Below are 144,179 nucleotides of genomic sequence, written 5' to 3' on the forward strand. Positions count from 1 at the left end.
TAGTGCCTCCCTGTCTGCACTCTAGCTGCGCTTGCCTTTACCCGCCTGCCTGCATACCAGTCGTGCCTGCCTATACCCTCCAGTCTGTGCGCCAGCCTAACCAGCCTGTTCCAGTAATCCCTGTGTGGGTCAACCCCCGTGTCCGGAGTTTGACCTGGAGTAGCACCTGGTCCCTCTGCCCGGTTTCTCCCTGGTGCACTGGCGTCGTATGCCGTCGTGCCATCTTGGTCGGATCGGCCAGATACTTAGTCACGCCCCTCCAGGCACTCTCCGGTTCATGGTCCAGTGGAACCACAACACCCGCACACGCCAGTCAGTCCGGGCGTGTGCATAACAGCATGCTCAGGCCATGGTTCCCGTTGAGCCCCACGGCCTTCGCTCTCTGAGAAGTTTTCCAGCGAATACATGCATTAAAAATAAATAAATAAAATTTATTTATTTTTTTCTCAGCTGAGTTCCAGGCGAATTACGCACCCGTCCAGATGGATCTATCTGCTCTCGTTCCTGCGGATCCGCCACGTTACTATGGGGATCCAAGACAAAGTCGTGCATTTGTGGAGCAATGCATGCTACACTTCAAGTTCTACCCTCTATGTTTTCCCACCGATCGGGTTAAGGTGGCATTCATTATGTCTTACCTGGCGGGTGATGCCTTGGAATGGATCAACCCCCTATATGAAACACAGGATCCGATCCTACTGGACCTAATGGCCTTCCTGGTGGCCTTTCTAATGGTCTTCGATGATCCTAACCCGGAGGCTCCTGCTGAAGCTTCACCTCCCAATATCCCGGAGCAGCCCCGATGGGTAATGTGTGTGGGTAGCGCAATAGTCCTCCAGCCCAATGAGACTACTGTCCACCCAGAATCTTCACAGGGTGACTACGCTTTCCGGAATACATCTCCCAACCTCAAGAGGCAGTCCAGACGTGCTAGACGTAGAGGCAAGCCGTCACGCCAGGGTCTGTCCTCCCTGAGACCTCCTGACCCCAACCTTGAAGTCCCTACTGAAGCTTCATCTCCCTGTATCCCGGAGAAGCCCCAACGGGTAATGTGCGTGGGTAGTGCTCCGGTTCTCCTGCCCGAAGAGACTTCTGCCCATCCAGACTCCACACAGGAGAACTTCCTGCACCCGGCATCAGATGCTTCACCCACTTTAACCGGTGTGCATGTCCAAGGATGCTCCAAAGCTGTGGTTACCTCTGAGTCTGTGCACCTCTACTACCTGGCGGAGGACCCCCTGTTGCCTCCTGAATCCTCCGGGATACCACTCGATGACAAATGGAGAGAGACTTCTCTACACTCGGTACTCGATACTTTGTCCGCTTCGTCCTGTGAGCCTGACAATCGGTACCCCAAAGTGGTAGTTACCCCCGAGTCTCTACACCCCTCCGACCAGGCGGAGGACCTCCAGTTGTCTCCAGAACCCTTCGGGGTGCTACCTGGTAGCGAAAGGACAGAGACTCTCCTTTACTCTGTACCTGATACCTCGCTCGCTTCGTCCAGTGAGTCCAACCTAGTGTACTCTGAAGGAGAGGTTACCCGTGAGTCTCTACACCCTTCTGACCAGGCGGAGGACCGCCAGTTGTCTCCAGAACCCTTCGGGGTGCCAACTGGTGGTGAATGGACAGAGACTTTCCTATACTCGGTACCCGATACCTCGCCTGCTTCGTCCAGTGAGTCCGACCTAGTGTACTCTGAAGCAGATGTTTTCTCTGAGCCTCTGCACTCTTCTGACCCGGCGGAGGACCTCCAGTTGTTTCCTGAATCCTCCGGGGTACCACCAGATAACAAAGAGACAGTGACTTTTCCTCATTATGTACCTGATAACCCGTCTATTTCTTCCTGTGAGCTTGACAAGATGTACCTCGAAGCAGAGATTACCCCCAAGTCTCTGTCCCCCTCCAACCCGGTGAAGGACTTCCAGTTGTCTCCTGTACCCTCTGGGGTGCCACCTGAAAATATGTGGAGAGAGACTTCCTTGTGTGCTGTTCCTGGTACTCCACCCGTTTCGTCTGTTGCTGAGGATGGCTGGATAGGAGGTAGCATCCTAACTAACCAGATGAGATCAGTTTTTCCTGTGGACAGTGGAAGTGATCTCCTTGAAGTGAACGACTGGTCCTCGAATTCCCTGCAGAAGATTCTGGCAGGCCTGAAGAAGAGGGGGCGTAAGGGGGGGGGTACTGTAACATACCTGGCGGCGTCCTTGCATGGTGGTCCATCTCCCACTGTGCAAGAGCGCGCACTTGATCTCCAGTCCAGAATGTCTCTCTGGCTTCCCTCCATGCTGTCTGTTTGTGTCTGTTTCTGCTGCTTAAGGGCGGCGCCCGATCACTTCCTGCTTTTTGTACCTGCTGTGGGTCACACCCCTTGTGCGTCCTCAGCCTATTGCTGTCTGTCACCTGGTATATAGCTCAGCTGCTCCCATCTATTCCTGCCTGAGCATAGTGTTTCATTCAGTGTGTGCTTGCACTCTGAAGGTGCCAGGTCCCGTTCTGTGTTCTCTTGTCTGCCTATCCTGGAGGCTGTATTTCCAGGCCTGTCTGAACACGCTCCTAGCCTGTTCCTCCTGCCTTCTAGGGGCCGATTACCTAGACCCGTTCCTGTATCTTGTCTGACCTGTCTGAACACGCTCTTAGCCTGTTCCTCCCGCCTTCTAGGGGCTGATTACCTAGACCCGCTCCTGTATCTTGTCTGTCCTGTCTGAACACGCTCCTTGCCTGTTCGTCCTGCCTCTCTGGGGGCCGTATTCCCAGACCCACTCCTGTATTCCGCTGCAGTGTCGGTCTCCTCCGTACACTCAGTTCCAGTCTGAACTCTCTCCTATCCTTTACCTGTTTTGCCTCTATGTCCGTTCCCTTCCTTTTTCTGCAGAGTCTGAACTCGTACCTAACTCCTGCTTGTTGTCTCTGTACTCCCGTTTGTGAGTTTGTGGTCCACTCGCTACTTCTCTGCTAGTACCCTGTGGGTGTCTGGCTCTGCCTTTCCCTTCCTGTCTGTTCCGTGTGAACAGAGCCCTGTCCCCCCTACTCAGCCTAGCCTGCTCTGACTCCTTTGCTCACCGCTCCGGCGGTTCTAGCCTGCTCTGACTCCTTTGCTCACCGCTTCGGCGGTTCTAGCCTGCTCTGACTCCTTTGCTCACCGCTTCGGCGGTTCTAGTCTGCTCTGACTCCTTTGCTTACCGCTCCGGCGGTTCTAGCCTGCTCTGACTCCTTGCTCACTGCTCCGCAGCCTTGCTCCGCTCTGACCCTTTTGCTCACTGCTCCGGCAGCCTTGCTCCGCTCTGACCCTTTTGCTCACTGCTCCGGCAGTCCTGTCCTGCCCTGCTTCTGCCCGCTGCTCCGGCAGTCCTGTCCTGCCCTGCTTCTGCCCGCTGCTCCGGCAGTCCTGTCCTGCCCTGCTTCTGCCCGCTGCTCCGGCAGTCCTGTCCTGCCCTGCTTGTGCTCGCTGCTCCTGCAGCCCCGTCCTGCTCTGTTCTTGCCCACCGCTTCGGGCGTTCCCTCTCTGCTGCGGTTGTCTACCGCATCTGCGGTTCTGTGACCGAGTCTGTACTGGGTCTTAACCTTTCTGTGCTCCAGCCCGTCCTTTCGGCCAGTACCTCCCTGCCTGCATACTCGCCTGTATCCACCCATCTGCATACCTGCCGTGTTTGCTTACATCCACCAGTCTGTGCCAGCCTAACCTGCCTGTTCCTGAGTCCCAGTGTGTACTGGGTCCTATCCCGCCTGTGTTCCTACCTGCTAGTGCCTCCCTGTCTGCACTCTAGCTGTGCTTGCCTGTACCCCTCTGCCTGTATTGTTCCTGAGTCCCAGTGTGTACTGGGTCCTATCCCGCCTGTGTTCCTACCTGCTAGTGCCTCCCTGTCTGCACTCTAGCTGCGCTTGCCTTTACCCGCCTGCCTGCATACCAGTCGTGCCTGCCTATACCCTCCAGTCTGTGCGCCAGCCTAACCAGCCTGTTCCAGTAATCCCTGTGTGGGTCAACCCCCGTGTCCGGAGTTTGACCTGGAGTAGCACCTGGTCCCTCTGCCCGGTTTCTCCCTGGTGCACTGGCGTCGTATGCCGTCGTGCCATCTTGGTCGGATCGGCCAGATACTTAGTCACGCCCCTCCAGGCACTCTCCGGTTCATGGTCCAGTGGAACCACAACACCCGCACACGCCAGTCAGTCTGGGCGTGTGCATAACAACGTGCAGTTGCAGTTTTCAATGCTTTACTCACAGTTCTTTATCAGGTCACTTATGCGCAGTTAGGACCGCCCGAGTCATGCTGCGTCCACCAGGCAAGGGACTCGACCAACTCCCAGGCAATTCCAGAGCGTGGCACAGGGCTCCCTTCCTTTCCTTTCTCTGGCCGTCCCCACCAGTGACCCACCTTTGTCCAGCTTCCTCGAGCCTTCTGTTGGCGAAACCTCTCTCCGGTTTCCCTGACCCTATACGGTATGCCTTTCTGGTGGATGTAGTGAGGGGTCGCACCAAGATGTGGTAACAACCTCCGGTCTTTGGCTGAGGAATCTGTTGCCTCCACCAATTTGGGTTCCGGTACCCTGTTCTGCCAACCCTTCACCCAGTATCTCCTCTGGGCATATGGGGTTCCTTCTGTCCTCGTGTCTCTGGGCCTTTCTCTGTGTTCCTTACTTCCTTTCTCCTCTGTTCCAGTTCCTTTCCTACTTTCCTTTCTGTTCCTTCTTCTCTCTCTCTCTCTCAGGCTCCAGCCTCCTGACAAGGCCTGCCTGCAGAGCAGAGCCCATACAGGGGCTCTGCTTCCTGTCTTCTCCTCAGACTGTCTCCACTGAACTGAACACTGATCTAAGATGGTGACCACCTTTTATACCTCCTTCTGACACCCGAGCCCAGGTGACTAGCAACCAATGGGCTCCTACCTATGCCCAAAGACCCACCCCTATCTGCTCCTACACCACTGGGTTTTCCTTTCCCCGCCCCACTCCAGCCAGGGACAGAAGCTGTCGTGCCTGCACTTCTGTGGGAGCACCGTTGAGCTGTCCCTCGGAAATGGGGTGTGTGTGGTGCATGCAGCCTACCGAGTCCTGGTCCACACTCCATCCTTACCCGGGAGTGGAATACCACACCTCTGGTCTGAGGTGCAATACCCCTGTAGCAGCCGAGCCCTCGGGGTGCTACATATGCAGTGAGTAGAATGGCTGCCAAAATTTAGGAAAAACCCCAATAACAATTTAAAGACACATAGAGGTGGGCGTCAGTAACGAGTATGACATGTTCCCATTAGAAAGGAGCGGGTATGCTATACAGTTATTGGGTATGCAGGGAGTACAATGGCTGCCAAAATTTGGAAAAAGAACAATAACAATTTAAAGACACATAAAGGTGGGCCTCAGTAACGAATATGACATGTTCCCATTAGAAAGGAGTGGTTCTGCTATACAGTAATAGGGTATGCAGTGAGTAGAATGGCTGCCAAAATTTAGGAAAAACCCCAATAACAATTTAAAGACACATAGAGGTGGGCCTCAGTAACCACATGTTCCCATTAGAAAGGAGCGAGTCTGATATACAGTTATAGGGTATGCAGTGAGTACAATGGCTGCCAAAATTTGGGAGAAACCCCAATAACAATTTAAAGACACATAGAGGTGGGCCTCAGTAATGAGTGTGACATGTTCCCATTAGAAAGGAGCGAGTATGCTATGCAGTTATTGGGTAGGCAGTGAGTACAACAGCTGCCAAAATTTGGGAAAAACCCCAATAACAATTTAAAGACACATAGAGGTTGGCCTCTGTAAAGAGTACGACATGTTCCCATTAGAAAGGTAAGGTTCTGCTATACAGTTAAAGGGTATACAGTGAGTACAACGGCTGCCAGAATTTAGGAAAAACCCCAATAACAATTTAAAGACACATAGAGGTGGGCCTCAGTAACGACATGTTCCCATTAGAAAGGAGTGGTTCTGCTATACAATTATAGGGTATGCAGTGAGTACAACGGCTGCCAAAAGTTGGGAAAAACCCCAATAACAATTTAAAGACACATAGAGGTGGGCCTCAGTAACGACATGTTCCCATTATAAAGGAGCGGGTCTGCTATAGAGTTATAGGGTATGCAGTGAGTACAACGGCTGCCAAAATATGGGAGAAACCCCAATAACAATTTAAAGACACATAGAGGTGGGCCTCAGTAATGACATGTTCCCATTAGAAAGGAGCGGGTCTCCCATACTGTTCTAGCGAATGCATTTGTGACGCTCGCAGCCCTGCCCTGGGAAGATGGGGGATACTCGGAGCCGGGTCAGATGTTGAGGGGGATGCAGCCATGGCCTGGACCCATTCCGTGCCCAGGGCCGTCACATTAAAAAGGATGTAAGGGCTTTCAGGGTTGAGTGGTATTTGTCGACTACGCCACCTGTGGTGTCTGGTGATGGGGCCACCAGCGCCGCTAGCAGTCCGCTGAGGCCCGGTGTCATGGCGGCTAGAGTTCTCACTGCTCCCCACAGGCGGAGCGTGGCCTCAGGGCAGGCAAGGCAGGATGAAGGGGGTAGCAGTAGCGCGGGAGAGTACGGGCACCGCGTCGCGTGGTATGGGCATAATGAACAGTCCGGAGGCCATAGGGGTGAACTTCCAAGGCTTTACTCACTCAGAGATGTTAGCGGGAAGGCGACTCCCTGCTCCTCGCGGAGTCCTGCGGCCACCAGGGATGGGGGTCCGACTACCTCCGAGGAAGTCCAGTGTTTGGTAGCGGCCCTGCACCAGAGTGTTCCTGCACTACAGACTTCACCCTTTCCCGTCTTTGCGTGTGTAGATAGGCCGGGTCTCCCTCTGAGCTCCTCTCAGGTGTAGGGGTCGGGTGGCAATTCCTCTCCATCCGACGCCCGGTGGGATCCTCAGGGCCTAACCGGGCTTTCCCGTCCTGGACGTAGAGTACGAGGTCGGGTGTCGGGGGCCGGTACCCCTCTTGCAGCCGGAATCCCTCTGAATAGATCAGGTAGGCGAGGACAGGTGGCGTACTCCGCTCCATCTGCATCCTCCCCGGGACCCATTTTCTAGGGAGCCACACTCTAAAGCTCCCGGGCCTTCTTGATCCTGGTCCTCGGCCGGGTTGAGACATTCCTTGTCTGCAACCTACCTCTCGTCCCAAAGATCGGGGTACGAGGGCTGTGTCCCATGCCGGTGCAGGTCCACACAGGATCTGCGCTCCCGGAGGGAAGTCCCATTACACACAGAATTTTGACAGCACAGTGACAGCAGACAGACTAGCAAAGGCTAGACCAAAAAGAACCAGCAGAAGACCAAGATCCAAGATGGCATTCTATTAAATATGAAATCTAAAGTGTCACTATCTAGTTGTTCCTCCACCCACACCCACTAACTGGTTCTTACCACTTTGTGTTCCCCAGTCTCCCTGTAACCAGGGGAGCAGCACCTAGTGCATAATAGCTCCCTCTGGTGGAAATGTGGCGTTGGATGCAAAAGGCTAGATCACTACCATCACACTGTGCTTACCTCAGAGGAGGAACACCACACTCCATTAAAGAAGCGCAGCATTCCTGTGGTGGTCGGACCCTCAGGGGCACCACACATTGACTGCAACGGCTGCCAAAAATTTGGAGGCACCCCAATGCCCCTTGCAAGAGACGTACAGGAGGGCCTCCTGAAAACAATGTTCCCATTATTAGGAAGTGGGTCTCCCATACTGTTTACCTATGCAGTGAATGCAACGGCTGCCAAAAATTTGGAGGCACTCCAATGCCTCTTGCAAGAGACGTAGACGAGGGCCTCCTGAAAATAATGTTCCCGTTATTAAGAAGTGGGTCTCCCATACTGTTTGCCTATGCAATATATACTGTATCAATACAGGAGAAAAAGTGTTTTTTCAGCTCACCATTAGATGAATTCCTGTGGCTTTGGGTGTGGACTCCAGGATGGTGTTCGGATAAGGTGGCTGTGGTAGTCAAAAAAAAATAAAAAATCCAGCAACAGACATCCAAATCAGAATCTGTGAGTTAAAACCTATTGTTTATTAGAATTCCTTTAAAATCAGGCTGTTAAAATTGTAAATCCAGAGGATTACGCGTTTCGAACAAAAATGTTCTTAATCATAACTGATTAAGAACATTTTTGTTCGAAACGCGTAATCCTCTGGATTTACAATTTTAACAGCATGATTTTAAAGGAATTCTAATAAACAATAGGTTTTAACACACAGATTCTGATTTGGATGTCTGTTGCTGGATTTTTTATTTTTTTTTGTTTGCCTATGCAGTGAATGCAACGGCCGCCAAAAATTTGGAGGCACTCCAATGCCCTTTGCACAAGACATAGATATTATGGTGGTGAATGATATGGTGATGGAGGATGAGGAGAAGGAGGAGGACAAATAGACAAAATCAGGAAGCGTATATGTAGCGCCCCGAGGGTTCGGCCACTACAGGGGTACTGCACCTCTGCCAGAGGTGTGATATTCCACTCCTGGGTAAGGATGGAGTGTGGACCAGGGCTCGGTAGGCTGCATGCATCACACACACCCCATTTCCAGGGGACAGCTCAACGGTGCTCCCATTAGTACAGTAATGCAGGCACGACAGAATCTGTCCCTGGCTGGAGTGGGGAGGGGGGAGGAAAACCCAGTGATGTAGGAGCAGAAGGGGACGGTTTCTGTAGCATAGGAAGGAGCTCATTGGTTGCTGGTCACCTGAGCTCACACACTAGGGGACGGTATATAAGGTGGGCACCATCTTAGTTCCGTGTACAGCAGAAAGAGGAGAAGTTCAGTCAGTGGAGTGAGAGAAGGAGTCCAGCCAGAGAGGGCTGACAGGGAGCTGTGGCTCAGTCTGGGCCCAGCTCCACGAGGCAGGCCTAGAGTGAAGGCCGGAGCCAGAAGAAAGGAACAGAAAGGAACAGAAACAGAAAGGAACAGCAAAGAAAAGAGAAGTACCCAAAGTGTAGAAGGGCTCAGAAACAAGACGGCAGAAGGGACCCTAAGAGCCCATGAGAATACCGGGTGAAGGGTCAGGCAGATTAAGGGTACCGGATCCCAAGTTGGTGGAGGAGAAACTACCCTCAGCCAAAAACCGGAGGTCGTGATCATTTATTGGTGCGACACCTCACCAAACCTGCTAGGAAGGCACCATATAGGACAGCGGGGAATGGGGCCCACATTTACCCGCGCAGATCCGCGGTAGCTGGACAAAAGTTGGTCACTGGTGGGGCAGGCCAGAGAAAGGATGGAAGGGGGTCCTGTGCCATATTCCTGAACTGCCTGGGGGTTGACCGAGCCCCTCACCTGGTGGACGCAGCACGGCTCGAGCGGTCATTGCTGACAGAAGTGACTGGGAATATACGAACTGTGAGTAAAAGACCTTGGACTGCAACACGTTGTCTTTGTGCTTTTTGCTTCGCCAGCACTAACGGTAATGGGACTCCCTGCACCATCACCCCCACCATCCACTACACTGCCCTCGGGCTGCACTCTTCCCGTGGGGAGTTACACTACCTCAGCTGCAAACACCATCAGCCTCAGCGGTCTGCCTTGCAGCGGCGGTTCATAATAGCTGCAATCCACGGGTGGCGTAGTCGGACATTACCTACAGCACATAGCAGACTACCACTGGTCTGACCACCCTGAGCCACGGAACCGGGTCGCCACCACTACCCCCCAGCGTCTCCCTATTGCCCGGCTCCGAGTGCCCCACGGCCCAGGGGGCGAGTCATATACCCATGTCTGGGTGTGAAGAGGTGAATGAGAATAGACCTCCCAAAAAAAATACACTGGATTTGAGTTTATGTTACGCTGCTATCATTTGGTGGTGTTGAGAAGTCTGGCCCAATCCAGCCCTTGTTCATTTTTATAAGAGTCAGCCTGTCAGCATTTTCAGTTGGCAGGCAGATGCGCCTATCAAATATAATTCCACCAGCGGCACTAAAAACCCGCTCTGATAAGACGTGAGAGTACCCTGCACATCAGGGCCTAATATAATTTAATAATTCCGCAACAAGGGCCTTCTGGTACTGCCCCATTTTATTAGGCCTGTCCGCCGCAGGAATAAGAGCTATAAAGTTATCCTTGTACCGTCGGTCTAGAAGTCTCACCAACCAGTAATGAACGTCACTCAAAATTTGAACAACACAAGGGTCACGGTAAAGGAAGCATAACATAAACTCAGCCATGTTTGCCAGACTGCTAACAGGCAAAACTTCCGTGTCCTCACCAAGAGGACCGGAAAAAACTGATGGCACTTCCAAAACAAGAAATAGGTGTGAACAGGTGTTTACTAGGAGCAGCTACCTCCATATACAAATAACAAACAAAGCAGCACACTGTAACGCTAAGTATGCAAACATGAAATATATGAAATTTGAATAGCATTACTGCTGTAGAAAATAGAAATAAATGACAAATCTTAGTGCATAAATTGGCCAATTCATGTGTACCTGGTAGCCATGGTAAAGCGTCTCTCAAAATACCAGGACCCTACCAATGTGAATACCTCTCTAAGTGACATCCGTCTGCTTATGTGTGGGAAACTAAGATCCTATTGCAATTAAAACCACCTTTCTTGTATTGGAAGTGCCGTCAGTTTTTTCTGTTTCTATGTTTAAGCTTTGACTGAGCACTCCACCTCTATGCCACAGGTGGTTTTAATTGCAATAGGATCTTACTTTCCCACACATAAGCAGACGGATGTCCCTTAGAGAGGTATTCACATTGGTAGAGTCCTGGTATTTTGAGAGACGCTTTAACGTGGCTACCAGGTACACATGAATTGGCCAATTTATGCGCTAATATTTCTCATTTATTTATATTTTCTACAGAAGTAATGCTATTCAAATTTCATATATTTCATGTTCACATACTTAACGTTACAGTGTACTGCTTTGTTTGTTATTACTCACCAAGAGGACGACTGACCATGCTCTCCTCCTCCTCCTCCCTGTCCTCAGGCCATCCACGCTGAACAGACAGTATGACAGTTGTGCAGGTAGTACCATCTATAGCACAGGAAACTAGCTCCTGTTCTTCCTCCTCCTCCTTTTCCTCATTGTCACCCAATCCACATTGGGATGAGATGAGGCTGGGCTGTGTGGAGTCACCCTGTATGGTTCCTTGCTCCATCTCATCATGCTCCACCAGCAATGCATCCTCTTTAATTGTGAGCAGAGAGCATTACAGAAGACAGAGAAGCGGGACGGTGATGTTAATTATGGCATCATCGCTGCTCACCATCTTGGTGGAGTCCTCAAAGTTTGGAGGATGGTACAGATGTCTGACATCCATGACCACTCCTGAGGTCTTATGAGTGGAGTCTGACCTGAATACTGATGGCCGTGTTGATACTGGTAGTCAACAACTGCCCTCTTCTGCTCACAAATCCTTCCCAACATCTGCAATGTAGAGTTCCAATGCGTGGGGACATCACACACAAGTCATTGAGCTGGGAACTGCAAACGCTGCTGAAGCACAGGAAGGGCGGTGGAAGCTGTAGCTGACTTTCTAAAATGGGCACACACGCGATGTACTTTGACAAGCAGATCCGGCAGATCTGGGTAGGTTTTGAGAAATTGCTGAACACGAGGTTAAGCACATTGGCCAGGCATGGTAAGTGTGTAATCTCGCTTCGCTTCAGAGCCGCCACCAGGTTCCGGCCATTGTCACACACGACAATGCCTGGCTGTAGGTTCAGCAGTGTCTGCCACAGATCTGCCTGCTCTTTCAGAGCTGTCCATAACTGTTCAGCATTGTGCGGTTTGTCACCTAAGCATATTAACTTCAGCAGAGCCTGTTGCTGCTTGTCCGAGGCAGTGCTGCAGTGCTTCCAGCTTGTGACTGATGTGGTCATTTCGGAGATGGAGGCTGAAGAGGAGGAGGAGGAGGTGCAGAAGCTGTAGAATGTGAGGGCAACCCTGATTGACCCAGGGCCCGCAATCCTCAGTGTCGGGAGGACATGTTCCGTCCCAAGGTCCGACTGGGTCCCGGCTTCCACTTTATTAACCCAGTGCGCCTTCAGCAAGATGTACCATCCCTGCCCACATGCACTTGTCCACGTATCCGTGGTTAGTTGGACTTTCCCAGTAACTGCGTTGTTGAGGGCACGGCTAATGTTGTGGGACACATGCTTGTGTAATGCGGGGACAGCACACCGGGAGAAGTAGAGGTGGCTTGGGACCGAGTACCGAGGGATGGCCACCGCCATCAGGTTGCAGAAAGCTTCTGTCTCCATGAGCCTATAAGTTAACATTTTGAGTGCAAGCATTCGCAAAATGTGTGAACTTAGTAGTGTGGCCTGTGGGGCGTCGGCTACATACTTGTGTTTGCGTTCCAAGGACTGGGGTAGGGATAACTGAACGCTGTGCTGGAAAAAGGATGTGGATGAACTTGCTGATGGTGCTAGTTGAGAGTGTGCAACGACAGATGCAGAGCGGGAGCCATCTTTGCATGCACCATGAACAGTGGATTGGCATGCACACACAACAGTGGAAGAAGCAGTGATGTAAACCGCAGACACTGTTTCTGGACCCTGGAGTTCGACTCACTTAGTCGGGTGCTTTGCTGCCATGTGACTGATCATGCTGGCAGTGGTCAGGCTGCTAGTTTTTCTACCCCTGCTGATACTGGCCTGGCAGGTGGTGCAAATGGCCTTTTTGGGGTTATCTGCAGAGTCTTTAAAAAACAACCAGACTCAGGAAGACCTAACAGTCGTACTGGTAGCTTCTGTCGTGTTGTTGTTACGGTGAACGCTTTCCCGCCTTGTGTCTGCAGCCGCCACACTGCTTCTTTCTGCCTGTTGTGGTGCTATGCCTCCCTCCCCCTGTGTGCTGCTGTCCTTGCTCTTCATGTCCCCCTGCCTGGTTGGGTCAGTTACTATATCATGCACCACCTCGTTTTCCACTTCCGCACCCTGGTCCTCCTGACTTTCTGGCAATTGTGTCTCATCATCATCCACCTCTTGCGACAGTAATTGCACTTTCCCACCGTTGCCTTCGTGTGGCCATGGCTGCTCAAATCTCCTCTTGACCCGCTTGAAGCTGGCCGGGCAAGAGGCCCGAATCTATAATTGGAAAAGTGAATAGCTCTTCTGAGTGTCCAAGTGTGGGATCAGTTGTCTCCGGGCACTGGGCATGGTGGGAAAAAGGAGGATCAGGGTGAGGAATATGTGGTCCAGACTCATGGCTATTGAAACATGACCGTGTGGAAGATTGGGTGGTGGTGGTGGCAAAGTGACTGGAAGCATTATCTGCTATCCAACCAACAATATTTTGACACTGCTCTGTGTTCAATAGTGGTGTTCTGTGGTCCCCTAGTAATTGGGACAGTAAAGTCGAGCAACAAGATGTGGGTGTTTGTTGTGGCACAATTTCAGCTTGCCCGCGGCCTTGGCCTCTCCATGCACCATCACGTCCACTTCCCCATCCCTTGCCACGCGCCTTGCCCATTTTAAATGGAGGACAATATTTTCCACGTTCACTACAAATTGCTGGATTTGAACCACAGTTATATGTGATAAGTCTGAGGGACAACCACGGTTTTAAATAGCGGGCCTGTAGGTTACTATTCTTCACAGCGATCTCGTGTGAATAGCTTCACTAACACACTGCAACAAAATGTAAATGGAGGCCAGAAATGGCTGAATTTGGACCGCAGTTAGATGTGATACGTCTGAGCGACAACCACGGTTTTAAATAGCGGGCCTGTAGGTTACTATTCTTCACAGCGACCTTGTGTGAATAACTTCACTGACACACTGCAACAAAATGTAAATGGAGGCCAGAAATGGCTGAATTTGGACCACAGTTATACGTGATACGTCTGAGGGACAACCACGGTTTTAAATAGCGGGCCTGTAGGTTACTATTCTTCACAGCGATCTCGTGTGAATAGCTTCACTAACACACTGCAACAAAATGTAAATGGAGGCCAGAAATGGCTGAATTTGGACCGCAGTTAGATGTGATACGTCTGAGCGACAACCACGGTTTTAAATAGCGGGCCTGTAGGTTACTATTCTTCACAGCGACCTTGTGTGAATAACTTCACTGACACACTGCAACAAAATGTAAATGGAGGCCAGAAATGGCTGAATTTGGACCACAGTTATACGTGATACGTCTGAGGGACAACCACGGTTTTAAATAGCGGGCCTGTAGGTTATTTTTCTTCACAGCGACCTCGTGTGAATAGCTTCACTGACACACTGCAACAAACTGTAAATGGAGGCCAATATTTTCCACGTTCACTACAAATTTCTGGATTTTTATCGCTGTAATATGGAAAAGATCTGTCTGTATTCTGCAGTGCTAACAAGCAAATGGAACAGAAAAATTGTGTACTCTTGTTGCTTTTTAAGCAAATAATCAGGATTAAGGTAAAAAAAATTAGCCCTGGCCCCTGATACCTGGGGCTATGTCTGCAAATATCTGTAACAGCAGGATCAGTCAGAACGTGCAATGGACCCTCTTGTGCTGTATGCACTGCAGTCTGACACAAACCCTGCCTGCCTTGCTTTTTAAGCAAATAACCAGTATTAAGATAAAAAAAAATTAGCTCGGGCCCTTGATATCTGGGGCTATGTCTACAAATATGTGTCACACCAGGATCAGTCAGAACGTGCAATGGACCCTCTTGTGCTTTATGCACTGCAGTCTGGCACATACCCTGCCTGCCTGCCTAACTCCTGCTATCACCACTGAATATTTGCAGCTGAATTAGTTCTCAGAAGGACTGATAGTTCAGATGGATATATAGATATGCTGTGGAAAACTTTTACTAACTATTAACAAGCAAATCTCTCCCTGACTCATCAGCAGCTCTCCCTGCTCTGCCTGTTTCCGGGGTAGACTGTGACGAGCATAGCGTCACCAGGTCTTAAATAGAACCGGTGACGCTATGCGGCCAGCCAATCACTGTAATGCCACAACCAACATGGCTACGGCATTACAGTGCGTGGTAAGCAATCCCTGCATGTTCATTGGCTCTCTAAAGAGCGCTAAACATGCCTCCCACCCGAGGAACCCAGAAATATTCGTCGAGCGCCGAGCTTGTCGAGCACAGTGATGCTCGGGTGAGTACAAAGTAGTGGCGAGCACGTTCGCTCATCAGTAATAACAACATTACCAGCGGTTCAATGTGCAAATAATGCTAATTACTATGATGAGTTAACCTAATACTACTTTAAAATGGAGGATATAACTTTTCCTCTAATTAGGTAGTAGGTAAAACAGTCACTTACATAAATGAGATAAATATACTTACATGCACTGACCACTGGTTTGTAAGATGTCTCCGTCGCCCCAACGCACGTTTCTCTCTTTCTTCATCAGGAGGCTTACACACAGCAGCGTTTCTGTTACATTATAAAGTAAACAGTTTATATGGTATTTAATAAAAGGTTTTTGATTGGGCTTAATATACACCTCTGGTGTATTTTTTCATTTGCAACAACCATTGATACTACGACTAATCTTATCTACAGTAGCTTGTGAAAGTATTCACCCCCTTGGCATTTTTCGTGTTTTGCTGCATCACAACCTGTAATTTCACAGTTTTTTTTTTTGCTGGTTTGCATCAGTTCATGTAAGGAACATGCCTACAACTGTGAACATTCGGTTTTCATTTGTTTGAGAACAAACAGCAAATAGGACAAAATAACTGAAAACTTCAGTGTGCATAACTATTCACCCCCCTAAATTCTGCAATTTGTAACGCCTACTTGTGTGTCAACTACAACTGCAAGTCGCTTTGGATAAGTCTCTATGAGCTTTTCACATCTGGCCACTGGGATTTTTGCCCATTCGTCAAGACAAAACTACTCCAGCTCCTTCAACTTAGATGGTTTCCTCTGGTGAACAGCAATCTTCAAGTCTGACCACAGATTCTCAATTGGATTAAAGTCTGGATTTTGACTAAGCCGCTCCAAAATAATTACACGTTTCCACTTAAACCACTTGAATGTTGCTTTAGCAGTATGGTTGGGGTCAATGTTTTGTTGGAAGGTGAACCTCTGTCCTAGTCTCAAATTACTGACAGACTGAAACAGGTATTGCTCAAGAATATCCCTGTATTTCACACCATCCATCTTCCCCTCGACTCAGACTATTTTTCCTGTAACTGCTGCCGAAAAACATCCCCACAGAATGATGCTGCCACCACTATGTTTCACTGTTGGTGTTCTTGGGGTGATGAGCTGTGTTGGTTTGGTGCCAGACATAGCGTTTACCTTAATGGCCAAAAAGTTAAATTTTGGTCTCATCTGACCACAGCACCTTCCTCCATACATTTAGGGAGTGTCCCACATGACTTTTGGCAAACTCAAAACGAGTCTTACAATTTTTGTATATAAGTAAAGGCTTTTTTCTGCCCACTCTTACATTAAGGCCACCTCTATGGAGTGTACGGCTTATTGTGGTCGTATGGACAGATTCTCCAGTCTCTGCTTGGGAACTCTGCACCTACTTCAGGGTTACCTTTGGTAATGCCCTCCTTGCCCGGGCTAAGAGTTTTGGTGGGCGGCCCTCTCTTGGCAGGTTTGTTGTGGTACCATGTTCTTTCCATTTGATGATAATGGATTTGATGGTGCTTCGGGGGATCATCAGAGATTGGGATATTTTTTTATAATCCAACCCTGACCCAATCCAATATTGTTCTCTATTTCGTATTTTCCTACTCAGAAAAACAGGAAAACACAGAGGAATATACTAAATAGAGAATCATTGGATCTATAAGCTGCAAACCAGAATACCGCTTGGTTTGAATATTAGACAAGATTTAATCCTTCAGTACTAACAGCTTGTTTCATATTGTGCTTGTATTGTATTTTCAGTCTTTTATTGAACCATAGAGATAAAAAAAAGTTGGCACACAGATGCTAATTAATTAACTGATGAACAAATATTTATTAGCTTAGCTTGACGCTTGCACACAGACCATGACTAAGGTACGCTAGCCGAAACGCGTTGTTTTTTTTCTGTAGTGCTGCACTGTGTCATACTGACATGTTGGACTTTTAATATGCTTAAATAAATGTAAAGTTTTATACTTCATTTTTTTTCTATCGCTGGAGAACTACTTTTTTTCAACTTAGTCTGCTGGCCTCTTCTGGCCCTGCAGTCAGCGACTTGGCAAAGGCAAACACTATAATGTCATTGGATCATGTCTGCCCATATTTGCATCTTGTTTTGATGCTGGCCAATTCAGGCCTGCAGCTTGCAAGAAAGACTGTAACCCGGTCAATTCAGGCCTACAGCCTACAAGGAGATCCAGCAGAGCAACCTACAGCAGGGGTCACAATATAAATAGTGGAGCAGGGGGCTAACAGATCACAGTCCACTGTCAGCTTATCATTTGTCAAAAACGCAGGTTCTTTCTTCCATACATGTGTAACATTAAAAAAAACTTTAGGGCCGATTTTTTTTTTCTGCCTCAGGAAAATATTTTAATAGTGCCCCCTTCTCTCCACCAAATAAAAAATCTACATTTAAAAACAAAATGTAAAAATAAATATATCCCAACAGTGACTGGCACTACCATGTTGCTACTATTGGATAATAGACACCGCCAAATTATTGCCAATCATACTAGACAGCCTTCCAAGAGATATATATATACGAGTGTAGTGCACCTAAACAGGCACCCTCTACACCCATTGACTGCTCCTTAAATATACGATTAAAATGCTCTTGCTAATGACAGATCACCCCAGCATCATGCATAGGAAATCTTCGGAAGTGCTGGTTGTTTGCTATAAAAAAAACTTTTATTAAAGGGAATCTGTCAGTCCATTTTACCTAATTAAACAACTGACATGCCACTATACTGTATGTTAACACAGTGCTTAACAAGCCCCTGGTTAAACAGAAAAAAAAGAATGATGCAGAAAGCAGACTTACAAAATCATCACATGCTGCTTCTTCCAGTCAGGCTATGGTCTACCTGCTGCAGTACTGCCCACTTGACAGGAAGGAGCAGCGTGCAACAAATTTTTGCACTAATTAAACCAGGGACATGATTAATTATGGATCACAAACAATATAGTGGCATACCCCAGGTTTAGTTAAATAGATCGAACTGACAAGTTCTCTATAAATAATGTCATTCATTTAGTATGTCCATTATCCAACAGTAGAACTCCTGTGGCACCAACAAAACAGTAGCACACACATAAGTTGCAGCCATTTAGCCATCTCTGCATTATAATGCATGCCACCCAACGGGAAGGACAGCAAAGGACTCTATGCAAGAAGTTTGTCTGAGTCCCATCCTGAAAACATGCTACACACACAGTAATCACACAATGAAAACATGATATACACACTTTAAACACATGCAGTACTTTTCACTCACACATTAGACCCATGATGCACACACGTCACTCACACATTAGACACATGATGCACACATGTCACTTCCACATCATATACAGTGCATGATGCACACATCACTCTAACATTACATACTGTACATGATGCACACATCAATAAAAGGCAACTTCAAATCACAAAAATATTGAAGGGTCTGTGAACAAAACTTAATGGTAGTCTTTCATACCTACCACACGTGACTAACTCTATCACAAGGATTTATGACTTACTATAAAATCTGATAAAGGTAAAATATATCTTTGTAGCATGTTAGCCAGTAGATGGAGAAGTAGTGGGGTTTGGGACTCTTGAGTGGTTGATACCTTTTGGTGGCTGACTGGGGGGATGGTAGCAGGTGGCGGGTTGTTGAGACTACTCAGGTCTACTCAGTCTGAGTGGTCTCGAGGGCTTGCTATTTGTTGCCATCTTTTCATTTGACCATTGAAGAATATCGGTAACAGGACTCTCAAATTGTACTATTTTTCTACAAAATCTGAGGAATCTACTCCATAGACAGTAAGCACATTAGATCTAGGACAATAAAACTTTCACACCACTTACAGTGCTGCTCACCATTATTGAGAACCCCTTCATTTTTTTTCATAGACTGTACAATATCTTCAGAAATATATGAAAATGTACCAAAGTTATATCCTCTGGATTTTTTAATTAGTGGTCCAAAGTAATACAACAATAAAACATTGTTTTTCAACTTCCATGTTGCAATTTCAAAGAAGAAACAGAATAAACAGCATGTGCAGCAATAAAGGCACCCCTAATTAATACTTGGTTGCACACCCTTTGGCATTAATGACAGCCTCCAAACCTTTCTTGTAGCCATCTATAAGCTTCTTGCACTTCTCAGCTAGAATTTTCTCCCACTCTTCCTTTGCAATTTGTTCAAGCTATTGAATTTTTCCCAATGGCAGATTTCTGCTCACCCCAAAGATTTACAATGGGATTGAGGTCAGGACTCATTGCTGGACATTTTAAAACAGTCCATTTTTTCTTTTTCAAGTATTCCTGTGTACTTTTGAATGTCTTGCTGGTGGACCCATGATCTTCGACTCAAACCAAGTTTTCTTACACTGGGTAGGACATTTCGCTCTAAAATCTCTTAGTACCTCCAGTACCAGACGCAGCAAAACAACCTCACAGCATTATGGATCCTCCACCATGCTTAACTGCTGGTAAGGTGTTATTTTCCTTATATATATATTGATTGCGCCATCTGTAAACAAACTGTTGCTTTCCATTGCCAAAAAGCTTTATTTTTGTTTCATCTGTCCACAGAACATTTTCCCAGAAGGATTGTGGTTTGTCAAGGTACTCTTTGACAAAGATCAATCGTTCCTTTTTATGTCTTTTCTTCAGCAATAGTTTCTTCCTTGGCCAATAAAGCTCTGCTTGGTTTAGTGTGCGGCGTATGGTATATAATGGTATATAATTGGTATATAATTTGCTGGGGTAACAGTGTGCGTGTTGCTGACGCCAACAAGCTCAACAAACTTATAAAGAAGGCTAGCGCGACGGTGGGCCTACAGCTTGGGACTTTTGAAGAGGTGGTAGAGGATAGGATTAAGAAGAAGTGCAGAGCTATAATGGGCAACAACACACACCCGCTTTATGAACTGTTTGCGAAACAGAAGAGCACATTCAGCAATCGCCTAATACAACTAAGGTGTAAAAAGGAAAAATACAGGAGATCGTTTGTTCCAACAGCTATGGGGGTGTTTAACAAATGTCTGAAAAGCAATGTCTAAAGCATTCCAAATGTTATGTTATCATATGTGTCATGTTCGAGATCTGTGTTCTGCTGCTGTGATACCGCAATTTCCTCCGGGATAAATAAAGTATATCTTATCTTATCTTATCTTATGGTACTTGTTGAAACCAGGGCCGGCTCCAGGTTTTTGTGGGCCCTGGGCGAAAGAGTCTCTGTGGGCCCCTTTAACACATACCACGCTTCATGATGCACAGATACAGCAGAGAAATATATATATAGTACAAGGCCAAGATTTCACTTCTTACATTACATGACCGATATCTATTGTAAATTTCACAACAGTTCAGAAACCGGCGAATAACTCCATACAGAATACTGGCCCCCATATAACACTCCATACAGGATACTGGCCCACATATAACGCTCCATACAGGATCCTGTCCCCCATATAATGCTCCATACAGAATACTGGCCCCCATAAAATGCTCCATACAGGATACTGGCCACCATATTACACTCTGTACAGGATACTGGCACCCTTATTATGCTCCGTACAGAATACTGGCCCCTATAAAATGCTCCATACAGGATACTGGCCACCATATTACACTCTGTACAGGATACTGGCCCCCTTATAATGCTCCATACAGAATACTGGCCCCCAAATAATGCTCCATGCAGGATACTGACCCCCCATATTACGCTCTGTACAGAACACTGGTCCCTTTATAATGCTCCATACAGAATACTGACCCCCAAATAATTCTCCATGCAGGATACTGGCCCCCATATTACGCTCTGTACAGGATACTGGCCCCCTTATAATGCTCCATACAGAATACTGGCCCCAAAATAATGCCCCATGCAGGATACTGGCCCCCATATTACGCTCTGTACAGGATACTGGCCCCCTTATAATGTTCCATACAGAATACTGGCCCCAAAATAATGCTCCATGCAGGATACTGACCCCCATATTACGCTCTGTACAAAATACTGGCCCCCTTATAATGCTCCATACAGAATACTGGCCCCCAAATAATTCTCCATACAGAAAACTGGCCCCGATATTATGCTCTGCACAGGATACTGGCCCCCTTATAATGCTCCATACAGAATACTGGCCCCAAAATAATGCCCCATGCAGGCTGTTCCCCCATATAATGCCCCATGCAGGCTGTTCCCGTCACATAATGCCCCATGCAGGCTGTTCCCCCCCATATAATGCCCCATGCAGGATGTCACCTCTCCCCTCCCTTATAATACCCCATGCAGGATGTCACCCCCTTATAATGCCCCATGCTGGATGTCACCCCCCTTATAATGCCCAATGCTGGATGTCACCCCCCCTCCCTTATAATGCCCCATGCAGGCTGTTCCCCCCACATAATTCCCCATGCAGGATGTCACCCCTTCTTATAATGCCCCATGCAGGATGTCACCCCCCCTTATAATGCCCCATGCAGGATGTCACCCCCTCTTATAATGCCCCATGCAGGATGTCACCTCTCCCCCTATATAATGTCCCATACAGGATGTCACCTCTCCCCCTATATAATGCCCCATGCAGGATGTCACCTCTCCCCCTATATAATACCCCATGCAGGATGTCACCTCTCCCCCCCCATATAATTCCCCATGCAGGATGTCAACTCCCCCCCCATATAATGCCCCATGCAGGATGTCACCCCCTCTTATAATGCCCCATGCAGGATGTCATCCCCCCCCCCTTATAATGCCCCACGACTCCATATATTAAAAAACAAAAAACAAATACTCACCTCACTTCTCACCTGCTGCCGCTCATCCGGACTCCTCACCCGCACCGGTGTCTTCCCGCTCTGCGCTGTGACTGCTCAAGAGAGATCGCGGTGTAAAGACGTCACCGCGCCCTCTGACCTGTGACGTCACAGTGCAGCGGCCACGGAAGAGACAGGAGCTGCTGCGGAGGCACGAGGAGAGGTAAGTATTGTGCCGCCGGCTGCTGGGGCCCTGAGCAAGCGGCACCGCACTGCTCACGGGTCTCATAGCGCGCAGGGGTCCCCGACAGTGAGTGGGCCCCCCTGCCTGCTCAGGCCCCGGCACTTGCCCTGGTGCGCCGGGTGCTGACGCCGGCCCTGGTTAAAACCATGACCCCAGACTGTTCCAGGTTGGCCTTCAGGTCTTTGGAAGTTTTACGTGGTGTTTTTTCCTCCATTCGCACAAACCTTTAAAGACATCTTTTGTCAATTTTCCTCTTTCCCCCACTTCCAGGGAGGTTCTTGAGGGTTCCATGCTTGGCAAGCTTCTTAATAAAATTGCACACTGTTGAAACTGGGACACTAAGGTCTTTGGAGATGGCCTTAAACGCTTTGGAAGTTTTGTGTTTGCTAATAAAAGCAGCTCTGATGTCCTCAGGCAGCTCTTTTGTCTTCACCGTTGTGACAAAGGAACATGGCCTACCATGTGGCTTTTTAAAACACTGAAGTCATCATTCATTGGCTAATTCATGTCACATGGGCACCGACAATTAATCACAGGTGAATCTCTTTTGTGATTTACCACAGGCGAGTCATAAGGGTGCCTATACCACTGACACAGCAAGCTTTAGGCTTTTCTATTTTTTCCTCCCATTGTTTTTTGTTTTAAATTATTGTTTATCATTTGCTCTTTCGTATTTAACATGAGTGCTCCTGGCAAATGCGGCTCTGGGTTACAGGTTACATCTTGGTAAACTAAATTAATAAGCAAAAAAAAGCATTTCACCCCATGAAATGAGGTGAATTTGTTTTGTCAGTCAATTGCATTTCTACAACTGGTATTAGATTAATTATGTAGAAAGAATATTGTCATGTAAACTTCACACAAACCTGAACTCAGAGACTATTTTAATGCATAATTATCAGACTCCAGCTTCTAAAATGAGAAATTTCACGCATATTGTAATTATGTTTGCATTTTGAATGAATTAATTACATACAGCTAATAATACAAAGGCCTTATATATATGATTCGTAGTCTGTTGAATACACTGCTGTGAGTAAAACACAGCTGTCTCTACAAATGAGATTAAATAGCTATTGACATATTTTTCGCTCAGCCCTCCTGTTTCTTCTTCTATTGCTTTTGGTCTAAAATAGAGATAAGTGAATCGTTTGAAATTTGAATTTGCTGACTTTGCCAAAATTTTATGTCTGATTAATTTTGACAAATGTTATGTTTTCTATGCTTCTGGCAAATAATTTTGTGCGCTTAGGTGTGACAAAGCCACCAGCCGTGCTAAACGCCCTCTCTGACATTACATAGGAGGCTGGACATAACAGTAGTCCCATAGCAAACTGGGCCAGTTCTTGCCATTGGTCCAATCTGTTGACCATGGTATAGGGGCTCAGGGTATCTGAAAGGACACACTCTAGGCATGACTGAACCTGGCTACTCAGCCAGTGCATTTCTGTTTGCTGAGGTGCATCCAGTAATTGCAATAGCAGATATAACATCTGGTCCATCATGTTTAATATACTGTAGCTATTTCTGCTGCTGCTTCAGTAACTTGTTGTAGCCCTAATACTGGCACAAGTGTGGAATCATTGTGTCTGCGGGGATTGCAGAGGGATCTGCTGGTCAATCATGCGAGTGGCAGGCCAATGAAAGTTTCAAAGAGCAGGTAACACAGTGTATACTGGCAATATGCCAATTTAGACTCCCCTTTCGAAAGTCCAAAAAATTCTGCCATGTTGCTTATACAGTGTCAGTGTGGCTATCCAAAAGTCAACTGTGAACGCATTTGTTACTATACCACACAACAGCCTTATACTGAAGCTCCAGAAGCAGGGACTAGAGGAAACTATATATAGATGGGTAAATAACTGGCTAATAGACATGAAGCAACCAGTTATTGTAAATGGCACATCCTCTAAATGGTATATAGTCAGCAGTGGGGTACTGCAAGGATCTGTGCTAGGACCATTTTTTTATTTCTTTATTAGTGTTGAGCGAGCATGCTCGACACTGCTCGGTACTCGCCCGAGCATCACGCTACTCGGGATGTTCGGCGAGCACCAAGCATTTCCGGGTTATAACTGTTGAAAATAGTCTGGTGTAGGCTAGAGAAACAGAAGTGTTGTTTTGCACTTCCAAGGTTCAAACCTCTGTATTATCCATTTTGGGCCATTTGTATCTAAAAAAAAAACAGTTTGAGTGTGTCGCTCACTCTTCAGCCGCAAATATCTCTATTTAAAAAAGTGTGGTATACCCCAGTAAACAATAACTGTGGTTTTGCCATCCCACGGTAAAAAATCTCTATTATTCAGCTTTTGGTAGTTTTTTCCGTAAAGAAAAACAGTAGTGTCTCCTGACTGTTGTGACACAAAAACATATCTGTTGAAAATAGTCTTGTGTAGGCCCGACATTCCAGTGTGGTTTCGCAGTTCCACGGGTCAAATCGCTGTACTATCCAGTTTTGGGCCTTTCGTATCTAAAAAAAAAGCAGTTTGAGTGTGTCGCTCACTGTTCAGCTGCAAATATCTCTATTTAAAAAAGTGTGGTATACCCCAGTAAACAATAACTGTGGTTTTGCCATCCCACGGTAAAAAATCTCTATTATTCAGCTTTTGGTAGTTTTTTCCGTAAAGAAAAACAGTACTGTCTCCTGACTGTTGTGACACAAAAATATATCTGTTGAAAATAGTCTTGTGTAGGCCCGACATCCCAGTGTGGTTTCGCAGTTCCACGGGTCAAATCGCTGTACTATCCAATTTTGGGCATTTGGTATCTAAAAAAAAAGCAGTTTGAGTGTGTCGCTCACTGTTCAGCCGCAAATATCTCTATCTAAAAAAGTGTGGTATACCCCAGTAAACAATAACTGTGGTTTTCCTCTTCCACGGTTCTAATCTACTCTTTTTCCATTGATAGTGCAAGTGTAAGCTAGTGGACGTTCTGGTGATGGTTCGTGCAGAGGACGGGGCCGTGGCCAAGGTGAAAATGTGCCACAACCAACAGCCACATCTTCTCGCTCCCACTTCTTGACCGAATTACTAGGGAAGCACAGAACAACACCAGTATTGAGAACTGATCAGTGTAAACAGGTTATTAATTGGATAGCAGATAATACTTCCAGTTACCTGGGCACCACCACCACCGGTCTGTCTTCCACACGGTCAACTCTTAGTAGCCATGAGTCTCGACCGCATACTCCTCCTCACCCTGATGCTCCTTCCTCCCACCATGCCGAGTGTCGTCAGACAGCAAGTGATCCCACACTTGGACACTCTGAAGAGCTGTTCACTGGTCCATTTCCATATTTGGGCCCCTCGCCTGATACGCTTGAAGTGGTGGAAGAGGAGATCCCATGTTGCGATGCCCAAATATTTGAACAGCCACGGCCACAGGAAGTCGACATTGGCAATCTGTCACAAGAGGAGGACGATAACGAGACACAATTGCCAGGAAGTGAGGAGGAGGATCGTGGTGCGCAAGTGGAAGAGGAGGAGGTGGTGGATGATCTAGTAACTGACCCAACGTGGAAGGAGGACATGCAGAGTGAGGCCAGCAGCACACAGGGGGAAGGAGACAGAGTACCCCAACAGGCAGGAAGAAGCAGTGTGGTGGCCGCAGACAGAAGGCAGGCAACCATTCCCCGTAACACCAACACGAGGGACGTTGCCAGTACAAGCGGTAGGTCTTCCAGAGTCTGGAATTTTTTTAAAGACTCTGCTGATAACCCCAAAAAGGCCATATGTTCCACCTGCCATGCCAGCATCAGCAGGGGTGACAAAACTACCAGCCTGACCACCACCAGCATGATCAGGCACATGGCAGCAAAGCACCCGACTTTGTGGGGCGAAACCCAGGGTCCACGACCAGTGTCAGCGGGTGTCACCACTGCTTCTTCCACTGTTGTGCGTGCAATAGAACCCCCTGTTGTGTGCAAGGCAATCCCCTGTCCATACTGCATGTAAATATGCCCCCTCCTCTCATCCTCTCAGTCTTCACTTGTTATGGCAGTTTCTCAAGAAACAGCATCAACGTCCACGTCCACGTCCCACCGCAGCGTTCAATTGTCCATATCCCAGACCTTTGAACGAAAGCGGAAATTCGCAGCTAACGCCCCACAGGCCACAGTCCTAAATTCGCACATTTCACGACTGCTTGCGTTGGAAATGCTGCCTTTTAGGCTGGTGGAGACGGAATCCTTCCGCAATCTTATGGCGGTGGCCGTCCCTCGGTACTCAGTCCCCAGCTGACACTATTTTGCCCGGTGTGCCATCCCTGCACTACACAAGCACGTGTCCCAAAGCATCTGCCGTGCCCTCAACAACGCAGTTACTGGGAGAGTCCACCTGACAACGGACACGTGGACAAGTGCTTGTGGCCAGGGATGGTACATCTCTCTGACGGCACACTGGGTAAACATAGTGGAAGCCGGGACCCAGTCGGACTTTGGGACGGAACATATCCTCCCCACACCAAGGATTGCGGGCCCTATGTCAGTCAGAGTTGCCCCCACAGTGTACAGCTCCTGCACATCCTCCTCCTCCTCATGTTCAGCCTCCATCTCAGATATCACTACATCAGTAACAAGCTGGAAGCATTGCAGTACTGCCTCCGTCAAGCGGCAACAGGCTGTGCTGAAACTCATAAGCTTAGGTGATAAACCTCACACTGCTTGTGAGTTGTGGACAGCTGTGAAAGAGCAGGCAGATCTGTGGCTGAGACCGCTGAACCTACATCCCGGCATGGTCGTGTGTGACAATGGCCGTAACCTGGTGGCAGCTCTGAGGCGAGGTGAGATCCCACACGTACCATGCCTGGCTCATGTGCTTAACCTCATGGTTCAGCGGTTTCTTAAATCGTACCCCGAGTTGCCAAATCTGCTCGTGAAATTACGCCGCCTGTCAGCTAATTTTCGCAAGTCGGCTACAGCTTCCGCCGCCCTTGCTCTGTTGCAGCAGCGTTTGCAGCTTCCGGCACACCGACTGGTGTGTGATGTCCCCACACGTTGGAACTCTACCTTCCACATGTTGCAAAGGATTTGTGAGCAGAAGAAAGCAGTTGTGGAGTACCAGCTGCAACAAGGCCGTCGATATTCAGGTCAGACTCCACACATAAGACCTCAGGAGTGGACCTGGATGTCTGACATATGTACCATCCTGACAAACTTTGAGGAGGCCACCAAGATGGTGAGTGGCGATGACGCCATCATTAGTGTCAGCATCCCACTTGTCTGTCTTTTGCAACGCTCTCTGCAGAGAATTAAAGAGGAGGCATTGCAGCCAGAGTATGATGAGATGGATCAAGAAGCCGTAGCGGGCGATTACACACAGCCCAGCCTCATCTCATCCCAATGTGCATTGGGGGACAATGAGGGAGAGGAGGAGGAGGAGGAAGAACAGGAGCTGCTATCATGCGTTGTAGATTGTAGTACCTGTACAAGTGTCATACCGTCGGTTCAGAGTGGGTGACCTGAGGACAGGGGGGAGGAGGAAGAGGAGGAGGAGAGCATGGTCAGTCGTCATCTTGGTGAGGACACGGAAATCTTGCCCGTTACCAGTCTGGCACGCATGGCTGACTTTATGTTACGCTGCCTTAACCGTGACCCTCGCGTTGTCAAAATGTTGGGTGACAGTCATTACTGGTTGGTGACACTTGTAGACCCCCGCTACAAGGAGAACTTTCACTCTCTTATTCCTGAGGTGGAGAGGTCTACAAAAATGGGGCAGTACCAGAAGGCCCTTGCTGCAGAACTCTTAAAAAAATTCCCATCTGAACAGGCTAGCGGCAGAGGTCACAGTTTGTTGCCCAACCAAGGCGTACAGGCGAGAGAGATGCAACTCCAATCCAGCAGAGGCAGGGGAACACTGTCAACATTCTGGGACAGTTTTCTGACACCCGCCCAGCTTACAGGCCCTGGGGCGCGGGGTACTCTCACAAGGAGTGGAAAGTTTCAAAAGATGGTGAGGGAGTACCTTGCCGACCGTACCTGCGTCCTCCGTGATTCCTCTGTGCCTTTTAATTATTGGGTATCCAAGCTGGACACTTGGAATGAACTCACTCTGTACGCCTTGGAGGTCCTGGCCTGCCCTGCCGCTAGGGTGTTATCGGAGCGTGTTTTTAGTGCCGCTGGGGGATTTATAACTGATAAGCGCACTCGCCTGTCAACTGACAATGCTGACAAGCTGACGCTTATCAAAATGAACAAGGGCTGGATTGGGCCAGACTTCTCATCACCACCAAATGACAGCAGAGTAACATAAAGTCAAATCCACTGTGTTATTTCGGGAGGTGTATTCACATGCACCGCTTCACACCCACACATGGGTATACGCTTCCTCGTTTCGGCTGTTTTATCTTCTTCTCCTTATCCTCAGCCTCCACCACCACTATAGCACCAGGGTGCCAGCATTGCAAGTTCCTCCGTCCTTATTTTTGGCAGCTTTTGCTTGCAAGGCATAAGTAAATACTATGGGAGACCCACTCCCCAATAATGGGACTTATGTTTGTAATATGCTGTACTGCATGGCTCTTGTAAGTGGCATTGCAAGTTGCTCCGTCCTAATTTTTGGCAGCTTTTGCTTGCAAGGCATAAGCAAATACTATGGGACACCCACTCCCCAATAATGGGACTTATATTTGTAATATGCTGTACTGCATGGCTCTTGTAAGGGGCATTGCAAGTTGCTCCATCCTAATTTTTGGCAGCTTTTGCTTGGAAAGCATATGCAAATAATATGGGACACCCACTCCCCAATAAAGGGACTTAGGATTGTAATATGCTGTACTGCATGGCTCTTGTAAGGGGCATTGCAAGTTGCTCCGTCCTAATTTTTGGCAGCTTTTGCTTGCAAGGCATAAGCAAATACTATGGGACACCCACTCCCCAATAATGGGACTTATGTTTGTAATATGCTGTACTGCATGGCTCTTGTAAGGGGCATTGCAAGTTGCTCCGTCTTAATTTTTAGCAGCTTTTGCTTGCACGGCATAAGCAAATACTATGGGACACCCACTCCCCAATAATGGGACTTATGTTTTTATATGCTGTACTGCATGGCTCTTGTAAGGGGCATTTCAAGTTGCTCCGTCCTAATTTTTGGCAGCTTTTGCTTGCAAGGCAAAAGCAAATACTATGGGAGACCCACTCCCCAATAATGGGACTTATGTTTGTAATATGCTGTACTGCATGGCTCTTGTAAGGGGCATTGCAAGTTGCTCCGTCCTAATTTTTGGCAGCTTTTGCTTGCAAGGCATAAGCAAATACTATGGGACACCCACTCCCCAATAATGGGACTTATGTTTGTAATATGCTGTACTGCATGGCTCTTGTAAGGGGCATTGCAAGTTGCTCCGTCCTAATTTTTGGCAGCTTTTGCTTGCAAGGCATAAGCAAATACCATGGGACACCCACTCCCCAATAATGGGACATATGTTTGTAATATGATGTACTGCATGGCTCTTGTAAGGGGCATTGCAAGTTGCTCCGTCCTAATTTTTGGCAGCTTTTGCTTGGAAAGCATAAGCAAATACTCTGGGATACCCGCTCCCCAATAATGGGACTTATGTTTGTAATATGCTGTACTGCATGTCTCTTGTAAGGTGCATTGCAAGTTGCTCCGTCCTAATTTTTGGCAGCTTTTGCTTGCAAGGCATAAGCAAATACTATGGGACACCCACTTCCCAATAATGGGACTTATGTTTGTAATATGCTGTACTGCATGGCTCTTGTAAGGGGCATTGCAAGTTGCTCCGTCCTAATTTTTGGCAGCTTTTGCTTGCAAGGCATAAGCAAATACTATGGGACACCCACTTCCCAATAATGGGACTTATGTTTGTAATATGCTGTACTGCATGGCTCTTGTAAGGGGCATTGCAAGTTGCTCCGTCCTAATTTTTAGCAGCTTTTGCTTGCAAGGCATAAGCAAATACTATGGGACACCCACTTCCCAATAATGGGACTTATGTTTGTAATATGCTGTACTGCATGGCTCTTGTAAGGGGCATTGCAAGTTGCTCCGTCCTAATTTTTAGCAGCTTTTGCTTGCAAGGCATAAGCAAATACTATGGGACACCCACTCCCCAATAATGGGACTTATGCTTGTAATATGCTGTACTGCATGGCTCTTGTAAGGGGCATTGCAAGTTGCTCCATCCTAATTTTTGGCAGCTTTTGCTTGCAAGGCATAAGCAAATACTATGGGACACCCACTCCCCAATAATGGGACTTATGTTTGTAATATGCTGTACTGCATGGCTCTTGTAAGGGGCATTGCAAGTTGCTCTGTCCTAATTTTTGGCAGCTTTTGCTTGCAAGGCATAAGCAAATACTATGGGACACCCACTCCCCAATAATGGGACTTATGTTTGTAATATGCTGTACTGCATGGCTCTTGTAAGGGGCATTGCAAGTTGCTCTGTCCTAATTTTTGGCAGCTTTTGCTTGCAAGGCATAAGCAAATACTATGGGACACCCACTCCCCAATAATGGGACTTATGTTTGTAATATGCTGTACTGCATGTGATGCGCCCCCTAGGCCGTGTGTACACGTGTGTGGGATACCCGGTGCCGGGTCTCTGCGGTCTGTAGTCTCCGTGGCGGTGACCCGGTCCCGTGGCTCAGGCTGCTCAAACAAGTGGCAGTCTTTCTTAGGTTTTGAGGTTAATTGTCCGACTGCGCCACCCGTATATTGCGGTCAGGGAGTACCACCGCTGCGAGGCAGACCGCTGAGGCTGGTGTCGTATGCGCAGCAGAGAATGGGATAACTCCCCACGGGAGGAGTATAGCCTCAGGGCAGTGAGTGTGGATGATGGGGGTGATGGTGCACGAGCGCAGCAGGAATGACTCAGAGTCTTTGCAGTGCAGTTCAGGGTCTTTACTGATGATTATAAGGTAGACCCTCCCGGGAGTACTGGCTAGCATAAGAGGCCTGGTCAGTCTGTGAGCAAGCAGGAGTTCCCCTGGCCAGGTGGAGTTGTAGGCCTCCCCGTCTGTCTGCACTCTTCCTGGCTACCTTGCTGTAAGCGGGTAGAAGTAGCCCATGTCCCTGAGTGTACCGTGTAGTGCTCACCCGTATGGCTGGTGACTTGGGGCCTTCTGTTATCCTCCGCTCCACGACGGCGGTGCTGGTCCCTTGTTTGTGACTGAGCCTCCGGGTTTCTATGGCCAGAGGACCTGAAATCCCCTGCTGGCTGGTTTCTGCTGCTGGATATATAAGTCCTCACAGCCTCGGACTCCTGTGTCCGGTTCCTATTGTTTTCTGCTAGGGCGAGCTCTGCTCAGCTTCCAGCCCCTGGTCTTTAGCTCCTAGCTCCTACAGAGCTCCTTGCTGTTACTTTCCCTTGCTCTCACTCTGACTCTGACTGTTCTCTGTTCTCTGACTCACTCAACCCCGCCCCATATACAGTTTATAAGGGCAGAATCCTCCCCTCCCAGGACTTGGGCAGGAGGATGTTGCATGTTTAAGGGATCCTGACCAGGAAACCTCCCACTTGCTCTCCGACGTAATATCTCTATTACTGTGGTGACCAGACCCCTGGGGTGCCACACATGGCTCTTGTAAGGGGCATTGCAGTTCCTCATAATTTTTGGAAAGCACAGTGCACAGGAGACCCAGTTGCTATAAATGGAAAAAAAGGTTTAGTTAACGCCCTCTGACCTCCATGTCATTTGCAAGGGGCATTGGAGTGCCTCGAAATTTTTGGTAGGCATTGCACTCACTGTATGCCCTATAACTGTGTAGCCAAACCGCTCCTTTTGTTACAGAAACATATCCTACAAGACATATCTGGTTGACTGGCCTGATATTGATGTGAATGGTCCCTGTTCCTCCTGCTCTTTCTCCTTTGCCACTACCTCGTCCATCATTTATCACCTGAAGCTTTGTTTTAACGGGAGTCATATAACTTGGATAGTAGCAGGAAAACATCCAGCAATCCTCGGAGGAGGTAGGATATGCGCCAAAATGCTGACCACCTCAGGCCTAGCCGCTACTACATACATGCGCTTGCATTACAACAAAACAAAGCAGATGCTAACTTCTATCATCCTCATCATGCTCCTCACCTTGGCACTCTCAACTCCCCTGATGGAGAAGTCAGGGCCCACCGGAGGAGTCTGATAGTCCGGTGGGCTCGGCCAATGCTGCCCTAAAGCAGGCCAGGCTAAGAAAAGTGTGGGAAAGGTTACCGGGACAAATAGGGGTGGCTGGGGACCGAGTATGGATCGGGTGTCCCCTGGAGGCTGGGGAGCAAGCGGGGACACCCGGCCACCAGGCGGCTGGGGACTGAGTATGGATACCAGGCCGCCGACACAGCCATGGCGTGGTGGCCAGATTCAGCCTCCACATGCCTAAAAGGCCAAATTTAAAGTGCAAGCAAGCAAGCAGTATGTTATTGCAGCCTGGGGGTGGGTGGGTGGCAGGCTGCATACTTGCGCTTGCATTGCAAGGAATGGGAGAGGTACAATTGAACACTGCCCTGGGACAAGGACTTGAATGGGGATAGTTGCAAGTCGGCAACGACTGGTGCAAGGTGGGAGGCATCTTCGCATGTACCATGAGCAGGGGTTTGGCATGCACACACTACAGCGGAATAGGCTCTCCTTCCCACTAAATGCACTGGGGAGGGCACAGGTAATGTTTTGGTATACGCGCTTAATCTTATGTATAAGGCACACCAGGACAAATAGGGGCGGCTGGGGACTGAATATGGATACCTCGCTGTCGAAGCAGCCATGAGGTAGTGGCCAGCTTCGGCCTCCTCCAAACTAAAAGGCCCCATTTCAAGTGCAAGCTAGCTGTATGGAATTGCAGTCTGGGGGTGGGTGGGTGGCAGGCTGCACACTTACACTTGCATTAAAAGAAAACATAGCAGATGCTAACTTCTGTCATCATCATCATGCTCCTCACCTTGGCACTCTCAACTCCACCGATGGAGAAGTCAGGGCCCACCGGAGGAGTCTGGTTCTCTGGTGGGCTCGTCCAATGCTGCCTAAAGCAGGCCGGGATAAGAAAAGTGTGTGGGGGGATGTTCCAAGGAGAAATAGGGGCGGCTGGGGACCGTTTATGAACACCCGGCTGCCCCCAGGCGGCTGGGGACCGTGTGTGGACACCCGGCCGCGGGGCGGCTGGGGACCGAGTATGGACACCCGGCCGCCGGACGGCTGGGGACTGAGTATGGATTCCAGGCCGCCAACACAGCCATGACGTGGTGGCCAGATTCCGCCTCCACATGCCTAAAAGGCCCAATTTCAAGTTCAAGCAAGCAAGCAGTATGGTATTGCAGCCTGGGGGTGGGTGGGTGGCAGGCTGCATACTTGCGCTTGTATTGCAAGGAATGGGGGAGGTACAATTGAACACTGCCCTGGGACTAGAACTTGCATGGGGATAGTTGCAAGTCTGCATCTACTAATGCGGCAAGGATCACTTATGATGGGCACAGTTTTAGACAGTGACCTGGGAGTCAGAGATGCTTCCAGGGTTCTTCCCCATGCTGTTCCCATGTCTTTTCAGCACTTTATGCATGTGTCACACAGCACATGGCCAGATAAGGTTGTAAAATGTTAAAATTACATTTCCCGGTGAATGCATTTGTCATAGTTGAAAGCAGTACAAAAGTGCAAAAACGCATAAAAAATGCTACTTGTGAACATAGCCGAAGGTGTGGAGGAGTATTTTTGTTTTTGGTCATTTATTTTAACTTATACACAAGTCTTTTCCCTGGAAAGGATGTTCCTTAACATATTTCACAGGAAAAAAGTTTCAGTTTCGTTTTTGAACGTTTTATTGTGAGCCCGTAAAAGTGGCTTAATACCTCTGACCACGTTGTTGACAGCAGTGACCTGGGGGTCAGAAATGCTTCCTGGGGCGATCCCCATGCTGTCCCCATGTCATTTGAGCACTGCCACTATCGTTTTGGGCACTTGTTAGGCTTTTAAAGACTGCCGGGGGTGCCACCGCAAAAATGCTCGAGTCTCCCATAGACTAACATTGGGCTCGTTGCTCGGGTCGAGCACCCGAGTATCACGGCGAGCTCGGCCCGAGCTTCGAGCACCCGAGCATTTTAGTACTCGCTCAACACTATTCTTCATTAATGACCTTATATATGGGATTTAGAGTAAAGTGTCAGTCTTGCTGATGACACCAAACTATGTTGGATAATAAAAACTGAGCTTAACAGTACAATATTACAAAATGATCTGAATAAGATGTCTGCATGGGCAAACACTTGTCAGATGATTTTTAATGTAGATAAAAGTAGAGTAATGAACCTAGGACAGAGTAATTCTATTGCTGCATATACATTAAATGGAAGCATACTTGGGACTACAGAACAGGAGAAGTACTTGGGTATTCTGGTTACAAGTAAGCTGAGCAGCAGTAGTCAATGTCCAGCAGCAGCTGCAAAAGCACACAAGATTTTAGGGTGTATAAAAAGTGCCGAGCAATTCCATGATCCCAATGTATCCCAATGTATTGTTACCCCTTTATAAATCACCTGCAAGATATGAGATCCAGTTTTGGGCCCAAGAATTTTAAAAGTATATTCGGAATTTAAAGTCAGTTCAAAGGTGGGCGACTGGATTATTACAAGGGATGGAAGGTCTCTTAGATGATGAGAGGTTGGACAAGTTGGGCTTGTTTAACTTAGAAAAAAGATGTCTCAGAGGAGATCTCATTTATATGTATAAATACAGCTGTGGCAATACAGAGAACTGTCATATGAATTATTCCTTCGAAAGATCTTACAATGTACAAGTGAGCATTCATTATGGGTGGAGGAAAGGTGAATCTGGCAGCTAAATAGGAAAGGGTTCTTTACATTTAGAGAAGTCAGACAGCTTTAAAAAAAAGGGGCTGGATGCTTTTCTCACAACAAATGGCATTGTGGTTATACACAATCAAGCCATAGAGAATGTATCACTGGTGGAGAAAGGATAAACTTGATGAACCGAAGTCTTTTTTCAACATATATAACTATGTAACTATGTAATAGTCATCCTTGTACTAGATGTTAACAATACTTGTGTCATCCCACAAAAATTCCAGCATACCGCTTGCCATGCTCATCAGCATGACCGAGAGCTACATTGGTTCATTTTCATCTCCCTGCTACAATGGATGGTTGTCATGATCAATGTAATCATAATTTTTACTTTGTTAACCTTGTCCCCCACCTATCCCTCTCCAGATTCTCCTACTGCAGCTCATCTTCCTTTTCCTCCTCCTCCAAAACCTGATGTTTTTCCTCCATTCCCTCTTGCATTTTGGTGTGTTTTTTCAAAGATAAATATGAGGAGATTGGCATAGTTGATTCTACATGTGTCCATACTGACAAATTTTGTTGCCTATTCAAAGAGCTTCAGTAGGTGACACGTGTCCTTCATCAGCTGCCAATATCAGATCTCAAAGTAACCACGCTCCAGTTTTCTTGCTGCATAATGTAGTCCATCACTTTAGGCTGTCTGTACAGACCCGGCAACATATAGCGCTTCAAATTCTATCATGTTGTGACTTCGCACACCAGGTGGCACTCTGGCAGACTGTTTTGTTTTTGCAAAGCCAGGACCATGTTCTTTGCCACATCATAACTATTGAAATGAGCTGACACTTTTCTGGCAATAGCCACCACTTTACTTAAGCGTGTATATTCGTGAAAGAAATGTTGCACAATTAAATTCAGGACAAGGGCCATGCATGGAGTGTGAGTTACTCTGCCCAACTGTAAGACACTCAGGTTGCATGCATTGTCACTCACTATAATTCTGAGTTGCAGTTCACAGAGATCCAGTCAATGCAGCTTGATGCACATAAGCAACTCATCCGATATATCGCTTTTCTTCTCTAGGCTATAAAACTGTTTTTCAGCATATTACCTTGCATGAGCAAAAATGATGAGAGTTATGTGTGGAATCAATTATGTGAGCTGTGCTTTTTGGGGATGGAGTCATGTCAATTGAGCAGGATCCAGAGGAGGGGACAAATATCAGAAGGAGAAAGAGAACCGTTACCTGGTGGCCCAGTCGTGGAGGATTCACCAGCTATCACAGTTGTGTTGGTGCATCGATGCCACTAAAAACTTTCCCTTAGTGAGCTGTAAAACTCATGTATTGTCCCTGTCTACAGTGGAGTGCACTTACGAGTTCAAAGACAAGTCGAGAGAGCATCCTATATTCTCCTACACGTGAGAACAGACAATGGGCACTCTTTTCTGTGAGAAATAATGACAGTTTGGTTTCTCCCGGTGAGGCTGAGTGCACACCATCATTCCTCGAAAGGCAGGAGACTCAACAAGAAGGTTCAGCAACAACTGCACCACCATTGTCTTGACCAGTTAACAGTTTAGTTGTCAAACTAAAAGACGACTGGGAGCATATGCTTGCTATTCAGTACTCAATCAGGGATGGATATTTACAATTGCAACAGGGGAGGAGGTGTTGTCATCAAATTACAACAAACAGTAGTGGTGGATGACAATGATGGTACTACTTCAGCATGTGGCCTGGCTGACAGAATGACAAGCATGGTTAAAAGGAGGAAAAGGATAACTTGTGATGTGCTATGATTATTGGCTTGATTTTGCCAAATGAGCAGGTGAAGTCACTTCATGATGTCGCTTCATGTCTCCTCCTGGACTGATAATTCATTTAAAAAAATTCTCGATTCACGAGATCTGTATACAGTGAAGACAGAATTAGCCATTGCTGAAATAAAATCTTATTAATAGCAACTATCATCACCAATGTAAAGTGGAGAGGGGAGGAGGAAGGATAAGCTCTGCTTCTAGCTCTTTCCTCCTCCCCTCTCCTTTCTACATAGAATATTATCAGTAGTAGGCCTTTTTCTATCCGCAAGTGGAAAGTTGTGCGCTCTGACCTGCTATTTTTAAACTACACAAGCTCTTTCGTCAGCCCCCATCTTTTACTGACTTCGATATCCCCCTTGATTGGCTGCGTTAGGCCATGTGATGTAATAGCTATAGGGCATTATGGGGAAGCCAACCTAACACCATTATCCTCTCTTCAGCAGTGCATGATATAGCACCGGTCTATTTTTTTTCTGGCCAAACCTCACAAATTGAACAGCAGAGTGTTAAAATTTGTGGTGACCTGCAAATTTTATGAAAGTTGACTCAAAGTCAATCCACCGCCTATCAATCCTTCATCTCTATTCACAACTAGTTTCAGTCAGGTACAAATGACCCTGATCAAAAGTTCACATACCCCAGTTATTAATACTGTGTATTGCCCCCTCTAACATCAATGACAGCTTGAAATCTTTTGTGGTAGTTGTGGATGAGGTTCTTTATTTTCTCAGATGGTAAAACTGCCCATTCTTCTTGGCAAAAAGCCTTCAGTTCCTGTAAATTCCTGGGCTGTCTAGCATGAACTGCGCGCTTGAGATCTCCATAGAGTGGTTCAATGATATTGAGGTCAGGAGACTGAGATGGCCACTCCAGAATCTTCACTTTGTTTTGCTGTAGCCAATGACAGTTCGACTTGGCCTTGTATTTGGATCGTTGTCACGTTGGAACGTCCAAATACGTCTCATGCACAGCTTCCTCGCTGATGAGTGCAAATTTGCCTCCAGTATTTGCTGATAACGTGCTGCATTCATCTTTCCTTCAACTTGTACCAAGTTTCCTGTGCCTTTGTAGCTCACAGATCCCCAAGACATCAGCGATCCACCTCCGTGCTTTACTGTAGGAATGGTGTTCCTTTCAACATAGGACTTTTTGACCTCTTTCCAAATGTAACATTTATGGTTGAGGCCAAAAAAGTTCAATTTTGGTCTCATCACTCCAAATTACCTTGTTCCAGAAGTTTTGAGACTTGTCTCTGTGCTGTCTGGCATATTGTAGGCAAGATACTTTGTGGCATTTGCGCAGTAATGGCTTTCTTCTGGTGACTCGACCATGCAGCCCATTTTTGTTCAAGTGCCTCCTTATTGTGCATCTTGAAACAGCCACACCGCTAGCTTTCAGATCATCCTGAATTTCAGCTGATGTTATTTGTGGGTTTTTCTTTGTGTAACATCCCTGGCAGCGTGCTGGCATGGCTCACCATCTCCCACCATGCAAGACCGCCAACTTACCTATCAGTCCAGGTTGTGCACTATACTCCTTTACTTGCTGTGTGCATGTCTCTTGTCTGCTGGTTTAGGGCGGCGGCGCTGGTACTTCCTGATTCTTAAAGTTACAGTGTGCACAGTCATAATGCGTCCCTATCCTATAGCTGTGAGTCACTGGATACTTAAACCTCCCCCACCCAGTGGGAGGTGCCTTAGCAACACTTTCTTTCAGTGTGTTCTGTGCAACTGAGTTGCCAGGTCCTGACCTGTATCTTGTCTATTTCTGCCATCCTGGGGGCTGTGTACCCAGGCCCGTTACCTGTATCGGTGACTTCTAGTCCTTTCCGCCACCCTGGGGGCTGTATGCCCAGGCTCGTTCCTGTATCTCGTTCCAGTGTCAGTTCCTGCCTGAACTGTGTCCTAGCCTGTTACCTGTTTGTCTCTATGTCCAATCCTTCCCTTTTCCTGCAGTGTCTGAATGAGTACCTAACTCCTACTCATTGTCTCTGTACTTCTGTTTGTGAGTCTTGTGTCCACTTGCTACTTCATTGCAAGCACCTTGTGTGTATCTGGTTCTACTTGACCCGTTTCCCTGCCTCCGCATCTACCTCATGTGTTTCTAGCTATCTTCCTGTGTTTCCCAGTCTGTTCCATGTGAACAGAGCCCTGTCCTGTCTGCTCTGCTCCGCTTGTCTTCCGCACCTGCTGTTCTGCTCTGCTCTGCTCCGCTTGTCCTCCGCACCTGCTGTTCTGCTCTGCTTGTCCTCCACACCTGTGGTTCTTCTCTGCTCCGCTTGTCCTCCACACCTGCGGTTCTGCTCTGCTCTGCTCCGCTTGTCCTCCGCACCTGCGGCTCTGCTCTGCTCCGCTTGTCCTCCACACCTGCAGTTCTGCTCTGCTCCGCTTGTCCTCTGCACCTGTAGTTCTGCTCTGCTCTGCTGAGCTTGTCCTCTGCACCTGCGGCTCTGCTCTGCTCAGCTTGTCCTCCGCACCTGCGGCTCTGCTCTGCTGTGCTTGTCCTCTGCACCTGCGGCTCTGTTCCTGGATCCCAGTCTGTACTGGTCCAGCCTGTTTTCCTACCTGCCAGTACCTGCCTCTTAGTATACCAGCCGTGCCTGCCAGTACCCAACAGTCTGCATACCAGCCGTGCCTGCCAGTACCCGCCTGTATGCGTACCAGCCAAACCTGCCCATTCCTGCATTCCCCGGTGTGGGTCAACAGCTGTGACCGGGGTCTAACCTGGAGTAGCACCTGGGCCACCTCCCACGTCCCTCCTCGGACCACGGAGTCGATTAAGCCACAGTGTGTTCGTGGTCGGATCTCGCGAGGCCCCTAGCCACGCCCCTCCAGGCACTCCTCGGTTCGTGGCCCAGTGGGACCACTAACCACGCTCACATCAGTCAGTCCAGGCGCGAGCGTAACACTTTGTATCCCGAACAATTTTCCTGGCAGTTGTGGCCGAAATTTTTGTTGGCCTACCTGACCATGGTTTGGTTTTTACAGAGCCCCTGATTTTCCATTTGTTAATCACAGTTTGAATGCTGATGACTGGCATTATCAATTGCTTGGATATTTTTTTTTATCCCTTTCCTGTGTTATACAGTTCAACTGCCTTTTCCCGTAGATCCATTAAAACTCACAATCCATAAATGTCAGTGGCTGAATGAAAGATGCAAAAGTCTGTCTGGATCCCAGAAACTCACTCAGCTGTTATGCACACACACCGATTACAAGCAAACAGGTCACAGGTGAGGATGTTACCTTTAGAAGCCATTCAAATCCATTTGTGTCAAATTCTGTGTATGTTATCAGGCCAAAATCTCTAGGGTATGTGAACTTTTTATCAAGGTCATTTGGATGGTTTTGGTTGTCATTAAGTTTTAAAAAGAGAAAACACAGTAGTTTGACAATAAATGACTTCACCCAACCAATAACCATGAGTGGAGAAAATTTTTTTTTGTTATCATTCATATTCTGTGAAACAAGGCCAAGAAAGGAAAAATTCTGCCGGGGCATGTAAACTTTTGAGCACAACTGTGGCGGATGCACGAAATCTACCATCAGATTAGTTGGAATTCAAGGGGCCAATATTCTGTACAGGGTGTCTATGTTGTTGGCATCCTTATAATTTAATTGTTCTGGATTGCAAATTCTACTCTTTGTTGAGCTGTCAATTTTGTTATTCTCTTCTTTAATGTTTTAACACCATTAATTAGTACAAATCAAACAAATAATAATCAGTAATTGCTGGATAAATGTGTTAATAGGCACCATGAAGTGTCATTATGGCTAGGTATAATAATGAAGGATGTCATTGCTCATTATTAAGTTATTTTACACATCTTTATACCATTTATCCATATTATACTGAGAAAAAATAATATCAATTTACTAAATATGATTGAATCAATCAATTGTGAATCAACTTCGGGTAAAATTTGCAGATCCCAGCGAGTTTGAACAATTTGTGATTTGACTAGCGGGAATCGCAAAAATAAAAATACCCGATGCCATTTCATACATTGTTGAAGATTACCCATAATACCTTGCGACTATCATATGATCAAGTGCAGCCCATCAGAGAGGTTTATCACAGCCACTAATAATGACGATGCAGGGAAAGCAGTGGACATTTTAGGGTTTTTACGGTTTAGGGATAAGAGGTCAAAGCACACAGCTCATCATTGCAGATAGGGATAGAAAGACCTAAATCAGAGTTTGGCGTACTACTATAATGCTGAAGATCTTAGTAAATACAAGGGATAGCCTCGGAAATCTGTGTGAATTGATCGATTTGTGATACTGCAGTACAGCACCTTAACCCCTTCACTCCCCAATCCTGTTTTCACTTTCATAACCAGGTCAAATTTTACAATTCTGAGCAGTATCATTTTATGTAGAAATAAGTCTTGAACCCTTCAATGGATTCCACTGATTCTGAGACTGTTTTTTCGTGACATGTTTTACTTTATGTTAGTGATAAAATTTGTTCGATATGACTTGCACTTATTTTTGCAAAAAAATGGAAATTTGGATAAAATTTTGAAAATTTCACAATTTTCAAACTTTTCATTTTTATGCCCTTACACAAAATAGTTAATAAATAACATTTCCCACATGTCTACTTTAAATCGGCACAATTTTTTAAACATAACTTTTTTTTGTTACAAAATTAGGAACGTTAAAAGTTGACCAGAGATTTCTCATTTAAAAAAAAAAAAAATTTGACAAACCATTTTTTAGGGGCCACATCAAATTTAAAGTGATTTTCAGTGACCTATATGACAGAAAATAGCCAAAAGTGAAACCGTTCTAAAAACTGCACCCCTCAAAGTCCTCAAAACCACATTCAATAAGTTTATTAACCCGTCATGTGCTTCACAGGAATTAATGAAATGTGGAAGGAAAAAAATTTATTTAACTTTTTTCACAAAAAAATTTACTTTAGCCCCAAATTTTTTATTTTCACAGGGGTAACAGGAGAAAATGGACACCAAAATTTGTTTTGCAATTTCTCATGAGTACGCCAATACCCTATATGTGGGGGAAAACTACTGTTTGGATGCATGGCAGGGCTTGGAAGGGAAGGAGCACCGTTTGACTTTTTGAAGGCAAAATTTGCTGGAATCTTTAGAAGATGCTACGTTGCATTTGGAGAGCCCCTGATGTGCCTAAAAAGTGGAAACCCCCCCACAAATGGCCCCATTCTGGAAACTAGACCCCTCAAGGAATTTATCTAGATGTGTGGTGAGAACTTTTAACCCCAGGTGCTCTACAGAAGTTTATATATTGAACTGTGAAAATGAAAAAGTAAATTTTTCCCTCAAAAAATGTTGATTTTGACCCAAATTTTTCATTTTCACAAGGGTAACAGGAGCAAAATGGACCATACAATTTGTTGTGCAATTTTTCCTGAGTACACCGATACCCAATATGTGGTCGAAAACTACTTTTGAGGCACAGTGCAAAGTTCAGAAGGGAAGAAGTGCCATATTGAATATATTGAAGTTCATATTTTGCTGGAATGATTTGAGGGTGCCATGTCACATTGGCAGAGGCCGTGAGGTGCCAGAACAGCAGAAAACCCCCATAAATGACCTCATTTTACAAACTACACCCCCAATGAATTCATCTAGGTGTGGAGTGAGCATGTTGACACCACATGTGGCTCACAGAGATTTATAACATTGGGCAGTGAAGAAAGAATGATTACATTTTTACCGCTAAAATTTTGTTTTAGCCCAAAATTTTTAATTTTTATAAGGGCTAATAGGAAAAAATGGACCCCTTAGTTTGTTGTGCAATTTCTTCTGAGTATGAAAATATCCTACATGTAATCTGGAACTACTTTTAAGGCACAGTGCAAAATTCAGAAGGTAATCATAATTTAGTGCAGATTTTACTGTTATGGTTTGTGGGTGCCATGACCCATTGAGAGAGCCTCTGCGGTGCCAGGACAGCAGAATCTCCCATAAGTGATTCCATTTTACAAACTAAACCTCTCAGGGTGCAGTGATCATATTAACACCACAGGAGGTTCACAGAATTTTATACCATTGGGAAGTGAAGAAAAAAATATTTTCATTTTTACCACCAAAATTGTTCTTTTTCCAGAGCCTTTGTACTAACAGTAACATGGAAGCCCCCTATATTTCCGTTAACAGATGACGGACCTGAGTGGGTACTTGCTTTTTTTGTGCATTGAGTTGAAGCTTTTATTGGGAACATTTTACATAATGTTTATCCTGCGCTGTACGCTGAGCACTTACATCGGGGTTTCCATCTAAATCTCCGAAATTACATGATTCAGATGAAACCCCCAAGGGATCTATTCACTATAATGAGGCAGCAGTGTTACTCTGGACTCCGTTTTGCCTCTGCTCAGCGATGTCCTTCTTTTCAGAGGTGCACAAAACTGTGGCCAACCGCACTTTTATACGTGCCTAAAAAGACAGACACCGCCGGATCATAGGCCAGACAGCATCCACAGTGCCTCCATCTGCCTCATTATAGGGAATCTTTCATCAGGAGTTCCGTCTAAATCACGTATTTCAGAGATTTACATGGAAACCCCAGTGTAAGTGCTAAGCGTAGAGCGCAGGATAAATGTGAGCTGAGAGCTTACTGCGATATTTGGGAGGCAGAATGAACAAATCAATAGTAGGTCAAGAATTGGTTTTATTTATTTTTTAAGCCTTTCCTCGTGCAGCATGAGTGATTAGACAACTTTATTCTTTGGGTCAGTGCTATTACAGCAATACCAGCAATACTAGATTTATAACGCTTTTTTATGAATTTTTTTTATTGCTATCATACAATAAAAGATGCTTTTTTTTCAAAAACTAAGTTTTGCGTTGCCATATTTTGAGAGCTATAATTTTTTCATATTTCTGCTGACAGAGTCATGTTAGGGCTTGGGTATTTTTTGCGGGACGAGTTGACATTTTTATTGGTACCATTTTCGGGCACATAATGTTTTTTGATCGCTATCTATTCTTATTTTTGGGAGGCAGAATGAACAAAATCTAAGAATTCAGGAATTGTTTTTTTTGAGGGGGTGTTATGCCGTTCAGAGTGTGTTAAAATTTCTAAGGCAACTTAATTCTTTGGGTCAGTACGATTACAGAAATACCATATTTATATTTTGTTTATGGGATAGTGGTGGAGAAATTGCTGTCCCACTAGGTTGAGGACGTGAGCCATAGAAGGCACGTGTGTGAGATTGTACCAGCGTAGGGCTGCCACCAGGTTTGAACCGTTATCACACACAGCCTTCCCTGGCTCCAGGTTCAGCAGAGACAGCCATTGCTCAAACTTGGCCTGGATAGCTGTCCACAACTCTTGAGCTGTATGACTGCAATCTCTAAGGCATATTAATTTTAACACTGCCTGATTGCGGACGTTGGGGGGATTCTCTCTGCACTGTTGGAATGCGCGTCTCATTAAGGCACAGGTTGAGGGCGCAGGTAGTGGCCCTAGAGGAGGCAGAATCAGTGGGGGAATTGTTACAGAGGTTTGGCCTGCAAGCCTTTGGGATTCCAAGACTTGTGCAGCAGCCCCTTCCCCGCCTGCCCCACAGCACCAGAGTCACCCAGAGCCCATTCAGCGAGATGTAATGCTCTTGGCTATGCTTGCTCGTCCAGGTGTCTGTGGTGAAATGCACCCTGGCAGACAGATTTTTTCAAGGAACAGGTGATGTTTTCTGCGATATGCTGGTGTAGCGCAGGCACAGCATTTTTAGAGAAGTAATGGCGATTGGGCAACTGGTACTGGGGGACTGCTATTGTTGTCAGCTTTCGGAAACCGTCTGTATCCACCAGGCAGAAAGGCAGCATTTCTGAGTCCAGCAGATTGGAGATGGTGGAGTTCAAGCTCTTAGCTTTAGCATGTGTAGGATGAAATAATCTTTTACGTCACCACAAGTGAGGGACTGAGGGCTGGCTGCTGTGCTGAGAGAGGGTGGAGTACGGTGAACATGACAAACTGCAGGACTGTGAGTGCGGTGCAGGCGGAGAAGTTAAGGTAGATTGAGAAAGATGTGTGCTCGGTGAAACAAAAGCACAGGCATGTCCACTTCCGTAATAGCTGACGGGCTCTCACTCTGCCTGACTTGAGTGGATAAACAAGTGGAGGTTCTGCGTACAAAATCTTATGTGAGAACACTTGGCATGGTGATGGGAAAGGAATAAGCAGCAGATGTGGTTGATGGGGCGGCTGGTGGTTGGTGAGGCATGTTAGTCCACATTTTAACGCAGTGAGATTCCCAGACTAATGCATGTTGATCTCACATGTGCCGGTTCATGCATGTAGTAGTCAAATTATTGCAATTTTTGCCTCTATTGAGTCTTTTTTTTTGCAAAGATGGCAGATAATGTGAGTTTGGTCATCCTTGGCAGTCTCAAAAAAGGCCCAGGCTAGGCAATCCTTGCCGAACCTGCGAAGTGCTGACCCACAATCGTTACTTGCCACAGCCACAGTTGTGGCTGAGAATGCAGTGCTTGTCATGGATGCATCACTCTGTGTCTGTGTGGAAGGCCGCAACATAACCTCCTCGTCTTCCTCCTCCTCTGCTGAGCTACTCAGCTGCATACCTCTGGGTTCACACCAAGTAGGATCTACAACCTCATCGTCATCCTCTATGTTCTCCCACTCCCCTCCCTGAGAGTCACCCTCCTCCTCTTCCTGCCCTGACAGAAAAGTACAGTTCAAGTGTGCCTCGTCAGGATCACCTCCCTCCCTCTGGTGATGAGGGTCAGGATTGTGCTTGGACCCTACTTCGCTCACCCCCAGATCCAGTAGAACAAAAAATTTTGAGCATCGGTGCAGAGGCTTTCCTCCTCTTGAGTCTGTGAATCTTTGGAGCAGACTTCTGATGCCCATGGCATAAAATGTGTGAACAGCTCTGCTGACTCGCCAATCTGTGGTTCCCTACAGTCAGTGGGCCGGTTATATAGTTGTGACGTGGGGTAAACAAGGGTAATTGGGTTGCAACCTCTGAGGACTGTACTGTGTTTGATGTTGAGGTGGAGGAAGAAGAGAGGCCACTTGATGCAGTGCTTGCCATCCACTGCAGTACATGCTCTTTTTGGCCCTCATCTACAAGGCGTACCACTGTGCGGCTGCCAAAGAAAGGGAGTGGAGTAGCCTATCCAGTAACAGAAGTTGTCAGTTGTCTTTGGATAGGACGTGACGGTGTTTGTTCAGTAGAAATTTTACTAACATTACTACCTACCCCATGTACACCTTGAACACCAAACCTATTCCCCCTTCCACCACGACCTCGCTTTTGCCCACTCATGTTGGATGTACCCTTCCCCTCTTTTAACCAGCTGTTTCAGAACTCTAGGCCTAGACCTGTCAGTCACCTGTTACTAAATTACCAATCAGTATATATTGGCTCAGATAGTGTGGCTGTAGCATGCTATTAGCAACAAAAGTTTTGATTTTTAATGTGAACTCCTGGATGGAGCAGAATCTCAGCACAAAACAATTACAAGTTCAGCTGTGGCCTGGATTCTGTAGCATGGCAGCAATAGAAAAAATGAAAATTTTTTAATGTGAACTCCTGGATGGAGCAGAAGAGCAAAACAAAACATTTACAAGTTCAGATGTGGCCTGGTTTCTGTAGTACAGTAGTACCAGAAAAAAATTTGATTTTCTACTGTGGAGCCCTGGATGGAGCAGAATCTCAGCACAAAACAATTATAAGCTGAGATGTTGCCTTGTTTATGTAGGAAACAATCCGTAGATAAATAGAACAGTCTGGGTAAGAATGATCAAGAGCTGGAGACTGCAACTAGGCTAATAGATAGACACAATACTCAAGCAATGAGTAAGAGATCTATGCGGCTTTAAGTAGGCCCTAACGGGAAACAAGATGGATGCCTTAGGTTCAGAATCCGCCATCTTGGTAAAGGGCAATTGCATAACACAACAGCAGCCTCCAGTGGTAAGGAGTGAAACTGCAGCACAATATTAAAGTGAACAATAGCGGCCACTAGTGGTAAAACTGTAGAAGGGCAACAGAAATCCTGACATTACTCCACCTTTCAACAGCAGCCTCTGGACGATGCTTGGCTTGGTTTATGTGGGTATTTTTGGTGAAACTCTTTAAGCAGTCCAGGAGCAGTGAGATTTTCTATAGGTTCCCAGAAGTTATTTTCAGGGCTATACCCTTGCCACTTTATTAAGTACTGCAACTTACAGATGCTTCTCACAAAATTATAATATCATCAAGAAGTTAATTTATTTAAGTTCTTCAATACAAAAAGTGAAACTCATATATTATATAGAGTCATTACAAACAGAGTGATCTATTTCAAGTGTTTACTTCTGTTAATGTTGATGATCTCAGTAAATTAGAATACTTTATAACAACAATTTTAATAATGTTTTTAAAATCCGAAAATGTTGGCCTACTGAAATGTATGTTCAGTAAATGCACTCAATACTTGGTCGGGGCTCCTTTTGCATCAATTACTGCACCAATGCAGTGTGGCATGGAGACGATCATTCTGTGGCACTGCTGAGGTGTTATGGAAGCCCAGATTGCTTTGATAGCAGCCTTCAGGTCGTCTGCATTGTTGGGTCTGGTGTCTTTCATCTTCCTCTTGTCAATACCCCATAAATTCTCTATGGGGTTAAGGTCAGGCGAGTTTGCTGGCCAATCAAGTACAATGATACTTTTGTTTTTAAACCAGATATTGGTACTTTTGGCAGTGTGGACAGGTACCAAGTCCTGCTGGAAAATGAAATTTCCATCTCCAAAAAGCTTGTCGGCAGAGGGAAACCTGAAGTGCTCTAAAATTTCCTGGTAGACGGCTGCGCTGACTTTGGTCTTGATAAAACACTGTGAACCTACACCAGCAGATGACATGGCTCCCCAAACCATCACCGATTGTGGAAACTTCACGCTAGACCTCAAGCAGCTTGGAGTGTGTGCCTCTCCACTCTTCCTCCAGACTCTGGGACCTTGATTTCCAAATGAAATGCAAAATTTACTTTCATCTGAAAACAACACCTTGGACCACTGAGCAACAGTCCAGGTCTTTTTCTCCTTGGCCCAGGTAAGACGTTTCTGGTGTTGTCTATTGGTCATGAGTGGCTTGACACACGGAATGCGACACTTGCAGCACATGTCCTGGATATGTCTGTGTTTAGTGGCACTTGAAGCAATGACTCAAGCAGCAGTCCACTCCTTGTGAATCTCCCCCAAATTTTTGAATGGCCTTTTCTTAACAATGCTTTCAAGGCTGAGGTTATCCCGGTTGCTTATGCACCTTTTTCTACCACATTTTTTTCCTTCTACTCAACTTTCCAATAATATGCTTGGATACAGCACTCTGAGAACAGCCAGATTCTTTAGCAATGACCTTTTGTGGCTTACCCTCCTTGTGGAGTGTGTCAATGACTGCCTTCTTGACATCTGTCAATTCAGCAGTCTTCCCCATGATTGTGGAGCCTACTGAAACAGACTAACGGACCTTTTTAAACACATTGGAAGACTTTGTCAGTGTTTTTTGTTAATTATTCTAATTTACTGAGATAATGACTTTTGTGTTTTCATAGGCTGTAAGCCATAATCATCAACATTAACAGAGAAAAACACTTGAAATAGATCACCCTGTTTGTAATGACTATATAATATATGAGTTTCACTTTTTGAATTGAAGAACTGAAATAAATTAACTTTTTGATGATATTCTAATTTTGTGAGGAGCTCCTGTATTTCTGAATATTCTGGAATCCAGGACCTTTTCAACTGTGTAATGTTCTTGCCCATCCACTTCAATGGGATCAGGAGGAGGCAGACGACGCCCTGGAAAAGGATTTGGAACAAATGGCTTTAGTAAGGAGACATGGAACACTGGATGTATCTTCATTGTTCTGGGAAGTTGAAGGCGAAAAGCTACTGAGTTAACCTGTCCAATTATTTTAAATGGACCAATACATTTTTGACCCAGTTTTGGTGATGGTATATGGAGTTTCAAATTCTCCTGGGCAATTCTTAAAGTGTCTTTTAGTATTTCCAGATTCTGTCGGTGACAACAGGGATAGGCGTTTCTCTGGGAAAGTTCGGAAGGATACTTGGATGGTACCCAGAATTTGCGAACAATGGTGCTTCTTTGGTCGAAGAATTTTGAGAATTGTTGTATGCAAATTCTGCCATAGGAAGCAAATCAACCCAGTCATCATGGAGATGACAAATGTAGCATCTGAGATATTGCTCGAAGGTTTGGTTTGTGCGTTCAGTCTGACCATTAGGTTGGGAATGGAATGCAGAAGATACACTGACATCAATGTCCAATGTTGCACAAAAATTCTTCTGGAATCTAGATGTACATTTTGTTCCACGATCAGAGACGACTTCGTCTGGAACCCCATGAAGACGAAACACATTTTGAATCACAAGATCAGCAGTCTCTTTACCAGATGATAAACCAGTGCAGGGGACAAAATGTGCTACTTTGGTGAGTCGGTCCACCACTACTAAGATAGAACTCTTTCCCTTTTAAACTGGTAGTTCCACAATAAACTCCATAGATATAGAGCCCCATGGACGAAATGGAATTTTCAGAGATTGCAATAATCTCATTGGTGATGTGCGGGAAGTTTTATACATAGCACAGGCGTTACAGGAAGATACATAAAACAGAAATTCTTGCATTTTTTGAATTCCTTTGTGTCTTGCTAACTTGAAGTCATGGATTAGTTTTAATACTTTAAGTCTCACAGTTTCTGGAACATAGATGCAATGATCATAAGTCTATATTTTGAAAGGTAAGAGATATATCATCTGGTGGATGCAGAACAATTGGGTCTGTCTCGTATGCTTCCCATATATCTTCCAGCAAGTCTTTGTTATGGATCACCCCCAGGAAGTTGGACTCAGGCAGAATAGTTGTTGGTAGTGCTACAGTAGAAGGATCTTTGAAGAAGATCCTACATAAAGCATCAGCCTTACTGTAACTGGAGCCAGGTCTGTAAGAAATAACAAAGTTAAATCAGTTAAGAAAGTGGCTCCATCGAGCCTGGCGGGGGGACAAACATTTGGCAGACCTGATAAATTCAAGGTTACGATGGTCAATTAAAACAACAATTCGTTGGGCTGCTCCTTCTAGATGATGTCTCCATTCCTTGAAAACAGCAATGATAGCTAAGAGTTCTTTGTTCCCCACATCATAATTCTTTTTTGACATGGTCAAACTTCTGGAGAAATAAGCACAAGGATGTAGCAAATCTTTTATTCCTGTTCTTTCTGATAGAATGGCCACTACAGCACCATCTGAAGCATCTACTTCTACAATAAAGACATGTTCAGGATTGGGATGAATTAGTATAGGAGCTGTGGTGAACTTAGTCTTCAGGCAAGAAAAAGCATTTTTTGCTTGAGGAGACCAAACAAACTATGTGCCTTTCTTGGACTTCTGTCATGTTATTTTGGCATTGGCCACTCAATAATAGCTTGAATCTTGCTAGATTCCATTTGCAATCCATGAGTAGAGATTATATAGCCCAAGAACTGGATCTTTGTTTGATGAAACTCACAATAAAGATGGTGGGTTATAAGACACTCTAGCACAGTTTTCACATGATTTTGATGCTCTTCTGCAGAATTAGAAAATATTAGCATAACATCCAGATATATGACTACAAATTAATCAAGCAAGACTCGGAAAATGTCATTAATGAAATGCTAAAACATTGCAGGAGCATTGAACAGTCCAATCAACATGACTAAGTACTCATAGTGTCCATAACGTGATCTGAATGCCATTTTCCATTCATCACCTGGTCTAACATGAACCAAGTTGTATGCCCCTTGAAGATCCAGTTTTGTGAACAACTTTGCATGACAAACTCTGTCCAGCAACTCAGGTATCAAAGGAAGAGGATAACGATTCTTTACAATAATTATATTCAGTTCTCTGTAATCAATGCAGGGTGTTAAGGAATCATCTTTCTTTTTGACAAAAAATATATGCGCACCTGCTAGTGATGAAAATAAGGAATAAACCCTTTAGCTACATTTTCATCGATGCATTCCTTCAGTGTTTTCAATTCCTGTTCTCCCAGTGGGTAAATACTTCCAAAGGGTATTGCTGCTCCAGGTAATAGATCAAATGAACAATCATGCGGCCGATGAGGAGGGAGTTTGTCAGCATTTTTCTTGTCACCTACATCAGCACATTCCTTATATATAGATGGTAGTTTAGAAGATTGTTCAGGATTAGAGATGAGCGGTGTTTGACTCGAACTGTTCGCCAATCTCAAATTCGAGCAGTTTTGAGCGGTGTTCAAGCTGTTCAGCGAACACGAACGATTTGAAAAAAATCCGGCTGTTCGAGGTTATGTTCGATAACTGTTCGTGCACCAAAATCATAGCTGGATTTTTTCACAGTAATGCTGATAATCAATGTTAATACGCATTTTGAGTGTACAGCGGGGCGGGGGGAGGGGCAGGGGATGGATCTCTGCAGGAATAATGAAGATCTCCATTTTTTTTCTCTTTCCCCCATTTACAGTGGGGAGGTGCAATCTGTCAGCCTATCAGCAGTGCACACATGCAGTGAAGTGCTTTTTTTCACACAATCAAGGGCATGTGTCATTGGCTGTGTATGTCACATGTCCTTGCCCTATAAGACCCAGCCATTTTCCCCGTCGTCACCATTTTCTCACTGCTGCAGCTGCATGTTAGACGGCACCGCTGTTGCTGTGTGCGCTATACTTTCAGTGTAAATTTCAAGCCAATTTTCTCAGAAATATACAGATAGCTTGGGAGTAGGGAATAGTTGTGATTGCAGACTAGGTTACAGCATTTCCTACGACTTTTAGCAGGCAGGTCTGTGCTCTTAAATAGACAGCTTGGGAGTAGGGACTAGTTGTAATTGCAGTCCTTTTGAGGACTAGGTTACAGCATTTCCTAGGACTTTTTGCCAGTGCTGTGCAAGTGTTTTTCACAACATTTGGCTAAATCTAGCTAAGCAAATCCTTTTTGGCCTCTTGCAGTGTGTGTTAGTCAGTGGAGTAGCGTATCTGTGTTGCAAGCTACACCACCTGTGTATAGAATACAATTTTTTTTACTGCACCTAGCCAAGTAAAACCTTTTGGGCATAGCATCATTCTATTAGTCCATCTATACTAAGCTCCACCAGCTTGCAAATTACAAATAATTTTTATCTGCATCTAGCTCGGAAAATAATTTTGGGCTTGTAGCAGTGTGTGGGACTTATTCTATTAGTCCATCTATACTAAGCTCCACCAGCTTGCAAATTACAAATAATTTTTAGCTGCATCTAGCTCAGAAAATAATTTTGGGCATAGTAGCAGTGTGTGGTACTCATTCTTTTAGGCCATCTATACTAAGCTCCACCAGCTTTGAAATTAATAATAATTTTTAGCTGCATCTTGCCTGGAAAATAATTTTGGGCATATTAGCAGTGTGTGGTGCTCATTCTATTAGGCCATCTATACTAAGCTCCACCAGCTTTCAAATTACTAATAACTTTTAGCTGCATCTTGCCTGGAAAATAATTTTGGGAATAGTAGCAGTGTGTGGTACTCATAGTATTAGGCCATCTATACCAAGCTCCACCAGCTTTGAAATGAATAATAATTTTTAGCTGCATCTAGCCCGGAAAATAATTTTTCTTCCCAATAGTGGTAGCAATAGAAATATGGGGCGCGCGCCTGGCTAACAAAAATATACGCTTCATAACAAAAAACACCAGCCTAGCGCACTGCATTAATAAGATGGCATCATCGTCTCTCCCAGTGCTAGGCCTACTACGCCGGCTAGCATTCCTGTGCCTAAAATACAATGTATGGGTCCGCGCTAGCCAAGATGCTGAGGGGTCTAACGCTGCTGCTAACGCTTTATCACAATTCAATTGGCAGATTTTCACAGAGCTCCTCCCCAACGCCCACCCATCGGGCAACAGTTGCCCACCCTCCCTATGGGATCTAGTGGCGAATAGTTGATGCCATTAATCAGAGCGTCAGTTGCCCCGTCGATGTGGCAAGCATACGGTAAGGCATGGGAAGAGTGGACACGACTAGTAGCAGGCAGACGGGTTGACCAAGCCAGATTACAAGTCACCATAGAATTTCTCCACCAGCTAATGATGAGGGGCATATCAGGGGCGTCAGCGCAGCGGTGTCTGACCAGAGTAGCATTTCACTTCCAACTACTGAATTGGGGAGATGTGACAAAGAGATTCATCATCAGACAATCCATAAAAGGGTGGAAAAGGGGTCAGCCAAGTCAGGAGTGTAGACGTCCTGTCCCGTGTCACTAAAACTGATTTCTCACATCATATCCCTAACACCATTAACATGACACTCACAATTTGAAGCAACACTACTGTCTACTGCATTTGCGATCGCCTTCTTCGGGGCGCTATGCATAAGCGAATTAGTCCCTCAATCCAAAATTACCACCAGTGGAGGCTTATTACACCAGGACGTAGTCATAGCCAATAATGCAATACATCTACGCATACGCCAATCGAAAACGGTTCCAGCAGGCAGGGGCACTTGGGTACTTCTACAACCCACAAACGGTACACTGAGTCGGGTAACAATAGTAAAAACATATATAACAATCAGATCACAAAGTAATTTCTTCCTATCACACATTGATGGAATGCCATTATCAAGATACCAGTTCCAAGCTATATTTAATAAATGCATAACATCGGCAGGGAACCATGCCAAAGATTATGGGACACACTCATTCCGCATAGGTGTGGCCACGGAAGCAGCAACAGCAGGACTGTCAGAAACGGAAGTTCAGAGGATAGGGAGATGGCGATCCACGTGTTTGGTGAGATACATAAGACCGGACTTGTTATCCTAACGTGGTTTGTTTCTTTAAAGGTGACGCTAAGCCAACAGTGTGGGTGATAGGCCACTCGTATATATATTGGGCAGAAAAAAGGGCGAAAGTCCACCCAGGCAGGAGGAAATTAGAGTTTCATAACACATATTTCAACTGGAGAGGTATTACAGGCCTGCTATGGCCACAGGTACTAATGGAGGTAATCAAGGTAGGGAGAGAGGCAAGAGGTCCGGTCATCTTAGTTATACAGGCCGGGGGAAACGACCTAGGTCATCACAAGAGCGCATAACTAATGGCAATAAAGAAACTACACTGTGTTCCAAATTATTATGCAAATAATATTTTCTCCGATTTTCCCAAATTACCTATATGAATTGCAGTCATTGTAATTTTCCAGTCAAATAACTATTAGAGTACAATTGAAAGGTTTTTGTACCAACTGCCTATGATAACAGTATATTTTTTAAAAAATAAAAAACTCAAACTGCACTCAAAATGCATGTTCCAAATTATTATGCACAGCAGAGTTTTCAACCTTTTCATTTTAATAAAGAACAAAAAAATTGTCATTTTTGAAATTATAAGCATTAGCAGGTTATTACAAACTGAAATCAAACAGTTTTCAACTCAAAACTTTATTCTAGGTGATGTTACATTTGCACATAGGACCGCTTGTTCGAAAGGAGCTTCTGAACTCTCTCGTCCATTGAATTTGTCAGGTTTTGGATGGTTTCTGCTTCAATTGTTTTGCATGAGGACAGAATACCCTCCCAGAGCTGTTGCAAAGATGTGAACTGCCTCCCGCCATCATAGACACTCCTTTTGATGATGCTCCAGAGGTTCTCAATGGGGTTGAGGTCAGGGGAGCATGGGTGCCACACCATAAGTTTGTCCCCTTTTATGCCCATAGCAGCCAGAGATGCAGATGTGTTATGTGCAGCATGAGACGGGGCATTATCATGCATGAAAATGATCTTGCTGCGGAATGCACGGTTCTTCTTCTTGAACCATGGAAGAAAGTGCTGTTTGAGAAACTCAACATACATTATGGAGTTCATCTTTACCCCTTCAGGGATCCTAAAAGGGCCGACAATCTCTCTCCCCATGGTTCCTGGCCACAACATTACTCCACCTCCTCCTTGTTAGCGCCGTAGCCGTGTTTGCATGGGGTGTCCATCAACCAGCCATCCTCCACTCCATCCATCTGGACCATCGAGATCATTTCATGCATGATAATGCCCCGTCTCATGCTGCACATAACACATCTGCATCTCTGGCTGCTATGGGCATAAAAGGGGACAAACTTATGGTGTGGCACCCATGCTCCCCTGACCTCAACCCCATTGAGAACCTCTGGAGCATCATCAAAAGGAGTGTCTATGATGGCGGGAGGCAGTTCACATCTTTGCAACAGCTCTGGGAGGGTATTCTGTCCTCATGCAAAACAATTGAAGCAGAAACCATCCAAAACCTGACAAATTCAATGGACGAGAGAGTTCAGAAGCTCCTTTCGAACAAGCGGTCCTATGTGCAAATGTAACATCACCTAGAATAAAGTTTTGGGTTGAAAACTGTTTGATTTCAGTTTGTAATAACCTGCTAATGCTTATAATTTCAAAAATGACAATTTTTTTGTTCTTTATTAAAATGAGAAGGTTGAAAACTCTGCTGTGCATAATAATTTGAAACATGCATTTTGAGTGCAGTTTGAGTTTTTTATTTTTTTCTAAATATACTGTTATCATAGGCAGTTTGTACAAAAACCTTTCAATTGTACTCTAATAGTTATTTGACTGGAAAATTACAATGACTGCAATTCATATACAGTAGGTAATTTGGGAAAATCTGAGAAAATATTATTTGCATAATAATTTGGAACACAGTGTAGACACTGAGCGCTTCAGAGAATTTTTCACAAAACTAACTATAGTATGGTCAGAGATTGTGCCGATAGCGGTATGGCAAGGTGCGCGAGACATCACGGCCATCGAACGGACAAGGCGGGTAATAAATATTCGGATGGCAAAATTTAGAAGAGACAGAGGCGGTGCAGTGATACAACACCGACAACTGGAAGGAGATAAAGCATGCCTCATACGGCCCGACGGTGTTCACTTAATGGATATTGGACTGTACATATTCCTGTCAGGACTCCAGGACGGAGTGGAACAAGCGTTAAGAGTGATGGATGGGGGTCAGAGTCCTGCATACGAGTACGCAGGATCCTCCGTGGCCTGGAAATAGAAAGGACATGCTATTAGGACAAATAGACAAAGTAGCAAAACATAATGAAGTGATTGTAATGGGGGATTTCAACTACCCGGATATTGACTGGGAAACAGAAACCTGTAGATCTCAGAAAGGAAAAAGGTTCTTGACAAATATTAAGGATAATTATCTCTCCCAACTAGTGCAGGAACCAACGAGAGGGAAGGCCGTGTTGGACTTAATATTGACTAATAGGCCTGATAGAATAACTGAGGTACAGATAGGGGGGCACCTAGGTAATAGCGACCATAATATTATCGACTTCAAAATGCCCTTCAGTAGGGTTATCAATAAGGGAACAACAAAAACATTAAACTTTAGGAGGGCAAAGTTTGATCAGCTGAAAGAAAGCCTTCAACTTATTGACTGGGACAAAGTTCTTAATCAAAGGAATACGAATAGTAAATGGGAAACCTTCAAAAGAATTCTGAATACTCAGTGCGAGAGATATATACCGTATGGGAATAAAAGGGCCAGAAATAAGAGGAAACCAATATGGTTGAACAAGAACGTAAAAGGGGCGTTAAATAGCAAAAAAGAGGCATTCAAGAGATTAAAACAGGAAAACAGTATGGAGGCACTAATGTGTTACAAGGAAAAAACGAGAACCTGTAAAAAACAAATAAAAATAGCGAAGGAGGAAACAGAGAGACGTATTGCTAGGGAAAGTAGATCAAATCCCAAACTGTTCTTTACGTATATAAATAGTAAAAGGATTAAATCGGATAATATTGGACCGATAAAAAGTGAGGAAGGCAAAATCATAGAGAAAGATGAGGATAAAGCTAATCTATTAAATAATTTTTTTTCGACAACTTTCACAAAGGAAATCGAACTAACAGGAGAAATGAGAAGTGACAAACTTAATCCTCCACTAAGTATGACAAATCTAACCCAAGCTGGGGTACAGAAACGCCTCAGTAACATTAAAATAAACAAATCACCAGGACCTGATGGCATACACCCACGGGTACTAAGGGAACTAAGTAATGTGATAGACAGACCGTTATATCTTATATTTAAGGACTCTGTTGAGACTGGGTCTGTGCCACTTGATTGGCGACAGGCGAATGTAGTGCCAATATTCAAAAAGGGAGCGAAAAGTGACGCCGGAAACTATCGGCCGGTGAGTCTGACGTCCGTTGTGGGCAAAATTTTTGAAAGCTTCATTAAAGAGGCAATTACGGAGCATCTTGATGCTAATAATCTTTTAATCCCGAACCAACATGGATTCATGAGGAATCGCTCCTGCCAAACAAACCTGATTGACTTCTACGAGGAGGTTAGCTCTCGAGTAGATCAGGGGGAACCAGTGGATGTCGTGTATCTTGACTTCTCAAAAGCGTTCGATAGCGTGCCACATAATAGGTTGGTATACAAAATGAGAATGATGGGGCTGGGGGAAAATGTCTTCAAGTGGGTAGCTAACTGGCTAAAGGATAGAAGGCAGAGGGTGGTTATAAATGGAATATACTCAGATTGGGTAAGCGTCACTAGTGGGGTACCACAGGGGTCTGTACTAGGCCCAATGTTATTTAATATCTTTATTAACGACATAGTCAACGGGATAAATAGTAAAATATCTATATTTGCAGATGACACAAAGTTATGTAAAACAATTAATACAAAAGAGGACAGTGCAGACCTACAGAGGGATTTGGATAAGCTGGGTAGGTGGAGCATTAAATGGCAAATAAGGTTTAACGAGGAGAAATGTAAGGTCATACATATGGGAAGGAAAAATGGAAGTCACCAGTACTCACTGAATGGGAAATCATTGGGGAATTCAGAGATGGAGAAGGACTTGGGCATCTTGATTGATAGCAAACTAAATTGGAGTGCCCAAAGTCAGGCCGCTGCTGTAAGGGCAAACAGGGTAATGGGATGTATCAGAAGAGGTATAGCTGCAAAGGATAAGAACATTGTTCTTCCACTATACAAAGCACTGGTCAGACCACACTTGTAATACTGTGCTCAGTTATGGGCCCCAATATATAGAAAGGATATAAATGAGCTTGAAAAGGTACAAAGGAGGGCAACAAAATTAATAAAGGGAATGGAGGGACTGCAATACCCAGAGAGGTTGGCAAAACTAGGACTATTCAGGAAAAGAGAAGGTTGAGGGGGGACATAATAAATGTGTACAAATATGTTAGGGGACAGTATAGAGATCTTGCCCGGGATTTGTTCAAAAGGAGGGATATTACGGTAACAAGAGGGCACTCACTAAGACTGGAAGAGAAAAGGTTTCAGCACCAGCATAGGAAGGGGTTCTTTACTATAAGAGCAGTGAGAATATGGAATTCACTGAGTGAGGAGACGGTAATGTCGGATTCACTACACCAGTTCAAGCGGGGACTGGATGCATTTCTAGATACCAGGCAGATTTCAGCGTATACTTAAAAATAAAATAAAATAGTAGGTTGATACAGGGATTTATTCTGACTGCTGGTTTCAGAGTCGGGAGGGAATTTTTCCTCAGGTGAAGATTGGCCAAATCATTTGGGGTTTTTGCCCTCCTCTGGATCAACTTTAGCAATTACAGAACTAACAGGTCGAACTTGATGGACGCAAGTCTTTATTCGGCTTTACAAACTATGTTACTATGTTACTTGTTGGCCAACTTGCCGGTGTGGAGACCCAGGGCATGCTGCAACAAGCTGAATTATTTTAGAAATAAAATGCCTTTCTAATGGAATGAGTATAAAGAGTTAATAAAGCTGTGACCGATCCTCACCCATCCAGTTGTAAGAGTTACATTATTGTATTGTCAAGGAAAGGGGGGCAGTAGGGGGGCTGAGCGTCTGGGGTTGGTTGGGGGTCCCCACAGTCTGCCTAGGCTAGATGCATTTAAAAATTCTTATTAGATACACAGGCGGTGCAGCTTGCTTCGCAGCTGGGCTACTACGCCCAAAGTATTGCCTAGGCTAGATGCAGTTAAAAATTCTACGCTGACTAGCAGACACTGAAGCTTTGGAGCAGACCTCTGAGTAAACAGCTCTTCAGACCATCTGTTACCCCAAGCCATAGTGTATGTAGTTTCTTACAGTTAAAAGGGGGGGGGGCGACCCAACCCACCTGGAATTGACGATGCCAACGTCACGTAAAACACAGCAAGGGGACTCCAAAAAGAGTCTCCATTTTTTCCCAAAATTGTGGCACAGACACCACTTAAGTGGCATCAATTGCCCCAGAGTTGCTTAAAATGGTTGGTGAGGTGATTTTACCAAATCCTCAAGCTTAGTCTCCGCAGGATGACACAGGGGTAGAAAAGTCTTTGCGGATCCATGATTTGTTCATCTTTATGAACGTGAGTCTGTCTACATTCTCAGTGGACAGCCGCATGCGCTTATCTGTCAGCACACCACCAGCAGCGCTGAACACACATTCAGAGAGAACGCTGGCTGCAGGGCATGACAAGATCTCCAAGGCGTGAGTGGCGAGCTCCGGACATTTTTCCAGATTGGAATCCCAAAATGAGCAAGGGTCCAGTGACACAGTCATGGCTTCGATGTCCACTTGGAGATACTCCTGTACCATCCTCTCTAGGCGTTGACTATGTGTCAGACTTCTTGTCTCCTGTGGCCTTGCAAAGGATGGTCTAAAAAAGTGGTGAAACGATTCCACAAAATTGCTGTTACCAGCAGATACTGTGTTACTGTTACGGTTGGAGTGATGAAGACTCGACAGTCCCACGGTTTGCAAGTTAGAACTGTGAGATTCACTACGTGCACCACTGGTGTTTTGTGGAAAAGCACATGTAAGATTCTGCAACAGCCTCTGCTGATACTCCTGCATGCGTGAATCCGTTTCTATGGCAGGAATTATTTCGGCAAATTTACTTTTGTACCGGGGATCTAAGAGTGTGGCAACCCAGTAGTCGGGATTACTTAGAATTCTGACAATCCAAGGGTCATGTTGCAGGTAGTGCAGCAAGAAGGCACTCATGTGTCTTGCGCATCCAGGAGGACCAAGTCCTTGTTGTGTTGGTAGCGAGGTAAGAATCATGCTTCCTTCCTCTGCCCTCTCCCCCCAACCTCACACAACAGAAATGTGATCAAGGTCTCCCTCATCTGATGAGTCTTACATGCCCATCGCCAGTTCGTCCTCCACTTCTTCCTCGGCTCCTGCACCTTCCTCAATAGTTTGGCTGCTACCATGCGCCCTGGTTAATCCCTCTCCCCCACTCACCCATGCCTGCCGCCTTGGTGCTGCCGACCGTATGGACCTTGGAGATTTTATCCTTTCCACATACGACTCCTCCTCTACTTCCTCTACCTCCTCTTGTCCCACCACCTGACTCTGAATTCTGTTTAACGTGTGCTCCAGCATGTAAATCACCGGAATAGTCATGCTGATAATGGCATCGTCAGCACTAAACATCTTCGTCGCCATTTCAAAACTGTGCAGAAGGGTGTGTGGCGCCCCTGAGGGTTCAGTCACCACAGAGGTACTGCATCTCACCCAGAGGTGTGGTGTCTCACCCTCAGGTAAGGAAGGAGTATGGCTCGGGACCCTAGCACCTGCATCCCACACATACCCGCAGTGCGGTAGGGCGAGATTGCTCCTAAGGGAGAGCACAGTCCCAGGTCCCTAGCTGGCGGGAGGGTCCTATGTAGTGGGTGTGGGTGGAGAAAGCAGCTTAGGTGAGCACATGACAGGGAGAGTATAAATAGGAAGCCATCTTAGAAAGAGCAAGCCAGTCAGAGGAGGAGAAGTGACAGGAGCAGAGGCTCTGCATGAGCTCTGCTCCGGAGGCGGGCCTAGCCTGGGAGGCCCAGGACTGAAGGAGAGAAGAGAGGAGTGGGAGCAGGAAGGCTCCAGGAACCGAAGGGACCCTACGGGTACGGGCCGTGCAGAAGGCCACCCGTACGCCCGCTGCTACCAGGAGGTAGAGGGGTCAGGCCAGATAAGGGGAACCGGTCCCTCAACTAGCGGAGAAACAGCAAGGCTCAACTAGAAACCGGAGGCTGCAGCATTTCATGTACCTCAGGCCAAAGTCCACACCAGTCTCACTATGAAGGTAGCCACATAGGACCCAGGGGACGGAACACACATCGCCCGCCAAGGCCCGAGGATACCGTATAGAAGTGTCACTGGGTGTGAGGTGCAGGGAGAAGGCCAGAGAAAGGACACACAGAAGGGGGTCCTCCTAAGTACTCCAGAGCTATCTGGGGGTGGACTGAGCCCCTCACTGAGTACGCACAGCACGACGGGGCAGATTGCTCTGGTACCTGTAATCTGGACTGCAACAACTGTGAGTAAAGATCTTCGGACTGCATCACACGGACTCTCTGTTCATTACTGACTCCCTGCACTACAACCACCATCATCCACCCACACTGCCCTGAAGCTACACTCTTCCTGTGGGGAGTAATAATACCATTGCTGCAAAACCACCAGCTTCAGAGGACTGTTCCGCAGCGGCGGCCCCTTTGGCCGCACTCCACAGGTGGCGTAGTCGGACATTATAAAACCCATATATACAAATTACCCTTGGATTGACCGCCCTGGGTCACGGACCGGGTCGCCGCCACAGTGACTACAACCCTCAGCGTCTACCGGCCCGGATACGGGTACCCCACGGCCCATGGGGCGCGTCAACTTCATAGGTCCCTGATCTGAGACCACTCCTGCAGCGTGATTTGCCCCACCTCTGTATCTCGTTGGCCCAGGCTATAAGTCGGAACGTATTGCACCAGGGCTTGTCGGTGCTGCCACATATGCAGAGTTGAATTCCACCGTGTCCGCACATCACATTTCAGCCGGTGAACTGGCAGGCCCAACGACTTCTGTAGAGATGTAAGTCGTTGAGCTGCGGGATGTGAACAGCGGAAGTGAGCACACAGCGACCGTGCCCTCTGCAGAAGGCCATCTAGTCCGGGATAGTGGGCTAAAAATCGCTAGACAACCAGGTTCAACACGTGAGCCATACAAGGCACGTGTGTGACATTGCCCCGGCGAAGGGCCTCACCCAGGTTTGCAGCATTGTCGCACACGGCCTTCCCTGGTTGCAGGTCCAGTGGAGACAACCATTCATGAAACTGGGTCTCCAGAGCTGACCACAACTCCTCAGCTGTGTGACTCACATTTCCCATACATTTCAAAGTAAACACCGCCTGATGCCATTAAGCCCTGCTGCCAGCATAGTAAGGAGGTGTGCAGGATTCCTTCTGCGCAGTTAGAAAGCGGGTGGCATTACCAGACAGGCTTTGGGTGCAGGTGGAGGACCGAGAGGAGGTTGAGGAGGCAGAAGCAGTGGAGGAACTTCTAGATAAAGAGGATTGACGCACAACTTGTGGGGACGGCAAGACTTGGACAGCAGCCCCTTGTCCTGCTGTCACCATAGTTACCCAGTACCCAGTCAGCGACATGTAACGCCCCTGTCCATGCCTAATCGTCCAAGTGTCTGTGGTGAAATGCACCCTGTCGCACACAGAGTTTCTCAAAGAAGTGGTGATGTTGTGTGCGACATGCTGGTGTAGCGCAGGCACACCTTTCTTTGAGAAGTAGTGTCGACTGGGCATCTGGTACTGGGGCACTGCGACGGACATAAGGTCTCGAAAATCCTCTGTGTCCACCAGGCGGAAAGGCAGCATTTCTGTAGCCAACAGCTTGCAGATGGTGAAATTCAACCTCTTAGTTTTGTCATGGCTAGGAGGAAATGGTCTTTTACTTGTTCACATCTGAGGGACCGAGGGCTGGCTGTTGTGCTTAGACGGGGTTGAGTAGGGTGTCCCCGGCAAACTGCCGGTCTGTGAGGAAGATGCAGGCGGAAAAGTTAGGTTGCCTTGATCCAAAGGTGGTGCTCTCGATGTTGGAGAGCGCTCAACACCAGTTGGTGTTTCCACTTCCAAATGAAATGATGACCTGCCAATCACACTGGCTGTTGCGGGTAAAGAGGTGGCAGGTCTGCGTCCAAAAACATGTGTGACTGCTGTCCCCCCAGTCACAGAGGATGAAGATGCACAATATGGGGCAGACGGTGGTTGGCCCGGCCCGCTAGGCCGCATTGTAGCACAGTGAGCTTCCCACTGCAACTTATGCTTCATATCCATGTGACGGTTCATGCATGAAGTACTCAAACTATGGATTTTTTGGCCTCTAGTTAGCTTTTGGTGACAAATATTACAGATAACATGACTTGGGTCATCCTTATCGATCTGAAAAAATGCCCAGGCTATGCAAGACTTAGAGTCCATGCGACCTGAAGAGCCACTACGACTTATGGTCAGAGGCAGAGTTGTGGTTGAGGATGCAGTTGTTGACGTGCTTCCAGTACTCCGTCTCTGTCCAGGAAGGCGCAACCTAACCTCGTCGTCAATAGCATCTGTGACGCCCAGCTGGGCTTGGTATCACAGATCCTAGAAGAGTGCATTGATGGAATCCTCCACAAGAGGCCCCCATAAACATTCACACATCTCCACCTTCCACCTCAGACCAGCAGAGGGAGCCCGTTAGGGATATAAATAGGGAAGGTGGAGCTAGGCAGTTCAGTTCCTCTGAAGAGTTCCTGCATTAGAGAAGCCTAAGAAAGGTCAGTCTGCAGTGTAGCTCAGTCTAGTCTAGAGAACTCAGTTAATAGTTCAGCAGTGGAGCACGAGGCTCCTGCTAGCTAGATTCAGGGAGCCCAGTTAGAGCTTAAGGTGTGCCGGCACCATAAGATCGGTGAAGTGCGGCAAGCTGCCGTTAGTGTGTATAGCTGTCACGGGTGTGTCGCCACGAAGATCGTCGCGATTACACAGCCTGACTTCTCGCAGCTGAGTTTTTGGTGCTTGGTGTTTTTCGGCAGGGAGGGAGTTAATTCTCTCTCTCTGTGCTAGACGAGGCCCAGCCTCGCCCAGCTGCAGTTAATTCTGCAGTATTGGGACTCCTTCAAATACCTGCCGTTCTGATAGGGTAATTGTCGGTGAAAGCTTTTCATGCAGACTATCAGAGGGATACGTGGTATTGTGGAGTTAGGAGCGAAGTGTACTCGGTGTGGTTTTTTCCCTTCCTCGCTTTATTCTTTATCCCCTTACCCGTTGGTGTTCCCTCCGTTGTAGTGGTGTAAGTTTTTGTATGCAAGGTGGTTTTGGGTTTGCCCCTTGTACTGTCTCGTTCGTCTTGTTCTGTGTTTGGCTTATACGGTCCTGTCCCCAATTGTTGTGATCGGGGTCCTTCTCAGGACTAGATTACTGAGGTTCAGGGATTCTCAGGAGGTAGGTTTACGCTGGCGGCCTGGACCTCTGTACCATCAACAGTACCTCCAGGTAGAGGGATTAGGCAGGGCCTCAGTGTAGGGTCAGCATAGGCCCCTGACCTCCTGAACGCCGAGACAGCGTGACAGTTTCACCGACCCACTAAAAGATTCTCTCCAGCCACCATGGATCCAGTAGCCAATATAGCTCGGCAGTTGCAGAGTTTGACCTTGGAGCTGGCGGACGTTAAGTCCAAGGTTTTGTATACCCTGGAGCAAGCCGGATCAGAACCCAAAGTAGTTCTCCCTGACAGGTTCACGGGGGGGCGGGACAAGTTTTTTGTTTTCCGGGAGGCATGTAAGTTGTACTTTCGGCTGCGGCCTCGGTCATCGGGGAGTGAAGAACAAAGGGTGGGAATAGTCATCTCGCTCCTTCAAGGGGACCCCCAATCTTGGGCATTCTCTCTTTCCCCCGGCTCTCCGGCTCTCCGGACAGTGGATGGGTTTTTCTCTGCTCTGGGTCTTGTATATAATGACCCGGATCGGATCTCCCTTGCTGAATCTAAGTTACGTAGGATCCAGCAGGGAGATCGTCCAGCGGAGGAATTCTGTTCAGAGTTCCGTAGGTGAGCCACGGACACCCAGTGGAATGACCCGGCTCTTCGGAGCCAGTTTTGTCAAGGTTTTTCTGACAAATTAAAGGATATCTTGGCACAGTATGACTCTCCCGCGTCGCTGGAAGCCGCTATGGCCCTTGCTATTCGCATTGACAGATGGCTTCGGGAGAGGTGCGGGATAACTCCACCCCCTGTGATGACTCCACCTTCTACAAGGGTCCCTTATATGGAGGTTCCCCTGGTCAGTCCAGAGGAGCCTATGCAGTTAGGAGGGACATCCTTTCAGGGGAGGGGACCGGCGGTGCGCCACAAGACAGGAAGGTGCTTCTTCTGCGGAAGAAAGGGACATTTTATTGGGGGGTGTCCTTCCCGTCCTTCGCAGAGCAAAGAGTCGTCGGAAAACTATTGATCCCAGGTTGTGTGGTGGACGGCAATCTGGGAGTAGGTATTTCGTCCCTAGGTTCGTCTCAGTTTCTTGTACCGGCGGAGGTGGTGGTGGGTACGAGAACTGAGAGGTTATCTGTTCTTCTGGATAGTGGGGCCGGGGCTAATCTGGTGGACGCTCGGTTTGCTCGGGTTCAAGGTATGCGATTGAGTGTGTTGGCTAAACCCATCCCCATATTCTCGATCGACGCCAGGCCTCTCGGTCTGGGAAGTTTTTCGCAAGCGGTGCATAACATAAATCTTCAGGTGGGGGCGGTACATAAAGAACTGCTGTCTTGTTACGTGTTGGAGGGTCTTCCCACTCCTATTGTGTTGGGCCTTCCTTGGTTAACTAAGCATAACCCGGTTATTAATTGGCAATCTAGAGAGATAAGCCAATGGAGTGAATTCTGTAAAAAAAACTGCATGAATACGGTCATCGGTACGGTCGCTCCTAGGGTCTTACCCCCATTTCTGGCTGACTTTGAGGATGTGTTCTTGGAAAGAGGGTGTCAGGAACTACCTCCTCATCGCGTGTATGACTGTTCGGTATAACTGCTTCCTGGGGTCAAGTTACCTAAATCTAGGTTGTATAATTTGTCTGGTCCGGAGAGGCAGGCCATGAAGGATTATATTTCAGAGAGTCTGGCTATGGGGCATATTAGACCTTCATCTTCCCCGGTGGCCGCGGGGTTCTTCTTTGTGAAGAAGAAAGATGGTGGCCTACACCCTTGCCTGGATTTCCGTGAACTTAATCGGATTACGGTCCGAGATCCGTATCCGCTCCCACTTATCCCCGATCTCTTCAATCAGATCGTGGGCGCCAAATGGTTCTCTAAATTGGATCTTAGGGGGGGCGTACAATCTGATTAGGATGAAGGAGGGGGATGAGTGGAAGACGGCTTTTAACACTCCGGAGGGACATTATGAGAACCTTGTCATGCCATTTGGTCTGACTAATGCCCCGGCGGTGTTCCAACACTTTGTTAATGACATTTTTTGCTGCCTGGTGGGTCAGTTTGTTGTTATTTATCTGGATGACATCTTAATTTACTCGCTTGATCTTGTGTCTCATCAGGAGCATGTTAGGCAGGTGTTACAGATCTTGCGGGATAATAAACTGTACGCCAAGTGGGAAAAGTGTGTGTTCGCCGTTCAGGAACTCCAGTTTCTAGGCTTCCTGGTGTCAGCGTCTGGTTTTCGTATGGACCCTGGGAAAGTGCGGGCAGTTCTTGAGTGGAATCTGCCAGAGAATCTTAAGGCACTGCAACGTTTTCTGGGGTTTGCTAATTATTACCGGAAATTCATTCGTAATTTTTCGTCCATGGTTAAACCTCTCACAGACATGACAAAAAAAGGGATGGATTTTTCTAGGTGGTCTGACAAGGCTTGTCAAGCTTTCTCCTCCTTGAAAAAATGTTTTGCCTCGGCACCCATACTCATTCAACCTGATGCGTCACAGCCATTCATTGTAGAGGTAGACGCTTCTGAGGTAGGGGTAGGGGCAGTAATATCACAAGGTTCGTCTCCTGGTAAATGGCGTCCGTGCGCTTTTTTCTCTAAAAAATTGTCGTCCGCTGAGAGGAATTACGATGTCGGCAATAGGGAACTCTTGGCCATTAAGTTAGCTTTTGAGGAGTGGCGCCATTTTTTGGAGGGGGCTATCCATCCGGTCACCGTCATCACCGATCACAAGAACCTGCTATATCTGGAGTCCGCAAAACGTCTGAATCCCAGACAAGCTAGGTGGTCATTGTTTTTTACCAGGTTTAATTTTGTCGTCACATATCGTCCTGGATCAAAAAATGTAAAGGCGGATGCCTTATCTCGCAGTTTCCCTGGGGCCGGGAATACGGATAACCCAGTTCCTATCCTTCAGGAGGGGGTGGTGGTGTCGGCAGTATTCTCTGAGCTTGAGGAGGAAGTATTGGAGGCTCAGGGAGACGCCCCTGTTGGACCTCCTGGGAGACTGTTTGTTCCAGATCAGTTGCGACAAAAGGTGATCGAGGCACACCATAACTCAGCTTTGGCAGGACACCCAGGGAGTAAAGCAACTGTGGATCTCCTTTCGCGTCGGTTTTGGTGGCCTAATTTACATAGGGAGGTGGGAACTTTTGTTGCGTCCTGTGGGGTTTGTGCGCGCTCTAAGACCCCACGTACCCGTCCGTCGGGGGCTCTCTTACCTTTGAAGATCCCGGAGCGTCCTTGGACTCATCTGTCTATGGACTTTATTACGGATCTCCCGCCATCTTCGGGTAAAACGGTCATACTCGTTGTAGTGGACAGGTTCAGCAAGATGGCACATTTTATCGCTCTTCCTGCTCTTCCTAATGCTAAAACTCTTGCGCAGGTGTTCATTGGGGAGATTGTAAGGCTTCACGGTGTACCCTCTGATGTGGTGTCTGTTTGTGTCCAAATTCTGGAGGGCATTTTGTACACGGCGGGGGATGCATTTATCGTTTTCTTCGGCTTTTCATCCTCAGACCAATGGTCAGACGGAACGTCTGAACCAGAGTTTGGAGACATATCTCCGGTGTTTTGTGTCAGAGAACCTGGAGGACTGGGCTTCTTACTTACCTCTGGCGGAGTTTGCTCTTAATAATAGGCGGATTGAGTCCACTGGTAAGTCCCCGTTTTTTGGGGCATATGGTTTTCACCCCCAGTTTTGTACTTTCAGTATGGGGGGCTCTTCGGGGGTTTCTGAGGAGGAACGGTTTTCGTCATCACTCGCTTCGATATGGAAAGGGTTGCTGTATAATCTAAGTTCTATGGGGAACCGATACAAACGTATGGCTGATAGGAAGAGAGTGTCTGGTCCGGACCTAAGTGTGAACGATCGGGTATGGTTGTCTACCAAGAATATAAAACTTAAGGTTCCCGCCTGAAAACTGGGTCCCAGGTTCCTCGGGCAGTATATGATCTGCTCTATAATTAATCTGGTGGCATTTCGTCTTGACCTCCCCTCTACTTTTAAAATTCACAACGTGTTCCACAGATCTTTGCTTAAAAGGTATGTGGCGCCGGTGATACCGTCACCTTTACCTCCTCCTCCTGTGGTGGTCAATGGTAACTTGGAGTTTCAGGTATCGAAGGTCATCAATTCACGTTTTAATCGCCGGTCCCTTCAGTACCTGGTTCATTGGAAAGGGTATGGTCCAGAGGAGAGGATGTGGGTTCCTGCGTCGGATATTAACGCAGACCGATTAATTCGGGCCTTCCACACGACTCACCCGGATAAACCTGGCCCTGAGGGTCCGGAGGCCCCTCGTAGAAGGGGGGGTACTGCCACGGGTGTGTCGCCACGAAGATCGTCGTGATTACACAGCCTGACTTCTCGCAGCTGAGTTTTTGGTGCTTGGTGTTTTTTGGCAGGGAGGGAGTTAATTCTCTCTCTCTGTGCTAGATGAGGCCCAGCCTCGCCCAGCTGCAGTTAATTCTGCAGTATTGGGACTCCTTCAAATACCTGCCGTTCTGATAGGGTAGTTGTCGGTGAAAGCTTTTCATGCAGACTATCAGAGGGATACGTGGTATTGTGGAGTTAGGAGCGAAGTGTACTCGGTGTGGTTTTTTCCCTTCCTCGCTTTATTCTTTATCCCCTTACCCGTTGGTGTTCCCTCCGTTGTAGTGGTGTAAGTTTTTGTATGCAAGGTGGTTTTGGGTTTGCCCCTTGTACTGTCTCGTTCGTCTTGTTCTGTGTTTGGCTTATACGATCGTGTCCCCAATTGTTGTGATCGGGGTCCTTCTCAGGACTAGATTACTGAGGTTGAGGGATTCTCAGGAGGTAGGTTTACGCTGGCGGCCTGGACCTCTGTACCATCAGCAGTACCTCCAGGTAGAGGGATTAGGCAGGGCCTCAGTGTAGGGTCAGCATAGGCCCCTGACCTCCTGAACGCCGAGACAGCGTGACAATACCCTAGTGAGGGCCCGAGAAGGCCGAAGGCGAGTGGAGAGTTAGTACATAGGGGGCAGAGGAGCTTAACCAGCTCACCCCGAAGTATTTACCGGACACCGGATCCGAGCTTACCGGGATCTCTATGACCCAGTAAGGCATAACCGGAATCCCTGGAGAACTACAAGTCCCAGGATCGCTAAGGTGCTGATACGTAACAGAGCCAGGAGACGCTTAGGCCCCACATACTGGGAGCGTGAACTCCAAGACAAGGCCCTACCACAAGGTCAGCCAGCGCAGGACAGAGACAAAGTTAGGCCTAGCTCCAGGCAGGTCAGAAACTTACTACGCAGAGGCAAGAAACAGGAGGCCCTACACCCGCTCATTGGGGAGGATCCTGATATGCACCCTTCACCCTACAGTGCTCCAGGATGTGCCTGAATTTCCACCAGTAAAAGGTACTGAAGTGATTACCGTGTCCGTTCCCGTTCTTGCTCTGACCCAGCTGGGTCTCGCCTGTCCTGCATTCCCCCTGCATATGCTTTTCTGAGGCCTAGTTCCACCTGTGGGGAGCTATACCATTGAGCTACCTTATCACCGGCCTCAGTGGACTGCTGCAGCACTGGTGCTTCTCACCAGATACCACAGGTGGCGTCACGAACTCTTATAAAATTAACAATTATCCACCCTTTTAAAGAGTGACCCCAGGGTACGGGCCCGGGAGCCGACCACCGTGACATCCCCAAGGCCAGGGAAAGGCCCGGGTACCGAGTCATCCCCATCCCCTGGGCTAGTCACATCTTCCTCCACCTCCTCTGCTGACCTCATCGACTGGCTGACTGTGGGTTGACAGTAAGTGGGATCTCCAACCTCATCATCATCACCCTGTGTGTTCTCACACCCGTCGTCCTCAGAGCCAACCTCTTCCTGCCCTGACCGAAAAGTCAAGTTGTCGCTCCAATCAGGTATTTGAGTCTCATCATCGTCTTCATCATTGTCTCCACCAACAGGAGTTACAGTTTGGGAACAAGGGTCTACATTATGCTCAGAACCTTCTTCATCTGGTCCTGGATCCGACTCATAAAGATTCTGGGTATCAGTGCAGATCATTTCCTCGTCTGGATTAACAGAAGCTCTGGAGCAGACCTCCGTTTCCCAGGCTATAGTATGAGTAAACAGCTGTGCAGACTCAACCATCTGTGTTACCTCATACTCAGACGGGCAGCTGGAGACTTGGGAGCTGTGAAGAAGCAAGTGCGATAGGGGTGACACCTCTGAGGACTGGAGTATTTGAGGTGGAGGAGAGCCCACTTGAAGGAGCACTTGATATCCGTTGAAGCACCTGCTGTTTTTGTGCCTCATCTGGAATTTGTAGCGATGGGCGTGTCCGTAAGAAAGGGATCGTATCACATTGTCCACGAAAAGAAGTAGACATCTTAGTTTGGCTGGAAGATGGTCTTTCTTCTGCAGATGTTACTCCTCCCACACCGCGGGGGGGCTCGACCCACCAGCGGACAGGCACCAGTATTGGGAGAGGGGGGCTGGCCGTCAGGGTCCACCGCGGCTCTGGCACAAACCCGGCGACACGGAGGTCGCACGGGCAGGAACGGACTGGCCGTGTCGGCTTCGCACTCCAGCGTAGTCCCTCTGCCCGCTCGCGCCCGTAACCTCAAAGGGATGCTCAAGCGGCTTTTCTTCCCAGGGCTGGGGGAGCTCAGGTTGGCCTTCCACTGTACTCCCTTACCTCCCTCGCCCTCTTTCCTTCTTCCGTTCTCCATCTAACCCCTTGGCTCTGTGGTGTCCGCTCTCCCTCCAGCTCTCTCCTTCTCACAGGTGGACTACCGCGTGTATTCACACTGTGGCGAATATTTTGGGCCCAGGCATAAGAAGTTGTCGAGGTAATGGATAATATGTGCCCCCTTAGAAACGTCCATTACAACCCATTCGAGGAAGCAACTAAACGCCTCAAATAGTGACCAGGATCTGGACCACCCCATGGCCAAACAGCGATCTATATAGTATGCTCCTTCCCAGAAGCAGCCCAATAGGTGGACACTATTCAGAGGCACAGGTAGTAAGTAACCGGAACGCCGCATCAATGTCTGTTTTGGCCATTAGGGTGACCCTTCCCAACTTCTTGATCCACCTGATTGCCTTGTCAAAGGATGTACAGTATATACTACTGTACTTGGTTCCGCGTCGATGTTGTCATTTACGGACCTGCCCCTTGGATATGACAAATGGTGGATTAGTCCGAATGTATTGGGTTCCGTTTTTGGCACAACTCACAACGGGGATACCACTACGTCTTGTAAGAAAAGTGTTCTGAATGGAACCGCCATTCTACCTAAAAGATATTTCTTTTTTTAATTTTCTTGTCACGACGTCTGGGTGTTGGTAGGCCGATTTTAGATTTTTACTCCAGCCTTTCTTGATTTTAGAAGGGCATGACATGCCTATGTCTGTGTCTCCCCCTCCTTTTACTCCTCCACCTCTTTTCTATTCGCATGACTATATGTACTTGTCACTTTTCCATGTGTTAGTTGTGTCTTCTGAGCAGTTTTTCAGCTTTTGGATACCTTTGAAGTGTTTTCTATGTGTTTTCTATGTGTTTCTATGTGTTTTTGTTTGCCTGCCATTGGTTTTAACGGTTTTCGAAGGTGCTCGATGAACAGTTCGACGAACAGTTCGGCGAACATACGGGTGTTCGACGAACCGAACCGAACTCGAACACTACGGGGGTGGCTCAACACTATTCAGGATCCTTTATAACTTCTTCATTTGGTGAAGCCTGTGGGGAGTGTACAGTAGATGGAAAAGACACTTCTTTGGTTCCCCAATTGATTGTGGGATTTTGAGTCTGTAGCCATGGCAATCCCAAGATTATTGGAAAATGTGGAGATGAGATTAGTAGGAAGGATAAAACCTCATGGTGATTAGGTTCCATAACTATCTCTAAAGGTTCAGTCTCTTGATTCACTGGTCTCAAATTTAGTGGAGATCCGTCATCAGTTTCCATGATAATAGATGAAAGTCTGTTTTTAATGTTTACACCATGTTCCTTTGCGAAAGAGATGTTCATAAAATTTCCGTAGGCTCCTGAATCAACCATGGCAGATGTGGAATTCCATTGAGAATCAACTTGAAACTTGATAAAAATGAAGCAATGAGATTCCTTGTTTTCTTTTTTAATGTTGGGTGCAATAGAAGAAATTGAATGGATGATAGCATTCACTGGAGGCACTGATCCAGACAAGACTGATTGTTCGTTGGAAAAGTTTACTGTTTTACGTAGTCGAGAAGGACAATTGATGATAAAGTGGTCAGTTTTGCCACAATAAAAACACTGTTTTTCGCCAAGTCTCTGTTCTTTCCTCTCAGCACTTTCACATTTTAACAGGCTATCGACCTGTATGGATTCAGCTTCAGATATGTGAGGACTCTTTATTTCAAAGGCTTTGTGACTGGTAGTTGAAGCAGGTGGATAACGATTATTGTTGCGGGACCAGTTTGAATTTCACTTTTCAAATCTTCTCGCTGATAATCGGTTGTCTATACGAGTGAATCAAGTCATCAAAATTTGTGGGAGCAACGGCCCGGGCAAGTTCATCTTTGAGTACGCTGGAGAGTCCGTTCTTAAAAAAGATAATTTTTCAGCATTACTCCATTCGGTATCAATCACCCACCATCTGAATTCTGTGGCGTACTCCACAACAGAGCATTTACCCTGAAGTAGTGTCATCAGTGTAGCTGAAGCACGATCCCGACTACTCACTACTTAGATATCGGCAAGCGAGCAGAAAGCGTATGGCGCACACCTCCGGATTCCAATGCGTGGAATATGTGTACATGCCTCGTACGGTTACTGCCAGTTTCACGATAGACCAATTATTATTATTCTATGCCACCACGGGCCGAGTTTGAACTATAATACAGGACTAGCCAGACGCCTGCTTTCTGGTAGCGTATATGACTTCGGGGGAGGGAACGATTACAGAGCAAAAGAAACAGAGCTATTAATTTTATATTCCAAAATGGAGGCAGTGTTTAGGAAAAATATACAAAGACTTTACAAATGGACATTTACAGTACAGAATAGACAGTTACATAAAATAAACAGGACTACAGAAGAAACTTACTATAGAGTTCGCAGAGACAAATCAGTATAGCTGGAGGAGAGGCTTCCAGATTTGATTTGAGCGTTATCGAATGCGATCCATTGCTTATAGTATCTATACCCCCTGGCAATGAATGCACATCTATCCTCCGTGGATCCTTTTATGCCTAAGGAGAAACCGGCCCACACACCCCCTGTGCTAACATCACGGGGGCTGGTCTCCAGCCTGCACATTTTATTTAAGATTTCTAGTTTTTGGGATAACTTATCGCCGGTTGATCCCAGAAGTCCAAAAGTGATACCATATTTTCTATTATGATTTTACCTTCATTTAGAGACCACACATGGCATAGCTGCGATCCGTTATTCTGGTGCTCTTGCACTACAGCTCCCAGGAGGGGCTTACGGCTACGAAAAAATAAGCTCTTTTTTCCTTGGCTGATCCTGCCACTAAAAATATGGGTCCCCTTATTATCAGAATTATGGAACTTGAGCTATTCCATATTTTGTATCTTGCCGGGCTTCCTGGGACCCTCTATTATATTCCCTTTTTTGTCCTGAGAAGCAAGCTTCAACAGCTACATGTAAATTGATCAAAAGCCAGTGTCTAATCATCCCCTGCCGCTGTCAGGGAGAAAGACCCTTACATTTTAATTAGGTTATAGCTTTACAAGTCACTTCTGCTGTAGGTGATGATTTGCAGAGAGACAGATGCTGGACTGTCAGCTCTTCTCTTGTGACAATGGTAGATAAGGAAGGGGTGAAGAAGGGTTTGGGAGAAATGGTTCATATTTTCTTAATATCTCCCTGACATTACCCTCCACACACAAAGTATTATCATACCTCGCAAAGTTTACAGAATAGAAAGAGGGAGATACCATGGGGCGAGTATAACCATGGCCCTAGCTACATCTCATGCAATACCCATTTACCATTTATTTCAACCCTGGTGGGATGAGACGTCAGAGGAAGCAGTGGCAGTGTGAGACATTCAACAGATGCCCGAGACTGCAGGGAGTAGACCCAAATCCAGGACTGTCCCTCTGTATCCGGGATGGTTGGGATGAGTGAATCGATTCATGAAACTCCAATGCAGTGTCCAGGTCAGTGATACCTGGTGGCTGGATAGGAGGCCTGCAAATCTCTTACCTTTCAGAGTCCAAAGAGCGGCTTTTGATTAGGCAGGGCTGGCACAACATCCTCTGTGCATCATACTTATCTCTAGTTGGGAATTATGGATTTATTTTTTGTTCATTCATTCATAGATGTAGCAGCCATACCTTTCTGATTTTTACGTAAGCTTAAAAGCTTATGATATCTTGCTTTTTTGTGTCTGTAAGGCTGTGTTCACACACAGTATTAATACTTCGTTTTTTGTTTTCTACAGGTGTCCACACCAAACTGCACAATAACATCTTTCTCTGATTATTGCATTTTATGCGTTTTCCCGCCTTATCTGATGTGTTTTGGCAGTTAAACGCAGCAGAAGTTCTGAGCAAAAAAGTAGCAGAAAAAACGCAGCACTAATGCTACATGTGAACACAGGCTCAATGTCCAAGCAAAGTGGATGTGATTTCATGAATGCTCCGCCCACTGTGCATCTAAAGACGCTATGAAAAAAAGTATGTAAAAACAATGCTGTTGTATTTTTAAGTGTTGGATTAAAGCTTTTCTGTATTATTAAAAGCTTCACATCTGCACCAAAAATGCATCAAACAAGGTGGCAAAAGGAAAAAAAACTAAGCAAACACAATATTTTGAGAAGATTGTTATTTCATCATGTGGTGTGGACATCTGCAGAAAATATGCAGAAAAAAAGCAGTAGAAATAAAGCAGCATTTACGCTACATGTGAATATGGCCTCAGCTTAACATTTTTATTTTATATTTTATAGGTTTAACTCCTTAAGAACCTTGGACATATGAGTACGTCAAAGGTCGCATTCCCTCTTTGGCGCAGGCTCTGGCGCTGAGCCCACATCTTTCTGGGGACATGACAGCTGATCTGATCACCTGTCATGTGCCCCTAACAGCCGCTGGTGGAATCTCGCTCCATCCACGGCTGTTAACATGTTAAATGCCGCTGTCAATCTCTGACAACGGCATTTAACATGGCCGCGGCGGAATGACGTCACTAGTCCTGCTCATCGGTGCCCGTGTCACATGATCGCGGGTTGCAAATGGGTTAGCATGACAACCTGAGGTCTGCAGGAGTCAAGCAAGTGAGCGCTTCAGCTACACACAACAGGGCTGAAGCCCTGCTGTGTGTAGCACAGGCGATCGAATGATTGCAGCTTCAAGTCTCCCATGGAGACTATTGAAGCATGTGAAAAGTAAAAAAAACTTATTAAAAATATAAAAAAATATATACTGTATATATAAGAGTTCAAATCACCCCCTTTCACCTTATTGAAAGTAAAACAATAAAAAAAATTTAATATATACATTTTTGGTATTGTCGTGTTCAGAATCGCACGATCTATCAATAAATAAAAAGAATTAATCCGATCGGTAAACAGCGTAACGAGAAAAAAAATCAAAGCGCCAGAATTATGGTTTTTTGGTTGTCGAAACATTGTGTAAGATGGCTGCCGGACATGTCCTTGAGGGGAGATATGTACCTCTGAGGTTGGCAGCTTCAATGATGTAAAACCGGGAAAGCATGCTCCAGCACACATAGTGCTGAGAAGATTAATAGGGCTTATCAGGGCCGTTTTTTACGAGCAGTCATAACAGATGGGTGGGAGTGGCTGCTCACATATCCCCACCCCGGGGCGTGGTTTGTTGTAAATAAAATGGAGGCCAAGTGTCTCGTTTGGTGTCTGTGTCTGGAGGCGTGTGGATCTCCAGTGTGTTGGTTTGTGCTAAGGCTGTGAGAACTGGACATTGATATCTAGTGGGTAAACCTGCACCATTGCATGGACATTTTGCTTGTGTTTTCCCTTTGTGCCAGAAAAGGCTGCCTTTGTGTTTGCCTATGCTAAGCGGTTTATGAAGTCAGAATAAACCTGCCTGAACATTTTTATGAAAACATTTCCTGTTCCTACCTGAACCGTGGCTGAGTGAGTACCAAACCCCTACAATTGCAATAAAATGCAATAATAGGCGATCAAAAGATTGTAACTACCCCAAAATGGTATCAATAAAATCATCAGTTTGGTGCGCAAAAAATAAGCCCTCACATGGCCATATTGACTGAAAAATAAAAAAGTTCTCTGGGAAGAAGAGGAGCAAAAAACGAAAACCGAAAAAACCCAAGGTGGTGAAAGGGTTGATGGAGAAAAATAATCAATTATGCAATTTTTTATGCCATTTACTGAAAATATCTGATCACTGTGTTGCAGGGGTTGTTATTATTACAGGGACACTAAATATATCCATGATATTTGCTGATTTGAGAATGTTAAAAGTTACATTTTTGTAATTGTTTTTCTTTAATTTTTTGTAATTTTATAAGAAGAAAAATCTTACTTTCACTGTAGAACACAGGTACATAGAAATACATTTCTATATATTTATTTTACTCACTTATATAGCACCATTAATTCCACAGCATTTTACAGACATTATGGGCACCGTCCCCACAATCTAAATTCCCAATCAGTATGTCTTTGGAGTGTGGAAGGAAACCTATGCAAACACAGGGAGAACATAAAAACCTCTTTGTAGATGTTGTCCTTGGTGGGATTTGAACCCAGGACCCCAGCACGGCAAGGCTGTAGTGCTACCCACTGAGCCACCATGCTGCCCTAGAACATATCTCTATTTATCAGTATAATCTGCCTGTGGATTCAGAGCCTGCAGTGCAGATTCAAGTATAGAAAATTCTCCCATACTTTTCAGTGCAGGCTGTGTCTTATGGCTTTGGCTGCTGTCTACAATGATACAGGTTGTGGTTTTAATTTCTGGGGATACCAGATCACAAAAAAGAAAATAATTGTTTATTTAATTTAATGTAAGTGTGTGCAGAGCAAAGAGATTCCGGTCCTGTGCCCTGAGGAAGAGCTATGGAGCTATGGAGCTATGGAGCTATGGAGCTATGGAGCTATGGAGCTATGGAGCTATGGAGCTATGGAGCTATGGAGCTATGGAGCTATGGAGCTATGGAGCTATGGAGCTATGGAGCTATGGAGCTATGGAGCTATGGAGCTATGGAGCTGAGAGAAAACTTTGCACGGGTGGTAGTCTGGACACAGCTCTGACATGCTTGGACAGCTCCATCAAAATGGGACAGACCCGTTGCATCTGGGGCAGTTGGGAGCTATGAGTATGACGACCCCACAATCCTTCATCACAAAGTATGATACCCCCATAGTTCCCCCACACAGAATGATGGCCCAGAACAGCCCTCCCACACAGTATCAGGACCACATAACCAAGCACACAGTATAACGGCCACCCCCAAATAGCCCTACAAACTGTGTAACAACCCTCACACAGAATGAGAACAATATACGTTAATTAAAAAAACTATTAACTTCTCCCTGTTCCCCCTCTGCTCCGGTCTATGCAGATTGTGTTCTGAAGCTCCCCACATCAGGCATGATATAGTAATGTCATCACGCCCACTGCGCTAAGATATCAGAGCTCAGAAACACAGGGATAATGATGAAGGAGGAAGTTGACAGACTCCTGTTTTATCATTGCTTTCAACTGTATCTGCCTGACTCACGGGCCTCATGGTGCCCACATGGTCTGCTGCTATTAGCGATATCCTACTGGTTCCTACTCAATGTTGTTGGATACATCTTCAAGAAATAACGATATTAAAGAGAACTTCTCCCCTGAAAAAAAATGCTATTAACCTGTTGGGGCTAATCTGAAGGTTAGTCACATACGGAACCTGCCCAGCGCCCGCACTAAGAGCCCCACTGTCAGGAGTGATTGAACTGTATTCCTCTTGGCAGCATTCATGTTTCTGTCCCGGGGGTGGCACCAGTGCAGGTTCAGTCACCGCTTATAAGTCAATGTATTGCTTTGGACTGCAGCTGTAGGTAAATTAAGACCAATCAGCAGTGTTACAAAAGGTTACAGTCTAGCCCAGGCCTAAAACATACATGACTGCAACAACACAGCCAGTGTCTAATCCATGTTATCCAGTGCATGATCAAAGTATCTTCTGCATCTGCAGCGCTGACAGCCTGTATAGCACAGGGATGGTGCTCCATCCCTATGCTATACAAGCAATCAGAATAAAAAAAAGTGAAACTCCCATAGTGTGACAAAAAATAAAAGTGAAAAAAGTGTTTAAAAATGAAAAAAAAATAATAATAACTAGTGTTGAGCGAGCACTAAAATGCTCGGGTGCTCGAAGCTCGGGCCGAGCTCGCCGTGATACTCGGGTGCTCGACCCGAGCAACGAGCCCAATGTTAGTCTATGGGAGACTCGAGCATTTTTGCGGTGGCACCCCCGGCAGTCTTTTAAAAGCCTAACAAGTGCCCAAAACGATAGTGACAGTGCTCAAATGACATGAGGACAGCATGGGGATCGCCCCAGGAAGCATTTCTGACCCCCAGGTCACTGCTGTCAACAACGTGGTCAGAGGTATTAAGCCACTTTTACGGGCTCACAATAAAACGTTCAAAAACTAAAGTGAAACTTTTCTCCTGTGAAATATGTTAAGGAACATCCTTTCCAGGGAAAAGACTTGTGTATAAGTTAAAATAAATGACCAAAAACAAAAATACTCTTCCACACCTTCGGCTATGTTCACAAGTAGCATTTTTTATGCGTTTTTGCACTTTTATATTGCTTTCAACTATGACAAATGCATTCACCGGGAAATGTCATTTTAACATTTTACAACCTTATCTGGCCATGTGCTGTGTGACACATGCATAAAGTGCTGAAAAGACATGGGAACAGCATGGGGAAGACCCCTGGAAGCATCTCTGACTCCCAGGTCACTGACTAAAAGTGTGCCCATCATAAGTGATCCTTGCCGCATTAGAAGATGCAGACTTGCAACTATCCCCATGCAAGTTCTAGTCCCAGGGCAGTGTTCAATTGTACCTCCCCCATTCCTAGCAATACAAGCGCAAGTATGCAGCCTGCCACCCACCCACTGGCGGCCGGGTGTCCATACTCGGTCCCCAGCCGCCCCGCGGCCGGGTGTCCACACACGGTCCCCAGCCGCCTGGGGGCAGCCGGGTGTCCATAAACGGTCCCCAGCCGCCCCTATTTCTCCTTGGAACATCCCCCCACACACTTTTCTTAGCCCGGCCTGCTTTAGGCAGCATTGGACGAGCCCACCAGAGAACCAGACTCCTCCGGTGGGCCCTGACTTCTCCACCGGTGGAGTTGAGAGTGCCAAGGTGAGGAGCATGATGATGATGACAGAAGTTAGCATCTGCTATGTTTTCTTTTAATGCAAGTGTAAGTGTGCAGCCTGCCACCCACCCACCCCCAGACTGCAATTCCATACTGCTAGCTTGCACTTGAAATGGGGCCTTTTAGTTTGGAGGAGGCCGAAGCTGGCCACTACCTCATGGCTGCTTCGGCAGCGAGATATCCATATTCAGTCCCCAGCCGCCCCTATTTGTCCTGGTGTGCCTTATACATAAGATTAAGCGCGTATACCAAAACATTACCTGTGCCCTCCCCAGTGCATTTAGTGGGAAGGAGAGCCTATTCTGCTGTAGTGTGTGCATGCCAAACCCCTGTTCATGGTACATGCGAAGATGCCTCCCACCTTGCACCTGTCGTTGCAGACTTGCAACTATCCCCATTCAAGTCCTTGTCCCAGGGCAGTGTTCAATTGTACCTCTCCCATTCCTTGCAATGCAAGCGCAAGTATGCAGCCTGCCACCCACCCACCCCCAGGCTGCAATACCATACTGCTTGCTTGCTTGCACTTTAAATTGGGCCTTTTAGGCATGTGGAGGCGGAATCTGGCCACCACGCCATGGCTGTGTTGGCGGCCTGGTATTCCATACTCAGTCCCCAGCCGCCTGGTGGCCGGGTGTCCCCGCTTGCTCCCCAGCCTCCAGGGGGTGGCCGGGTGTCCATACTCGGTCCCCAGCCACCCCTATTTGTCCCGGTAACCTTTCCCACACTTTTCTTAGCCTGGCCTGCTTTAGGGCAGCATTGGCCGAGCCCACCGGACTATCAGACTCCTCCGGTGGGCCCTGGCTTCTCCATCAGGGGAGTTGAGAGTGCCAAGGTGAGGAGCATGATGAGGATGATAGAAGTTAGCATCTGCTTTGTTTTGTTGTAATGCAAGTGTGTCACCCTGGCCTGGATGCCACAAAATGTAATAAAGCTGTGTCTGAGAGCAAGGGGGAGGTTCTCTAGTCAGGGGAACATTAGCATGCAGTACCTCCTGTCTCAGGCCAGTAGGGGGATCAGGCTGCCCTTATAAAAGCTGGTGCTGGGGGCAGGGTTAGAGAGAACAGGATGGCCTGTCTCAGCACTGAGACGTGTCCCGGAGCAGAGCAGGGACAGAAAGTTGTATTGCACCTAAGAGGAAGTGTGGCAGGAGGAGAGCCACAAGCCAGAGACAAGAGGCGAAGTGAGCCTGTCTTGGCAGATAAAGGACTTAATTTACCAGACTTTGGTGTCTGAGGCTGGGAGGATTCCACATCCTACAGCAGATAACCAGTCCGCAGAGGACTGTATTGTCACACTGTCACAGAATACTGGAGGTAGGGGGCCTAAGCTGACCCTAAGCTGGGGCCCTGACTAATCCCTCATCCTGGAGGTACTGTTAAAGGTACAGAGGTCCAGGCCGCCAGCGTAACCCCTACCTTCTGAGGATCCCTGCACCTAAGTAATCTAGTCCTGAGAAGGACCCCGATCACAACAATAGGGAACCAGAAATAATATGCCCACACACAGTATTTAGACGAACGAGACAGTACAAGGGAAAAACCAAAACCACCTTGCATACAACTTCTAAACAACTACAACAGAGGGAACACCAACGGGAAAGGAGATAAATGATAAAGCGAGGAAAGGGAAAACACACTTCCAAATACACTTATCTCAGGAACTCCAAACACCACGATCCGCTCTGTAAGTCTGAATGAAAAGCTTTCACCGACACCTCCCAAACAGACCTGCAGGAATATAAAGGAGTCTCACTAAAGAAGCATTGATTGCAGCTGGGCGAGGCTGGACCTCAGCTAGCCCAGAGAGAGAGAGAATTAACTCCTACACTGCCGAGAAAACACAAAGCACCAACAAGTCAGCTGCGAGAAGTCAGGCTGTGTACTCGTGACGATCTTCGTGGCAACACACCCGTGACAGTACCCCCCCTTCTACGAGGGGCCTCTGGACCCTCAGGGCCAGGTTTATCCGGGTGAGTCGTGTGGAAGGCCCGAACTAATCGGTCTGCGTTAATATCCGACGCAGGAACCCACATCCTCTCCTCAGGACCATACCCCTTCCAATGAACCAAGTACTGAAGGGACCGGCGATTAAAGCGTGAATCAATGACCCTCGATACCTGGAACTCCAAGTTACCATTGACAACCACAGGAGGGGGAGGTAAAGGTGACGGTACCACCGGCGCCACATACCTCTTAAGCAATGATCTGTGAAACACGTTGTGAATTTTAAACGTAGGGGGGAGGTCAAGACGGAATGCCACCGGATTAATAACAGAACTGATTCTGTACGGCCCGATGAACCTGGGACCCAGTTTCCAGGAGGGAACCTTAAGTTTAATATTCCTGGTAGACAACCATACCTGATCGTTCACACTTAGGTCCGGACCAGACACTCTCCTCCTATCAGCCATACGTTTGTATCGGTTCCCCATAGTATTCAGATTCTTCAGCACCCCTCTCCATACTGAAGCGAGAGATGAGGAAAATCGTTCCTCCTCCGGAACCCCCGAAGAGCCCCCCCTACTGAAAGTACAAAACTGGGGGTGAAAACCATATGCCCCAAAAAACGGGGACTTACCAGTGGACTCGCTCCGCCTATTATTGAGAGCAAACTCTGCCAGAGGTAGGAAAGAAGCCCAGTCCTCCTGGTTCTCTGACACAAAACACCGAAGATATGTCTCCAAGCTCTGGTTCATACGTTCCGTCTGACCATTGGTCTGAGGATGAAAAGCCGACGAGAATGACAAATGCATCCCCCGCCGTGCACAAAACGCCTTCCAGAACTTGGACACAAACTGAGACCCCCGATCAGACACCACCTCGGAGGGTACCCCGTGAAGCCTCACAATCTCCCCAATGAACACCTGCGCAAGAGTTTTAGCATTAGGGAGAGCCGGAAGAGCGATAAAATGTGCCATCTTGCTGAACCTGTCCACTACAACGAGTATGACCGTTTTACCCGAAGACGGAGGGAGGTCAGTAATAAAGTCCATAGACAGATGAGTCCAAGGACGCTCCGGGATCTTCAAAGGTAAGAGGGCCCCAGACGGACGGGTATGTGAGGTCTTAGAGCGCGCACAAACCCCACAGGACGCGACAAAAGTTACCACCTCTTTATGTAAGTTAGGCCACCAAAACCGACGCGAGAGGAGATCCACAGTTGCTTTACTCCCCGGGTGTCCTGCAAAAACTGAGTTATGGTGTGCCTCGATCACCTTTTGTCGCAACTGATCTGGAACGAACAGTCTCCCCGGAGGTCCAACAGGGGCGTCTCCCTGAGCCTCCAATATCTCCTCCTCCAGCTCAGAGCATACTGCCGAAACCACCACCCCCTCCTGAAGAATAGGAATCGGGTCGTCCGTATTCCCGGCCCCAGGGAAACTACGAGATAAGGCATCCGCCTTTACATTTTTAGACCCAGGACGATATGTAACGACGAAATTAAACCTGGTAAAAAACAATGACCACCTAGCTTGTCTGGGATTCAGACGTTTAGCGGACTCCAGATATAGCAGGTTCTTGTGATCGGTGATGACGGTGACCGGATGAACTGCCCCCTCCAAAAAATGGCGCCACTCCTCAAAAGCTAACTTAATGGCCAAGAGTTCCCTATTGCCGACATCGTAATTCCTCTCAGCGGACGACAATTTTTTAGAGAAAAAGGCGCACGGATGCCACTTACCAGGGGACGAACCCTGTGACAATACTGCTCCCACCCCTACCTCGGAAGCGTCTACCTCTACAATGAATGGCTGTGACGCATCAGGTTGAATGAGTATGGGTGCCGAGGCAAAACATTTTTTCAAGGAGGAGAATGCTTGACAAGCCTTGTCAGACCACCTAGAAAAATCCGTCCCCTTTTTAGTCATGTCTGTGAGAGGCTTAACCATGGACGAGAAATTACGAATGAACTTCCGGTAATAGTTAGCAAACCCCAGGAAACGTTGTAGTGCCTTAAGATTCTCCGGCCGATCCCACTCAAGAACTGCCCGCACTTTCCCAGGGTCCATACGAAAACCGGACGCTGAAACCAGGAAGCCTAAAAACTGGAGTTCCTGTACGGCGAACACACACTTTTCCCACTTGGCATACAGTTTATTATCCCGCAAGATCTGTAACACCTGTCTAACGTGCTCTTGATGAGACACCAGATCCGGCGAGTAAATTAAGATATCATCCAGATATATGACAACAAACTGTCCCACCAGGTGGCGAAAAATATCATTAACAAAGTGTTGAAACACCGCCGGGGCATTAGTCAGACCGAATGGCATGACAAGGTTCTCATAATGCCCCTCCGGAGTGTTAAAAGCCGTCTTCCACTCATCCCCCTCCTTCATCCTAATCAGATTGTACGCCCCCCTGAGATCCAACTTAGAGAACCATTTGGCGCCCACGATCTGATTAAAGAGATCGGGAATAAGTGGGAGCGGATACGGATCTCGGACCGTAATCCGATTAAGTTCACGGAAATCCAGGCAAGGGCGTAGGCCTCCATCTTTCTTCTTAACAAAGAAGAACCCCGCGGCCACCGGAGAAGATGAAGGTCTAATATGCCCCTTAGCCAGACTTTCAGAAATATAATCCTTCATGGCCTGCCTCTCAGGACCAGAAAGGTTATACAACCTAGCTTTAGGTAACTTGGCCTCAGGGAGCAGTTTTACAGAACAGTCATACACGCGATGAGGAGGTAGTTCCTGACACCCATTCTCCGAGAATACATCCTCAAAGTCCGCCAGAAATGGAGGTAAGACCCAAGGAGTAACCGCACCGATGACCGTGTTCATGCAGTTTTTATTACAGAATTTACTCCATTGGCTTATCTCTCTGGTTTGCCAATTAATAACCGGGTTATGCTTAGCTAACCAAGGAAGGCCCAACACTATAGGAGTGGGAAGACCCTCCAACACGTAGCAAGACAACAGTTCTTTATGTATTGCCCCCACTTGAAGTTTTACGCCATGCACAGCTTGCAAAAAACTTCCCTGACCGAGAGGTCTGGCATCGATCGAGAATATGGGGATGGGTTTAGCCAACTCACTCAATCGCATACCTTGAACCCGGGCAAACCGAGCATCAACCAGATTAGCCCCGGCCCCACTATCCAGAAGAACAGATATCCTCTCAGTTCTCGTACCCACCACCACCTCCGCCGGTACGAGAAACTGAGACGAACCTAGGGACGAAATACCTACTCCCAGATTGCCGTCCACCACACAACCTGGGATCAACAGTTTTTTCGACGACTCTTTACTCTGCAAGGGACGGGATGGACACCCCCCAATAAAATGTCCCTTTTTCCCGCAGAGAAAACACCTTCCTGTCTTATGGCGCACCACCGGTCCCCTTCCCCGAAATGATGTCCCTCCTAATTGCATAGGCTCCTCCGGACTGACCAGGGGAACCACCATATGAGGGGACCTTGTAGGAGGTGGAGACATTACAGGGGGTAGAGTTATCCCGCACCTCTCCCGAAGCCGTCTGTCAACGCGAATAGCAAGGGCCATAGCGGCTTCCAGTGACGCGGGAGAGTCATACTGTGCCAACACATCCTGTAATTTGTCGGATAAACCATGACAAAACTGGCTCCTAAGAGCCGGGTCATTCCACTGGGTGTCCGTGGCCCACCTACGGAACTCCGAACAGAATTCCTCCGCCGGACGATCTCCCTGCTGAATCCTACGTAACTTAGACTCAGCAAGGGAGATCCGATCTGGGTCATCATATACGAGTCCCAGAGCAGCGAAAAACCTATCCACTGACTGGAGAACCGGGGAGCTTGGGGGAAGAGAGAACGCCCAAGATTGTGGGTCCCCTTGTAGGAGCGAGATGACAATTCCCACCCTTTGTTCTTCACTGCCCGATGACCGAGGCCGCAGCCGAAAGTACAATTTGCATGCCTCCCGGAAAACAAAAAACTTGTCCCGCCCCCCAGTGAACCTGTCAGGGAGAGCTACTTTAGGTTCTGGTCCGGCTTGCTCCAGAGGATGCAAAACCTTGGACCTAACGTCCGCCAGCCCCATGGACAAACTCTGCAACTGCCGAGCTAGACCGGCTACTGGATCCATGGTAGCTGGAGAAAAACTAAGATGGTCGGTGAAAATGTCACACTGTCACAGAATACTGGAGGTAGGGGGCCTAAGCTGACCCTAAGCTGGGGCCCTGACTAATCCCTCATCCTGGAGGTACTGTTAAAGGTACAGAGGTCCAGGCCGCCAGCGTAACCCCTACCTTCTGAGGATCCCTGCACCTAAGTAATCTAGTCCTGAGAAGGACCCCGATCACAACAATAGGGAACCAGAAATAATATGCCCACACACAGTATTTAGACGAACGAGACAGTACAAGGGAAAAACCAAAACCACCTTGCATACAACTTCTAAACAACTACAACAGAGGGAACACCAACGGGAAAGGAGATAAATGATAAAGCGAGGAAAGGGAAAACACACTTCCAAATACACTTATCTCAGCAACTCCAAACACCACGATCCGCTCTGTAAGTCTGAATGAAAAGCTTTCACCGACACCTCCCAAACAGACCTGCAGGAATATAAAGGAGTCTCACTAAAGAAGCATTGATTGCAGCTGGGCGAGGCTGGACCTCAGCTAGCCCAGAGAGAGAGAGAATTAACTCCTACACTGCCGAGAAAACACAAAGCACCAACAAGTCAGCTGCGAGAAGTCAGGCTGTGTACTCGTGACGATCTTCGTGGCAACACACCCGTGACATGTATATTCCTTGGCCTAAGAAGCCTGGAGGCTCTGCCACAACAGAAGGGAACAGCACAGCCGTACCAGGCCAGGAGCAGAAAGGAACCCACGTCGCAGGCCATACAGGCGAGAGTACACGGAAAGCTCGGAAACGTGGGCTGTTACCCTATAAGGAGGAGAAAGCCAGAAGGAGCGCAGAAAGCACGGTAGGCCTACACGCTCACCCTGACCAGGGCCAATTTCCGCATTGCTCTCAGACATCCAGGTCCCCTCCTAGCCGGGACTGTTTATGGGTCAGTTTACCTGTTTTAGTAAAGACCCTGGACTGCAACCTGTTGTCTGTGTGCTCCTTCGCTCCTCCAGCACTACTGGTACTGGGACTCTCACCACCATCGCTCCCACCATCCATTATACTGCCCTGGGGCCGCACTCTTCCCGTGGGGTGTCATACTACCCTAACTGCACACCTCATCAGCCCCAGCGGTCTGCATGCAGCGGCGGTTCCTAATAACCGCAATCCACGGGTGGCGTAGTCGGACATAATCAACAGCACATAACGGACTACCACTGGCCTGACCACCCTGAGCCACAGAACCGGGTTGCCACTACTACTCCCATCGTTCCCCTACTGCCCGGATCCGAGTGCCCCACGGCCCAGGGGGCGAGTCAGCTTTGGCGTAGTCGGAAGGATTGCAACCAACCAGCCACAAACGGGTATTGCGTGCCTAGAAAAGACTTTGCACTTACCTGAAAAGAGGTTTCCCGCCATCGGGAGCCGTTTCCCACCATTTCCAGCCGTCTCCCGCCATGTTCCATCGGTTCCCGCCATCTTCAGCCGCTTTCCCGCCATTGGACGCCATCTTCAGGACGCCGCGCGGGAAGAAGAGGGGCGTGGACTTCCAAACCGCGCGAGATCCGAAGCTCCACCCCACGCACCGACGCTGCGCAAGGTCCTGGAAGGGAGAGAGAGCGACGCTGACGTCATCAGGACGCGACGCAAGGTCCTCGTCCAGAGCAGCAGCAGCGGAGCCGCGGCCTACAGAAGACGATCGTCGGAAGGTAGGCCACGCTTAACTAGGGAGGAGGAAGATGTCGGACACGGAGGCGCCCACTACCACCAACGCAGCTGCAGCAGCGGTGATGCCCTTTTCCCTGCCCTACATCCCTGGAGCGGCCTGGCTGCCCAAGTACTCAGGGGAGCCCCATGCCCTAACTGACTTTAAGGAAAGGCTGTACAGCTTGCTCCAAGTCTACCCCCTGACAGAGGAATAGAAGGTCAGCATACTAACAGGGCAGTTAACTGGCGCAGCCCAAAGGGAGGTAAAATCATGGCCCACTGAGGAGAAAAGGACTGTGAAGGGTATTCTGGCCCAGCTGCGGGGTACCTTTGACACACGTACCTCCGCTAAGATTAAAATGAGGTTCTATGGATGTAAGCAGCGGGCACAGGACAGCATCAGAGACTATGCCCTAAATCTGCAGGAAGCCTTGAGGGCTATTCAACAAACTGACCCTGGCAGTGTGCAGGAAACGGATAAGCTGCTAACAGAACAATTCATAGAAGGTCTGCTGTCTAGCGCCCACAGGTCCCAACTGCGCCTCATGTTCTTTCAGAACCCCGACCTGACCTTTGCCCAATTTAAGGACAGGGCCATAAGGGTGCTCCGTTAATCTGCAACCAGTGGCGCTATAAACCCCCGGCGCCCTGCTCTCACCTACCACCAGGAGACGGCGCCCTCCTCTATGGACCCCGTGGGGGCTGATGCACAGGCCCTGAACCAAGCCCCGTTGAAAGACCTGCACCACCAAGTCCAGGAGCTGACCAGGAGCGTCGCGGCGTTGACCAGGACCGTCCAGGCAATACAAGTGGACCCGTCAAGACCCATCGAGCTGGCTTCAAGTCGTTCCGAGGGAGGCCCACAGACCGCTACGCAGAGGATAGACAGCCCATTTGCCGTCGATGCAACCAGCCCGGACACATTTCCAGGTACTGTAATTTAAACGGGTCCAACCTGGGGCAGAGGGCCAACCCCCAGGCATAAGATCACCAGGCCCTTATAATTGGCGTGATAAGTACGTTGGGGGGCGCCCGGTTTTACCCGTGGTGCTGGACGGTATCCCCATGAGCGCCTTGCTGGATACTGGGTCGCAAGTAACCACTATCCCTTATGTACTTTTTATGCAGTATTGGACTGATGCTGATATCACACGGTATCCAGACAGTAACTTGAGCATCATCGCCAGTAATGGCTTACCCGTGCCGCAGATGGGGTTCAAGGAGATGACCATTAAAATTGGTAAAGTTGAACTACCGGCACAGGGAGTGATTATTGTGGACATTGACCATCGTGAAAGTCACCCTAAAATAACTGTGGGTACTAACGTGATTGAAAATTGTCTTTCAGAAGTAATTGTAATTCTACAACAGGTGGCGGTGAATGCTAGTTCCAGCCAACAGAGAGTCCTCAACAAGGAGATAAAAGCCCTGATGAGACGGCAGCAGGTAGAACTGTCTGGTGGTGAGATCGGTAGCGTAAGACTGAGTGACCCATTCCCCATTTCCATGCCTCCCAAAAGTGAAATGATGATCTGGTGTCGGACTGCAATCAGATTGAGAGGTAGAGACTACCAAGCCATGGTAGTACCCGTGTACTCAGACAGCAGGCCCACCATTTTGACCGCCCGGGGGGTGGTTGATGTCCATCATGGGAGGGTGCCCGTCCGCATTCTCAACATTGGGGAGAGGGAAGTACACTTACCCAGGTACGTTACACTCGCCAAACTGTTTGTTGTCGCACACAAAGCTATCAGGGCCGTGGAACCCTTGCCTCCATCTCCACAGGAGAAGGGTAATGGCTCCCAGAAACAAAAGGAGGACTGGTGCCAGAAACTCCATGTGGGTGCTGACTCCACTCTCCTGCACCAAAAACAAGGAGTCTACCGGGTGGTACAGGAGTACGAGAGAGTCTTTAGTAGGCACCCGCTAGATTTCGGCAGAGTAAAAGGGATAGAACACCACATCCCCACAGGGAGCCACCCACCAATAAAAGAGAGGCACAGACCTGTACCCCCTGCACATTATCAGAACGCAAAGGGCATGCTAAGAGAGATGAAAGAAGCTGGGGTCATTAGAGACAGCTGTAGCCCCTGGGCAGCCCCCTTGGTTCTGGTCAAAAAGAAAGACGGCACCATGAGAATGTGCGTGGACTATAGACAAATCAACCGTATCACCCACAAAGACGCATATCCGCTGCCTAGAATAGAGGAGTCTTTAGCCGCACTAAAATCAGCTAACTTCTTTTCTACTTTGGATCTTACTAGCGGGTACTGGCAGGTTCCTGTGGCAGAGGCTGACAAGGAGAAGACCGCCTTCACCATGCCGATGGGACTGAGCGAGTTCAACTGTATGCCTTTCGGGCTCTGCAACGCACCAGGGACCTTTCAGCGGCTGATGGAATGCAGTCTAGGGCACCGAAACTTCGAGACGGTCCTCCTTTACCTGGACGACGTGATCGTCTATTCGAAGACCTACAAGGACCATCTCAAACACCTGGCTGAGGTGTTCGAAGCCCTGGCAGGCTATGGCCTGAAGGTGAAACCATCGAAGTGTCACCTGCTGAAACCAAAGGTCCAGTACCTAGGGCACGTGGTAAGCGCGGAAGGAGTAGCCCCCGACCCTGACAAGGTCACGGCAATCAAGAGCTGGCCAAGCCCCTCGAACATCAAAGAGGTGAGACAGTTCCTCTGGTTGGTAGGCTACTACCGAAGGTTCATCCCCGGGTTCACTAAGATGGCAGCTCCTATGAAGGACCTCCTGATCGGACAGTCTAAGTCCAGAAGTCAAAAGCCACCCTTCAAGCGGGATAAACCGGAAGAGGAGTCCTTCCGCCAGCTAAAGATGGCCCTCACGGGGGATGAGATCCTGGCCTACCCTGATTATGGCCAGCCTTTTATTCTCCACACGGACGCCAGTAATGTGGGACTGGGAGCCGTACTGTCCCAAAACCAACAGGGCAGAGAACGGGTGATCGCGTACGCCAGCCGGAAGCTGAGGCCCACCGAGAGGAACCCGGAGAATTACAGCTCCTTCAAGCTAGAATTCTTGGCGGTGGTGTGGGCCGTGACGGAACGCTTCAAGCATTACCTGGCCTCCGCAAAGTTCACCGTGTACACGGACAACAACCCGTTGACACACCTGGACAATGCAAGACTGGGTGCCCTGGAACAGCGGTGGATGGCCCGTCTCTCCAACTATGACTTCGTGATCAAGTACGGGGCAGGCAAAACCAATGCCAACGTGGACGCCCTATCAAGAATGCCTCACTTACCTGACGGTGAGGAAGACCCAGAAGAGCTGGAGGAGGTAGAACTCCCCGCGTTTCACCGGTATGGAGCCGCTCAATACTCCCACCGCGTGAAGGAGGAGGATCTAACAACCGTGATTATCAATCCCCTACCTCACCACAGCTGGGCTGAGACCTAAGATAGTGACCCTGCCATCCGCCCGGTGAAAGATCTGCTGACCCAGGAAGACGCCCGCATGGATCCGGATGCCCCAGAGGAAGCCAAGCAGCTATGGAAAGAGAAGAGCAAGCTGTTCCTCTACGAAGGCAAGTTGTGCAGAAGGATTGTCAACCACCGGACGCATGAGCTGACCTGGCAAGTCGTGGTCCCAAGGAGAGATGCAGCTATGGTCCTGGGGGCTTACCATGACAGAGCGGGACACTTCGGTTGGAAGAAACTGGAGTTCCTACTAAGAGGAAGGTTCTTTTGGGTCGACATGAGAGGAGCTGTAGAAAAATGGTGCAGAGACTGTGGCCCTTGTCACCTAAGGAGGAAGGACCGTGCCAGCCAGAAGACACTCTTGAGGCCCATCGTCACCACGCAGCCTCTTGAGCTGGTAGCTCTGGACCATGTCAAATTGGCTCCCAGCCTGTCAGGATACATCTGTGCCCTGACAATCGTGGACCACTATTCCCGTTTTCTAGTGGTGGTCCCGGTAAAGGACTTGACAGCCCAAACAGCGGCCAGAGCCTTCCAGCAATACTTCTGCCGTCCACACGGGTATCCGGAACAGGTCCTGACAGACCAGGGCCCAGCGTTCGAGGCTGAAATCTTCCAAGAGTTCTGCAACCTCTATGGCTGTAAGAAGATTCGGACAACGCCTTACCACCCACAAACCAACGGGATGTGTGAGAAGATGAACAATATAGTTATTGATCTCCTGAAGACGTTGCCCCTGGAGGAACGCAGCCTGTGGCCAGAAAGACTGCCGGACCTGATAGACTTATACAATCATATCCCGGTGAATGCTACCAACTGCTCCCCGGCTCACCTGATGCGAGCCAGACCAGGTAAGCTGCCCGTAGACCTGGAGATGGGAGTCCTGACACCTGAGGACACCTCCCCGGATGCGGACTGGGATACGGAAAGGCAACTGCAGTACAAGAAGGTACAGGAGAGTGTGGAGAAGAGCCTGGCCCAGGTGAGAGAAAGGCAAGAAAGACTCTTCAACCAACACGCCCCTGCTGGTCCCCTAGAACCTGGTAAGCAGGTCCTGAAGCGGAAGAGAAGGCTACATAAGTTGGGCGACCAGTGGGAAAGGGAACCCTACACTGTACTGCAGTCTGATCATGACAACCCGAAGGTGTGCGTGATCACCAAGGATGGAGGAGAAACCACTAATGTCGTCTCCAGAGACCACCTCAAAAGGTGCCCCGAGCAACTCCGTAGTGCAGAAGAGGATCAGAGTGACCTTGAACCCGCAGAGGACAAGGAAGAAATGATCAGCACCGTTCTCGGAGAGTTCCCTCAGTTCTGGAATCGCATAAATGATGCCATAGTGGTACCCGTCCTGCATTTCCTGCAACCGGCACAGCAACAACCAACACCAGAGCCGGAAGGTGAAGAGGAGCAAGCGGTTCCAGAGGCAGAAGAGCCTGTACCAGCAGCCCAGGAGAGTCAACCCTCTGCTGACAGTGAGCCTGCCATGCCTGCGGTAAGCCAAAGGACCCGCAGACAGCTGCCTGCCCTACCTGTACACCCAGCTGGTAGCTGCACCCCTAACGCTAGTGAGGAAAGCCAAGTCAGTCCACCACCAGACAGTGGGTTAAGGAGGTCAACCAGGAGCACAAAGGGGCAGATACCCGCTCGCTGGAAAATATAGGGCGCACTAAAATTGTAAATAACCCTGTTGCCAAATGTTGAAATGTTTGCCAAGTTATATGCATGTTTGGTAATTCTGTGTTTCAGTTTCTTGCAGCTACCGTAAGGACTCACAGGTTATGGACTTTTTATAACCGGGACCTTGTATGGACTGCGTTCGGAGCCTAACCAAGGAATGAACTAAGACTGTGAAGGACTTGGAGTAGGACAGACCCCCACCTGGTTAAGGCTCCCCGTTGTATTGGTGATATGAACACCCGGTCACAGACCACACTGTGACCTTAAGAACTCAATTTGTGCGTCACTTTCCTGATAATGTTTTATGGTTATGCATGTTATTCTTTATTTACTGTTTAGTCCTGGAGTACTAAATTTTACTAAGGGGGAATGTGTCACCCTGGCCTGGATGCCACAAAATGTAATAAAGCTGTGTCTGAGAGCAAGGGGGAGGTTCTCTAGTCAGGGGAACAATAGCATGCAGTACCTCCTGTCTCAGGCCAGTAGGGGGAGCAGGCTGCCCCTATAAAATCTGGTGCTGGGGGCAGGGTTAGAGAGAACTGAATGGCCTGTCTCAGCACTGAGACGTGTCCCGGAGCAGAGCAGGGACAGAAAGTTGTATTGCACCTAAGAGGAAGTGTGGCAGGAGGAGAGCCACAAGCCAGAGACAAGAGGCGAAGTGAGCCTGTCTTGGCAGATAAAGGACTTAATTTACCAGACTTTGGTGTCTGAGGCTGGGAGGATTCCACATCCTACAGCAGATAACCAGTCCACAGGGGACTGTATATTCGTTGGCCTAAGAAGCCTGGAGGCTCTGCCACAACAGAAGGGACCAGCACAGCCGTACCAGGCCGGGAGCAGAAAGGAACCCACGTCGCAGGCCATACAGGCGAGAGTACACGGAAAGCTCGGAAACGTGGGCTGTTACCCTATAAGGAGGAGATAGCCAGAAGGAGCGCAAAAAGCACGGTAGGCCTACACGCTCACCCTGACCAGGGCCAATTTCCCCATTGCTCTCAGACATCCAGGTCCCCTCCTAGCCGGGACTGTTTATGGGTCAGTTTACCTGTTTTAGTAAAGACCCTGGACTGCAACCTGTTGTCTGTGTGCTCCTTCGCTCCTCCAGCACTACCGGTACTGGGACTCTCACCACCATCACTCCCACCATCCATTATACTGCCCTGGGGCCGCACTCTTCCCGTGGGGAGTCATACTACCCTAGCTGCACACCTCATCAGCCCCAGCGGTCTGCATGCAGCGGTGGTTCCTAATAACCGCAATCCACAGGTGGCGTAGTCGGACATAATCAACAGCACATAACGGACTACCACTGGCCTGACCACCCTGAGCCACGGAACCGGGTTGCCACTACTACTCCCATCGTTCCCCTACTGCCCGGATCCGAGTGCCCCACGGCCCAGGGGGCGAGTCACAAGCGCATGTATGTAGTAGCGGCTAGGCCTGAGGTGGTCAGGGTTTTGGCGCATATCCTACCTCCTCCGAGGATTGCTGGATGTTTTCCTGCTACTATCCAAGTTCTAAGACTCCCGTTAAAACAAAGCTTCAGGTGATAAATGATGGATGAGGTAGTGGCAAAGGAGAAAGAGCAGGAGGAACAGGGACCATTCACATCAATATCAGGCCAGTCAACCAGATATGTCTTGTAGGATATGTTTCTGTAAGAAAAGGAGCGGTTTGGCTACACAGTTATAGGGCATACAGTGAGTGCAATGCCTACCAAAAATTTCGAGGCACTCCAATGCCCCTTGGAAATGACATGGAGGTCAGAGGGCGTTAACTAAACCTTTTTTTCCATTTATAGCAACTGGGTCTCCTGTGCACTGTTGGCCTAAGCAGTGAATGGAAGGCTTTCCAAAAATTATGAGGAACTGCAATGCCCCTTACAAGAGCCATGTGTGGCACCCCAGGGGTCTGGTCACCACAGTAATAGAGATATTACGTCGGAGAGCAAGTGGGAGGTATCCTGGTCAGGATCCCTTAAACATGCAACATCCTCCTGCCCCAGTCCTGGGAGGGGAGAATTCTGCCCTTATAAACTGGATCTGGGGCGGGGTTGAGTGACTCAGAGAACAGAGAACAGTCAAAGTCAGAGTGAGAGCAAGGGAAAGTAACAGCAAGGAGCTCTGTAGGAGCTAGGAGCTAAAGGCTGTGAGGACTTATATATCCAGCAGGAGAAACCAGCCGGCAGGGGATTTCAGGTCCTCTGGCCATAGAAGCCCGGAGGTTCAGTCACAAGCAAGGGACCAGCACCGCCGTCGTGGAGCGGAGGCTAACAGAAGGCCCCAAGTCACCAGCCATACAGGTGAGCACTACACGGTACACTCAGGGACGTGGGCTACTTCTACCCGCTTACAGCAAGGTAGCCAGGAAGAGTGCAGACAGACGGGGAGGCCTACAACTCCACCTAGCCAGGGGAACTCCTGCTTGCTCACAGACTGACCAGGCCTCTTATGCTAGCCAGTACTCCCGGGAGGGTCTACCTTATAATCATCAGTAAAGACCCTGAACTGCACTGCAAAGACTCTGAGTCGTTCCTGCTGCGCTCGTGCACCATCACCCCCATCATCCACACTCACTGCCCTGAGGCTATACTCCTCCCGTGGGGAGTTATCCCATTCTCTGCTGCGCAAACACCAGCCTCAGCGGTCTGCCTCGCAGCGGTGGTACTCACTGAAAGCAATCCACGGTTGGCGCAGTCGGACAATTAACCTCAAAACCTAAGAAAGACTGCCACTGGTTTGACCAGCCTGAGCCACGGGACCGGGTCACCGCCACGGAGACTACAGACCCCAGAGACCCGGCACCGGGTATCCCACACACGTGTACACACGGCCCAGGGGGCGCATCATATGCAGTACAGCATATTACAAACATAAGTCCCATTATTGGGGAGTGGGTGTCCCATAGTATTTGCTTATGCCTTGCAAGCAAAAGCTGCCAAAAATTAGGACGGCGGAACTTGCAATGCCCCTTACAAGAGCCATGCAGTACAGCATATTACAAACATAAGTCCCATTATTGGGGAGTGGGTCTCCCATAGTATTTGCTTATGCCTTGCAAGCAAAAGCTGCCAAAAATTAGGACGGAGCAACTTGCAATGCCCCTTACAAGAGCCATGCAGTACGGCATATTACAAACATAAGTCCCATTATTGGGGAGTGGGTGTCCCATAGTATTTGCTTATGCCTTGCAAGCAAAAGCTGCCAAAAATTAGGACGGAGCAACTTGCAATGCCCCTTACAAGAGCCATGCAGTACAGCATATTACAAACATAAGTCCCATTATTGGGGAGTGGGTGTCCCATAGTATTTGCTTATGCCTTGCAAGCAAAAGCTGCCAAAAATAAGGACGGAGGAACTTGCAATGCTGGCACCCTGGTGGTATAGTGGTGGTGGAGGCTGAGGATAAGGAGAAGAAGATAAAACAGCCGAAACGAGGAAGCATATACCCATGTGTGGGTGTGAAGCGGTGCATGTGAATACACCTCCCGAAATAACACATTGGATTTGACTTTATGTTACTCTGCTGTCATTTGGTGGTGATGAGAAGTCTGGCCCAATCCAGCCCTTGTTCATTTTGATAAGGGTCAGCTTGTCAGCATTGTCAGTTGACAGGCGAGTGCGCTTATCAGTTATAATTCCCTCAGCGGCACTAAAAACACGCTCCGATAACACGCTAGCGGCAGGGCAGGCCAGGACCACCAAGGCGCACAGAGCGAGTTCATTCCAAGTGTCCAGCTTGGATACCCAATAATTAAAAGGCACAGAGGAATCAAGGAGGACGCTGGTACGGTCGGCAAGGTACTCCCTCACCATCTTTTGAAACTTTCCACTCCTTGTGAGAGTACCCCGCGCCTCAGGGCCTGTAAGCTGGGCGGGTGTCAGAAAACTGTACCAGAACGTTGACAGTGTCCCCCTGCCTCTGCTGGATTGGAGTTGCATCTCTCTCGCCTGTACGCCTTGGTTGGGCAACGAACTGTGACCTCTGCCGCTAGCGTGTTCAGATGGCAATTTTTTTAAGAGTTCTGCAGCAAGGGCCTTCTGGTACTGCCCCATTTTTGTAGACCTCTCCACCTCAGGAATAAGAGAGTGAAAGTTCTCCTTGTAGCGGGGGTCTACAAGTGTCACCAACCAGTAATGACTGTCACCCAACATTTTGACAACGCGAGGGTCACGGTTAAGGCAGCGTAACATAAAGTCAGCCATGCGTGCCAGACTGGTAACGGGCAAGATTTCCGTGTCCTCACCAAGATGACGACTGACCATGCTCTCCTCCTCCTCCTCTTCCTCCTCCCCCCTGTCCTCAATCCACCCACGCTGAACCGACGGTATGACACTTGTACAGGTACTACCGTCTACAACGCATGATAGCAGCTCCTGTTCTTCCTCCTCCTCCTCCTCCTCCTCCTCTCCCTCATTGTCCCCCAATGCACGTTGGGATGAGATGAGGCTGGGCTGTGTGTAATGGCCCGCTACGGCTTCTTGATCCATCTCATCATACTCTGGCTGCAATGCCTCCTCTTTAATTCTCTGCAGAGAGCGTTGCAAAAGACAGACAAGTGGGATGCTGACACTAATGATGGCGTCATCGCCACTCACCATCTTGGTGCCCTCCTCAAAGTTTGTCAGGATGGTACATATGTCAGACATCCAGGTCCACTCCTGAGGTCTTATGTGTGAAGTCTGACCTGAATATCGACGGCCTTGTTGCAGCTGGTACTCCACAACTGCTCTCTTCTGCTCACAAATCCTTTGCAACATGTGGAGGGTAGAGTTCCAACGTGTGGGGACATCACACACCAGTCGGTGTGCCGGAAGCTGCAAACGCTGATGCAACACAGCAAGGGCGGCGGAAGCTGTAGCCGACTTGCGAAAATGAGCTGACAGGCGGCGTACTTTCAAGAGCAGATCTGGCAACTCGGGGTACGATTTAAGAAACCGCTGAACCACGAGGTTAAGCACATGAGCCAGGCATGGTACGTGTGTGATCTCACACCGCCTCAGAGCCGCCATCAGGTTACGGCCATTGTCACACACGACCATGCCGGGATGTAGGTTCAGCGGTCTCAGCCACAGATCTGCCTGCTCTTTCACAGCTGTCCACAACTCACAAGCAGTGTGAGGTTTATCACCTAAGCTTATGAGTTTCAGCACAGCCTGTTGCCGCTTGGCGGAGGCAGTACTGCAATGCTTCCAGCTTGTAACTGATGTGGTGATATCTGAGATGGAGGCTGAACATGAGGAGGAGGAGGAGGAGGATGCGCAGGAGCTGTACACTGTGGGGGCAACTCTGACTGACATAGGGCCCGCAATCCTCGGTGTGGGGAGGATGGGTTCCGTCCCAAGGTCCGACTGGGTCCCAGCTTCCACTATGTTTACCCAGTGTGCCATCAGAGAGATGTACCGTCCCTGGCCACAAGCACTTGTCCACGTGTCCGTTGTCAGGTGGACTCTCCCAGTAACTGCGTTGTTGAGGGCACGGCAGATGCTTTGGGACACGTGCTTGTGTAGTGCAGGGATGGCACACTGGGCAAAATAGTGTCAGCTGGGGACCGAGTACTGAGGGACAGCCACCGCCATAAGATTGCGGAAGGATTCCGTCTCCACCAGCCTAAAAGGCAGCATTTCCAACGCAAGCAGTCGTGAAATGTGCGAATTTAGGACTGTGGCCTGTGGGACGTTAGCTGCGAATTTCCGCTTTCGTTCAAAGGTCTGGGATATGGACAATTGAACGCTGCGGTGGGACGTGGACGTGGACGTTGATGCTGTTTCTTGAGAAACTGCCATAACAAGTGAAGACTGAGAGGAGGGGCATCTTTACATGCAGTATGGACAGGGGATTGCCTTGCACACACAAGAGCGGGTTCTATTGCACGCACAACAGTGGAAGAAGCAATGGTGACACCCGCTGACACTGGTCGTGGACCCTGGGTTTCGCCCCACAAAGTCGGGTGCTTTGCTGACATGTGCCTGATCATGCTGGTGGTGGTCAGGCTGGTAGTTTTGTCACCCCTGCTGATGCTGGCATGGCATGTGGAACATATGGCCTTTTTGGGGTTATCAGCAGAGTCTTTAAAAAAATTCCAGGCTCTGGAAGACCTACCGCTTGTACTGGCAACGTCCCTCGTGTTTTGTGTTACGGGGAACGGTTGCCTGCCTTCTGTCTGCGGCCACCACACTGCTTCTTCCTGCCTGTTGGGGTACTCTGCCTCCCTCCCCCTGTGTGCTGCTGGCCTCACTCTGCATGGGTCCTTCCACGTTGGGTCAGTTACTAGATCATCCACCACCTCCTCCTCTTCCACTTGCGCACCACGATCCTCCTCCTCACTTCCTGGCAATTGTGTCTCGTCATCGTCCACCTCTTGTGACAGATTGCCAACGTCGACTTCCTGTGGCCGTGGCTGTTCAAATATTTGGGCATCGCAACATGGGATCTCCTCTTCCACCACTTCAAGCGTATCAGGCGAGGGGCCCAAATATGGAAATGGACCAGTGAACAGCTCTTCAGAGTGTCCAAGTGTGGGATCACTTGCTGTCTGACGACACTCGGCATGGTGGGAGGAAGGAGCATCAGGGTGAGGAGGAGTATGCGGTCGAGACTCACGGCTACTAAGAGTTGACCGTGTGGAAGACAGACCGGGGGTGGTGGTGCCCAGGTAACTGGAAGTATTATCTGCTATCCAATTAATAACCTGTTCACACTGATCAGTTCTCAATACTGGTGTTGTTCTGTGCTTCCCTAGTAATTCGGTCAAGAAGTGGGAGCGAGAAGATGTGGCTGTTGGTTGTGGCACATTTTCACCTTGGCCACGGCCCCGTCCTCTGCACGAACCATCACCAGAACGTCCACTTCCACGTCCCTTGCCACGCGCCTTGCCCATTGTAAATGAAGTAAAATAGCTTACACTTGCACTATCAATGGAAAAAGGGTAATAAAGAGTAGATTAGAACCGTGGAAGAGGAAAACCACAGTTATTGTTTACTGGGGTATACCACACTTTTTTAAATAGAGATATTTGCGGCTGAACAGTGAGCGACACACTCAAACTGCTTTTTTTTTAGATACCAAAGGCCCAAAACTGGATAGTACAGCGATTTGACCCGTGGAACTGTGAAACCACACTGGGATGTCGGGCCTACACAAGACTATTTTCAACAGATATATTTTTGTGTCACAACAGTCAGGAGACACTACTGTTTTTCTTTACGGAAAAAACTACCAAAAGCTGAATAATAGAGATTTTTTACCGTGGGATGGCAAAACCACAGTTATTGTTTACTGGGGTATACCACACTTTTTTAAATAGAGATATTTGCGGCTGAACAGTGAGCGACACACTCAAACTGCTTTTTTTTAGATACCAAAGGCCCAAAACTGGATAGTACAGCGACTTGACCCGTGGAACTGCGAAACCACACTGGGATGTCGGGCCTACACAAGACTATTTTCAACAGATATATTTTTGTGTCACAACAGTCAGGAGACACTACTGTTTTTCTTTACGGAAAAAACTACCAAAAGCTGAATAATAGAGATTTTTTACCGTGGGATGGCAAAACCACAGTTATTGTTTACTGGGGTATACCACACTTTTTTAAATAGAGATATTTGCGGCTGAACAGTGAGCGACACACTCAAACTGCATTTTTTTTAGATACCAAAGGCCCAAAACTGGCTAGTACAGCGATTTGACCCGTGGAACTGCGAAACCACACTGGGATGTCGGGCCTACACAAGACTATTTTCAACAGATATATTTTTGTGTCACAACAGTCAGGAGACACTACTGTTTTTCGTTACGGAAAAAACTACCAAAAGCTGAATAATAGAGTTTTTTTACCGTGGGATGGCAAAACCACAGTTATTGTTTACTGGGGTATACCACACTTTTTTAAATAGAGATATTTGTGGCTGAACAGTGAGCGACACACTCAAACTGCTTTTTTTTTAGATACTAAAGGCCCAAAACTGGATAGTACAGCGATTTGACCCGTCGAAGTGCGAAACCACACTGGGATGTCGGGCCTACACAAGACTATTTTCAACAGATATATTTTTGTGTCACAACAGTCAGGAGACACTACTGTTTTTCTTTACGGAAAATATGCCAAAACCTGAATAATAGAGATTTTTTACCGTGGGATGGCAAAACCACAGTTATTGTTTACTGGGGTATACCAGACTTTTTGTAAATAGAGATATTTGCGGCTGAACAGTGAGCGACACACTCAAACTGCTTTTTTTTTAGATACGAAAGGCCCAAAACTGGATAGTACAGCGATTTGACCCGTGGAACTGCGAAACCACACTGGGATGTCGGGCCTACACAAGACTATTTTCAACAGATATATTTTTGTGTCACAACAGTCAGGAGACACTACTGTTTTTCTTTATGGAAAATATACCAAAACCTGAATAATAGAGATTTTTTACCGTGGGATGGCAAAACCACAGTTATTGTTTACTGGGGTATACCACACTTTTTTAAATAGAGATATTTGCGGCTGAACAGTGAGCGACACACTCAAACTGCTTTTTTTTTAGATACCAAAGGCCCAAAACTGGATAGTACAGCGATTTGACCCGTGGAACTGCGAAACTACACTGGGATGTCGGGCCTACACAAGACTATTTTCAACAGATATATTTTTGTGTCCCAACAGTCAAGAGACACTACTGTTTTTCTTTACGGAAAATATACCAAAACCTGAATAATAGAGATTTTTTACCGTGGGATGGCAAAACCACAGTTATTGTTTACTGGGGTATACCAGACTTTTTTAAATATATAGAGTTGCGGCTGAACAGTGAGCGACACACTCAAACTGTTTTTTTTTTTTTAGATACAAATGGCCCAAAAGGGATAATACAGAGGTTTGAACCGTGGAAGTGCAAAACAACACTTCTGTTTCTCTAGCCTACACCAGACTATTTTCAACAGTTATATTTGTGTCTGAAAAATCAGAGACACGCTTTTTTTTTGGGGGGGGGGGGGACACACCAAAAGGTTAAGAAGACGGGTATTTGTACAGTGTGAATGAGGAAAAAAAAAGGAGGATTTAGATGAAAAAAAAAGGATTTTTCCTGGCCCCCGACACCTGGTGCTAAGTCCAGCAATTTCAGCAACAGAAGCACACAGGACTGTAATGCAGCGTTTGCTGGTATAACCACTGTGTCTCCTATACAGCCTGCCTGCCTGGTATCTGGGATGGATGTTAGGCCTGAAAAGGACTGTTTGTTTGTTCTGGCAGCCTTTACAGACCCTACACTAACTATTTCGCAGTTTATATCTCTCCCTAAATCAGCAGCGCTGTCCCTACACTGTCTAATCCGGAGCGACTGTGTCCAAGATGGCGGCACCCGGTTTTAAATACTCGAGCTGACGCTGTGCGGCCAGCCAATCACTGTAATGCCCACGACCAACATGGCTGCAGCATTACAGTGACTGGCTGGCAATCCCTGCATGTTCATTGGCTCTGTAAAGAGCGCCAAACATGCAGGGCGGAGACCCGAGCTCCCGCCCGAGTAACCCGGAAATGCTCGGTGCTCGCCGAACATCCCGAATAGCGTGATGCTCGGGCGAGTACCGAGCAGTGTCGAGCATGTTCGCTCAACACTAATAATAACTTGTAAAAATATTAAAACATTTTTTTTTAAAAATCCACCAAAATAAAATATAATGTACCCATCAATAAATATTATTATTAGTGTTGAGCGAGCACTAAAATGCTCGGGTGCTCGAAGCTCGGGCCGAGTTCATTGTGATACTTGGGTGCTCGACCCGAGCAACGAGCCCAATGTTAGTCTATGGGAGACCCGAGAATTTTTGCGGCGGCACCCCTGGCAGTCTTTTAAAAGCCTAAAAAGTGCCCACAACGATAGTGACAGTGCTCAAAAGACATGGGGACAGCATGGGCATCGCCCCAGGAAGCATTTCTGACCCCCAGGTCACTGCTGTCAACAATGTGGTCAGAGGTATTAAGCCACTTTTACGGGCTCACAATAAAACGTTCAAAAACGAAACTGAAACTTTTTTCCTGTGAAATATGTTAAGGAACATCCTTTCCAGGGTAAAGACTTGTGAATAAGGTAAAATAAATAACCAAAAACAAAAATACTCCTCCACACCTTGGGCTATGTTCACAAGTAGCATTTTTTATGCGTTTTTGTACTTTTGTATTGCTTTCAACTGTGACAAATGCATTCACCAGGAAATGTCATTTTAACATTTTCCAACCTTATCTGGCCATGTGCTGTGTAACACATGCATACAGTGCTGAAAAGACATGGGAACAGCATGGGGTAGACTCCTGGGAGCATCTCTGACACGCACGTCACTGCCTAAAAGTGTGCCCATCAGAAGTGATCCTTGCTGCATCAGAAGATGCAGACTTGCAACTATCTCCGTGCAAGTCCTTGTCCCAGGGCAGTGTTCAATTGTACCTCCCGCATTCCTTGCAATGCAAGCGCAAGTATGCAGCCAACCACCCACCCACCCCCAGGCTGCAACACCATACTGCTTGCTTGCTTGCACTTGAAATTGGGCCTTTTAGACATGTGGAGGCGGAAACTGGCCACCACGTCATGGCTGCGTCGGCGGCCTGGTATCCATACTCAGACCCCAGCCCCCGGTGGCCGGATGTCCACACTTGGTCCCCAGCCGCAAGGGGGTGGCCGGGTGTCCATACTCGGTCCCCAGCCGCCCCGCGGCTGGGTGCCCACACACGGTCTCCAGCCGCCTGAGGGCGGCCAGGTGTCCATACTCAGTCCCCAGCCGCCCCTATTTGTCCCAGTGCGCCTTATACACAAGCGCGCATACCAAAACATTACCTGTGCCCTCCCCAGTGCATTTAGTGGGAAGGACAGCCCAACCACAAACACGTGGACAAGTGAATGTGGCCAGGGATGGTCCATCTCACTGACGCCTTCACACTGGGTTAATATTGTGGAAGCCGAGACACAGTTGCACACTAGGATGCAACACGTCCTCCAGACATAGAGGATTGCGGGTCCTGGGTCAATCAGGCTTCAACACAAAGTTCAGAAGGTAGACAGCAGCAGTGGTCGGCCTCCTACACAATGAGTAAATTATTCATGATCATGAGGCCATCCATCTCCTTAGCTTTCCGTTCCTTGGAATGCAAGCGCATGTATGTAGTAGCGGCTAGGCCTGAGGAGGTCAGCGTTTTATCCTACCACCTCCAAGGATTGCTGGATATTTTCCTGCTACTATCCCAGTTCTATGACTCCCGTTAAAACAAAGCTTCAGGTGATGAATGATGGATGAGGTGGTGGCAAAGGAGAAAGAGCAGGAGGAACAGGGACCATTCACATCAATATCAGGCCAGTGAACCACACATGTCTTGTAGGATATGTTTCTGTACCAAAAGGAGCGGTTCGGCTACACAGTTATAGAGCATACAGTGAGTGCAATGCCTACCAAAAATTTCAAGGCACTCCAATGCCCCTTGGAAGTGACATGGAGGTCAGAGGGCCTTAACTAAACCGTTTTTTCCATTTATAGCAACTGGGTCTCCTGTACACTGTTGGCCTAAGCAGTGAATGGAAGGCTTTCCAAAAATTATGAGGAACTGCAATGCCCCTTGAAACAGATGTGGATTACAGCTTACTAAAAACCTTCTACCCATTATTGGGGAGTAGGTCTCCCTTAGTGTTCGCCTATGGATTGAAAAGCAAAAGCTGACTAAAATTAGGAGGAAATGCAATGCCGTTGGAAGAGTCGTGGAGGTTAGAGGTAATTAAAAACAGCATTTCAATGCCCCTTGGAAGAGCTGTGGAGTTCAGAGTGGTTTAACAAGACGGTTTTAATGCCCCTTGGAAGAGACATGGAGGTCACAGTAGCTTAACAAGATGGTTTTAATGCACCTTGGAAGAGACGTGGAGTTCAGAGTGGTTTAACAAGACGGTTTTAATGCCCCTTGGAAGAGACGTGGAGGTCCCAGTGGAATAAAAAGACAATATCAATGCCCCTTGGAAGAGTGGTGGGGAGTGGGTCTCCCATAGTCTTTGCCTATGCCTTCCAAGCAAAAGCTGCCAAAAATTAGGATGGAGGAACTTGCAATGCCCCTTACAAGAGCCATGCAGTACAGCTTTGCTCAGTCTTGTCCACCGCGTCTGCGGTTTCGCTTTGCTCAGCCCTATCCACCGCGTCTGCGGTTTCGCTTTGCTCAGCCCTGTCCACCGTGTCTGCGGTTTCGCTTTGCTCAGCCCTGTCCACCGCGTCTGCGGTTTCGCTTTGCTCAGCCCTGTCCACCGCGTCTGCGGTTTCGCTTTGCTCAGCCCTGTCCACCGCGTCTGCGGTTTCGCTTTGCTCAGCCCTGTCCACCACGTCTGCGGTTTCGGTTTGCTCAGCTTTGTCTACCGCGTATGCGGTTTTGCTCTGCTCAGCCTTGTCTACCGCGTCTGCGGTTCTGCTCTGCTCGGCCTTGACTACCGCACCTGCGGTTTCGCTTTACTCTGTTTGTTTACCGCATCTGCGGCTCCGAATTTGTCTCCCAGTCTGTACTGGACCCTACCCAGCCTGCGCTCTAGTCTGCCTGTTCCTGTATTCCCCGGTGTAGGTCAACAGCCGTGTCCGGAGTCTGACCTGGAGTAGACCCTGGTCCCTCTGCTCGGTTCCTCCCTGGTGCACTGGCGTCGTATGCCGTCGTGCGACCTTGGTCGGATCGGGCAGATAGTTACGCCCCTCCAGACACTCTCCGGTTCATGGCACAGTGGAACCACTAAACACGCACACGCCAGTCAGTCCGGGCGTGTGCATTACAGCATGCTCAGGCCATGGTTCCCGTTGAGCCCCACGGCCTTCGCTCTCTGAGATGTTTTCCAGCGAATACGTGCTTCTAGAAGAAATTTATTTTATTTTTTATTTATTTTTTTTTTGCCGCCAGCTGAGTTTCAGGCGTATTACGCACCCGTCCAGATGTATCTATCAGCACACGTTCCTGCGGATCCGCCACGGTACTTTGGGGATCCAAAACAAAGTCGTGCTTTTGTGGAGCAATGCATGCTACACTTCAAGGCCTACCCTCTCTATTTTCCTTCCGATTGGGCTAAAGTGGTCTTTATGATTGACTACCTAGCGGGTGATGCCTTGAAATGGGTCACCCCCCTATGGGAAGCATGGGATCCTGTCATCCTTGACCTGCAGGCCTTCCTGGTGGGCTTTCGTATGGTCTTCGAGGACCCTAACCCTGAAGCCCCTGCTGAAGCTTCACTTCCCAATATCCCGGAGCAGCCCCGACGGGTAATGTGTGTGGGTAGCTCACTAGTCCTACTGACCGAAGAGACTACTGCCCACCCAGAATCCACACAGGATGACTACCCTCTCCGGAATACTTCTCACGACCTCAAGAGGCAGTCCAGACGTGCTAGGCATAGAGGCAAGCCGTCACGCCAGGGTCTGTTCTCCCAAAGACCTCCTGATTCGAACCTTGAGGTTCCTGCTGAAGCTTCATTTCCCGGTATCCCGGAGCAGCCCCGACGGGTAATGTGCGTGGGTAGCGCACCAGTTCTCCTGCCCAAAGAGACTACTGCCTACCCAGAATCCACACAGGAGGACTTCCTGCACCCGGTATCTGATGCTTCACCCACTTTAACTGGTGAGCCTGTCCAAGGGTACTCTGAAGCAGTGATTACCTCCGAGTCTGTGCATCTCTGCTACCTGACAGAGGACCCCCTGTTGCCTCCTGAATCCTCCGGGATACCACCTGATGACAAATGGAGAGAGACTTCTCTACACCCGGTACCCGATACTTCGTCCGCTCCGTCCTGTGAGCCTCACAATGGGTACCTCAAAGCGGTAGTTAACCCCGAGTCTCTACACCCCTCCGACCAGGCGGAGGACCTCCAGTTGTCTCCAGAACCCTTCGGGGTGCTACCTGGTAGCGAATGGACAGAGTCTTCCCTATACTCTGTACCTGATACCTCGCCTGCTTCATCCAGTGAGTCCGACCTAGTGTACTCCGAAGCAGAGGTTATCCCCGAGTCTCTACACCCCTCCGACCAGGCGGAGGACCTCCAGTTGTCTCCTGAACCCTCCGGGGTGCTACCTGATAGCGAATGGATAGAGACTCTCCTATACTCGGTACCTGATACCTCGGCCGCTTCTTCCAGTGAGTCAGACCTAGTGTACTCCGAAGCAGAGGTTATCCCCAAGTCTCTACACCCCTCCGACCAGGCGGAGGACCTTCAGTTGTCTCCTGAACCCTTCGGGGTGCTACCTGATAGCGAATGGACTTAGACTCTCCTATACTCGGTACCTGTTACCTCGGCCGCTTCTTCCAGTGAGTCCAACCTAGTGTACTCCGAAGCAGAGGTTATCCCCGAGTCTCTACACCCCTCCGACCAGGCGGAGGACCTCCAGTTGTCTCCTGAACCCTTCGGGGTGCTACCTGATAACGAATGGACAGGTACTCTCCTATACTCGGTGCCTGATACCTCGCCCGCTTCATCCAGCGAGTCCGACCTAGTGTACTCCGAAGCAGAGGTTACCCCCGAGTCTCTGCACCCCTCCAACCCGGCGGAGGACTTCCAGTTGTCTCCTGAACCCTCTGGGGTGCTACCTGATAATAAGTGGAGAGAGACTTCCTTGTGTGCTGTTCCTGGTACTCCACCCATTTCGTCTGTTGCTGAGGATGGCTGGATAGGAGGTAGCATCCTAGCTACCCAGATGAGACCAGTTTCTCCTGTGGACAGTGGAAGTGATCTCCTTGAAGTGAAGGATTGGCCCTCGAATTCCCTGCGGAACATTCTGGCAGGCCTGAAGAAGAGGGGGCGTAAGGGGGGGGTACTGTAACATACCTGGCGGCGTCCTAGCATAGTGGTCCATCTCCCACTGTGCAAGAGCGCGCACTTGATCTCCAATCCAGAATGTCTCTCTGGCTTCCCTCCATGCTGTCTGTTTGCTTCTGTTTCTGCTGCTTAAGGGCGGCGCCCGATCACTTCCTGCTTTTTGTACCTGCTGCAGGCACACCCCTTGTGCGTCCTCAGCCTATTGCTGTCTGTCACCTGGTATTTAAACCAGCTGCTCCAATTAACCCATGCCTGAGCATTGTGTTCTGTCAGTTGGCTTCTGGTCACTGCCAGGTCCCGTTTATGTTTCCTGTCTTCGGTATCAGTTTCCGTGTCTGAACTGTGTCCTGTCTGTATTATCTTCTAGCCTGTTGTCTTCTGCCTATCCTGGAGGCTGTATTTCCAGGCCTGTGTGAACACGCTCCTGCCTGTTCGTTAACTTCTAGGGGCCGCATACCTAGACCCGCTCCTGTATCTTGCTGCTGTGTCTGTTCTTGTCTGAATACTCTCCTAGCCTGTTTTGTTTTTCTCTATGTCCGTACCTTCCCTTTTTCTGCAGAGTCTGAACTCGCACCTAACTCCTGCTCATTGTCACTGTACTTCCGTTTGTGAGTTTGTGGTCCACTCGCTACTTCTCTGCAAGTACCCTGTGGGTATCTGGTTCTGCCTTTCCCTTCCTGTCTGTTCCGTGTGAACTCAGCCGTGTTCCCTCCGCTCTGCCTTGCTTGCCGATTCGGCGGTTCTTGCTTGCTCAGCCCTGTCCACCGCGTCTGCGGTTTCGCTTTGCTCAGCCCTGTCCACCGCGTCTGCGTTTTCGCTTTGCTCAGCCTTGTCCACCGCGTCTGCGGTTTCGCTTTGCTCAGCCCTGTCCGCCGCGTCTGCGGTTTCGCTTTGCTCAGCCCTGTCCGCCGTGTCTGCGGTTTCGCTTTTCTCAGCCTTGTCCACCGCGTCTGCGGTTTCGCTTTGCTCAGCCCTGTCCACCGCGTCTGCGGTTTCGCTTTGCTCAGCCCTGTCCACCGCGTCTGCGGTTTCGCTTTGCTCAGCCCTGTCCACGCGTATGCGGTTTCGCTTTGCTCTGCCCTGTCCACCGCGTCTGCGGTTTCGCTTTGCTCAGCCCTGTCCACCGCATCTGCGGTTTCGCTTTGCTCAGCCCTGTCCACCGCGTCTGCGGTTTCGCTTTGCTCAGCCCTGTCCACCGCGTCTGCGGTTTCGCTTTGCTCAGCCCTGTCCACCGCGTCTGCGGTTTCGCTTTGCTCAGCCCTGTCCACCGCGTCTGCGGTTTCGCTTTGCTCAGCCCTGTCCACCGCGTCTGCGGTTTCGCTTTGCTCAGCCCTGTCCACCGCGTCGGCGGTTTCGCTCTGCTCAGCCCTGTCCACCGCGTCTGTGGTTTCGCTTTGCTCAGCCCTGTCCACCGCGTCTGCGGTTTCGCTTTGCTCAGCCCTGTACACCGCGTCTGCGGTTTCGCTCTGCTCAGCTTTGTCTACCGCGTATGCGGTTTTGCTCTGCTCAGCCTTGTCTACCGCGTCTGCGGTTTTGCTCTGCTCAGCCTTGTCTACCACGTCTGTGGTTCTGCTCTGCTCGGCCTTGACTACCGCACCTGCGGTTTCGCTTTACTCTGTTTGTTTACCGCATCTGCGGCTCTGAATTTGTCTCCCAGTCTGTACTGGACCCTACCCAGCCTGTGCTCTAGTCTGCCTGTTCCTGTATTCCCCGGTGTGGGTCAACAGCCGTGTCCGGAGTCTGACCTGAAGTAGACCCTGGTCCCTCTGCTCGGTTCCTCCCTGGTGCACTGGCGTCGTATGCCGTCGTGCGACCTTGGATCGGGCAGATACTTAGTTACGCCCCTCCAGACACTCTCCGGTTCATGGCACAGTGGAACAACTAAACACGCACACACCAGTCAGTCTGGGCGTGTACATTACAACGACTGACCATGCTCTCCTCCTCCTCCCCCCTGTCCTCAGGCCAACAACGCTGAACCGACGGTATGACAGTTGTACAGGTACTACCGTCTACAGCGCATGATACCATCTCCTGTTCTTCCTCCTCCTCCTCCTCTCCCTCATTGTCTCCCAATGCACGTTGGGATGAGATGAGGCTGGGCTGTGTGTAATCGCCCGCTACAGCTTCTTGATCCATCTTGATCCATCTCATCATACTCTGGCTGCAATGCCTCCTCTTTAATTCTCTGCAGAGAGCGTTGCAAAAGACAGACAAGTGGGATGCTTATGCTAATGATGGCATCATCGCCACTCACCATCTCAAAGTTTGTCAGGATGGTACATATGTCAGATATCCAGGTCAAATCCTGAGGTCTTATGTGTGGAGTCTGACCTGAATATCGACGGCCTTGTTGCAGCTGGTACTCCACAACTGCTCTCTTCTGCTCACAAATCCTTTGCAACATGTGGAGGGTAGAGTTCCAACGTGTGGGGACATCACACACCAGTCGGTGTGCTGGAAGCTGCAAACGCTGCTGCAACACAGCAAGGGCGGCGAAAGCTGTAGCCGACTTCTGAAAATAAGCTGACAGGCGATGTACTTTGACGAGCAGATCTGGCAACTCGGGGTACGATTTAAGAAACCGCTGAACCACGAGGTTAAGCATATGAGCCAGGCATGGTACGTGTGTGATCTCGCCTCGCCTCAGAGCCGCCACCAGGTTACGGCCATTGTCACACACGACCATGCCTGGATGTAGGTTCAGCGGTCTCAGCCATAGATCTGCCTGCTCTTTCACAGCTGCCATAACTCACAAGCAGTGTGAGGTTTATCACCTAAGCTTATGAGTTTCAGCACAGCCTGTTGCCGCTTGGCGGAGGCAGTACTGCAATGCTTCCAGCTTGTAACTGATGTGTTGATATCTGAGATGGAGGCTGAACATGAGGAGGAGGAGGAGGAGGAGGATGCGCAGGAGCTGTACACTGTGGGGGCAACTCTGACTGACATAGGGCCCGCAATCCTCGGTGTGGGGAGGATGTGTTCCGTCCCAAGGTCCGACTGGGTCCCTGCTTCCACTATGTTTACCCAATGTGCCGTCAGGGAGATGTACCGTCCCTGGCCACAAGCACTTGTCCACGTGTCAGGTGGACTCTCCCAGTAGCTGCGTTGTTGAGGGCATGGCAGATATTTTGGGACACGTGCTTGTGTAGTGCGGGGATGGCACACCGGGCAAAATAGTGTTGGCTGGGGACCGAGGGACGGCCACCGCCATAAGGTTGCGGAAGGATTCCGTCTCCACCAGCCTAAAAGGCAGCATTTCCAACGCAAGCAGTCGTGAAATGTGCGAATTTAGGACTGTGGCCTGTGGGGCGTTGGCTGCGAATTTCCGCTTTCGTTCAAAGGTCTGGGATATGGACAATTGAACGCTACGGTGGGACGTGGACGTTGATGCTGTTTCTTGAGAAACTGCCATAACAAGTGAAGACTGAGAGGAGGGGGCATCTTTGCATGCAGTATGGACAAGGGATTGCCTTGCACGCACAACATGGGGTTCTCTTACACGCATAACAGCGGAAGAAGCAGTGGTGACACCCGCTGACACTGGCTGTAGACCCTGGGGTTCTCCCTACAAAGTCAGGTGCTTTGCTGACATGTAGGTAGTTTTGTCACCCCTGCTGATGCTGGCCTGGCAGGTGGTACAAATGGCATTTTTGGGGTTATCAGCAGAGTCTTTAAAAAAATTCCAGACTCTGGAAGACCTACCACTTGTACTGGTATTGTCCCTCGTGTTGGTGTTACGGGGAACGGTTGCCCGCCTTCTTTCTGCGGCCACCACACTGCTTCTTCCTGCCTGTTGGGGTACTCTGCCTCCCTCCCCCTGTGTGCTGCTGGCCTCGCTCTGCGTGTCCTCCTGCCACGTTGCGTCAGTTACTAGATCATCCACCACCTCCTCCTCTTCCACTTGCGCACCACGGTCCTCCTCCTCACTGCGTGGCAATTGTGTCTCGTCGTCGTCCACCTCTTGTGAGAAATTGCCAGCGTCGCCTTCCTGTGGCCATGGCTGTTCAAATATTTGGCCATCGCTACTTGGGAACTCCTCTTCCACCACTTCAAGCGGAGCAGGTGAGGGGCACAAATATGGAAATGGACCAGTGAACAGCTCTTCAGAATGTCCAACTGTGGGATCAGTTGCTGTCTGACGACACTCAGCATGGTGGGAGGAAGGGGCATAGGATGAGGAGGAGTATGCAGTCGAGACTCACGGCTACTAACACTTGACCATGTGGAAGACAGACCGGAGGTGGTGGTGCCCAGGTGACTGGAAGTATTATCTGCTATACAATTAATAACCTGTTCACATTGATCAGTTCGCAATAGTGGTGCTGTTGTGTGCTTCCCTACTAATTCGGTCAAGAACTGGGAGCGAGAAGATGTGGCTGTTGGTTGTGACACATTTTGACCTTGGCCACGGCCCCGTCCTCTGCACGCACCATCACCAGAACGTCCAGTTCCACGTCCCTTGCCACGCGTCTTGCCCACTGTAAATTAAGTAAAACCCTCCGTGTCGCCGGGTTTGTGCCAGAGCCGCGGTGAACCCGGACGGCCAGCCCCCCTCTCCCAATACTGGTGCCTGTCCGCTGGTGGGTCGAGCGAGCCCCCCTGTGGTGGAGGCAGCTCTAAGCTTTTTAATTTAAATTGTCTCTCTAATTTGAATGAATACACTTTAAATCCATTTACAAGGATCTATTGGAGGGCAAGTCTCATGCCAGCAGCCGCGGTAATTCCAGCTCCAGTAGCGTCCACTAAAGCTGCTGCAGTTAAAAAGCTTTTATGAGGATCGAGCTCGGCTGTCCACCGTAAGGCATCCTACTGCCAGTCCCAGCCCCTATGCCTTGGGGTGCCTCCTGATGCTCTTCACTAAGTATCCCATGGTCCCGAAGCATTTCCTTTGAAAAAATTAAGTGTCTAAACTACAGGTGGTGTAGCTTGCTTAACAGCCGGGATAATCCGCTGACTAGCAGACACTGCTACTAGGCACAAAGTATTTCCTGGGCTAGATGCAGTTAAAAATTTGTAATTAGATACTCTCCTTGGATGCTGAGAAAGCATTCCATAGAGTCTCCTGGCACGCCATATATGATTCTCTTAAAAAGCTTGGGGTAGGGGTCTAGGGGACCCTTTTATAGCCAAAATCACGGCCCTGTATCGCAATACGTCACCTAGGCTGAAGATAAATGGAACTGTAGCACCCTGAGGGCTCGGTTGCTACAGACGTATTGCACCTCACCCAGAGGTGTGATATCTCACTCTCAGGTAAGGATGGAGTGTGGATCAGGACCCGACACCTGCATGCATTACACCACATTGCCGTGGGGCAGGGCGACCAATATGCCCCTGAGATGGGCACGACAGTCCCTGTCCCTGGCTGGAGTGGGGGGAGGGAACACTGAGGAAGGGGAACCCTGTAGTGCAGGAGCAGGGAGGAAGCAGTTCCTGGGTGCATTGAGAAGGGAGTATAAAAGGTGGGCACCATCTTAGTTCAGTGCAGAGAAGTCTGAGCAGAAGTGGCAGGGAGCAGGGGCTCTGCATGAGCTCTGCTCCGGAGGCGGGCCTAGTAACAGAGGCCCAGGCCTGGAAGAGGGAGAAGGAAGGAAGAGGAGCGGAGAAGGCTCCAGGAACGAGGAATGAAGGGATCCCAGGGGTGCGGACGGGCGAGTCGCCACCGCACGCCCGAATCCACCTGCGTGGAGGGGTCAGGCCAAAGGGGGAGACCGGTCCCCGAACTAGTGGAGGCAGGAAACGACCCTCAGCTAGAAACCGGAGGCTCTGACATTTTATGTGGCGCAGCCCCTCGCTACACCCGCTAGGAAGGCACCACATAGGGTCAGGGAAACTGGCGCCAAGTTTACCAAGAGGAGGCCCGAGGCAGCCGGACAGAAGTGTTGGTAAGAAAGGCCAGACAAAGGACACACAAAGGGGGTCCTGTGAAGTGCTCCAAAGTTATCTGGGAGTTGTCTGAGCCCCTCACCTGGTGAGCACAGTACGACGTGGGCAGCCGTTACTTGCAGACGTGGTCTGGATAATAAGAACTGTGAGTAAAGGCCCTGGACTGCATCACTGACTCCGTGTCGTTACTGCTGCTGCCCTGCACCATCACCCCCATCCTCCGCATACACTGCCCTGAGGCTATACTCCTCCCGTGGGGAGTTATGCTACGCTCTGCTGCACCCACAACACCAGCCTCAGCGGTCTGCCCTGTAGCGGCGGTTCACTCTGACCGCAATCCACGGGTGGCGTAGTCGGACATTTAAACATCAAAACCACATAAATAGTTCCGCCACTGGTTTGACCGCCCTGAGCCACGGAACCGGGTCGCCGCCACGAAGACTACAACCACCAGCATCCACCAAAAAGGGTCCGGCTCCGGGTGTCCCAAGGCCCAGGGGGTGCGTCAGAACATTTTCATCACCTTTCACAATCACCAATGGGACAAGGCAGGGATGTCCTCTGTCCCCTCTCTTATACATCCTAGTGACGGAGCACCTGCTCTCATCAATTCGCCATAACCCCAATATTAGGTGGATTGAGGTGGGAGGCACCGAGTACAAGTGCTCTCTATTTGCTGATGATGTCCTAGTATATATCACTCAATCACATATATCCATCCCTGCTGTTATGGCTGAAATAGATCACTTTGTTACATGGTAAAATTTTAAAATCAATGCAGCGAAGTCTGAGGCCCTCGATGTCTCCCTCCCCAAATCCATATAGGATTCCATCCAGTCCAACTTTCCCTTTGCCTGGCCCTCACAGGGTATCAAATACTTAGGAATTCCTATTCATAGAGACCTCTCCCATCTATGTTATCTTAATTTTGGGCCCTTTATTGAACAATTCCATACAGACCACGGTTGGCAAGTTAGAACTGTAAGATTCACTACGTGAACCACTGGTGTTTTGTGGAAAAGCACATGTACACTGCGTTCCAAATTATTATGCAAAAAGTGTTTAGGAGTGATAAGGGAAGAATTTGTTTGTTTGTCAGTTAAACTCATTGATGGTGATGTGTGTCAGGGCTCTTTATATCACTGTAAGCAATTGCAGACACTTGTGCTAATTAGTTTGGCAGGTGTGTCCAATGAAAGGCAAGACTACTTAAGAAGGCTGTCCCACATTACTAAGCAGCCTACCTTTTCTGCCAAAATGGGAAAGAAAAAGGATGTGTCGGCTGCTGAGAAGCAACAGATTGTGGAGTGTTTAGGTCAAGGCATGACTACAATCAACATTGTGCGATGATCAGGATGAAGTGTCTTGGCAATCAAGAAGTATGTAGCTGATTCACAGTACACACGTGTGCGTGCTGATAAGGGCAAATTGAGGACTCTTTCCTACAGGCAATTACGTCAGGTTGAAAGAGCAGCGGCAAAAAAGCCTTGTCATAGCAGCAGACAAGTTTTTGAAGCTGCTTGTGCCTCCAACGTCCCCCGAACAACAAGATGCAGGGTCCTTCAGAGGTTTGCAGCTGTGCATACGCCATCCTGTCGACCTCCTCTATCCACTTCACACAAGCAGAAACGGCTCCAGTGGGCCAAACATTACATGAAGACTGATTTCAAAACTGTTTTGTTCACGGATGAGTGCCGTGCAGCGCTCGATGGTCCAGATGGATGGAGTGGAGGATGGCTGGTTGATGGACACCCCACGCAAACACGGCTACAGCGCCAACAAGGAGGAGGTGGAGTAATGTTTTGGGCTGGAATCATGGGGAGAGAGATTGTCGGCCCCTTTAGGATCCCTGAAGGCGCTAAAGATGAACTCCATAATGTATGTGGATTTTCTCAAACAGCACTTCCTGCCATGGTTCAAGAAGAAGAACCGTGTATTTCACAGCAAGATCATTTTTCTGCATGATAATGCACCATCTCATGCTGCACATAAAACATCTGCATCTCTGGCTGATATGGGCATAAAAGGGGACAAACTTATGGTGTGACCCCCATGCTCCCCTGACCTCTACCCCATTCAGAACCTTTGGAGCATCATTAAAAGGAGTGTCTATGATGGCGGGAGGCAGTTCACATCTAAGCAACAGCTCTGGGAGGGTATTCTGTCCTCATGCAAAACAATTGAAGCAGAAACCATCCAAAACCTGACAAATTCAATGGACGAGAGAGTTCAGAAGCTCCTTTCGAACAAGGGGTCCTATGTGAAAATGTAACATCACCTAGAATAAAGTTTTGAGTTGAAAACTGTTTGATTTCAGTTTCTAACAACCTGCTAATGCTTATAATTTCAAAAATGACCATTTTTTTGGTCTTTATTAAAATGAAAAGGTTGATCGAAAAGTTTGGGGGATCTAAGAGTGTGGCAACCCAGTAGTCATGATTACTTCGAATTCTGACAATATGAGGGTCATGCTGCAGGTAGTGCAGCAAGAAGGCACTTATGTGTCTTGCGCATCTCGGAGCCCCAAAATTATTTTCCGGGCTAGATGCAGCTAAAAATTATTTTTAATTTTAAATCTGGTGGAGCTTATTATAGATGGCCTAATAGGATCAGTGCTGCACACTGCTACAAAGCCCAAATTATTTTCCAGTCAAGATACAGATAAACATGATTAGTAATTTGAAAGCTTAAAACGGTTGGTAGGGTGATTTTAACCAATCATCAAGCTTTTACTCTCCCCAGGATGACACAGGGGTAGAAAAGTCGTTTCGGATCCATGATTTGTTCATCTTTATGAACGTGAGTCTGTCTACATTATCAGTGGAGAGCCGCGTGCGCTTATCTGTCAGCACACCACCAGCAGCGCTGAACACACGTTCAGACAGAACGCTGGCTGCGGGGCATGACAAGATCTCCAAGGCGTAAGTGGCTAGCTCCGGCCATTTATCCAGATTGGAAGCCCAAAAAGAGCAAGGGTCCAGTGACACAGTCGTGGCTTCAATGTTTACTTGGAGATACTCCTGTACCATCGTCTCTAGGCGTTGACTATGTGTCAGACTTCTTGTCTCCTGTGGCCTTGCAAAGGATGGGCTAAAAAAGTGGTGAAATGATTCCGCAAAATTGATGTTACCAGCAGATACTGTGGTTCTGTTACGGTTTGAGTGCTGAACACTTGGCGGTCCCACGGTTGGCAAGTTGGAACTGTGAGATTCACTACGTGCACCACTGGTGTTTTGTGGAAAAGCACATGTAAGATTCTGCAACAGTCTCTGCTGATACTCCTGCATGCGTGCATCCCTTTCTATGGCAGGAATAATTTCTGCAAATTTACTTTTGTACCGGGGATCTAACAGTGTGGCAACCCAGTAGTCAGGATTATTTCTAATTCTCACAATTCGAGGGTCATGTTGCAGGTAGTGCAGCAAGAAGGCACTCATGTGTGTTGCGCATCCAGGAGCACCAAGTCCCTGTTGTGTTGGTGGCGAGGTAACAATCATGCTTCCTTCCTCTGTCCTCTCCCCCCAACCTCGCACAACAGAAATGTGATCAAGGTCTCCCTCATCTGATGAGTCTTCCATCAGTTCGTCCTCCACTTCTTCCTGGGCTCCTGCACCTTCCTCACTAGTTTGGCTGCTACCATGCGCCCTGGTAAAACCATCTCCCCCACCCTCACATGCCTGCCGCCTTGGTGCTGCCGACCGTCTGGACCTTGCAGATGTTAGCCCTTCCGCATACAACTCCTCCTCCTCTACTTCCTCCACCTCCTCTTGTGCCACCACCTGACTCCGAATTCTGTTTAACATGTGCTCCAGCATGTAAATCACCGGAATAGTCATGCTGATAATGGCATCGTCAGCACTAAACATCTTCGTCGCCATTTCAAAACTGTGCAGAAGGGTGCATAGGTCCCTGATCTGAGACCACTCCTCCAGCGTGATTTGCCCCACCTCTGGATCTCGTTGGCCCAGGCTATACGTCAGAACGTATTGCACCAGGGCTTGTCGGTGCTGCCACAGTCGCTGCAACATGTGCAGAGTTGAATTCCACCGGGTAGGCACATCGCATTTTAGCCGGTGAAGTGGCAGGCCCAACGACTTCTGCAGAGATGTAAGTCGCTGAGCTGCGGGATGCGAACGGCGGAAGTGAGCACACAGCGACCGTGCCCTCTGCAGAAGGCCATCTAGTCTGGGATAGTGGGCTAAAAATTGCTGGACAACCAGGTTCAACACGTGAGCCATACAAGGCACGTGTGTGACATTGCCCCGGCGAAGGGCCGCACCCAGGTTTGCAGCATTGTCGCACACGGCCTTCCCTGGTTTCAGGTCCAGTGGAGACAGCCATTCATGAAATTGGTTCTCCAGAGCTGACCACAACTCCTCAGCTGTGTGACTCACATTTCCCAGACATTTCAAAGTAAAAACCGCCTGATGACGTTGAGCCCTACTGCCAGCATAGTAAGGAGGTGTGCAGGATCCCTTCTGCGCAGTTAGAAAGCTTGTGGCATGACCAGACAGGCTTTGGGTGCAGGTGGAAGACCGAGAGGAGGTTGAGGAGGCAGAAGCAGTGGAGGAACTTTGACATAAAGATGATTGACGCACAACTCGTGGGGACGGCAAGACTTGGACAGCAGCTCCTTGTCCTGCTGTCACCATAGTTACCCAGTGCCCAGTCAGCGACATGTAACGCCCCTGTCCATGCCTACTCGTCCAAGTGTCTGTGGTGAAATGCACCCTGTCACACACAGAGTTTCTCAAAGAAGCGGTGATGTTGTGTGCGACATGCTGGTGGAGCGCAGGCACACCTTTCTTTGAGAAGTAGTGCCGACTGGGCATCTGGTACTGGGGCACTGCGACGGACATAAGGTCTCGAAAATCCTCTGTGTCCACCAGGCGCAAAGGCAGCATTTCTGTAGCCAAGAGCTTGCAGATGGTGAAATTCAACCTCTTAGCTTTCTCATGGCTAGGAGGAAATGGTCTTTTACTTGTCCACATCTGAGGGACCGAGGGCTGGCTATTGTGCTTAGACGGGGTTGATAAGGGTGTCCCCGGCAAACTGCCGGTCTGTGAGGAAGATGCAGGCGGACATGTTAGGTTGCCTTGATCCAAAGGTGGTGCTATCGATGTCGGACAGCGCTCAACACCAGCTGGTGTTACCACCTCCAAAGAAAATGATGACCTGCCAATCACGCTGGCTGTTGCGGGTAAAGAGGTGGCAGGTCTGCGCCCCAAAACAGGTGTGACTGCTGTCCCCCCAGTCACAGAGGATGAAGAGGCCGCGGATGCACAAGATATGGCAGACGGTGGTTGGCCCGGCCGGCTAGGCCGCATTGTAGCACACTGAGCTTCCCACTGCAACTTATGCTTCATGTCCATGTGCCGGTTCATGCATGAAGTACTCAAACTATGTATTTTTTGGCCTCTACTTAGCTTTTGCTGACAAATGTTACAGATAACACGAGTTGGTTCATCTTTATCGATCTGAAAAAATGCCCAGCCTATGCAAGGCTTAGCACCCATGCGACCTGAAGAGCCACCACGACTTGTGGTGAGAGGCAGAGTTGTGTTTGAGGATGCAGTTGTTGACGTGCTTCCAGTACTACGTCTCTGTCCAGGAAGGCGCAACCTGACCTCGTCGTCACTAGCATCTTCCTCCACCTCCTCTGCTGACCTCATCTCTTGGCTGACTGTGGGTTGACAGTAAGTGGGATCTCCAACCTCATCATCATCACCCTGTGTGTTATCACACCCGTCGTCCTCAGAGCCAACCTGTTCCTGGCCTGACAAAAAACTAAAGTTGTCGCTCCAATCAGGTATTTGAGTCTTATCATCGTCTTCCTCATTGTCTCCACCAACAGGAGTTACAGTTTGGGAATGAGGGTCTACATTATGGTCAGAACCTTCTGCGTCTGGTCCTGGATCCGACTCATAAAGATTCTGGGCATCAGTGCAGATTATTTCCTCGTCTGGATTCACAGAAGCGCTGGAGTCGACCTCTGATTCCCAGGCTATAGTATGAGTAAACAGCTCTGCAGACTCAACCATCTCTTCTACCTCATACTCAGACGGGCAGCTGGAGATTTGGGAGCTGTGAGGAAGCAAGTGCGATTTGGGTGACACCTTTGAGGACTGGAGTATTTGTGATGTTGAAGTTGATGTGGAGGAGAGCCCACTTAAAGGAGCACTTGATATCCGTTGAAGCACCTGCTGTTTTTGTGCCTCATCTGGAATTTGTAGCGATTGGCGTGGCCGTAAGAAAGGGATCTTATCACATTGTCCGCTAAAAGAAGTAGACATTTTAGTTTGGCTGGAAGATGGTCTTTCTTCTGCAGATGTTACTGTTGCTTTAACACCTACCCCACGGACACAACCTTTTTTCCCCTTCCCAACACGCCTATTCCCCTTTCCACCAGCAGCAGGCCTTTTTCCACTCATTTTGGTGGTTAACTAATTCACAACTCTGGAGTTGTTTGCACAAAAAAACAATGGATGGTAACCGAGCAGAGCTGAGTGGCCAAACTGTGGTATTAGGCCAAAACTATTGGCTGGGTTAGATGCAGAAAAAAATTATATTCAATTTGCAACCTGATGGAGGTCAGTATAGATGGACTAATACAACAAGTCCCACACACAGCTAGAAGCCCAAATATTTTTTCAGAGGTACTGTAGATGCAGATAAAAATTATTTTTAATTTGCAACCTGATGGAGGTCAGTATAGATGGACTAACAGAGAAAGTCCCACACACTGCTAGAAGGCCAAATATTTTTTCAGAGCTAGATGCATACAAAAAATTATTTTGAATTTGCAACCTGATGGAGGTCAGTATAGGTGGACTAATAGAACAAGTCCCACACACTGCTAGAAGGCCAAATATTTTTTCAGAGCTAGATGCAGAAAAAAATTACATTCAGTTTGCAACCTGATGGAGGTCTGTATAGATGGATTAATAGAACAAGACCCACACACAGCTAGAAGCCCAATATTTTTTCAGAGGTAGATGCAGAAAAAAATATATTCAGTTTGCAACCTGATGGAGGTCAGTATAGATGGACTAATACAACAAGTCCCACACACAGCTAGAAGCCCAATATTTTTTCAGAGGTAGATGCAGAAAAAAATATATTCAGTTTGCAACCTGATGGAGGTCAGTATAGATGGACTAATACAACAAGTCCCACACACAGCTAGAAGCCCAAATATTTTTTTCAGAGGTACTGTAGATGCAGATAAAAATTATTTTTAATTTGCAACCTGATGGAGGTCAGTATAGATGGACTAATAGAGAAAGTCCGACACACTACTAGAAGGCCAAATATTTTTTCAGAGCTAGATGCATACAAAAAATTATTTTGAATTTGCAACCTGATGGAGGTCAGTATAGGTGGACTAATAGAACAAGTCCCACACACTGCTAGAAGGCCAAATATTTTTTCAGAGCTAGATGCAAAAAAAAATTATATTCAGTTTGCAACCTGATGGAGGTCTGTATAGATGGATTAATAGAACAAGACCCACACACAGCTAGAAGCCCAATATTTTTTCAGAGGTAGATGCAGAAAAAAATATATTCAGTTTGCAACCTGATGGAGGTCAGTATAGATGGACTAATACAACAAGTCCCACACACAGCTAGAAGCCCAATATTTTTTCAGAGGTAGATGCAGAAAAAAATATATTCAGTTTGCAACCTGATGGAGGTCAGTATAGATGGACTAACAGAGAAAGTCCCACACACTACTAGATGCCAAATATTTTTTCAGAGCTAGATGCAGAAAAAAATTATATTCAGTTTGCAACCTGATGGAGGTCTGTATAGATGGATTAATAGAACAAGACCCACACACAGCTAGAAGCCCAATATTTTTTCAGAGGTAGATGCAGAAAAAATATATTCAGTTTGCAACCTGATGGAGGTCAGTATAGATGGACTAATACAACAAGTCCCACACACAGCTAGAAGCCCAATATTTTTTCACAGGTAGATGCAGAAAAAATTATATTCAGTTTGCAACCTGATGGAGGTCAGTATAGATGGACTAATACAACAAGTCCCACACACAGCTAGAAGCCCAATATTTTTTCAGAGGTAGATGCAGAAAAAAATTATATTCAGTTTGCAAACTGATGGAGGTCTGTATAGATGGATTAATAGAACAAGACCCACACACAGCTAGAAGCCCAATATTTTTTCAGAGGTAGATGCAGAAAAAAATATATTCAGTTTGCAACCTGATGGAGGTCAGTATAGATGGACTAATACAACAAGTCCCACACACAGCTAGAAGCCCAAATATTTTTTCAGAGGTACTGTAGATGCAGATAAAAATTATTTTTAATTTGCAACCTGATGGAGGTCAGTATAGATGGACTAACAGAGAAAGTCCCACACACTGCTAGAAGGCCAAATATTTTTTCAGAGCTAGATGCATACAAAAAATTATTTTGAATTTGCAACCTGATGGAGGTCAGTATAGGTGGACTAATAGAACAAGTCCCACACACTGCTAGAAGGCCAAATATTTTTTCAGAGCTAGATGCAAAAAAAAATTATATTCAGTTTGCAACCTGATGGAGGTCTGTATAGATGGATTAATAGAACAAGACCCACACACAGCTAGAAGCCCAATATTTTTTCAGAGGTAGATGCAGAAAAAAATATATTCAGTTTGCAACCTGATGGAGGTCAGTATAGATAGACTAATACAACAAGTCCCACACACAGCTAGAAGCCCAATATTTTTTCAGAGGTAGATGCAGAAAAAAATATATTCAGTTTGCAACCTGATGGAGGTCAGTATAGATGGACTAATACAACAAGTCCCACACACAGCTAGAAGCCCAAATATTTTTTCAGAGGTACTGTAGATGCAGATAAAAATTATTTTTAATTTGCAACCTGATGGAGGTCAGTATAGATGGACTAATAGAGAAAGTCCGACACACTACTAGAAGGCCAAATATTTTTTCAGAGCTAGATGCAGAAAAAAATTATATTCAGTTTGCAACCTGATGGAGGTCAGTATAGATGGATTAATAGAACAAGACCCACACACAGCTAGAAGCCCAATATTTTTTCAGAGGTAGATGCAGAAAAAAATATATTCAGTTTGCAACCTGATGGAGGTCAGTATAGATGGACTAACAGAGAAAGTCCCACACACTACTAGAAGGCCAAATATTTTTTCAGAGCTAGATGCAGAAAAAAATTATATTCAGTTTGCAACCTGATGGAGGTCTGTATAGATGGATTAATAGAACAAGACCCACACACAGCTAGAAGCCCAATATTTTTTCAGAGGTAGATGCAGAAAAAAATATATTCAGTTTGCAACCTGATGGAGGTCAGTATAGATGGACTAACAGAGAAAGTCCCACACACTACTAGAAGGCCAAATATTTTTTCAGAGCTAGATGCAGAAAAAAATTATATTCAGTTTGCAACCTGATGGAGGTCTGTATAGATGGATTAATAGAACAAGACCCACACACAGCTAGAAGCCCAATATTTTTTCAGAGGTAGATGCAGAAAAAATATATTCAGTTTGCAACCTGATGGAGGTCAGTATAGATGGACTAATACAACAAGTCCCACACACAGCTAGAAGCCCAATATTTTTTCAGAGGTAGATGCAGAAAAAAATATATTCAGTTTGCAACCTGATGGAGGTCAGTATAGATGGACTAATACAACAAGTCCCACACACAGCTAGAAGCCCAAATATTTTTTTCAGAGGTACTGTAGATGCAGATAAAAATTATTTTTAATTTGCAACCTGATGGAGGTCAGTATAGATGGACTAATAGAGAAAGTCCGACACACTACTAGAAGGCCAAATATTTTTTCAGAGCTAGATGCAGAAAAAAATTATATTCAGTTTGCAACCTGATGGAAGTCAGTATAGATGAATTAATAGAACAAGACCCACACACAGCTAGAAGCCCAATATTTTTTCAGAGGTAGATGCAGAAAAAAATATATTCAGTTTGCAACCTGATGGAGGTCAGTATAGATGGACTAACAGAGAAAGTCCCACACACTACTAGAAGGCCAAATATTTTTTCAGAGCTAGATGCAGAAAAAAATTATATTCAGTTTGCAACCTGATGGAGGTCTGTATAGATGGATTAATAGAACAAGACCCACACACAGCTAAAAGCCCAATATTTTTTCAGAGGTAGATGCAGAAAAAAATATATTCAGTTTGCAACCTGATGGAGGTCAGTATAGATGGACTAACAGAGAAAGTCCCACACACTACTAGAAGGCCAAATATTTTTTCAGAGCTAGATGCAGAAAAAAATTATATTCAGTTTGCAACCTGATGGAGGTCTGTATAGATGGATTAATAGAACAAGACCCACACACAGCTAGAAGCCCAATATTTTTTCAGAGGTAGATGCAGAAAAAATATATTCAGTTTGCAACCTGATGGAGGTCAGTATAGATGGACTAATACAACACGTCCCACACACAGCTAGAAGCCCAATATTTTTTCAGAGGTAGATGCAGAAAAAAATATATTCAGTTTGCAACCTGATGGAGGTCTGTATAGATGGATTAATAGAACAAGTCCCACACACAGCTAGAAGCCCAATATTTTTTTCAGAGGTAGATGCAGAAAAAAATATATTCAGTTTGCAACCTGATGGAGGTCAGTATAGATGGACTAATACAACAAGTCCCACACACAGCTAGAAGCCCAATATTTTTTCAGAGGTAGATGCAGAAAAAAATTATATTCAGTTTGCAACCTGATGGAGGTCTGTATAGATGGATTAATAGAACAAGACCCACACACAGCTAGAAGCCCAATATTTTTTCAGAGGTAGATGCAGAAAAAAATATATTCAGTTTGCAACCTGATGGAGGTCAGTATAGATGGACTAATACAACAAGTCCCACACACAGCTAGAAGCCCAAATATTTTTTCAGAGGTACTGTAGATGCAGATAAAAATTATTTTTAATTTGCAACCTGATGGAGGTCAGTATAGATGGACTAACAGAGAAAGTCCCACACACTGCTAGAAGGCCAAATATTTTTTCAGAGCTAGATGCATACAAAAAATTATTTTGAATTTGCAACCTGATGGAGGTCAGTATAGGTGGACTAATAGAACAAGTCCCACACACTGCTAGAAGGCCAAATATTTTTTCAGAGCTAGATGCAAAAAAAAATTATATTCAGTTTGCAACCTGATGGAGGTCAGTATAGATGGACTAATACAACAAGTCCCACACACAGCTAGAAGCCCAATATTTTTTCAGAGGTAGATGCAGAAAAAAATATATTCAGTTTGCAACCTGATGGAGGTCAGTATAGATGGACTAATACAACAAGTCCCACACACAGCTAGAAGCCCAATATTTTTTCAGAGGTAGATGCAGAAAAAAATATATTCAGTTTGCAACCTGATGGAGGTCAGTATAGATGGACTAATACAACAAGTCCCACACACAGCTAGAAGCCCAAATATTTTTTCAGAGGTACTGTAGATGCAGATAAAAATTATTTTTAATTTGCAACCTGATGGAGGTCAGTATAGATGGATTAATAGAACAAGACCCACACACAGCTAGAAGCCCAATATTTTTTCAGAGGTAGATGCAGAAAAAAATATATTCAGTTTGCAACCTGATGGAGGTCAGTATAGATGGACTAACAGAGAAAGTCCCACACACTACTAGAAGGCCAAATATTTTTTCAGAGCTAGATGCAGAAAAAAATTATATTCAGTTTGCAACCTGATGGAGGTCAGTATAGATGGACTAATAGAATGATGCTATGCCCAAAAGATTTTACTTCAATAGGTGCAGTAAAAATTGGTATTCTATACACAGGTGGTATATCTTGCAACACAGATAGGCTACTCCACTGACTAACACACTCTGCAATAGGCCAAAAAGGATTAGCTTTGCTAGATTCAGCCAAATGCTGTGAAAAAAACTTGCACAGCACTGGCACAGACCTGCCTGGCAAAAACTAATAGGAACTGATGTAACCTAGTCCTGAAAAGGACTCCAATTACAATTAGACTTTACTCCCACAACCTATCTATTTAAGAGCACAGACCTGCCTGATAAAAGTCGTAGGAAATGCTGTAACCTAGTCCTTAAAAGGACTGCAATCACAACTATTCCCTACTCCCAAGCTATCTGTATATTTGTGCGAAAATTGGCTTGAAATTAACAAGGTATAGCGCACACAGCAACAGCGGTGCCGTCTAACACGCAGCTGCAGCAGTGAGAAAATGGTGGCGACGGGGAAAATGGCTTGGTCTTATAGGGCAAGGACATGTGACATACACTGCCAATGACACATGCCCTTGCTTGTGTGAAAAAAGCACTTCGCTCCGTGTGTGCGCTGCTGATAGGCTGACAGATTGCACCTCCCCACTGTAAATGCGGGAAAGAGAAAAAAAAATGGAGATCTTCATTGTTCCTGCAGAGATCCATCCCCTGCCCCTCCCCCCACCCCGCTGTACACTCAAACTGCGTATTAACATTAATTTTCATCATTACTGAGAAAAAATACAGTTATGATTTTGGTGCACGAACAGTTATCGAACATAACCTCGAACAGCCGAATTTTTCTCAAATTGTTCGTGTTCGCCGAACGGCTCGAACACCGCCCAAAACAGCTCGAATTTGAGATTGGCGAACAGTTCGAGTAGAACAACGTTCATCTCTAGTCCTGAGAAGGACTGTTTGCTTGATTTTGCAGGCTTTAGAGACCCTACACTACCTATTTCACAGTATAAATCTCTCCCTAGCTCAGCAGCACTCTCCCTACACCGTCTGATCTGGAGCGACTCTGTCCAAGATGGCGGCGCCTGGTTTTAAATACTCAAGGTGACGCTGTGCGGCCAGCCAATCACTGTAATGCCCACAACCAACATGGCTGCGGCATTGCAGTGACTGGCTGGCAATCCCTGCATGTTCATTGGCTCTGTAAAGAGCGCCAAACGTGCAGGGCGGAGACCCGCGCTCCCACCCGAGTAACCCGGAAATGCTCGGTGCTCGCCGAACATCCCGAGTAGTGAGATGCTCGGGCGAGTACCGAGCAGTGTCGAGCATGCTCGCTCATTATTATAAAAAAAATAAATAAATAAAAGTACACATATTTGGTATTGCCGCGTCTGGAACGACCTTACCTATAAAACTGTCACACTAGTTAACCCCTTTAGTGAACACGGTAAAAAACAAACAAAAAAAAAAACAACACAAAAAACAATGCTTTATCATCATACCGTCAAACAAAAAATGTAATAACACGTGATCAAAAAGACGAATATAAATAAAAATCGGACCGCTGAAAAAGTCAACTTATCCTGCAAAAAACAAGCTGCCATACAGCTCCATAAGCCGAAAAATAAAAAAGTTATAGCTCTCAGAATAAAGCGATGCAAAAAATAATTTTTTCTATAAAATAGCTTTTATTGTGTAAAGGCGCCAAAACATAGAAAAACGATAAATGTGGTACCGCTGTAAACGTACTGACCCGAAGAATAAAGCTACCTTATCAATTTTATCACATGCGGAACTGCATAAAAAAATAAAAAAAACAATTCCTGAATTGTTGGTTTTTGTTTATGCTGCCTCCCAAAAATCGGAATAGAAAGCGATCAAAAAATGTCAAGTGCCTGAAAATGGCACCAATAAAAATGTCAACTCACCCCGCAAAAAACAAGCCATCACATGACTCTGTCGGCCAAAATATGGAAAAATTATAGCTCTCAAAATATGGCGATGCAAAAACTAGATTTTACAAAAAAATGCATCTTTTAGTGTGTGACAGCTGTCAATCATAAAAACCCGATATGATTCTGGTATCGCTGTAATCGCACCGACCCGAAGAATAAAGTCATCTAATCACTTATACCACACGAGGAACGGCGTAAAAAAATAAACTCTAGGGTTAGGGATAGGGTTGTGCTAGGGTTGGGGTTGGGGTTAGGGTTGGGCTAGGGTTAGGGTTTGGGTTAGGCTTGGGCTGGGGTTAGGGTTGGGGTTAGGGTTGGGCTAGGGGTAGGGTTAGGGTTAGGGATGGGCTAGGGTTAGGGTTGGGCTATGGTTAGGGTTAGGGTTGGGCTAGGGTTAGGGTTGGGATTTTTTTCAAAAGTAAAAAAAAAAAGATGACGATATGGCGACTACTGTTGAGCGCAAGTGCTCGCTACTTGTGTTTTCATCGGGTGCTCAGGTATGCACTGAGTATTGCAGGTGCTCAAGTGACATGCTCGAGTCTCCGCCCCATATGCTTCGCGGCCAAAAAAACCTTGCGGGGATTGCCTGCCATGCACGAGCGATCCCTGCATGTTTTTTTTTTGGGTGTCTAATAACCCTGAAACATGTGGGCGGGGAGCATTTCACTCAAGCACCCGCTATACATGATGCACACCTGAGTACCCGATGCAAACTCAAGTAACGAGCACTTGCGCTCAAGACTAATGACAACTTATTCAATATGATGACTCAAATTCTGTGTCGTACCTCTGGATTCAAAATGTTCACTATACCCCTTGATAAAATCCTTGAGGGGTGTAGTTTCCAAAATGGGGTCACTTGTGGGGGGTTTCCACTATTTAGGCACATATGGGGCTCTCCAAACACGACATGACGTCCGCTCTCGATTCCAGACAATTTTGCGTTTAAAAAGTCACACAGTGCTCCTTCCCTTCTGAACTCTGCCGTGCGCCTAAACACTGTATTATCCCCACATATGGGGTATTGGCGTACTCAGGAGAAATTGCATTTTTGGGGTCATAGAATCATAGAATCATAGAATGGTAGAGTTGGAAGGGACCTCCTGGGTCATCTGGTCCAACCCCCTGCTCAAAGCAGGATTCACTAGATCATCTCAGACAGATGTCTGTCCAGCCTCTGTTTGAAGACGTCCATTGAAGGGGAACTCACCACCTCTCGTGGCAGCCTGTTCCACTCATTAATCACCCTAACTGTCAAAAAGTTTTTTCTAATATCTAATCTGTGTCTCCTCCCATTTAGTTTCATCCCATTGCTTCTAGTCTTTCCTTGTGCAAATGAGAATAAAGATGATCCTTCTACAATGTGACAGCCTGTAGTGCCGGCGTCCCTGCCCTCTGCTAGGCAGGGACGCTGCTCCTCTCACCGCTCTGCTCCGTGCCCGGCATCCTCCCCCCGCTCTGCTGTCAGCGCGCGCTCCGTCCCGGCGTCCTCCTCCTGCTCTGCTCTCAGCGCGCGCTCCTTCCCGGCCCCTGTGCTTAGGGCGCGCGCGCGCGCGCTCCCCTCCTCTTAAAGGGGCCGCGCGCGCCGCCCTAAAGAGTCCCCGGCCAATGGCCGGAGGACTTCATCATATATAAGGCACCTCCTCCAAAATGGAGGTGCCCGAGCAATGTTGTTTGCACCTGTGTCTCACCTGTGCTTCAGCCCTCAGGTCCCGTTGCCAGTTACCTGCCAGTTACCTGCCAGTTTCCTGCCAGTTTCCTGCTAGTTTACCTGCCAGTTACCTGCCTGATTCCTGCCTGAATACTTGTTACCTGTCTGCCAGTCTGAGGTCCGACGGTCTGCCTTACTACTCCTGTCAGTCTGTCTAAAGGACCAGCCTGCCCGCTCACCTGGGAGCGCATATCAGCTACCTGCCTGCTTGCCTGAGGTCCGACGGTCTGCCTTACTACTCCGGTCAGTCTGTCTATGGACCAGCTTGCCCGCTCACCTGGGAGCGCTTCTCCGTTATCTGCCTGCTTGCCAGCCCGGAGGCTCCGTTGTCACGTGCTGTGACCACCAGCTATCTCAGAGACTCTTGCCCGCTCACCTGGGAGCGCATCTCCGTTACCTGCCTGCTTGCCAGCCCGGAGGTCCCGTTGTCACGTGCGGTGACCACCAGCTATTCCAGAGACTCTTGCCCGCTCACCTGGGAGCGCTTCTCCGTTACCTACCTGCCTGCCAGCCCGGAGGTTCCGCCGTCACGTGCCGTGACCACCTGCTATTCCAGAGACTCTCGCTTGCTCACCTGGGAGCACACATCTACCATCTGCCTGCTAGCCTACCCGGAGGCTCTGCCATCACAGGTCGTACCTACCCCTTACCCAGAGACTGCCCTGATCACTTGCCGTAACTCCCTGTCCGTTCACCCAGAGACTGCCACCCGCTCCCTTACAAGGGCCGCCCCCTTGTATAGTAGCTCAGAGGTTCCGCCTCCCGGACCCGTTACAGTTTGCTCGGGCCATGGAACCCGGTGGCACCCAAGCTCCCTCGCTCTCGGACCTCTGTCTTGAACTGTCCCGTCAGAGGTCCCAACAGGAGGCCATCCTGGGTCACCTGCGGAATGTTAATACTCGCCTGAACACTCTGTCTGATCCACCAACAATCTCCGCCAGTGCCATATCTTGCAATCCGGCAGCTCCGCTGCCCACTAATACTATGGTATCCTACCCCGGACCCCGGCTCTCTGCACCTCCTCGCTTCGGAGGCGACCCCGTCCAGGCTCGGGGCTTCATAAATCAGTGCACCCTGCACTTTGAACTTTTGTCCCATCAGTTTAATTCCGACCGGGCCAAAATTGCCTTTATCATGTCCCATCTCACCGGGGAGGCCCTGGCCTGGCTAAATCCTCTATGGGAGAGAGGAGACCCCCTGGTGTCCAACTTGCCTGCTTTTCTCTCGGCTTTCCGGAAAGTCTTCGACGAACCCGGACGGAAGACCTCATCCGCATCCTCTCTGCTACGCCTCCGTCAGGAGGGTCTCACCGTGGGCCAATATGCCATACGGTTCCGCACCCTTGCCTCGGAGCTGGCCTGGGATAACGACGCTCTGGTATCCGTCTTCTGGGAGGGTCTGTCCGGTCGTATTAAAGATGAACTTGCTGGTCGGGACATTCCTACCTCTCTCGATGATCTAATAACCCTTGCCACCCGGATTGACCTACGGTTCCAAGAGCGTGCCAAAGAGGTCACCCGTGAGAGAAGGATTCCACGTTTAGCTCCTACTTTCCAGAAACCCGTCATTCCCTCCGTCTCTCCCCAGGTACACTCTCCTGAGCCTATGCAGGTCGACCAGACCAAGATGGTCAAAACCCGTCAGGACTCACGCCGTGCCGAGGGGAGCTGCTTCTACTGTGGCAGTAAGGAGCACCGGATCCGTGCCTGCCCGGAGAGGTCGGGAAACGCCTGTGTCTAGGTTCGCTCAGAGAGGTCCACCTAGACAAGAATAAATCCTCTCCATCCCTGCTGTTGTCTGTTTCGATCATCTACGGGGAGAACCGTTATTTCGAACTAGCCCAACTTGACTCTGGAGCAGCCGGGAACCTTATTTCACAGTCCCTGGTTGAGAAATACCGCATCCCCACCAAACCTCTGGCTGTACCCTTGTCTGTCGCTGCCGTGGATGGGGGCCTCTTACCTCGCCCCATTCAACTCATCACCGAATCCATTACCCTGCAGGTGGGAATGCTGCATTCTGAAAGTATCTCCTTTCATGTTTTGCCTGGACTCTCTCACGCCCTCTTGCTAGGTCTGCCCTGGCTCCAGAGACATGCACCCGTGCTAGACTGGCAAACCGGAGAGGTCCTTCGCTGGGGACAAGACTGTCATAAAACCTGTCTGGTTCCCGTCCATCCCGTCCGTCCTTCTCCTACCCCAGCTAATCTACCTGGACTTCCGATTCCTTATTGGTCTTATGCAGATGTCTTTAATAAAAAGGAGGCAGAGACATTACCACCACATAGACCATACGACTGTCCCATCGATCTGCTACCCGGTACTACTCCTCCCCGTGGGCGTATCTATCCTTTATCCGCTGCTGAGACCCGGTCAATGTCCGAATATATTGAGGAGAATCTGGCCAGAGGATTCATCCGGAAATCTACCTCCCCGGCGGGAGCAGGCTTCTTTTTCGTCAAAAAGAAGGACGGCTCTCTCCGTCCCTGTATAGACTATAGAGGCCTAAACCTGATCACGGTGAAGAATAAGTACCCCCTTCCGCTCATTCCAGAATTATTTGATCGTCTGAGGGGGGCTAGGATCTTCACCAAACTGGACCTTCGTGGGGCGTACAACCTGGTTCGTATTCGTCAGGGGGATGAATGGAAGACGGCATTCAACACCCGGGACGGCCACTATGAATACCTGGTAATGCCCTTTGGTCTCTGTAACGCTCCTGCCGTCTTTCAAGAGTTGGTCAATGACATCTTCCGGGACCTTCTCTACTCCTGCGTAGTGGTGTACCTGGACGACATCTTGGTCTTCTCTCCGGATCTCCAGACTCACCGGAGGGACGTTCGTCAGGTCCTGCTCAGGCTAAGGCAGAACCATCTCTACGCTAAATTTGAGAAGTGCCTCTTTGAGCAGACCTCGCTTCCGTTTCTGGGCTACATTATCTCTCAGACCGGCCTACAAATGGATCCTGAGAAACTGTCTGCCATCGAGAAATGGCCCCGACCGGAGGGGTTGAAGGCCATTCAGCGATTCCTGGGCTTCGCCAACTACTACCGCCTCTTCATACCACACTTCTCTTCCCGGACGGCCCCAATTTCTGCGCTCACCCGTAAAGGTACTAATCCCAAAGAGTGGCCACCCGAAGCAGAGGAGGCCTTTCTTTCCCTTAAACAGGCCTTTTCTTCCGCCCCGGTGCTGCATCGCCCAGATGGCAACAAGCAGTTCTTCCTGGAAGTTGACGCCTCCTCCTCTGGAGCCGGAGCAGTACTTACTCAAAAATCATCTTCCGGGAGGATGGTAACTTGTGGCTTCTTCTCAAAACTCTTCTCCTCCTCAGAGCGCAATTATTCCATAGGAGACCGAGAGTTATTGGCCATCAAACTGGCATTGGAGGAGTGGCGTTACCTGCTCGAGGGGGCTCTTCACCCGGTAATAATTTACACTGACCACAAGAACTTGGCTTACCTCCAGCATGCCCAGAGACTTAACCCGCGCCAAGCCCGGTGGTCCTTGTTTTTTGCTCGTTTTGATTTTGTCCTTCATTTTCGCCCGGCTGACAAAAACGTCAAGGCGGACGCCTTGTCTCGATCCTTTCTGGTGTCTGATCTCGAGGAGGATCCGAAACACATCATCGATCCCGCCAGAGTAATGCAGGTGGCTCCCGTGAGTCTAAATCGTCTTCCTCCTGGTAAGACGTTCATACCAGTACCTGATCGGGAGAAGATCCTACACTGGGGTCATTCGTCTAAACTAGCTGGCCACGCCGGTCAGAAAAAGACCCTCCAGCTTATTACCCGGCACTACTGGTGGCCTAACCTGCACAAGGATGTAATTGACTTTGTTTCTGCCTGTGTGTCCTGCGCCCGCAACAAAGTTCCGAGACACCTGCCGGCCGGCCGCCTCCTACCTCTGCCAGTACCTGCTGCCCCCTGGCAGCATATAGCGATGGACTTCATAACTGATCTGCCCGTCTCTGCCGGTTGTACGGTCATTTGGGTGGTCGCTGACCGCTTTTCCAAGATGGCTCACTTCATTCCACTGCCAGGTCTTCCGTCTGCACCCGAGCTGGCTAAAGACTTTATCCGCCACATCTTCCGTCTTCATGGCCTGCCCCGTCACATCGTGTCGGATCGAGGAGTACAGTTCACTTCCCGTTTCTGGAGAGCCACTTGTAAATTGCTGGACGTCACCCTGGACTTCTCCTCCGCTTACCACCCACAGTCTAATGGTCAAGTGGAGCGGATCAATCAGAACCTGACCAGTTACCTTCGGCACTTCGTTAATGCCCACCATTCTGACTGGGTGGATCTCCTGCCATGGGCCGAATTCTCGTACAACAATCACGAGAGCGAGTCTTCCTCCAAATCCCCGTTTTTTGTAGTCTACGGTCAGCATCCTCGGATCCCGTTTCCCGTCTCCACCTCGGTGGACAATCCGGCTGCGGAATCTCTTGTTAACAAATTTTCCTCCATATGGGAGAGTACCCGGTCCGCACTCCTTCTGTCATCCGAGCGTATGAAAAGACACGCTGACAAAAAACGTCTGGACCCTCCTCAATTCCGCCCTGGGGATAAAGTCTGGCTCTCGTCCAAATATGTCCGGCTCAAGATCCCTTCCTATAAGTTAGGGCCTCGGTTCATCGGCCCACTGGAGGTCATCAGTCAGATCAACCCGGTGGCCTATAAATTGAAACTCCCGGCCAACTTACGGATCCCTAACTCCTTCCATGTGTCTCTCCTCAAACCTGTGGTGCTTAACTCTTTTTCCAAGTCTACAGGTACGCCTCCTGCTCCGGTTTCTGCTGAGGACGAGTTTGAGGTAGAGAACATTCTTGCCACCAAAAGGGTAAGAGGAAAGACCTTTTTTCTGGTAGATTGGAAGGGGTTTGGTCCTGAGGAGAGAACGTGGGAGCCCCGGGAGAACATCCATGCCCCTCTCATCCTAGCTAAATTTCTGTCTGGCCTAAAAAAGGGGGGGCCTAAAGGGGGGGGTACTGTAGTGCCGGCGTCCCTGCCCTCTGCTAGGCAGGGACGCTGCTCCTCTCACCGCTCTGCTCCGTGCCCGGCATCCTCCCCCCGCTCTGCTGTCAGCGCGCGCTCCGTCCCGGCGTCCTCCTCCTGCTCTGCTCTCAGCGCGCGCTCCTTCCCGGCCCCTGTGCTTAGGGCGCGCGCGCGCGCGCTCCCCTCCTCTTAAAGGGGCCGCGCGCGCCGCCCTAAAGAGTCCCCGGCCAATGGCCGGAGGACTTCATCATATATAAGGCACCTCCTCCAAAATGGAGGTGCCCGAGCAATGTTGTTTGCACCTGTGTCTCACCTGTGCTTCAGCCCTCAGGTCCCGTTGCCAGTTACCTGCCAGTTACCTGCCAGTTTCCTGCCAGTTTCCTGCTAGTTTACCTGCCAGTTACCTGCCTGATTCCTGCCTGAATACTTGTTACCTGTCTGCCAGTCTGAGGTCCGACGGTCTGCCTTACTACTCCTGTCAGTCTGTCTAAAGGACCAGCCTGCCCGCTCACCTGGGAGCGCATATCAGCTACCTGCCTGCTTGCCTGAGGTCCGACGGTCTGCCTTACTACTCCGGTCAGTCTGTCTATGGACCAGCTTGCCCGCTCACCTGGGAGCGCTTCTCCGTTATCTGCCTGCTTGCCAGCCCGGAGGCTCCGTTGTCACGTGCTGTGACCACCAGCTATCTCAGAGACTCTTGCCCGCTCACCTGGGAGCGCATCTCCGTTACCTGCCTGCTTGCCAGCCCGGAGGTCCCGTTGTCACGTGCGGTGACCACCAGCTATTCCAGAGACTCTTGCCCGCTCACCTGGGAGCGCTTCTCCGTTACCTACCTGCCTGCCAGCCCGGAGGTTCCGCCGTCACGTGCCGTGACCACCTGCTATTCCAGAGACTCTCGCTTGCTCACCTGGGAGCACACATCTACCATCTGCCTGCTAGCCTACCCGGAGGCTCTGCCATCACAGGTCGTACCTACCCCTTACCCAGAGACTGCCCTGATCACTTGCCGTAACTCCCTGTCCGTTCACCCAGAGACTGCCACCCGCTCCCTTACAAGGGCCGCCCCCTTGTATAGTAGCTCAGAGGTTCCGCCTCCCGGACCCGTTACACAGCCCTTGACATATTTGTAGACAGCTATTAAGTCTCCTCTCAGTCTTCTTTTTTGCAAGCTAAACATTCCCAAATCCTGCAACCGTTCCTCATAGGACATGGTTTGCAGACCAGTCACCATTCTGGTCGCTCTTCTCTGAACTTGCTCAAGTTTTTCTATGTCTTTTTTAAAATGTGGTGCCCAAAACTGTACACAGTATTCCAGATGAGGTCTGACCAAAGAGGAGTAAAGACCGATAATGACTTCACGTGATCTAGACTGTATGCTTCTGTTAATACATCCCAGAATTGTATTTGCCTTTTTTGCTGCTGCATCACACTGTTGACTCATGTTCAGTCTATGATCTATTAGTATACCTAAGTCTTTTTCACATGTACTGTTGCTTAGCTCTATTCCTCCCATTCTGTATATGCTTTTTTCATTTTTATTGCCCAGATGTAGTACTTTGCATTTTTCCCTGTTAAAAACCATTCTGTTGGTTGCTGCCCACTGCTCCAGTTTATTTAGGTCTTTTTGAATCCTCTCTCTCTCTTCTCTAGTATTAGCTATCCCTCCTAGCTTTGTGTCATCAGCAAATTTAATCAGTTTACCCTCAATTCCTTCATCTAAATCATTGATAAAGATGTTGAACAATACAGGTCCCAGGACGGAGCCCTGTGGTACCCCACTTGAGACATTCATCCAGCTGGATGTGAAGCCATTTACAACCACCCTTTGAGTCCGATCACTAAGCCAGTTATAAATCCACCTAACAGTTGCCTGGTCCATTGCATACTTGGTCATTTTTTCAATAAGGATGGTGTGAGATACTTTGTCAAATGCTTTGCTGAAGTCAAGATATACTATATCTACAGCATTTCCCTGATCCACCCAGTCAGTGATTCTGTCATAGAAGGAAATTAAGTTAGTCTGACATGACTTGTTAGTTACAAACCCATGCTGACTCTGGTTAATCACTTCATTCTTATCCATGTACTTACATACATGTTGTTTAATAATTTGTTCAAAGATCTTTCCTGGTATAGAAGTCAGACTCACCGGCCTATAGTTCCCTGGGTCCACCTTCTTCCCCTTTTTGAAGATAGGAACAACATTTGCTCTTCTCCAGTCTTCTGGGACTTCTCCTGTTCTCCAAGAATTTTCAAAGATTATGGAGAGTGGTTCTAAAATTTCTTCTACGATCTCCTTCAGTACTCTGGGGTGTAATTCATCTGGACCTGGAGACTTGAACTCATTTATGTTAGCTAAATATTCCCTCACAATCTTTCTGTTTACAGATAACTTGGATTCCTCTATTCCTTTCAAAGGACAGTGAAGATCAGTTGATGTTACATTTTCTTCTGAGAGAAAACAGATGCAAAATAGGAATTAAAAAGTTCGGCCTTCTCAACATCCTCTCTTACTATTTCTCCATTTTCATCCTGTAAAAATCCTATAGCATCTTTGACTTTTCTTTTACTTTTGACATACCCCCAAAATCCTTTTTTATTGCTTTTGACATCTCTTGCAAGCCTTAATTCATTGTCAGCTTTAGCTAACCTGATACGTGCCCTACAGGATCTGCAGACTGCATTATAATCTTCTTTAGATATGCCTCCCTCTTTCCATTTAATAAACATTTCTTTCTTTCTTTTTAGCATGTGTTTAAGTTCTGTGTTCATCCATCCTGGTTTCCTTAAATGCTTCCCATTCTTCCTACTTTTCGGGATTGTTAACGATTGTGCTTTGAGAATCTCATTTTTAAAAATTTCCCATCCTTCCTGGACATTTTTGTCCTTAAGGACATCCAGCCATTGGATCCCTCCTATTCTCTTTCTGAGTCTCTTAAAATCTGCCTTTCTAAAATCTAACCTTGAAGTTTGAGTCTTCACATGTCTTCCTCCTCTAGTTATCCAAAATTCTATAATAGCATGATCGCTGCCTCCTAGGGTCCCAGCCACCTTTACCTCCTCAACCATTTCCTCCCTGTTTATAAGGATTAGATCCAAAGTAGCAGATCCCCTTGTTTTCTCCCCTACCTTTTGGAAGATAAAGTTGTCAGCAAGAGAGGATAAGAATTTGCTTGACCTGTTAGTTTTACTTGAGAGAGATTCCCAACAAATGTCTGGATAGTTGAAATCTCCCATGACCACCACGTCATATTTTTTGGAGAACTTGGTCATTTGATACATAAAGAGTTCATCCATATCTTCAGCTTGCCCAGGTGGCCTGTAGTAAATGCCTACAATGGTGTCCTTTCCGTTGTTCTCTCCTTGTATTCTTACCCAAACAGTTTCCACAGAACTCCCAGTCTCTGAAGCTTCAATCTCTGTGCAGATATATGCTTTTCTAATATACAATGCGACACCTCCTCCTCGTTTATCAAGTCTGTTTCTTGCAAATAAGTTTTATCCTTTTAGCCTTTTATTCCAATCATGTGTATCGTCCCACCAAGTTTCAGTGATTCCAATGACATCATATTCCTTTTCCTGCATTAGTAGTTCCAATTCTCCTTGTTTGTTGCCCATGCTTTGTGCATTTGTATAAAAATATTTTAGTTTGTGATTGGTTTCTCTTCCTCCCATATTTTTATTATTTAAATTGTTTTGTCTTTGTTCTTCCTTTCCACTTCCAGTAGCAGAGATCTCAATAGTATTTGTCAGCTGTATGGCTTTTTCTGGCCTTTTGCTTCCCTTCCCACATTGTTCTAGTTTAAAGCTCTTCTGATGAGTGTAGCAAGGCGACTTCCAAATACATGTTTTCCAATCTTCGTAAGGTGCACCCCATCTCTAGCAAGTAGTCCATCGTATAGGTAATTCATTCCGTGATCCAGAAATCCAAATCCTTGTTGACGGCACCATCGACGTAGCCAGTTGTTCACCTGTAGAATCTTATTCCACCTCATTGTTCCATGGCCATCCACTGGGAGGATGGATGAGAAGACCACCTGCGCTCCCAATTCTTTCACTTTCTTGCCTAAGTCTTCAAAGTCACTGCAGATGGTTTCCAGGTCCTTTCTTGCGGTGTCATTTGTCCCCACATGTATTAGCAGGAATGGGTAGTGATCTGTAGGTCTGAAGAGTCTTGACATCTTTAATTTTTGATCCTGGAAGACAGCACATTTCTCTTGAGGTTATGTCTGGTCTGCAGATAGCGGCCTCTGTTCCTCTTAACAGGGAATCCCCCATGACCACCACTCTCCGTTTTTCTTCACAACATTCTTCTTTCTCCATCCAGGAGGATTCTGAGGGCTTACAAGGTTATTCATTGCTGGCAAAGTCTTATTTTGCTGTATTTCTTCATGGTTCTCCTGCGTGAGAGCCTGGTACTGGTTCCTGAGCAGTATGGGTGCTGACTGCCTCTCGATCCTCCTGCTTCTCTGGGTCACATGCTTCCATTCCTCTGTTTCGTCAGGTGCAGTTCGAATTTCTTCTCTTTCTGAATCATGAAGAGATAATTCTGCTCTGTCTAAGAACTCTTCACCTTCCTTAATGATTTTCAAGGTAGTTAACCTCTCTTCTAGATTTCGCAACTTTTCCTCCAACAGGGACACAAGCTTGCATTTCTTGCATGTGAAGTTTGGCTTTTCCACTGGCAAGTCTGTGAACATGTAGCAGGATATGCAGCTCACCAAATGGCTCCTGGACTCTTCCATGTTCTTATTGTTAATGTTCTGAAAGCAGTGAAAAAAGCTTAAAAAAAATGCTTCAAAATGCGGCGCGCGGTTTATCGATGTCCTCTTTTCAGCTCCAACAGCCAAAATCCAGTGTTCTTTGAGCTCGCGGAGACTCTTCACTTACCCCAAAATGCAGTGGGAATATGCAAATTATCTCCTCAGGACTCCTCCCCTGGTCCATTTTCTCCTCTTACCCTTGTGAAAATAAAAAAATTGGGGCTAAAACATCATTTTTGTGAAAAAAGTTTGATTTTTTTTTTTATTTTCACGGCTCCATGTTATAAACTTCTTTAAAGCACTTGGGGGTTCAGGGTACTCACCACACATCTAGATAAGTTTCCTGAGGGGTCTAGTTTCCAAAATGGTGTCACTTGTGGGGGGTTTCCACTGTTTAGGCACATCAGGGGCTCCCCAAACGCAACATGGCGTCCGCTAATTATTCAAGCAAATTTTACATACAAAAAGTCAAATGGCGCTCCTCCTTCCCTTCCAAACCCTGCCGTGCGCCCAAAAAGTGTTTTTTCCCCACATATAGGGTATCTGCGTGTTAAGGGGAAATTGCACAACAAATTTTGGCATCCATTTTTTCCTGTTACCCCTGCGAAAATAAAAAAAAATGGGTCTAAAGTAACATTTTTGTGAAAAAAGTTAAATGTTAATTTTTTTCTTCCACATTCCAAAAATTCCTGTGAAGCACCTGAAGGGTTAATAAAGTTCTTGAATGTGGTTTTGAGCACCTTGAGGGGTGCAGTTTTTATAATGGTGTCACTTTGGAGTATTTTCTGTCATAAAGACCCCTCAAAGTGACTTCAAATGTGATGTGGTCCCTAAAAAAATGGTTTTGCAAATTTTGTTGGAAAAATGAGAAATCGCTGGTCAACTTGTAACCCTTATAGCTCCCTAATAAAAAAAAAAAAATTGGTACCAAAATTGTGCTGATGTAAAGTAGACATGTAGGAATCGTTATTTATTAACTATTTTGTGTGAAATCTCTCTGATTTAAGAGCATAAAAATTAAAAATTTTAAAGTTGCTAAATTTTCGCCATATTCCGTTTTTTTTCAGAAATAAACGCAAGTGATATCGAAGAAATGTTACCACAATCATGAAGTACAATATGTCACAAAAAAACAATCTCAGAATCAGTGGAATACGTTGAAGCGTTCCAGAGTAATTACCTCATAAAGTGACAGTGGTCAGAATTGTAAAAATTGGCCTCGTCATTAACGTGCAAACCACCTTGGGATGTAAAGGGGTTAACCATGGCACATATCTCGCATCCATGTGTAACCCCGGTAGGGGGAGCATGGTGTGCAGAGACTGTTGCAGCTAGGGGCAAATAGGGTTTCACAGCAACAGACATTAATCCCTACAACTTCCAGAAGCCTTTGCTCTTCTTTGCAACATGGAAGAGGAGGAGCAGCACCAGAGGAAATGTTTTATTGATTTATTGACTGAACAAGCTGGAGAAGAAGGGAGGAGCTAACTACATGGATGAACATGTATGCTGACATCCATTGAGTGGGGATAGTGAGAGCCCAGGACAGGAGTACAGGGTGAGTGCTGACAGCTCTGCTGTCCAGTGAGATGAGAACAGTGAACCCTGGAGCTGTACCACACCTCCAGACCAGCCAGATTACCAAGAGTTTCCCTCCGCCACCTGGCTTAACTAGGAAGAGGATTCTGCCATCCATATTCCTAAGCACTGGGACTCTGCAGCTCCAAGCTGGATCCCTATATGACCTTAGACCTGCTATATCAAGGAATAAGTAGCTATTGCTGGGACTTGTGATTCTACTGTTGAGGGAGTTGTAATATAACTACTAATTAAGGGAATATTGATGGGACTTGTGGTTCCACATACCAAGAGTTTATAACAGGATCATCAATGAGGAGGATTTGACTTTCATTGGGTTATTAAGTGCACCAAAGGTTCCTATAAGTGCGTCAAAATCTATGCCAACTGGGCACCAACAAACAATGGACTATAATACTGGCATTGCTGCAGCCATTTGTGGGTTAATTGTTATTAGTTAGGAGTGTGTCTGCAGTCACTTAAAGTGAAAGTGTCAACCTTAACATCCAGGCCTGCTGCGAAGCATATCATGTACTAATAAGAAAACATATCTTCTGTGTTTATGTGATATTATTTGTTTTGCTGTTTCTTAGCATTCCCTCTGAATTATTCACCATTTCTCCCCTTCAATAAACATATATAGTATCTCTTGTTATTGTGCATGGGGCTTAGACAGGTGTTTCCCGATCCAACCCCTGGCAGAAGTGGAAGACCCTACTGCATTCCCCTAGAGCTCCTAGCAAAATTCGGTCTAAGGCTGAGTGCCCACTATGCGTTTTTCAAGCGTTTTTGCTGCAGAATTTCAGCAGCGAAAACGCTTAAAAAACGCTTGGTAATATGTGCCCCATGGTCCCCAATGATAATCCGCATGTGCTGTGCACATGCTGCCGAAATTTCCGCTGCGGATTATCATTGCGGAAAAATACGCAGCATGTCCATTAATTTTGCGGACACGCAGCGTAATTGCCGCCATTGACTTGCGGATATTAAGCGTTTCAATGCATCACTCCATGTGCACATGCGGATATTAAGCGTTTCAATGTGCGCATGGTACCCGGGTCTGGAGAAGAGGAGACTCTCATTTAGACCCGGGTACCATGGTACCTGTAAAAAAAAGAATTTAAAATAAAAAATAAAGATTATACTTACCTTCCGATGGCCCCAGGCCCCCTCAGTGATGCGTCCGGTGTGTTGGGCGGATCGCGGTGGTCTAAAAGGACCTTTCATGACATCATTTAGTCATGTGACACGCTGACGTCAGCGGTCGCGAGACCTGTCACATGACTAAATTACGTCATGAAAGGTCCTTTCACACCACCGCGAGCAGTGCAAGAGACCAGATGCAGGGGAGAAAAGACCGGGGGCCATTGGAAGGTAAGTATAATCTTTATTTTTTAATTTTTACCATTCTTATTCTTTTTTTTTAACTATTACTTGGTCACACTATATAAATCCATGCTGGTTGCATGGATTTATATAGTGTGACCAAGTTGTCAAACACTTTTCCAAGTGATGCTAAAATCGCTTGGAAAAGCTCTTGATAACCTGCATGGAGAAATGCATGCAAAAATGCTTCACAAACGCTTCTACCTGGCAGGAAAAAGGCATGTAAAATCCACATGTGTTTTTCCTGCCAGGGAGATGCGGAAAAAATATGCAGCATTTCTGCATCGTGGGCACATAGCCTTACACATGCTAATATATTGTGTTTGGAAAAATATTGAAAGGGGATATCCTGCTATCCTCCCTAATACTTGACAGGCAGAATCTGTGGCAATCCTCCCAGACTTTAAAAAGCTGTAGGCACTGGCCTCAGCAGTCACAAGCCATAATAATGGTATAACCAATCAGTTATAGGAGGCAGTTTGCCAGTAACTGGACAGGTGACCACTAAAGACCCTAACTGGCTGATTGTAAACAATGATCAGGAGCATCACTGGTGCTGCAATACTGAATTGCTAGGGACAGAAGTGGTAAGTATGGTTGATTTTGGAGCAGCACGGTGGCTCAGTGATTAGCACTTTTGCCTTGCAGCGCTGGGGTCCTGGGTTCAAATCCCACCAAGGACAACATGTAAGAAGTTTGTATGTTCTCCTCGTGTTTGTGTGGGTTTATTCTGGTTTCCTCTCACATTCCAAAGACCTACTGATAGATCATGAGCGCCAATGAGGACAGTGATGGCAATGTCTGTAAAGTGCTGTGGAATATGATGGTGCATAATAAGATTTTATTGTGTGATATCTTTTACAGTTTTAAAAATGTAATCAAATGCTGGATCACCCCTCCGGCATTTAGTAGGTGCCTATTTTTGTTTACTTCACCTCACAAAACATTTAGGTGTACTCAATCTGGAATTTTGACAAATATCTAATAACCATCTGTATGTTAAAAAAGCATTAGCATAAAGCAGAACCTGTCATCTTATCATATTTCACAATGCTATTTATCATTAATAAATCATTTGTTCAATTATGACATCTAAATTGTCTCGGTACTGTACTATTCTGCAGTGTATAGAAAAAAAAAGAAATATATTTTTAGTGTAACTAAAGTCACACAAAATCCATGCTGTATTATTGTTTTAACACTGCAAGTGACTCACATAGGTGGGTTGGCTTAATAATTTATTTTTCTATGATGGAGTCTAGGGTCACAGGAATACACAACTGCTTCTGCATCTAAAGGGAAATCATTTTCAAAACAGGAGGAAACAGAAGGAAAGTGCCCAAATCCCATTAAAAATTATGGGGCTTTGTGTACCTCCCTCCCACACAGCACTTTATAAAGGTACCCCCCTATGGATTTCATCAAAAGAGCACAATCTTGAAAAGGAAAGATTTATTTTTTTGATTGCTTGCAGTTACATGTGAAATGCATTGAACTACTCAGTTTTCAATTCAAAGAGAATTTAATTGAAAGTACCCAGAGCTTTATGCACAATGGTTTTATTTCATTTGCTTCTCGATTTTGCCTTCTTCCCCATTGTTTTTCTGTCACTCTTTTTTATAAGCTGTTCTGGCTTCCACCACTTAACTCTAGTTGTACCTCATTTGCTGAGAGATTTGTTTTTCTTCATAAGGTACCATTCTCAGAAGAATTGTGATGCTAGCTCAATGTTCTAGCATCTCACTGTATGAAAAACAGGCAGACCTTACGTCTAGACATTAGCAAATATACTTGCTGCTTTATTACCATAAACAGGATTTTTCCCAGTATAAAAAATAAAACCACAATAAAATACAATAACAATAAAAAAAAAATAATCAACACCAGCACACATTCCCCATCTACACACTGATTGTTTCATGGATTATTGAGTACTTACATTAAATCAATGTGATTATGCCATAAACACAAATTAACATTCAAATACAGTAACTCCATGACAAGATTATTGAAAAGTACCAGTCATGGAATGGATACAAGAAGTTTTCCATATCACTAAGAATGCCTTGCAGTACAGATAAGTCAATTATTAAAAGGTGGAACTCTGACACAGTTGTTAACATGCCTGGAACAGGCTGTTTAGGCAACCAAACTGATTAACTGAATAAGGCAGGATATCCACGATAGATAGCTATTGGGCGAATGTTCTTTCGGCACATCATTAATGTGTTCACTGTAGAAAGAGGAGTATTTTGCTGTATGACACTATTACTAGATGCTTTGTTTCCTGAAAACCAAAGGATTGGGCACTTAAATCCAATTGCACTATTCTTATCTCTACTAACATTTGACATCAGGGGAGAGGTTGGGAGGCCCCATAAGCATTAGGCCTCCTTCACCCGTTCTTGTTTCCAGTAAGTGTGTCATCTGTTTTTTCACGGATCCCACATGTACACATTACAACTAGTGATGAGCGAGCATACTCGTAAGTATTCGGTACTCACCCGAGCATCTCAGTACTCAAGATGCTCGCCGAGTACTTCTGAGATGCTCGGAGCTCGCTGAGTATTTCCGAGATGCTCGGGCCGATGCTCAGGTCCCCTCCCTGCATGTTTGGCACTCTTTAGAGCGCCAATCAACATGCAGGGATTGTCTGCCACACACTGTAATGCCGCAGCCAAGTTGGTTGTTGCATTACAGTGATTGGCTGGCCTCACAGCGTCATCAGGTCTATATCAGACCTGCCGCCGCCGTGCTCGTAACAGTCTACTCCGCAATCAGGCAGTGTAGGGAAAGGTGCTGCTGAGCTAGGGAGAGATTTGGTTGTTTTTTAGTTACTGTAGGTATTCCACAAGATTCTCTACAAATCCATCTCAACTAACAGTCCTTCTGAGGACTAATCCAGCTGCAGAGATATCAGTGCTAGGCAGGCAGGCAGGGTATATAGCAGACTGCAGTGCATATAGCAAGAGGCTCCATTCCAGTTCAGCCTGCTGCAGCTTCTTTCAGGAAGTGGTGGAGGTGGAGCCTGCAGCGAGCTGAGTGCAGTGTGCTTCCTGGACTGTTTGGCTGCTGTGGAGAGAGCTCCTGGGAAGGGAGGTTTTTTTTTTTCCATCTGGGACTTTTTGTCTGCCCCCTTCCCAGGAAGGAAAGCTTGTGGTGGGACTGGCCTCCGGGGCCGGGCCCCCGGCTCCCACCTCCC

This window comes from Phyllobates terribilis, unplaced genomic scaffold (genome assembly GCF_046119375.1).
Source record: "Phyllobates terribilis strain yellow unplaced genomic scaffold, ASM4611937v1 Scaffold_1__5_contigs__length_1240528914, whole genome shotgun sequence".
In the NCBI taxonomy this organism is placed as follows: domain Eukaryota; kingdom Metazoa; phylum Chordata; class Amphibia; order Anura; family Dendrobatidae; genus Phyllobates; species Phyllobates terribilis.